At 43.0% G+C, this 118581-nt stretch overlaps 1 protein-coding gene and 1 non-coding gene across 3 annotated transcripts; one reads left to right on the top strand and one right to left on the bottom strand.

The window, feature by feature from the left end:
- Positions 1-9699: 9699 nt before the first annotated feature.
- On the bottom strand, positions 9700-76008 carry USP46 (ubiquitin specific peptidase 46). 2 transcript variants are annotated; one of them, XM_029235287.1, is made up of 9 exons: positions 75827-76007; positions 49940-50020; positions 47231-47444; positions 45609-45838; positions 31391-31467; positions 23790-23873; positions 21510-21707; positions 18238-18316; positions 9700-17388 (listed from the first exon to the last, which is right to left on the bottom strand). In XM_029235287.1, exons 1-9 carry the CDS (start codon positions 75860-75862, stop codon positions 17287-17289), a joined length of 1101 nt encoding a protein of 366 aa, XP_029091120.1. In that variant the 5' UTR covers positions 75863-76007; the 3' UTR covers positions 9700-17286. The 2 variants fall into 2 exon arrangements, with proteins under 2 accessions (XP_029091120.1, XP_029091119.1); XM_029235286.1 differs by lacking the exon at positions 9700-17388 and having other exon boundaries at positions 17993-18316; positions 75827-76008.
- Positions 76009-97703: 21695 nt separating this feature from the next.
- LOC114903285 lies at positions 97704-97825 on the top strand. The gene has a single exon (XR_003795677.1). It is a non-coding gene; the product is annotated as a small nucleolar RNA SNORA26 (small nucleolar RNA).
- Positions 97826-118581: the final 20756 nt, after the last annotated feature.

Genomic DNA, 118581 nt, shown 5'->3' with positions numbered 1-118581 from the left:
TTCTTTCTTTCTTTCTTTCTTTCTTTCTTTCTTTCTTTCTTTCTTTCTTTCTTTCTCCCTTCCTTCCTTCCTTCCTTCCTTCTTTTTCTCCCTTTTATTCTGAGCCGTGTGGATGAAAGGCTCTTGGTGCTGCAGCCAGGAGTCAGTGCTGTGCCTCTGAGGTGGGAGAGCCAACTTCAGGACACTGGTCCACAAGAGACCTCCCAGCTCCACATAATATCAAAGGGCGAAAATCTCTGAGAGATCTCCATCTCAACACCAGCACCCAGCTTCACTCAACGACCAGCAAGCTGCAGTGCTGGACACCCTATGCCAAACAACTAGCAAGACAGGAACACAACCCCACCCATTAGCAGAGAGGCTGCCTAAAATCATAATAAGTCCACTGAAACCCCAAAACACACCACCAAACGTGGACCTGCCCACCAGATAAACAAGATCCAGCCTGATCCACCAGAACACAGACACTAGTCCCCTCCACCAGGAAGCCTACACCACCCACTGAACCAACTTTAGCCACTGGGGACAGACACCAAAAACAATGGGAACTACAAACCTGCAGCCTGCAAAAAGGAGACCCCAAACACAGTAAGATAAGCAAAATGAGAAGACAGAAAAACACACAGCAGATAAAGGAGCAAGATAAAAACCCACCAGACCCAACAAATGAAGAGGAAATAGGCAGTCTACCTGAAAAAGAATTCAGAATAATGATAGTAAAGATGACCCAAAATCTTGGAAATAGAAAAGAGAAAATGCAAGAAACAGTTAACAAGGACCTAGAAGAACTAAAGATGAAACAAGCAACAATGGACAACACAATAAATGAAATTAAAAATACTCTAGATGGGATCAATAGCAGAATAACTGAGGCAGAAGAACGGATAAGTGACCTGGAAGATAAAATAGTGGAAATAACTACTGCAGAGCAAAATAAAGATAAAAGAATGAAAAGAATTGAGGACAGTCTCAGAGACCTCTGGGGCAACATTAAACGCACCAACATTCGAATTATAGGGGTTCCAGAAGAAAAAGAGGAAAAGAAAGGGACTGAAAAAATATTTGAAGAGATTATAGTTGAAAACTTCCCTAATATGGGAAAGGAAATAGTTAATCAAGTCCAGGAAGCACAGAGAGTCCCATACAGGATAAATCCAAGGAGAAACACGCCAAGACACATATTAATCAAACTGTCAAAAATTAAGTGCAAAGAAAACATATGAAGAGCAGCAAGGGAAAAACAACAAATAACACACAAGGGAATCCCCATAAGGTTAACAGCTGATCTCTCAGCAGAAACTCTGCAAGCCAGAAGGGACTGGCAGGACATATTTAAAGTGATTAAGGAGAGAAACCTACAACCAAGATTACTCTGCCCAGCAAGGATCTCATTCAGATTTGATGGAGAAATTAAAACCTTTACAGACAAGCAAAAGCTGAGAGAGTTCAGCACCACCAAACCAGCTTTACAACAAATGCTAACGGAACTTCTCTAGGCAAGAAACACAAGAGAAGGAAAAGACCTACAATAACAAACCCAAAACAATTAAGAAAATGGGAATAAGAACATACATATCGATAATAACCTTAAATGTAAATGGATTAAATGCTCCCACCAAAAGACACAGACTGGCTGAATGGATACAAAAACAAGACCCATATATATGCTGTCTACAAGAGACCCACTTCAGACCTAGGGACACATACAGACTGAAAGTGAGGGACTGGAAAAAGATACTCCATGCAAATGGAAACCAAAAGAAAGCTGGAGTAGCAATTCTCATATCAGATAAAATAGACTTTAAAATAAAGATGATTACAAGAGACAAAGAAGGACAATACATAATGATCAAGGGATCAATCCAAGAAGAAGATATAACAATTGTAAATATTTATGCACCCAACATAGGAGCACCTCAATACATCAGGCAAATACTAACAGCCATACAAGGGGAAATCGACAGTAACACATTCATAGAAGGGGACTTTAACACCCCACTTTCACCCATGGACAGATCATCCAAAATGAAAATAAATAAGGAAACACAAGCTTTAAATGATACATTAAACAAGATGGACTTAATTGATATTTATAGGACATTCCATCCAAAAACAACAGAATACACATTTTTCTCAAGTGCTCATGGAACATACTCCAGGATAGATCATATCTTGGGTCACAAATCAAGCCTTGGTAAATTTAAGAAAATTTAAATTGTATCAAGTATCTTTTCCGACCACAATGCTATGAGACTAGATATCAGTTACAGGAAAAGATCTGTAAAAAATACAACCACATGGAGGCTAAACAATACACTACTTAATAACGAAGTGATCACTGAAGAAATCAAAGAGGAAATAAAAAAAATACCTAGAAACAAATGACAGTGGAGACACGACGACCCAAAACCTATGGGATGCAGGAAAAGCAGTTCTAAGAGGGAAGTTTATAGCAATACAATCCTACCTCAAGAAACAGGAAACATCTCGAATAAACAACCTAAACTTGCACCTAAAACAATTAGAGAAAGAAGAACAAAAAAACCCCAAAGTTAGCAGAAGTAAAGAAATCATAAATTTCAAATCAGAAATAAATGAAAAAGAAATGAAGGAAATGATAGCAAAGATCAATAAAACTAAAAGCTGGTTCTTTGAAGATAAACAAAATTGATAAACCATTAGCCAGATTCATCAAGAAAAAAAGGGAGAAGACTCAAATCAATAGAATTAGAAATGAAAAAGGAGAAGTAACAACTGACACTGCAGAAATACAAAAGATCATGAGAGATTACTACAAGCAACTCTATGCCAATAAAATGGACAACCTAGAAGAAATGGACAAATTCTTAGAAATGCACAACCTGCCAAGACTGATTCAGGAAGAAATAGAAAATACGAACAGAGCAATCACAAGCACTGAAATTGAAACTGTGATTAAAAATCTTCCAACAAACAAAAGCCCAGGACCAGATGGATTCACAGGCGAATTCTATCAAACATTTAGAGAAGAGCTAACACCTATCCTTCTCAAACTCTTCCAAAATATAGCAGAGGGAGGAACACTCCCAAACTCATTCTACGAGACCACCATCACCCTGATACCAAAACCAGACAAGGATGTCCCAAAAAAAAGAAAACTACAGGCCAATATCACTGATGAACATAGATGCAAAAATCCTCAACAAAATACTGGCAAACAGAATCCAACAGCACATTAAAAGGATCATACACCATGATCAGGTGGGGTTTATTCCAGGATTGCAAGGATTCTTCAATATATGCAAATCAATCAACGTGATAGACCATATTAACAAATTGAAGGAGAAAAACCACATGATCATCTCAGTAGATGCAGAGAAAGCTTTTGATAAAATTCAACACCCATTTATGATAAAAACCCTGCAGAAAGTAGGCATAGAGGGAACTTTCCTCAACATAATAAAGGCCATATATGACAAACCCACAGCCAACATAGTCCTCAATGGTGAAAAACTGAAAGCATTTCCACAAAGATCAGGAACAAGACAATGTTGCCCACTCTCACCACTCTTATTCAACATAGTTTTGGAGGTTTTAGCCACAGCAATCAGAGAAGAAAAGGAAATAAAAGGAATCCAAATCGGAAAAGAAGAGGTAAAGCTGTAACTGTTTGCAGATGACATGATACTTTACATAGAGAATTCTAAAGATGCCACCAGAAAACTACTAGAGCTAATCAGTGAATTTGGTAAAGTAGCAGGATACAAAATTAATGCACAGAAATCTCTGGCATCCCTATACACTAATGATGAAAAATCTGAAAGTGAAATCAAGAAAACACTCCCATTTACCATTGCAACAAAAAGAATAAAATATCTAGGAATAAACCTACCTAAGGAGACGAAAGACCTGTATGCAGAAAATTATAAGACACTGATGAAAGAAATTAAAGATGATACAAATAGATGGAGAGATATATCATGTTCTTGGATTGGAAGAATCGACATTGTGAAAATGACTCTACTACCCAAAGCAATCTACAGATTCAATGCAATCCCTATCAAACTACCACTGGCACTTTTCACAGAACTAGAACAAAAAATTTCACAATTTGTATGGAAACACAAAAGACCCCGAAGAGCCAAAGCAATCTTGAGAAAGAAAAACGGAGCTGGAGGAATCAGGCTCCCTGACTTCAGACTATACTACAAAGCTACAGTCATCAAGACAGTATGGTACTGGCACAAAAACCGAAATATAGATCAATGGAACAGGATAGAAAGCCCAGAGATAAACCCATGCACATATGGTCACCTTATCTTTGATAAAGGAGGCAGGAATGTACAGTGGAGAAAGGACAGCCTCTTCAATAAGTGGTGCTGGGAAAACTGGACATCTACATGTAAAAGTATGAGATTAGATCACTCCCTAACACCATACACAAAAATAAACTCAAAATGGATTAAAGACCTAAATGTAAGGCCAGAAACTATCAAACTCTTAGAGGTAAACATAGGCAGAACACTCTATGACATAAATCACAGCAAGGTCCTTTTTGACCCACCTCCTAGAGAAATGGAAATAAAAACAAAAATAAACAAATGGGACCTAAGGAAACTTCAAAGCCTTTGCACAGCAAAGGAAACCATAAACAAGACCAAAAGACAGCCCTCAGAATGGGAGAAAATATTTGCAAATGAAGCCACTGACAAAGGATTAATCTCCAAAATTTATAAGCAGCTTATGCAGCTCAATAACAAAAAAACAAATGACACACTCCAAAAATGGGCAGAAGACCTAAATAGACATTTTTCCAAAGAAGATATACAGATTGCCAACAAACACATGAAAGAATGCTCAACATCATTAATCATTAGAGAAATGCAAATCAAAACTACAATGAGAGGGCTTCCCTGGTGGCGCAGTGGTTGAGAGTCCGCCTGCTGATGCAGGGGACACGGGTTCGTGCCCCGATCCGGGAGGATCCTACATGCCGCGGAGCGGCTGGGCCCGTGAGCCATGGCCGCTGAGCCTGCGCGTGCGGAGCCTGTGCTCCGCAACGGGAGAGGCCTGCGTACCGCAAAAAAAAAAAGCAAAAACAAAAACTACAATGAGATATCATCTCACACTGGTCAGAATGGCCATCATCAAAAATCTAGAAACAATAAATGCTGGAGAGGGTGTGGAGAAAAGGGAACACTCTTGCACTGCTGGTGGGAATGTGAATTGGTACAGCCACTATGGAGAACAGTATGGAGTTTCCTTAAGAAACTACAAATAGAACTACCATATGACCCAGCAATCCCACTACTGGGCATATACCCTGAGAAAACCGTAATTCAAAAAGTGTCATGTACCAAAATGTTCATTGCAGCTCTATTTACAATAGCCAGGACATGGAAGCAACCTAAGTGTCCATCGACAGATGAATGGATAAAGAAGATGTGGCACATATACACAATGGAATATTACTCAGCCATAAAAGAAACGAAATTGAGTTATTTGTAGTGAGGTGGATGGACCTACAGTCTGTCATACAGAGTGAAGTAAGTCAGAAAGAGAAAGACAAATACCGTATGCTAACACATATATATGGAATATAAGAAAAAAAATGTCACGAAGAACCTAGGGGTAAGACGGGAAGAAAGACACAGACCTACTAGAGAATGGACTTGAGGATATGGGGAGGGGGAAGGGTAAGCTCTGACAAAGTGAGAGAGTGGCATGGACATATATACACTACCAAACGTAAAATAGATAGCTAGTGGGAAGCAGCCGCATGGCACAGGGAGATCAGCTCCGTGCTTTGTGACCACATAGAGAGGTGGGATAGGGAGGGTGGGAGGGAGGGAGACGCAAGCGTGAGGAGATATGGGAACATATGTATATGTATAACTGACTCACTTTGTTATAAAGCAGAAACTAACACACCATTGTAAAGCAATTACACTCCAATAAAGATTAAAAAAATAATAAAAATAAAGACGTAAAACAATAAAAAATAAATAAATAAAATAAAAGTAAATGTTCTCCTACTACCTTTCTTTATTGAAAAGAATCTGGATAATGCAAGACAACTGTTTAAAAAACAACAGAAACAAAACAAAAGCAGTACTTTCAATCACGTATTTGTGTGAACTTGGATTTTCTTAATCCTCTGTGAGCAAAAACAAAATTCAGATACAAACTGGTTGCCGAGACCAATAGCAGACTGCCAATTCCAAATTTTCATGTTCTTCAAGTAGCTGCTTTGTTCTCATTAACTTATAAAATAACTGTACAGTAATAAAATACCATAGAAAATACTACATACATATGTAGTAAAGTTCTACATAAGATTTTATTTTTCACAAAGATTGTGGTACTAAATGGAAAGTTTGGAAACTTCAGCCCTTGATCATTTGGACAATGGGACGGGGAGGGTGAGGTTCCATGCAGAAGACCCTCTGGTTCCTGCTCTACCCCTGAATGTTAAGACCACCTCTTTCTCTTTCCTGTCCAACCCCCTGTGGCTCTGCAGGAACCAGGAAGAGACGAAGATTCAGAAAGCTGAAATGGAGCCTGCAACCCTTTTCTGCTGCACGGGTCCACTACACAGAAGTGACCCTGCTTCAATGCCCAGCAACTTCCACCAGCCCCTCCTTCCTTACTCTAGGTAATACTGACTTAGAAAACAATGCAAGCCAGTCTTGCTAAGATCTCAGGGCTTCCAGGTCTGGAAAGTTTGCACTCTTATCCAGGAACTTCCTTCCCTCTCTGGCATTCTTCAGTTTAATCCATTGATTAGTGAAAACTGCTAATGACACACCATAAGGAAAAATACCAACAGGAAAAGGTAGAGACAAACAGGAACGTTGAGCCTGGCCATCTCTTTGGGAAAATTCCAGAAGTAAGGGGTAGACAGAAAGGTGAAAACCTACAAAAGAAAGCATGTGGGAGAGCTGTGGGCCTTTTCACTTTTGTATAAATATACGTAAGAAAATATACGTAAGACCATATTCTATATTCTACAGTAAAGTGCCATGATCTTTGTTATAATTTTCCAAGTAAATGTGGTCACGTTCAAACACTGCAGCTTCAGTTCCACTATATTTCATATTATTTAGCCACTATACACAGTAAGCCTATTTCAACCATAACATCTCTATATCACACACACATGAAACTTTTCTGCATTCTGCATTTATGCCAAAACATTTCAAGTTAGAGGAATGACACATTATTTCAAGTCAGAGGAATGACTAAGTAGATAATCCCTTAGAGGTGGTTCTTAATCTGAATTGAACTACACCTCGCATAGTTATCCTCTACAGGTTTAGAGATTCTGAAAAGTTGGAAGCTTGTTAGTTTGGTGACTTTCCAGTACAATATGAGAATTCTATCTGTCTGAAACAGGAATAGCCATAGTTAACTGGTGAAGCTGAATCATGGGTTCATGGAGGTTCAGGAATGTATTCTATTCTGTATCCTACTTTTGTACATGTTTAAAATTTCCCATAATGAGGTTTTTAAAAATAAAATGTATCTGCCTTCCTTGAGATCTATTTTAAAACAGATTCTATCAGCCAGCTTCATCTAACTCTTCCTGTGACAGAAGTCACACACTAACCAGCCTCGCCTACGAAGACTAACACGTTCTTTCTGTTCCCTTTGGCCCTGCTTTGCAATTTTTCTTTATTGAATGTTCTCACACTTCTAACATTCACTTATTCACACTCTTCAGACGTCACTAGAGACTTTCTGTCCAATACTTCACTTCCCTATATACCCAAACAGAGAAGAGAAAAATCCTGAGCCTGATGTAATTCAAGTTCTATTACATATCCTACAGTTCGGGGTCAGCAGATATGATTACAAATAAAGGTCAATACAAAAACAATGTAAGACTGCTCCAAAATGCAAACGAATTTTCCAGAAATTCTAAAACCACTGAGTCCCTGTGAGGCCTCACAATCTTTATCACAAAAATCGGCAGCTTATAAAGAATTTTAGCCAAAATGTGCACAGAAAATAAAACAGTATATTTGCCCTTGGGTTGGGCTGTATGGAGTAAAACGATGCCTTGTCACCTTAGCTGGCTTGCTGTGGGTAGCTCTCCTGACACTTCCCCAAATAAGACAGAAGCTCTTAGATCTTTGATTTAAACCCTTCCATCGATTTCTCAAAGTTGCCATTTTTCTTTCCTTCCTTATCCTTTCTTCCCTTCCGGCTTTGTGACATTAACAAGCTAAGTAGGACCAGAAATCAATTGTCCTTTACCCTCCTGACTTAGTTCCTCCACGCCAGCCCCTGCCTGATCTCATGCTCTTGTTTTCACTCAATGCCCTTCTCTGGCCATGAAGCTTCGGAGGTGAACAGGACACTCTCTGTCTTCAAAGAGGTCACTTTCTTCTCTCCTTTGACCCTGGGTTCCTGTGTTCCAGTGCTCCATCTTGCTGAAAGGTGAGGGCCTGTTTAACTTAAGCCTTGGCATGGAGTCAAGGTAATTGTTGTCAGGTTTGGGGTTTGTTTCTAACAAAAACCCATGGACAAATAATGTACATAAAATAAAAGCAAGACGTGTCTAGCAGTTCTTTTGAGAAAAATCAGGAGGTATTTTAAGCCATTCCCACTAGAGAGCACTAGACCCAGCACAAGTCCTCAATCACCTCTTCTGCCACCTGCCTTCACCCCTCGCTGCCCCTTATGCCACCCCAGCTGTATGATTCTAAAAACCTCTTCCACATACACAAGGTCCGTACAGAACTGTGACCTTGCCTGTTGTAGAAAGTTGGAATTCCTGAAATAGATTTTATACCCTTCCTACCGATGGAGCTCAGGCCCCATCTTATTGGTTTCAGACCCTGCCTCAAATAGGGGTTCTGACACTGCAGTGAATTCAAGGGCTCTAGAGACAGAAACAGCTGAGCCTGAGGGATTCTTTTTTTTTTTTTTACATCTTTATTGGAGGATAATTGTTTTACAATGGTGTGTTAGTTTCTGCTCTATAACAAAGTGAATCAGTTATACATATACATATGTTCCCATATCTCTTCCCGAGCCTGAGGGATTCTAAGGGTAGGTGTGGAGATGCCAGGAATAGATAAACAAAGAACAAAGCTTGTCAGTCTTACCATAGCCTGCTCATAATCACATTATATACCTCTCGTGCTTTCTAGCAGTTTCTACACATCACAACCCTGTTCTCTCTAACTTTATTTTACAGGTTAGGAAAAACCGAGGTCCAGATTCATCCAAAGTTACTTGGCATCCAGCCCACCACCAGCATCCCCTCTGGGCAGGAGTCACTGAAGATCAATTAGGTCTCAGGACACTGATGACAACCTTGAATGTGTGGCCCTTTCTCCTTTGCAACGATGAGATCAGCAGACACAGGCCGACCCCAGGAAGCGTCTGATCTCTCAGTCCAGCACAGTCCTCTGTCCATGCTCTCCAGCCAGACCTCCAGGAATAAAACTGTGTTTAACAAAATTGTGTTTGAAGCTCAGAGAGGGCTTCCCTGGTGGCGCAGTGGTTGAGAGTCCGCCTGCCGATGCAGGGGACACGGGTTTGTGCCCGGTCCAGGAGGATCCCACATGCCGTGGAGTGGCTGAGCCTGTGGGCCATGGCCGCTGAGCCTGTGCGTCCGGAGCCTGTGCTCCGCAACGGGAGAGGCCACAACAGTGAGAGGCCCCCATACCGCAAAAAATAAATAAATAAATAAATAAAATAAAGCTCAGAGAGACCACACACTGTGTGGAAGCGTGGGGGCATTTCAGTAAGAGGCTGCTAGAACTTACAGGATTGGGGCTTTGGTTTGGTGGTTTGGGGGAGGGTTCAAGGAACAGAGTTTCACTCTGGACTGGGTGCTGTCAGGAAGGGGGGCTAATCCTTTGATCATGCAGCTTAATAAATCTCATCTAGGACAGATGGGAGCAGTGCTAAAGCCGTCACTGGTACAGCAGCAGCGCTGACTGGGATTTGGCAGGAGAGGGGTGTTTGGTATTTTGCAATTTGCAGTGATCTTGTTTTTGTCCATGCTTAGGTGAAATTACAAAGTGGTCTTGTTTATTGTTTCACTTCATCATGGTTATACCACGACCTTGTCTGAGGTTGGTGTCCTGTGAGGTTGTTTACGTCCTACCGGGAAACACCATGGTCCAGCTGGAGTTGCTGGGCCAGCTCCAGAAAACATCCCAGGTGTAGCTATCGCTGGCTATTTCCTGGCTATCGGGGGCTGCTTTCCCCCCCGCCACCCCTCAGCTCTCTTTAGTCTTGTCTTTTATGCCTGGAAGATGTCGTGGGGATTAAATTAAATGAAATAGTACAGCGCAACACCCCACAACTTCCTCTTTAAGTAACTAGCTCTCGTACGCTCTCTGTTGTTTTGGCAATTGTGTCTCTACCTCCCTGAGGACCTGAGAAGGGCCCTTCAGACAAACACCTCTCATTATCATCCCAAACCCAACATTATGACCAACGTCTGACTTAGGTGACAAACCTCTAACATCATCCAACCAGGAAGCTACAGTCAGGACTCGAACTCAGCCCTTCTGCTTCCTGACCCTTTGCTTTCCGCACATGCTGTGACGATGGCACCAGCTAGTGACAGCCCACGCTAGAACCTGGGCTTGCAATTCCAAGTCCAGTAGGGCTTTTTCACAAGACTATTGACTTGAGTCTGAAATTCTCCTATTAGAGATCAAGGTCAGGGCAACGACAGAAAGGGCATAGAGTCCGTACGTTGTCTATCAGATAGGGGCACTTGTGGGGCTTGCTGCAATCCCTCCTGACTCTGCAGGGCAAAGGCACAGATTGGGACAGACATTGCAGTGAGACCTGAGGCCAGGAGCTATGCTGTGTCACATCAGAAGGGTCTCAACCTTATTCCCCTCCTCTTACCCCCTGAGATTCACACCCCACCTCCTCATTCTTCTACATTCTCTACCAGTTCCTATCTGAGGGCAGATTCTGCGGTGAGTTTGTTCTTCACGATCTTTGCAGACCCCTCAAATGACACAAAGATCAGAACAATCAATGAAATGTCCAGGAGGAGGGTCCCTCTCCATTCTGCAGTCTTCACGCCTACTTCTGCTGGAGGCTTGTAAGTCAAAGTTGGAAAAGACAACATATTTAGGCTAATTTATACTTATTTCTGGTTCTCTGGGCTTTGGGGTAACAAAGATGGAAAAATATGCAGAAACAACTTCTTTTCGGGGTTTTCAAACTATTCTATGGGGTTGGGGCGCAGCAAGAGAATGGGTTTCTCCTTTATACAGGTTTTATAACCCACTGAAAAATATTTTTCTACCCCTCAGCTTGGGAAACAGGCAATTCTCAACCCAAGACGGGCTCTACAGTGAAGAGACCTAGCTTTCTGCAGAAGACTCACTCTCCAATTTTCCTTGTGTTTATTTTCAGTTATCTCAGCACAGAATGTTCTCTCAGGCAAGGTCAATTAAGAGACACTCTCTGAAATACAAAAACAGTTGCGTTGGATCATAGAAAGAGGACTTGGTTAAATATATAGAAATAGTGGTTTCAACTATTAAATTATTTTGCTTCCTGTCAAGTCAAATCTGCATCTCAGTTTTCTTCTCCAAGATCCCTAACTACCAGGACGAGGTAAGAACAAAATAGGATTTCCACCAACAACACAAATGCCCAACCTTCCCGTGCAGTTTCTGTGGAATTCCACGCCACCTTGATACAACCTGTATGCTCACTCGAGGGAGGAGAAGAAAGTGAAAGACGCATCCATGTAACTTACAACATGAGTATGATACCCCCAAGGTTGTTAATAAATACTTTATTATGAATCATCACGTGGGAAATGAGTAGAAAATTAGGAATCCTTTTTACAAAATCTAATGTTTCTGACTCTGGTGTCTTAGAACCAAAATGAAGCTATTTTTCATTCATTTGTAAGCTCCTAATGTGTTTTATTCAACGCACTATTAAAACATAAGGGAACCCAAAAAGGGAACATAGGTTGATAAGCCAATAAAATCATTAGTCACATAGCTTAAAAACTCATGCTGGATTGATTTTGGTTAAGTTCGGAGAGGCTCTAATTATTTGGTAATCATGGAAAGAGATCGTTTAGATAATTTATTCATAAAATCCTGTTAAGACTTTCAATATTCTGGCTCTTTTAACATGAGAATTAAGAGGCAAAATGCTCAAGTCCATCACTGTAACCTAATGGATTTAAGCATTGTTTTAAAAAATTGTGTCGTCCCTAGTAGAAGCAGCTAAAAGGCAGCCTAAGGCAACATGGAGAGCAGGCAAGGAGGAAAGTGGGACACAAGAAGGGGACCCAAGGTCAAGAAGGAACCGGGCTGCTTTACCCACAGCACCAGCTGGAGCAGTGTCCATCTGTTCAGGAAGACCCAGGCTGAATACCAAAATGAGCCAGATTGTGATGAATTTCGCCGCCCACATGTTATCTCCACAATTTAAATTTCTCTCTGGCAAACTTTTTTCTCTGAGGGAGGGAACTAGAAGAGGGATCCTATCTGCTTCACCTTTTTATCCCCCAACTCCTGTCCCCTTGCCTAGCATATAACAGGTGCTAAATAATGGCTTAATTAAAAATCTCTCCACTTGGGACATCTCTAGGACAAGTCTAAGAGGTCTGAGTACCATCTCCACGGTCAAAGTGTTCCCTCGGGGATGGGGGGTGGGGAATGACTTAGCAAGCTTTTTTATCTTCATGGGGATACAAGGCATGGCAATGGAAGGCTTCGTTCTCCGTTCAAGGGGTTTTAAGTCTCAATGAACAGAGGGAGGGAAATTTGGAGAAATGGGCAACTCTTCTCATTCCCCAGAAACTGTGTCGTGCTGGTGGTGACGGGCCTATCCTATAAGCCCTATAGGACAGATGGACAACAGGAGGCCGAGAAAAGAAAACCCCGTTTTCCTGACGTCTTCCATTCCCATGGCCGTCATGGCGGACGCAGGCTCTTCCCCAGCAAGCCTGTCCCAGCTCAGCCAGGTTCAACTGAGCTGCCCTGGGAGAAGATGGGTGGAAACCGGGAGACTTCAAGGCACATTGCCTCGCTCTTGGTCTGTTGCGTCTTATTCCCATCACTGGGCCCAGGAAAATGCATTCAAATGACAATCTCCTGTCCACACACGGACCCCTTGAAGTGACTGGTTGGGGGGAAGAAGAGTCTTATGCATTTTAACAGCAAGCTTGAGTCTCAGCCCTGGGAGGGCCACACTCTGAGACCATAGAACATGGGCCTGCACTGCCCCACTTCTGGCAGGCCAATGGAGGGACCGGTGTGCACCCCGCTGGGGTCACTGCAGCTCAGACCCCGCCCAGAAGCCTGGGGCTGCTGGCAGCACACCAGGGCCCGGACCGCACTCCTACCCTTTCCTAGAAACCAAATGCTGATGGGATCAAAGAGCTGGAAGCCACTTTCTTATTTTGGGAATGGATCTTTTATTTTGTAACTGCAAAATCGCTGCTAAGCAATTCACTGTGATGCCTAATATACCTACCCTAATTCTTTTTTTCACTGATAGTCTCAGTTTGCTCTTCCCCAGACAAAGGTTTCTGGATTAATTGTGCTGATCTTTCTCAATCAAAAAAGAGGTGAGATATCTCCAGAACACCAACTTTATGAACGTGGACAGTACGTTATTATTACACGTCCATTACTACAATGACCAGAATATTCTTTACAATGCTTCAAAATTGGGTTTGTAATGATTACCTGCACAGGAGGCTTACCAATGACTCACATTTTATGAAAAGGATTTTAAGTCCATGTGTATAATGCTACCGAGATAGAATTCTCTAGGAAGAGAATTCCTCTTTTATTTATTTTTTGCCAACAATTTTGGAGGCAGGGTGTTAAACTGATTGAAGTTTCACAAGATTGACATTACTGCTTGAAGTGCTTGAATTGGTTACATTTTAAAAAAAAAAAAGGTACAGATTATTTTAAATGAAAACTAAAAAAAAATTTTTTTAGCAACAAAGTCAAGTAAATGAATGCCACACAAATACAGATAACTATTCTGGTTATACAGAAATGGAAGCCCAAATAAATTAATTCAATACCGAAAAACAAATTTAATTAGGCAGAAACATAGGAAATCATTTTCCCTGACCCATGCCACTTACGTGAGTTAATCACACTAGTGCTGATAAATGCCTTGACCATATAATAGCAAACGAGGGCAAAACATTTAGTGCACAATATTTTAATACACGTGAATATACAAAGTTGATCAAAATGCAATGTTTAAAGATAAAATCCATCTGTAATAAAGCTACACTCCAATATCTAAAATAAGCCCTAAGCCCCAGTTAGAACATAGTTTCATTGTTAGGCATGCCCGTGAGAATTAAGGGTATCCATGAAAATAAATGCACAGGGACCATTTCTGTCATTCTTTTCCCCATTTCATCTGAAATCCAAAATATACCAGGCTATAAAACCAATATGACTGGTTTCCTAGTCAGAGCACCACCCTCTTGGGCTGCTCCCTTGGCTCTCTTCAAACCAGCCCACTTCGTGTTGCCTCGGAATGGAAAACGCATCAGAATAACAGGACTGGGCGTCAGCATTCTACCAACATTGACTTTCAAACAAATGAAGGTTTTTATCACACGGTAACATAATCTAGATGTTAAACAAGAAGTAACCAATAAAGCAAATATTCCTTCTCTTTTTAAAGTGGAAAACACTGCAACTTATTTTAAAACACCCAGCAGTTAAAAGGAATACAGCAGGCCTGCTCACTCCTGCCAGAAAACGACACACAAAAACCCTGGCCACTTGAGGGAATATTGCTGAGCCTTTGTGCTATTGTTGACCTCAGAATGGTCTCACACATCCCACACCATCTCTGCTTCACACAATGAATGAGGGATGAAAAATAAAGAAGTGTTTATGTGCTCTAGTCTTCACATAAAGTGAAATGACTGAGGGGGAAATGTAGCTGCCTCGTGTTTCTTTCGTTTATTAAAGAGGAAGGGGGAAGAAGTTCCCAGATAGCTCTGAAGTTTAAAAAACTGATGGAGTGTTGGCGGATAAGTGTGTTTTGGTCTTTTTTTCAATCTTCTTTTCCTGCAACACACAGCCATTTTAGTGTCTCTGTGTTAGCTTCGATACTTATTTTTCTAGTCCAAGAATTTATCCGTGAATACTGAATTTTAACTAACCTTTTCTACTAAAAGGCATTATTTCAGTTAAGTCACTGGGAAGAACTTTTTACACATCAAAAAAAAAAAACTGAATCTATGACATAGCATTCAGATATTATTTCCTTAGGCTTCCAACTGAAAAAATTTTTTCTAATAAATTAGCTTCAAGAGTCATTTCAAAGATAATTTTCATAGTTTTTCTCATGTATCAGTTCCAAATATATTAGGGATCAATCAGGGTTTTTTTAAACTTTGCAACCTGCAGTCAAATATATGGTTTATGTATAGTACAAACAGCTCCCTCTAACAGTCACCTTCAACTGGAAAGTGTCTCTCCTTAAAAGAGAATAAAAACACACCTTCCAGGTACGCCATTACTGCATAAGTTTTGTGGAGGAAAAAAAGACAAACTATTTATAAATATGAATTCACCTCTAAACAAGGCAAGGTATATTTTCATCACTTTTATAAAACAATAACGTGAAGATCACCCTGCTTTTGTCTTCTCCAGTGAAAAGTAAAACATTTCACTTCAAGCATGAACAGATGAAGTGTTGGCATGCTTATGTAAGTTGTGAGCGACAAACAGTTCAAGATACTTCAAAGATAAGAAATCCAGTTTTCATCTAGATAAAGTGCTATGCTCTTAATTGTCGCAAAATGGCCAGTAACATTTTCAATTTCAATTTTAGTTCACATTATGCCACAAGTTTGCATGTTCCTTCGCTGATTTATTAGGTAACAAAATAACAGGTTCACAGTATATTATAGCGCATGGAAGTCAACTGTCTTCCCAAAGGAAGCCAAGATCTACAACTCATAACATTTGTAGGAAACCAAAAACCAGCTCAACAGCAAAACACCGTATCGACCCTTTTAATAAAAGGTGCCAATACTCAAAAGATTTAATAAATACATATGTAACAAAAAGTAACTACGGTGAGATGAGGTTCTTCCAAAAAACTCCGTTTGTCAAGCATCCTGGGAGTCTGAGCCAAAGAAACGCCACCATTTTGTTCATCCCTCCACCCGCCCACTGACACTTCCTTTGACCCACTTGCATCCCCAGCTAACTCCAGTATCTCCTGTAGGGAAGGTTCCATGTTAGCCCTGGAACTTGCCAGGGCCGCAGTACACAGACTGAAATGCTAAAACGTGAACAGCTGTACAATGTGGCTGATGGGAGGAAAGGTGCAGAGCCTTCGTTCTTCCTGGGAAAGGACGGGGTTGGTGCTGCCTAGCTAAGGAGAGCTGGGCGCAAGACAGTCCCTGTGGTGTCTCAGCTCTGCCACCGCTGACTGCGGAACACCAGTAGGATCGGAAAGATACCTTGGGAAGCTTAGCAGCGCCGGATAAAGGAGATACAACTCACAGGACAGAAGAAAAGCATCACTAAAAACAAAGAGCATAGAGCTATTTTCCTGAAACTTGGTTTTGGTAGAAAGATAAGAAAAGCAACTTTCCACTGGGCACAAAAGCTACCTCCTCCTGGCTTTGCCTGCCCTGAGCCCCACACCTCCTCAGCCTCTGGAATTCTCATGGCTGGGGGAGCTCAGCCCGGGGCAGCCGCTAGCAACCGCGAACGGCTTCTGTTCGCCCTGTTCCACCCGGAGGACGAATTCAGTTTCGAGGTTACTCACTTTTAAACATTTTCACTGGCAAAACTTAAAGCTATAGTTGCAGCTCTAAAAGGTGAGTATCTACCCCATTCTTCTGTCCTTCCGTCAGAAAAGAGGCAGAGAAGCTAAAAACGGGAAGCGGTGTTTCCAGGGACAAGTTAAAGGAATGCATTGAAAGGAGACCCCGGAAGCCATTTAGAAAGATGAGCAAAGACCCCAAAAAGACTGTCGACGTTCATAGGAAATGTCATTCTAATTCAGCCAGACACAGCCAGTGGCATGGCATGTACCTGATCCTAAAATTAGCAAATGTTATTCATCTAAAACTTACTACAATCTGATTGCAGTTAACTCTACCTCAGACTAACATAAAACCACGAGTAGTGCTGCATGTAGAAAAACGAAGGGGGAGAGTCACACAGTCAGACCCCTGAACTCGGAGCCGCGCCGCTGGTGGGCCGCTGGGGAAGAGGGACGTCTGCAGAGAAACCAGGTAAGAGTGCTTTGAACATTTCCCCACTCGAATTAGTCCCACAGTCCTTTAAGTTATTCTCTTGACTGATAGAATAAAATATATCCAGATTCTGAATTTTTTGATATATCTGATGTCAGGCCATAGAATTCTTCAATAGCTTGGGCATCTATTTTCTGCAAGCAAAAGAGAAAACAATGCAACGGTTCAACATGATTCCTGGGAGAAGGAAAGAAACACTAATGGAATGCACAAGAAAATGTAAGAAACACTATCATAAAATTGGGAACTTTCAATAGCAAATGGATAGCTCCACAGACCTGACAGAGGGACATGATTACATACGTTGCATATCGTTGGGGAAGAAAGTCACCCTTTAATCTATCAGCAACCATAGGTGGGCGCTCTTGGAAGAAGCCAGGACTTCCACCTTTCAAATGGTAAACTGGGGGAGCTCTTGGGAATAACCTTAATTCTTTCAGGCCATCAGAGTTTCTTCCCTTTAGTGCTACCTTAAGTGGGCTAAAAGAGACCACGTCTTTGAGTGTGGAATTCTCTCCAGCTAGTATTCCTTTACAACAAAATGAACACGTGGAATACTTTGGTATCATATAAAGATTTCCAGGTTTAACAGATTGAAAAAATATATATTTTAAAATAATAATCAATACAAGAAAAATTTGGTATAATAAAAGAATTTGAATAGAACTTTGAAGTTGATTATTTGGTCCCAGAGAGGGCTTTCGTCACTGTAGGAAACAGGACTTACACATGGGCGGCAAAGAGATCCCACGTCTACGGCTGATCAATTAACAAGAACGCAGTATTGATGAGTCCACGATCACACCCCTTCTCCCCTTCCGGAGAGAACGGGGAGCAGCAGAATTTAGTTTTGAGAGAAATGTAAGTTGTTTTCAAGTCAGATTATGGGAAAGCAGGCCTACTTTAGAAAATGTCCACACACACACATCCCCAAACACCGTCTCTGCCCCACTTCTCTCTGATACAGTCATCTGCATACCAACCTCTACAATGTCATCATCAAACAGAAGCCAGAAGCCGTGACTTTTCACAATAGTAATATAATGCCCACGGTTAGGACCACTGGAAAAGAACAAAGAAAGTCACCAAGTTAACATCTATTTCTCCATAAAACCCTATGTAGCTCTCTACATGCAGTGATTTACTAGGGAAAAGAACCCTCTATCTTCAGGACAGAGAACTTGGTACATATGTCTATTTCCACATTCCTTCGGCCATAACTCACGGAGGGACACCCAGGGGCCGGAGCTGTGCTGGGTATAAGAGAAAGATGAGAAAAACCTCATCTTAGTCTTCTAAGGACTCGCAGTCTGCTGGGGGAAACAGACATTCAAATTCAACGAATATTAACACATAATTTTGGTACACCCACTATGTGCCAGACCCATCCTGGCTGTCGGGCTAAAGAGCAGAAAACGAAACGAAGTCCCCACTTGCTTGAGATGAGGGTTGGAGAGGTAATAAACAAACTAAAATACAAATATATTTCAATTGGTGGTAAGTGCCGTGAAGAATATAGCAGAGCAATGGGATGGTGAGCGATAGAGGGAAGGCGGTATTTGATATAACGTGGTGAAAAAAGGCCTCTGATGACAGGAGAGTTGAACAGAAGGAATTTCCCTGACGGAAGGGGAAGGGGCGTGTGTGTGTGTGTGTGTGTGTGTGTGTGTGTGTGTGTGAGAGAGAGAGAGAGAGAGAGAGAGAGAGAGAGAGAGAAAGAGGGAGGGAGAAGCCATGTGACCACGTGATGGAAGTGTCGGGAATGGGAAAGAGCAAGTGCAAAGGTCTGGGGGAGGCGTAGGGGTGGGAATAGTTCTTGGCGTGTTCCCCCAACAGCAAAGCAGCCAGAGCCCAGTGAGCCCGGGGTGAAGGAGGGACGGGAATGGGATATCGCGGCGAAGATTCTGGACTCTGCTGTGAGTGAGCCAGGAAGACACTGGGGAATTTTGAGGAATGACGTGATCTGGTTCAAGTTTTAGAAAGATGTGACACTAAAATGTATAATAACAAGCACGAAAACAGAAAGATACATTACACAAAGCAGAAAGAACAACCAAACAGCTGCTACTATGTAGTTGGGTGTGCACAACTGAGGGAATTTTTAACTCTAAATCTAGAGTTCTGTGTTTTTTCGATGCACCATCAAAATTGGAAAGCTGAATTTGCCTTAGTTTGCCTTCTTTAAATACAACATGCCCCAAAGGGTCTGTTCCCACCTTTGTCGGGCCACTCTCTCCCCTCCCCCCGAGCTCCAGTCCACAGGCCTCCTCTGTTTTCATACACAGCACGGTTCCCATCTCGGTTCTGTGCCCCCTGGAGCTTGCCTGAAACTGTCTTCACCCATGTTTGCCTTCTTGGCTCTTTTCATTCCTTAGGCCTCAGCTCAAATGTCATCTCGGTAGACAAATCTTTGCCGACCACCTTCCCTAAAGAGGTGCCTCCACTGCTCTCTCTCATTGCCCCGATCGTTCCTCATGGCACTAATCACAATCATAAAGTGACTTTGCAGTGGTTTGGTTTTGGTGGTAGCAGCCTGGTGCGTTTACTTATTAACTGTCTTTCCCACTAGATGCCCAGCTTCGTGAGGGTAGGGCCCCTGTGTGTCCCGTTCACTGCTATAACTTCAGATCTTGCTACGGAACCCAGGAAACAAGGGTTTAAAAATGCTTGCAGGAGAAATCAATGAAGGAGGCTGTGCACCTGAGGCAGCTGTGGGCCGGGGGTCCTGGCACAAGAAGGAAGGGCTGAGCTCCCTAACCTCAGAGCTTTCCAGAGCCCACAGCCAGAAGCCACCTGCTCCGTGTATGAGAACAATTCCACCTCTAGTGGGGAGGAATTTAAAGAATCCTCATTAGTAGCATGCGTGACTCGGCACCAGCTCAGCCTTGCTGCCAGGGCTGCTCTGACCTTGTGCCCCAGTTACAGAGACTGACTGTTCTAGAACTCAACCTCCTACTTGTCCCCCAGTTCTCGTAAGTGGGTCTCTGCCTTGCCCTGACCAGCGTTCCCAGGGACCAGAGTCAGCACCCACAGAGATCCATACTGAAAACCCCTGCGTACCCCACACACCTGATTGCTTTTGCTTCTCCACCTCCTGTCCACATTGCCCACCTCGGCCACCAGAGACCCTCCAGGTACCAGGCTCTGCCTGCCCCCAAGACCTCCTCCCAACCCAGTGTTCATGGCTAGTTTCCAGATCGCTGAACCCCTATGTTCTTTAAAAGAATTAACCGCTAGAAGTATTCTTCAGGGGAAACAGAAAGATGGCTTACAACTGACCGACAAATACAACTTCCTGAGAACGTAAGGCAATAACCCGTGACTTAAAGTTACTCTGCATGGGACAAAACATGAGGTGCTTCAGATGTGAAGCCACAGTTTCTGATACCATCCACTCAGTACAGGGCAAGAAATCAATCCATCCCTCCACGGGGAACCACGCATCCTTTTGGTAATGGTCTGTTCACCACAACCCAATCCAGGAGAATGGAGAGGAAAAGACACCTGCTCTGTGACAGGCCCTAATCTGAAACCTATAAGGGTGACGGCGTGCCGATCCCAGGGAGGGGACACAAACCCGTCCCAGCGAGCAAAGGATAGCAAAGAGGTGAATTTCCGGCAGACTTTTCCAGGCTTTACACCAAATTACGGAATACAAAATACTTCCTCAAAAGACTTCCAGCAAAGACACTTTGCTTCTCTACATCGAGGGGCCCTCTCTCTTACTCCTTTTTTTTTTCTGATTATGTACTTATTATAGAATATTGGGGAAAGACTAAAAACGGAATAAAGAATATTTGTTAAGAGTACATTTCAATCATTCAAAATGCCAAAAAATTTTTAAATTCCATCTACTGCTTCCAGTCTTTATTCACACATCTTAAACCACTTCTGAGATCATACTATACGTGTAACCTGGTTTCTTAATTAAAATCATAGCATAAACATTTCTTTCTCCATGTGATTTCAAACTCCATAAGCGTCATTTATATCCAAAGGAGACTTAGTATTTCCCTTATGAGAGAACGTTTAGATTATTTTTATTATAACGCAACTGTTTTATTTTTTATTAACTTATTTTATGTATGTACATTTAGATTCATTTTGATGTGACAGATAAACCAGAGCTTGGAGGAGACTCCCCAAAGCACCATTACCGCCGAGTCTCACCAGCCGGGAAGGGTGCGGTGGGGTCCACCTGGCCCGGGGACAGCCCTCCCGCTTCTCCCACGCCGCGCTCCCCACCTGCCCTCACCTGCCGCAGTGGACCACCACCGCGACCAGGTCGTACATGCGGTCCAGGTTCACCGCGTCGCTGGAGGTGTTGAAGAGCCGCAGTTCCAGGGGGAAGACCACCCGGTAAGACAGCTTGGTGTACCTGTGGAGCTGCTCCATGTACTTGAATCGCTTGAGGTGCAGGGCCAAAATCATGGGCAGCTTTTTGACTCTCATCCTAAGAAACCATGACGTAGAAAATCAGTGGTAGCCAACCCCCATGAGAGGAAGAGAATACAACGCCACCTGCACAAATGGAGAGCAGGAGGGGTCCAACAAAATTCAAACCAGCAAACGGCCAAACCACTCGCAAGAATGAAAGGATGCTCGCTTATGTAGAGCTGACTTCTACAGGCTCGGCTAGCTGGAGCCTAGCCAGCAGAGAAAAGCGCAATGATGGTGGTGGGGGGGGGGGTGTCTCTGTTTGGTCAAAGGAGACATCCCAGAACTTTCGTACCAATGAAAGTATGTGCAATTGCTCTGCACCACTGCCCTCTGCCTGCCAGGGAGAACAGTATTTGGACAAACCCCCTCACCCTGAGACAATGGAGACGAGGGGGGAGAGTTTCTGAGAGAAGGAGGTTGGGGAGAGGACAAGCGGAAAGGTGCAGTCTGGACGCACAGGTTCTGAGGACCGACCAGCAGGGATGCCTCAGGTAACCAGGCATGCTGGACCCACTCTCCCTCCCTACCCCTGTGCTTCCGGGCAAGTGATTTCCCTTCTCTGGCTCTCAGGTTCCTCGCTTGTAAACGCAAGGGTTGGCTTAGGGCTACATTTACCCAAACAGGCTCATGAGAGCCCTGGAGATGTTAACGGATGTGGGGTTTCTGGGGCCAAGTCTGCACAATGCTCCCTTCTATTCTGAAGTTCCTCCTCGCACACTAGCATACTGAGGGGTTTGAGAAATCCTGCAGAAAAGGATTTTCTTTTGTGTTTGATGCAGCATTTCGCCAACTTACATAAACACGGAAAGCTTTTTTCTCTAGATGACCATTAATATGCCTCGGTAGGAAGTCACAAAGACCACAGTTTTACGTGGATAACGCTGCTAGAATAGAGGATTTTCTGGTTGCCTTCCAGGACCCCCTCTATGAAGGTCCTGAATCAGTGTAAATGCTGCTCAACTTGTGCACATTTTCAATGCATATTATTTGTAAAGGACAAATCTTAAGAGAATATTACTCAGAAATCTATGGAGTAAAAACCCTGTTCATAAAAATAAGCAAAATAACATCATTATCAGAAACATAAGATTTATAGTGAACCCTATATTTTTCAGGAACATGACATTTTAATGTATAAACCTCCAGGGCTAAACAGAAAACACCTTCATGCCCCATAGGAAGACCTAGGTTACATGGGTGGGAGCAGAGGTGAGTTCCTCGACCACTAGCAAGTGATAACTCCTGCCTGCCACCACAGCGACTAAGCTGTCTTAAGTTCTGATGCACCAGGAAAAGATGTGCATGTCTGAGGATGGAGGGCTGGGAGACTGGGCAGAGAAACTATTTCGACCTCAGCTCTAGACCCCTGAGGGTTTTAGGCGGCAGGAATGGGCGTCTGTGAGTTACCCCGAATATACCACAACCGTGGGCAGGGTAACCTTAACTCACAGTAAGGCTTCACAGGCTAATTAAAATGTCAAGTTTCTTGGCTTCTGGGTGACAGAATACAGGGAAGGACTGGCTATTTCACACTGTCCAAGAGCTGGAACTGGCTGGTGCTGGTAAAAAGATGGGCAGCTCTGGGTCCTGTATCAACTCAGAATATGATAACTTTCTTATCACCTATCCACAAACTGATGATACTGATTTCCTCGTGATTCCTTATTAAATGATTTTTTTCTTTTTTCTTTTTGCCTGTCTTCTAAATAAGAAGTTCCAATATTTAGGCAATACTAACAATATTATCGGGTGACCACTGTGTGTTATGTACTATGCTAAATCCGTTTTATAATTTGTCTTTAATCCCAAGAGGAGAGTGCTTATACTTGCTCACCACTTGTTTACCCAGCACAAGTATCTGGCACGTTGAATGAATGAATGAACAAACAGATGAACAAACAATCAGACGAAAGGGCAACTTCCCCGGGTAGGCGTTCTTATCCTATTTTACCAGTGAGGAAGGTGACTGACTTCTCCAAAGCTACTTGGCTACAAGCCCATGGAACTGGGATTCAAAAATCAGATCTGTCGGGCTCCACCGTCTGGCTCCTTCTGACGACACAAAGCCACCCCCTGAGCTAAACTCTTTACGTACCTTTTCTGGGCTTCCTGTTTGCTACAACACGTTTCACAATAATACTTCTGTTCACTACACAGTGTTTCTGTGTTGCTGAAGTCTCTGCAGAGAAAAATATTTTCAACTTAAAAGAAGTCCAACATGCACCCATGTTTTAAACCCCCTATTACCTGTAGGGTAATTTTTAAGTGAACGTGGGGAAAGAAGTAATGAGAAAAGATCCTTCTTAGAAGCAGGTGCTATGATGCATTAGAGCATGTCCACTGGGCTGGGTTATGATTTCACCACGAGAGATTTTCAAGTGTAGCTTTATTTAATGGGACATAGATAGATCTAAATTAGGATTTCCAACTGATTCAGAAAAAAAATTCAGGGTTTAACAGGCAGTACCTGTAAATTGGAAATAAAATTACAATGGAGGGCTTCCCCGGTGGCGCAGTGGTTGGGAGTCTGCCTGCCGATGCAGGCGACACGGGTTCGGGCCCCGGTCTGGGAGGATCCCCCATGCCGTGGAGCGGCTGGGCCTGTGCGTCCGGAGCCTGTGCTCCGCAACGGGAGAGGCCACAACAGAGGCCTGCGTACCGCAAAAAAAAATACAAAATAAAATTTAAAAAATTACAATGGAAAAATACTAACTCTAGTAAAAGCCAACCATTTCAGTGAAAGTCGAGTCCAAAAATGTCAGTCATACAAAATGCAAGGTGTCCTTATTACGTGGTTAATGAAAAATGGTCTGTCTCAGGTGGTCTGTATTTTCAAAGAGCACAAAAGTAAAGATAATAAAATTTAAAGCATGTTCAGTGGCCCTTATATTGAACTAGGAAAGTCCCAGATGATCAGGAGATGTCTACCAAGCCCTTACTCCCCACCTCCCCACACGCCGGAAGATAACGTCAGCCTGCCTCCTGAGAACAAATGCCACTGGGATGTTGTATCTGTATTCACCTTGCCATGAGGTTTTACTGTCCTACCTATGGTTTTCATTTTTTAAATGTCATGGCTTTTCATTCTTCTCTGGTCACTGAGATCCTACTTAACATTCCTGTGGTACTGCTTCAAAGGCTGAATAACATTCAGAATATCATAATACCCCAGAGTCTTGAAAAAGTCTATGACATTTCCTTATTCATAGGGAGTGTCCTAGCGCCAGAATGATCAGGTTTATTAAATAGAAAATGGTATTTACATGGTGTCAATGACTCGACCGCTTAAACAGAGCTTATCAAGAGAACACATAGGTTGTTCATTCATTAAATTCCCCAGTGGCTACAGACAGTACCCTGGGCTAGGGGCTGGGGATCCGCAGAGAACGCCTGCCCTCACACAGCTCACAGTCTACCAGAGACGCGTGCAAGAAGCCACTTGCAACACTTAGTGTTCACTGAGGGCTAAACATAAATCATCTCACACGATTGACTCCCCTGCCTAAAACCCTCCAATAGTTTCTCGGTGCAATCAGGAATAAAATCCAAATTTCTCACCATGGCCAACAGACCGCCTGTCCTCAGAGTCCTGACTGCTCTTCTGACCCACCTCCCGCCCCACCCCATCTCCCTCACTTTGCTCCAGCCCCGCCGACTGGCCTTCTGTGTAGCTCCAGAGCGCCACGCTCTCCCTGCCTCGGGGAATTTGCTGCTGCAATTTCCCCTGCACCGACAGCTTCTTTCCAGATGCTTCCATGGCTGGCCCTGCTCACTGCTCAGAGCCCAGCTTAAATGTCACCTCTTTGGAGAGGACTTCCCCAGCCACTCTCTCCAAACCCATCCAGCCCCTACTCTGCTGCCGTCTTGTTTTCTTCTGAGCACTTATCACTACCTGAAGCACCCTCCTGTTTGTCGCACCACCCGCCTCCCCTCTGTGTGAGCAGTGACCCTGTCTGTCTCACTCACTGCTAGAACCCCAGCACTGAGAACAGGCCCAACCCATGACGGCCCTCAATAACGTGTGTTGGCTGAACAAAGGAACAAAGAGAGAATCGTGCGTATAAAGTCCAGGGGAAAGCACAGAGGACAGAGAAATGAACTGGGATTATTCAGGACATTTCCCCGAGGGGTGATATCTGAGTCAGGTTCGCAAAAAGGGAAAGTGAGCCAGGGGAATAAGAGTCCAGGGCCCCAGACAGAGCGAAGGCTGAGGCCCAAAGGCATGAACGCAAGGTACAGAGCACGCTTCTTAGAAGCTGCGTGGACCGTGTGGCTCTCTAACTGGTCTCTGCAGGGGCGACAGCATCAGACAGTGCTTTTCGGATCACTTCTGGCAGCGCTCTGGGGGAAGGACTGGAGGGGCTCGAAAAGCAAGGAAACAATTTAGAAGGCAATTACACTCAACCCCCAGATTTCAAGTGCTTGGTGCCTAATACAGACTCAAACTTAGCTGAATGCATACTAGCCAGCTCTTCACGGAGTAACTGATGTGAAATCTCTTCTTGGCCCACACGCGGTTTATTGGGGTGGAACGGAACAACCAAGGAGAAGTGGGGGATGAGCCCGGGTGACGGTGGAGATTCACATTTTTGGAATGTCTACCACAGACAAATCTCTTTATCCAACTAAAGAATCAGAATAAGGCAAGCACAACAACAAATAAGGAATTAAACACTTTCTACTCTCTCTTATTCCCCGCCCCCTGCCAAAAAAAACAGAAGTTTTTGTAGACCCACTACGTAGAAATATAGCAGAAGTTGGTACCTAATGTGAAGACCTGATTCACAAAAAACCACCATCCTGCCCAGCCCTAGCTGGCTGGAAGCTCAATGACACAGGAGAGACAGGGTGACGCTTTTGGAGCACCTGTGAGTTGAGAATTGGAAAATGCGGCTAAGTTAGGAAAACAGAGTGGCCCTGGCGAGAAACTGAGGCACAGCAGATCTGTCAGGTGATGCTATACAGTTGTGGGAACAAAAGCAGGCAACAAAGGTTGAGGAAACTTTTCAATGAGAAAATCAAAGAGAAGAGGAGAGAGTAGAGAGGTCTTTTCGACACAGGATAAATTACAACAAAGCACAGAGGAGAGGTTACTGGGAAAGCACAAAACTCTTTGTAGTTCTTTAGAAAGAATCAAAGTGGAAATGAAACACTTTTTAAAAATACACTTTGGGAGCAAATCTAATATGAAACACATACCTTTAAATGGAAACTATGAAACCTAATGGAAATGTATACAAGAAAACTTGAAAAAAATGGAGAAAAACTATGTTCCTGGGTAAGATGGCTCTAGGTTGTAAAGATAGCTACCATGTCCATGTTTAATGTCTATGTTTGATACATTTTTAATTAAAGTCTTAACTTTTCACTCCACACAATAGCTAAAAAATTGAATTTAAAAGAATTCTCAAGCTAGGCTTCCCAATAATTTTCATGTCATGACCCACATAAAATAATGGTGCTACGCAGAAATGAGCTGGGGTACACCGATGCGACTGCTTCTCTGGCAGCTCCAGGCTCTGCCCAGCCTCCCAGAAGCTGAGGGGATCTACACGCACCTGTAAACCCATCTTCTGGGGCACACCAGCTGGGAAGCTTTGTTCTAGAATCTGCAGCAGTGGTTCACCCAGCTGCTCATCAGAATCACCTGGGGAGCTTTAAAAACAATCTCAATCGCCCCTCCCCCTCCCCCAAGCCTAATTACAACAGAATCTCTCCAGGTAGAACCAGGCACTATTGTTCTTAAAGCTCCCTAGGTGGTTCCAGTATGCTGCGTGGGCTGAGAGCCACTGTCCACAATGCTTTGCAAATATTAACATGCACTCATGCACCGGGAAATCTTGTCAAGACGCAGGCTCTGAGTCATGCACTCATTCTTGGAGGAGACCTGAGATGCTGCCGTATTAATGAGATCCCAGGTGATATCAACGGCACTAGTCCACAGACCCCTGCTTGAGTAGCACAGATCTAGAGCGGGGGTTCTCAAACTCTGGTGGTATGAAAACCACCCAGAAAAATTAATTAAAAATAGATGCCCAGGCTCACAAAAGTCGAATATGGCCTGGGCCTCCATTTTTACCAACTTCCCCAGGTGATTCTGATATGCACCAAAGTTTGAGAACTACTGACTAGAGTATTAAAGAAGGTCAAAAAAAGAAAGACATGTCAGATATTAGCAAGCACCATATATAAATAATAACCAAAACCAAGACATAAGTGAGGGAAACAGAGAAACTAATAGATGAGCATACGGCAATGGATGTGTGATGGGGATGCGTGTAAACTTAGCACATAGAGGAAGTTTCCAAAATGAAAAGAAAAGACATTTCTTTAAAAATAGAGTAATTTACAAAATAGAGCTTTGGGAGAACTAAAAGGCTGACCTCCCTGGCCCTGGGAGAATGGGAATTTTTAATGACAGGAGGACACAGGAAGAGCAGAGTGGTTTCAGAACGTGGAGCCCTTTGAGGAGAACGGTACATTTCTGTGCAGGAACCACAGGGAGGGACTAAGGCCCTGAAGCAAAAGACAAAAAAATACTGAAAAGGACATGGGGGGGATAATTAAGATAAACTCCACGTATTTTTGCCTGAGGCCATCCCTGAACTTTTTAAAAGAAAAGAAAAAAAAACTTTCTCAGTATCTTCCTATGATACAGATGGCTCACTCTGCCTAAGACAGGGTGCTGAGATGTGAAATATTAGAATCATAGCTCAGCTACAATATGGCTTTAGTGCCTCCTCTAGACCTGTATCCTGAATTAACCACCATTTATATCATCATTTCTCTGGGACAAAAGTTCACTGAAAACACACTGTAACTGATCATCTAAAGCCCTTCAGGAAGGAGGTGGCAGAGATCTTACATTTAAATCCTACAATGTTAGCTTGATTTTTAACTTTTCTCAAAATCAAAACAAATGATAAAGTATCACATCAGAAGAGATAGGCAGGCATGATGTTAAAGAAGAAAACTCCTAATTCTAGTTTGAGAAAGAAACCCTCAAGAATGCAAAGCAAATTAAACCATGAGAGGGGCCAAAAAAGATCACAATCATTCCTCCTCTGTCGCCTCAAATAGAAAAGGCTAACGCATCAGCTGGCGTCATTGACTCCCCGGAACTTTCTCCTGCACTTGGTTCTTTTGGGAAAGGCTGGAAAGCTGCCACCCCCATCACAGAACTCTCAGCGGTGAATGGCGACACCTGGCAGGGCCTCTCTTTATGTTGGGGAGGTGAGACCTTAGGCATATATGAGGGCAGGTCTAGGTAAGTCAGTCAAGGTCTATTTTAAGGATGAGGTAAGATGAGGTGGGGCAGGCCCTTCAGGAATATCAGCCTGGACAGTCTGATGAGAATCTGATGTTGTTTAGAAGGTACTCTGAGGCTATTCCGTACCCACCCATCCTGCTTTAACGCCTCCACATGCCTCTAGCCTGCCTTCATCAGGTATGCATCGCCAATATATACATTTCTCCAAGGAAAAGAAAAGGGCGGGGGGAAACATAATTCTGGGTTACGTTTGTTTATAACAAGGTTCCCCAAAGTTTGGAATTATAACTAACTAGAGCTAGCCCTTTACCTGGTTGGTCTCAAAGCTATAGTCACTGCCATCTGCCCTTCTGAACAGCCCAGAATTTCTTAGAGGGGAGGGGAACAGTCAGCCTCCCAAACTAACTCCCCTTCTCAAAGAAGCAGAAATGGGCAAGTAATACCTTTCCTCCCTCCCCCTCACCTACGACCGGCGCTGGCACAACCTTACCTTTTTCGACTCCCTGTGAACACAAAACCCGGAGGAAATCAAAACCGGCTGCTTTTCACAGGAATATCAGGAGCCCGTGCCATAAACTGAACCATTCAGAAGAAAGAAAGGCCATCCAGGCCCACAAAACGCTTTGCAAACAAAGAGGTAACAAATGTACCCTAGACACCTGGACCCAAGGCATCTGGAGACAAGGGATGAAACGTCAGACCAACAGGAGGTGCTGCAGTAACTCTAAGGGGTGAGGGTAGGCTCAGAATCCTGGGAACTGGAGAGTAATCAGCCCCCAGCTCACACAATACATGACCCTCAGATGGACCAGGATGCTCTTCCAGGTTGCAGTTGGTGCCTTTGCCCTGAAAAATGACTTTCTAACAGCCAAATGGCCACAGCAAGTCTCTTTAATCTAGTCTAAAGAGTTCTAAGTAACCTGAACTCCTGATAGAACAATTCTGTTACACAATTCCCACTGATACAGATCAACAGTGGCTTGAAAGAGAAAGACAAATACCATGTGGTATCACTTATATGTGGAATCTAAAATGTGACACAAATGAACTGATCTATGAAACAGACTCACAGACATAGAGAACAGACTTGTGGTTGCCAAGAGGGAGGGGAGGAGGGGAGGGATGGACTGGGGGTTTGGGATTAATAGATGCAAGCTATTATAGAGAGACTGGATAAACGACGAGGTCTTACTGTACAGCACAGGGAACTACAGCACTGTGATAAACCATAATGGAAAAGAATGTGTATATATGTATATATATGTATATATATGTATAACTGAATCACCTGGCGGTACAGCGGAAATTAACACAACATTGTAAATCAACTATACTTGAATAAATTTTAAAAAATAAACAAAACAAATCAATAGTGCCTTGCAGTGACACAATCAAACACCTCTGAGCTGAGGTATCCATAAGTAATGGGAAGGCCCACCTGGCCACCTGGTCTACACTGGCACCCCCAATACCAGGCGCTCTCTAGACGTGTTTAATGTCCTTCAAAGCACGGATCCCTGTCCATGGATCCCCACTAGACTGCAAGCGCCATGAGATGCATACCTGCTGCTCACCCTTGACCTCCAGTGTGCAGAACAGTGCTGGGCTAATTATAAGTGCTCATGACCACTTGTCGAAAGGAGGAGAAGACAGTGAGGACAGGAGAAGGGAATTGTGCCTCTACATCAACTTTGAGCACATTTTCAACATATGAGTCAATGCACAATAGCTACAGTAATCCTGGGCATGTGTTGCTCTTATACTCTGGGCTCCTTGCCTTTCCTCAACCCTAATTAAGAGAAAGTTTTTTTCCATAAGTGAGCTCCATACAATGCTGAAAGATGGAGGAAAAGGTAATGCCCTCATTGGTTCTCGGCTCAAAAGTGCATAACTTTTCTTTTTGGCCACGCTGCACAGCTTGCGGGATTCTTAGTTCCCCGACGAGGCATTGAACCCCGGCCGCAGCAGTGAAAGCTCCAAATCCTAACCACTGGACCGCCAGGGAATTCCCATAATGTTTTAAACAACAGAATAGATTAGCTTAGAAAAAGAAAGTAATGGTAGGCATCTGTAGCACTTTTTAACTTAATTGTGTGACTCTGTGATTGTGTGTGTCTCTGTGTGTGAGAGGGAGAGAGGCCGATGAGAGCCCAAAGCACACATCTGTATTAAAGATCAAAACCTTATTTTTAAACGTAATGACTAATGACTTCCACTTGGTCCTCTCTCTCCTCAGCAGGACTCTTCTCCAGACCACATACACTTATTTTTAAATCTCTCTTAGGAAAGAAGAAATAGAAAATAATAGGATTATATTCGTTTAACAGAAAGGAAGATTATGTCCTGAAGAAACACAAGATTTTTCCCCCCATGTACTTACTAGCCTGATCAAAAGCTCAGACCACTGTCAGAATTCGTGAGGTTACCTTAGACAGTGGGTAATAGATGTATTCTGCTCCACATCAACAGAAAGGTCAAGAAAATCTTCATCTTTGCTACTAACCTGGAGCAAAAAAAGAAAAAAAGCATTAGGCACAAAATACATAATAGACAAGTTGATAAAACTTTGAACACCTACAGGTAACCAAAAACCATAACTGCAGTCAAAGTCAGGTATGGCTTTGTATACTCTCTAGCTACCAGTTACCTTGAAAACAATCCAGAACAAGAGAAAATCCTAAATTCTCCATTTAACCTCATCTGTGTCCAGCTTTGATTCAGGCTTTTCATAATTAAAACTCAACCAGATTTCTCTTCCTGTCCGTTCATTGCCCCCACTGTTTCAAAGCAGGAAATATCAAACAGGTATCCATATAGCTCAGCCTGGCAGAATGATAACAATGGAAATGGAAAAAGGACAAGAGCCTTAAAAAGCTTACTGCTCAGGGCTTCCCTGGTGGCACAGTGGTTGAGAGTCCGCCTGCCGATGCAGGGGACACGGGTTTGTGCCCCAGTCCGGGAGGATCCCACATGCCGCGGAGCGGCTGGGCCCGTGAGCCATGGCCGCTGAGCCTGCGCGTCCGGAGCCTGTGCTCCGCAACGGGAGAGGCCGCCAACAGTGAGAGCTCCGCGTACCACAAAAAAAACAAAAACAAAACCTAATGCTCAGATGATCACCCTCCATTCAGCTGTCTGCACTTCTTGCCAGTCCCCAGAAATCACTCCCTTCCTCCTGTGCCTAGTCATTCAAACTGTGTGGGGGGCCCGGGCGCTGAATGTGCTATGGGCTGCAAGGTCTCTCTCTCTCTCTCTCTCTCTCTCTCTCTCTCTCTCACACACACACACACACACACACACACACACACACACACACACACACAGCTGTCCTCTGGCCCAGGAAGTGTTGTCCTTTGTAGAACACGCCCATGCTGTCTGTGGTACCAGCCAGACCTGGAGCTGGCCGGGAGCCTGGGCTCACACGGGTCCAGCAGACTGGACTGCTCTCAGCCACACCCATCCCCAGCCCTGGCTGTTTCTTGGCCTGCACAGCTGACACCACACCAATTCTGGGTCTGTACTTATCAAAGCTCACCGAGTGGTGCCTGCCTTCCAGCAGCTCACCAGCTTGCCTGGCATTTCACTGTCTTGGAGTGGGAGGGACAAACTAGCCCAGCAGGAACTTTGAGATGCCCAGTCAATTGGCAGCAAAACAAAAATCATACTCCTGTAAGTGAGACAACTATCCTATGACCCAACACTCCAACAGTCAGAGATGTGGACACAATCCTTTGTACTTTCATTTGTGTACCAAGAATGGGTATTGGCAGACTGCCCAACTCCATATCCTGTCTCTGCCACTTATAAAGTGGATGACACTAGGCAAGGTACTTAGCCTCTCTGTACCTCAGCTTCCTCATCTGTAAAGTGGGAGCAGTAAGAGTATCTATTTCATAAGGTTGTTGTAAGGATGAAATAAGATAATACATGTAAAGCGCTTTAAGAAGTAAGCAAGCATTCAACAAATCAAGGATGGAAAAAACATTTAAAATGGCCTAAAATGGTCAAAAAGTTGGGAACGGGTTACTACGCTGTGAGTATCATATCAAATGAAACATGAGGCTGCTCTCCTGCACTTCCACCGTCACCATGAGAAGGGTAACCCAGGCTAGCCCACTGCTTCCCAGAAAAAGATGAGAGACCCACAGAGGAGAGCTGTTCCCACTATAAGGTGCCCCAGCCGAGCCCAGACAGGAGCACCATCCCCACCGGCCTGAGACACATACGTCAGACAGCTGAAATGCAGACGTACGGGCTCAGCCAAGGCCAGTCGGGTCAGGCGACCCCCCACCGACCCATGGTTGCACGAACTACAGTAAAAGAATCAGAGTGGATTTAAGTCTCAGAGTTGTAGGGAAGTTTGTAACAAAGCAACAAATATAACCAATACAACTACAACTACCATGACAGGCATTCCTCCTTTCACTGAACTTGGTGGATAGTGTGTTTCTTTCAACTTGGAGTTTTGTGGCAACCCTGTGTCGAGCAAGTCTACTGGCAGCAACATTTGCTCACTTCGTGTTTCTGTGTCACATTTGGGTAATTTTCACAATATTTAAAACCTTCTTCATTATTATTATGCTTTACGGTGCTCTGTAATCAGTGATCTTTGGTGTTACTGCTATGACTCACTGAAGGTTTCAATGATGGTTATCATTTTTTAGCATTAAGTACTTTTCAATTAAGGTATGTACATTTCTTTAGACATAATACTATTGCACACTTAACAGACTACAATACAGTGTAAAAATAACTTTTATATGTATTGGGAAACCAAAACATGTGTGTGACTCGCTTCACTGTGATATTCACTTTATTGCAGTGATCTGGAACCAAACCCACAATATCTCCAAGGTATGTCTGTAGGTATATTTTATTTTTATTCATTTATTGTCTATTTCCCCCTTACTAAAGTGAAAGTTCAAACGTTCTGTAATGACTAAGATCCTGCCCTTCCAACACTCCTCCAGAAAAGTATAAACTCAAGTAACTATAAACTAACAGCAACTACCTGAAGGCAATGGAGGCAGACGGGGAGTCCACACGTGGAGGAAAAGAGCTGCAAATAATGAGTTCATGGTTTCACAGCCTTTAGCGGGATCCACGGGGGAAAATGCAGTCTTTCTGGTCTAGGAGCCAGAAAAACCAATCTGGGAAACCATGTCCGCTGAGAGGAAGGGAAGGAATCTGAGAAAGTATCCCCAACTCTGTCTACCCACATCTCTGGCTGACCCCTGAGCCACACACATGCACAGAGTACACTCACAGCAACTTGGCTGGTGACAAAAGGGATGACCCAAGAGTCAAACTGCTGCCTAGGAAACAGTTTGTAGTGAGTCCAACCAAGATAACTACCTGCTAAAACTAAAGAAACTCAAAACCAAATGAAGAAAAACAGCAGAACCCAGAGTCTCTCAAACTGAACATTCTCAGTGTCCCAGATATGACCCAAACTTACAATATGTGAAGAACCAGGAAAATGGAAGATATTCTTAAAATAAAAGGAGGCAACTGAGACCAATCCTGGGATGACCCAGATGTTGGAAGTAACAAACAATGATTTTAAATAAGCTTTTATAAATATCTTCAATAAAGTGAAATATATTCACAGTGAACCAAAAAATAAGACATCTCGGCAGAGAAATAGAAACAAACAAAAAGACTCAAATGGAAATTCCATAACTAAAAAATTAATACACTGGATGGACTTAACAGAGAACTGGAGATGACAGAGGAGACACCAGGGGACTTGAAGACAGAACAACAGAAATTATCCAAGGAGAAGAATAAAGGAAAAAAAAGAAAGATTGAAATAAAAATTAACAGATACTCAATAAACCTGTTAGATATCATACACATAATTGGAGTCCCAGACGGGGAGGAGAGAGAATAGGGCAGAAAAACGATCTGAAAAATAATGGCTGAATATTCCCTAAATTTGGTGAAAGACATACATTTATAAATTGAAGATACTCAACAAACACCAAGCAGGATAAATACAAAGAAGGCCAGCCAAGGTCAAACTGTTGAAAGCCAAAGGTAAAAAAGCAAATCTTAAAAACATCTAGAGAAAAACGACACGTTACAGCGAGCTCCCTGGTGCCCTAGTGTTTGGAATTCCAGGCTTTCACTACTGTGGCCTGGGTTCAATCCCTGCTCAGGGAACTGAGATTCCACAAGCTGCGTGGCGTGGCTAAAAAATAAATAAATAAACTTTTTTTTTTTTTAAATGACACATTACTAGAGAATGATTCTGTTGGAAGCTGGCCTCTCATCAAAAATTACAGAGGCCAGAAGACACTGCACATCTTTAGTATGCTAAAAGAAAAAGCTATCAAAACAGAATTCCTGCATCCCATAAATATATCCTTCAAGAATGAAGATAAAAGTGAACAGAATTCATTATTAACAGACTTGCACTACAAGAAAGACTACAGGAAATTCTTTAAACCAAAGGGAAAAGCTAGCAGATGGAAATCCAGATTCTCAAGAAAAAGTGAAGAGCATCAAAAATGGGAATTATGACACTGTCCTGTGGGGGTTATAATATACGTAAATGTAATACATGTAGCAACTATAGCATAAAGGACAAGGTAGGTCGGGGTGGAAGGAATATGCACCTACACAGTTATAAGTTAACTGTGTCTTATGCGAAATGGAACATTATTAATTGTATGGGGACTGTGAAGAGTGAAGAATATACTGCACTCTCCAGAGCAGCCACTAAAAAACAACGTACGAAGATATACTAAGAGGAAAATTAAAATGGAATTGTTCAATGTAATATACACACACACAAATAATCCAAAAAGGGAAAAACATTTAAAAAGCAGAGAAGGAGAAAGAGAGAAACAAAAAGCTCCGGGGGAATAAATAGAAAACAAATAATAAAATGGGAGCCTCAACCCAACCATATCAATAATTATATTAAACACTAATGTAATAAACTTTTCAAGTAAAAGCCAGAAATCGAGTTGAATTTTTTTAAAAAGCAAGACCAGCTACATACTGCCCACAAGAGCTATACTTTAAATATAAAGAAACAGGTAAGCTGAAAAAAAACGGATGGAAAAAAATATACTATGTAAAGAGTTAATATACATATATAGTGGGCTATTTAATATAAGAAAATAGATTTTAGACAAAATTATGAGAAATAAAACTGGTATTTCCTAATACTTGGGTCAATTTACTAGAAAAACATAATCAAAAATATGGAAGTCCCTCATAACAGAGCCTCAAAAATATATGAAGCTGGAGCAGTATTCACCAACAAAATGGAATGAACCACATGCTACAACACAAATGAATCTCAAAAATGTTATGTGAGTGAAAGAAATCAGACACAAAAGACCAGATCTTGTATGATTCCATATATATGAAATGTCCAAAAAAGGCAAATATCTAAAGACAGAAAGTAGCTTAGCGGTGGCCTAAGGCTTGCAACAGAGATTAACTGCCCAGTACAAAGGATCTTATTGGTGTGATGGAAATGTTTTAAAACTGGATTATGGGCACCAAAACAGAAATACAAATCAGTGGAACAGGCTAGAAAGGCCAGAGATAAACCCACGCATATATGGTCACCTTATCTTTGATAAAGGAGGCAAGAATATACAATGGAGAAAAGACAGCCTCTTCAATAAGTGGTGCTGGGAAAACTCGACAGCTACATGTAAAAGAATGAAATTACAACACTTCCTAACACCATACACAAAAATAAACTCAAAATGGATTAAAGACGTAAATGTAAGGCCAGACACTATAAAACTCTTAGAGGAAAACATAGGAAGAACACTCTTTGACATAAATCACAGCAAGATCCTTTCTGACCCACCTCCTAGAGAAATGGAAATAAAAACAAAAATAAACAAATGGGACCTAATGAAACTTAAAAGCTTTTGCACAGCAAAGAAAACCATAAACAAGATGAAAAGACAACCCTCAGAATGGGAGAAAATATTTGCAAACAAAGCAACTGACAAAGGATTAATCTCCAAAATATACAAGCAGCTCATGCAGCTCAATATTAAAAAAAACCAAACAACCCAATTGAAAAAATGGGCAGAAGACCTAAACAGACATTTCTCCAAAGAAGATATACAGATTGCCAACAAACACATGAAAGGATGCTCAACATCACTAATCATTAGAGAAATGCAAATCAAAACTACAATGAGGTATCGCCTCACACCGGTCAGAATGGCCATCATCAAAAAATCTACAAACAGTAAGTGCTGGAGAGGGTGTGGAGAAAAAGGAACACTCTTGCACTGTTAGTGGGAATGTAAATTGATACAACCACTATGGAGAACAGTATGGAGGTTCCTTAAAAAACTAAAAATAGAACTAGCATATGACCCAGCAATCCCACTACTGGGCATATACCCTGAGAAAACCGTAATTCAAAAAGAGTCATGTACCGCAACGTTCATTGCAGCTCTATTTACAATAGCCAGGACATGGAAGCAACCTAAGTGTCCATGGACCAATGAATGGCTAAAGAAGATGTGGCACATTTATACAATGGAATATTAGCCATAAAATGAAACGAAATTGAGTTATTTATAGTGAGGTGGATATACCTAGAGTCTGTCATACAGACTGAAGGAAGAGTGAAGGAAGTCAGAAAGAGAAACAAATACCGTATGCTAACACATATATATGGAATCTAAAAATAAAAAGTGGTTCTGAGGAACCTAGGGGAGGACAGGAATAAAGACACAGACATAGAGAATGTACTTGAGGACACAGGGAGGGGGAAGGGTAAGCTGGGACGAAGTGAGAGAGTAGCATTAACGTATATACATTACCAAATGTAAAATAGATAGCTAGTGGGAAGCAGCCGCATAGCACAGGGAGATCAGCTTGGTTCTTTGTTACCATCTAGAAGGGTGGGGCAGGGAGGGTGGGAGGGAGGTGCAAGAGGGAGGGGATATGGGGATATATGTACACATATAGCTGATTCACTTTGTTATACAGCAGAAACTAACACAACATTGTAAAGCAATTATACTCCAATAAAGATGTTAAAAAAAAAAGCAATAAATGGCTGTAAGAATCCCACCCCCCAAAAAACCTGGATTTTGGTCATAGTTAGTTACACAACTTAGCAAATCACTCCCCCCCCCCCCAAAAAAAATCACTGAATGGCTGAATTTCATGGTAATTAAATTGCACCTCAACAAAGTTGTTTTTAAAAAGTAAAAAAAATTCATGAAGCAAAAACTGACAGAATTAGAGGGAGAAATAAGACAAATCCCACAATTATAGTTAGAAATTTTAACACTACTTTCTCAGCAAATAATATAAAACTACGGGGGAAAAAATCAAGAAAAACACAGACAATCTGAATAACTCTACCAACCATCATGATCTACTGATAACTATAGAATATTATACCCAACAACTACAAAATATAAATTATTTTCAACTCGGTGGTTCTTAACAAGGGAAACTACCTTTCAGGGGATATTTGGCAATGTCTAGAGACACTTTTGTTGTCACATTTTGGGGGATGTTACTGGAATCTAGTAGGTAGAAGCCAGAGATGTTGCTGAACATGCACAGGGCAGCACCCCACAAAAAAGAATGATCTGATCCGAAAGGTTAATAGTTCTAAGGTTGAGAGACCCTGTTTTCAAGTACATTTACCAAAATAGACCGTGTGTTAGGATACAGAACATGTCACGATAAATTGTAAAAGACTGAAATCATACAGAATATATTCCCTAACCAAAACAGAATGAAATTGGAAAATATTAAGATACCTAGGAAAACACTAAATATTTGAAAATTAAACAACACACTTGTAAGTAATACATGGGTCAAAGAAAAAAAGTCACAAGAGAAATTAGAAAATAATTGGAACTAATGACAAAGAAAACATATCAAAATTTGAGAGATGCAGCTAAAACAGTGCTAAAAGGAAAATGTATAGCTTTAAATGTGTATATTAGGAAATAAAAGAGCGGGGACTATCTTTTCTGTTTGTTTTAACTGCTATATCTCTAGTACATAAAACAATTTACATATTTAATAGGTACACAATAAATATTTACTAAATAAATGAATATATAACTGAACAAAAGACTAAACAAATGAAAAGATATCTAAATGCCAATAATGGCATCTGGGTGGAAGAATTATGAATGATTTTCTTTTTATACATTCCTGTATCTGTTTTTTAAAAAATAATTCACAGGTATTATATTTTTAAATTAGTAAACCTTTTTTTAAACCTAAATGGCCTTTCTCTGAGAGATAATAAAACGATTATAGCCAACTGAAGTCATACATAATTTAGATAGTTCTACTAAAGGTCCCATACCTGAAGGGGGATGAAAACAAAGAAACACTGTCTCCCTTTAGATGCAAATCTTTCCCTGTACTTGTTTCAGGGAGCAGGAAGAAAGGTACAAATCTAATTAAAGAACTGGAGAAAGCTACTGTAACTTTCTCGATTCCCAGTGCAAACTGCTTCCAGAATTAAGAGTGAGAAAGCACTGCTCAGGTGGATGGCCCCACCGGTGACATCAAAACATGGCACTAAACCCTTCCATTTGGACTTTTCTCTCTCCCCGTCTCAGACTGACATAGTCAAAAGCAATGAGTGATCAAGCAGTTTTTTTTTTTTTCCTTTTATCTCTTCCCAGAAAGCTGCCAGAAAATAAAACCATTTTCTTCCCACACACAAGGATCTCATTCTGGTCTAAGTGAAAACACAGCTTGTCTCCAAGGAAACAAATGTATCACTAAGACTCTGATACTCTCAGCAGGTACAGGCTACATCTTATTCTCCTTTCTTCTCCCCCGATTTTGGGCATGGAGTTCCCCCAAAACTAGTTTTAAAAGGGTGGAAGAGACCCTACTTGCTCGTTTTTAATTCAGTACAAATCAATTAATAGAACAAATTAATATACAGGGCTTTGCTAAGTTCCTGAGTAATTAAAAAATAAAAATCATGAGCTTTGCTAGGTTCCTGAGTAATTAAAATCCTATTCAAATGTGCTTCTAAATCCCCAGCCGCCTTTGCTGGGCTTAGCAGAAAAGGTGACCAGGTGGCAGCTCCACGCTGTTCAGCCAGGGACTGAAAACGTGCTGGCTCAGAGTCGGTGCCAAATTGTTGGGCTCAAGAACAGTGGCAACCACAGCCCACCTGAGTCCTGGGGACTCAGAACCACCCCTCAGCGAGCGACTCCGCCTGACCACAGCGCGCATCCCCACTCCTCTTCTGTGAAGGGCTCAGAAGCTCTACTGAGTCAATTTTAACCTCTGCAAACAAAACAAGAAGGGGCATACAATTGGCACTTAATAGAGCAGCTCTTTAGACCACCTTTTGGCTTCTCAGTCTTAAAGCCACTGAGAAGCACTGAGAACCACAGATCTGCAAAGCAAAAACTCAGTTGAAAGAGAAAGTGGGGGCGGGGGGCGGGAATTAACAACAACAACAAAATTAAGCTCCAACCAAGGGAGGCTAGACTGGAAAATCCCCAGGCCTCCGTTCTGGAGTGCCTTGGTTACGGTTATCTGGGACAGTCAGCACTGAATGACCCCCTTAAAACTGCCTCTCCAAGTCTACTGCAGAATGAAACCGTTTGTCTCCATAAACCCCTCAGTTGACATCTGCACTGCAATCACAGGCAACATTTACAAAGGGTGAGACCCAGAAAAAGAAAAAAATTATCGTCTGAAAGCATGAAGACTGGCACAAAGGGTTTTGCACAATTGGAGGAACTACCAGCTGAGGCCGCCCCTACAGCGAGGCTCCCCCAGGGGCTAATTTGCTGCTCCAGATCTAGTGCAGTTCAATCCCACTGTGAGTGTTCACTAATGGTCTTGGCAATTCTGCCGGAAGCGCTCTGTAAAGGCTGCTTGCCCTGGGCAGAGGACGTTACTTAAACGGGGCCCCATATTTCTCATCCTGTGAAGGAAAACTTTTAACTTAGGTCTTCTTTTACACTAAGTTCTCAACATTCTACAGTAACAACTAAAAAGCCCGCAGACTATGCATTTTCTTAGAAAGTAGAGGGCTTTCTAACAATTAGAGCTTTCTAAAAATGGAAGGCATCGCCTGGGAAGATTGAGTTCCCTATCTCTGGACAGGATCCAGCAGATGCTGGTGACCAACTGGCTAGGACGTCACAGAAGGGACTCGGGCACTGGGAGAGGAAGGATCAGGTGACTCGTAGGATCCCGTCCAGTTAAAGGATCTAAGAAAATGGAGGTGATTATCCAAGTAACTCCAGAGCGGGGAAGGTGGAAAGCACTCCTGCCTCAAATGTAATCATTTCAGGGGATAATAAATGTAGGTTTTTCAGAGTGCACCATCCTCCACAAAGACACACCCACACACTCTCACTCTCTTCCACAAACGAAGTATAAATGGTTGGAATCCCGCTAAAACAAACTCTACGGTGTGATCCAAAAGTTTTGGAGGAATCTTTGGGCACAGGCTTCCGACCCGTGGTAACCCTCCACGAGAAAACAGGCTCTGTAACAGCTTCTGCAATGCAATTATCTGCGGGTGCAATATTTGCATTTGTTGGGATCAACTGACCTGTTCTCAGACAAAGAAAGAAACTACAAATGTGACTGAGCCTTTCTGAAAATCTACACAGAGAATCACAAGACGGATGTAGTAACTGTTAATTTCAGAGATAACCGAAAGAATTAGACCAGCTGTACAGTCTGGGGCAGGTTTCCCGGCTAAATGTAGAGATGTGATGCCCCATTGTTCTGGTTCCTGTATCTAAGCTCACAGAATACTCTGTACTCCTCCACGGAACTTTGCAATTGTAACCACAAAATGAGTTATCCACTGTGTTATTAACGTCTGTCTTCCATGCTCAAAGTTTCAGAAGGGCTAGGCTCTCACTGCATCCTCAGTGTCTATACCTTTACTTAGCAGATGTGGGAAGAAAAAAAAAGTATTTATTGAATAAAAGAATACTTGTCTATACAACAGCCACTATACTACCAAAGTGAAGAGACATCTGAGAATAGTGGGTATAGACAAGAATGTGGAGAATAAGAATGCTCACGCACTGGGTGTATAAAATGGTACAACCACTTGGGGGAATTTGATATTTTCTAATGAGTTTAATGGTAAGCCCATCTTATGACCTAACAAATCTACTTCTGTGTATATATCCTAGAGGAACTAGATTTATGTACACTAGATTGTATATGTATTAGAATGTTCACAGCAGCATTGTTCATAGTGGCCCCAAGTTGGATACAACCAAATATCCACCAACAGTAAAAATGGATTCATGAACTGTGGAATGGAATACTAAATGACAATGAAAATGAATGAACTTAAGCCTCATGCAACAGCACAAATAAATCTCACATGGGATAGTGAGGAAAAAAAACGAAAAAAAACCCAGGACACTAAAGAATACACACTGCATGATTCCATTCATCTAAAGAGCAAAAAAAATCCAAACGGCTATTTATTTGAGGGATGCACAGGTAAGTTTCGAGTTCTAGCAAACATTCAAAGAACAGATAAATCAAAACGTACACATACTCTCTCAAAGAAGATAAAGAAACTGGAGGCCACTACTCTACTTTGGGCAGGAGAGTAACATGGAAAAGGGCCAGAGGAAAGCAAGAAAGCCCAGTAGGAAGTTACTGCCGTAGCTTAGTTGAGACGGCCAGTCACGAGCTGATGGGTTCCTCTACCCTTCTAGGTTCTTCTGGCTGCTCTAAAAAAGTAAAGGGCATGAGACATTAACAGGAGGAAGTGGTGATGGGTGGCCTGAGCCAGGGTGGGAGCAGGAGGGATGAAGAGGATTAAAGAGACACAACAAGACAGGACCTGGTGACAGAATAGATACAAGAGGTAAGGTGAGCATGGTACCAAGGGATACTCCCTTATTAAAAGAAGGGAAGAAAGCAAAAAGACTGCAAGTCTGCAGATTATACTACGTACAATATAGCCCTAATTTTGATGTTTAAAAAGGACATGAATTTACTCTAAAAATAAATTTAGTATCAAAAAGAATAAAAAAACTGCAATGGATTAAAACACATAAAATGTTAAAACTCAGGAGTTCATCACAAAACTATAATGCAAAAGAAGGAAAAGAAGATGAAGGGTTCCAAAGGTTCTAGCATTGCTGGGAAAGTGGAAAAAAAAACAAACCAAGTTAAGGATGTGTATTGTAGTCTCTAGAGTAACCTCTAAAAGAATTTAAAACTAACAACAACAAAAAAAAAAAAAAAAATAGGAAGGAAGACAGACGTTTCATTGATACAAAGGCAAGAGGAAAAAAAAAAAAGAATATAAAATAGGTGGGTTGAATAGAAACAAAGAATAGGATGGTAGAAACGTACTGCCATTTCACAATACAAGTTAAACACCACAGGATGTTTCCAGAATGTGGGAAATTCTTTCAAACAACCTGATTTCTTCAACAACCAAACTACAAGGGAAAAAAAGGAGGGGTGGTAACTCATAGATTAAGACACATACTGACCAAATGCAATGTGCGGACCACGTTTGGATACTGATTTGAATTAACCAGCTGCTTTAAAGAAAAAGTGACATAATCAGAGAAACAAACACTGAGTGAACAATGATTTAAAGGAATTCTTTTTAGGTGTGATAATGGCATTGTACCAATGTTTTTTTAAAAAAGATTTCTTACCTTTTGGAGATATATAACAAAGTAATGAAGAAATTACAAATGGAATGATGTTACCTGGGACTTGCTTAAAAATAGACCAGTTCTGTGAAGTGGGAGGGGGCGTGAAAGGAAAGATGACTGAGATGGGCCAGTGTGTTAACAATCATTGATCCTCAGTAATACACATATGGGATGTATTATACTATTCTATTTCTGTATGCATTTGAATTTTACTGGAACAGAAGGAGAAAGGGAAGGAGGAGAGATCTCGAGATAGATAAGTATGTGTAGAAAATGTTTTGGCAGGATATATTTCAAAATGTTTAAATGGTTATCTCCAGGCTAACGTGATCACAATTTTTAGAAAGTGTTACAAATGTATCATCTCTGGGTGGGGAGATTACTGGTAACTTTTAGTCTCTTTTTGCTTAGCTATGTTTTCTAATTGTTTCTACAATGAACAAACCAGAATGCTTCAAATGCTCCAAATGCTTCAAAAATTGTTTAGAAGGATAGAAGACTGCCAAAAAACAAAGAGCCTCCCACTTAAATCCACATTTCTTAACCATTTCTGGGTGCCAGTCCCTTGGCAGAATCTGATGAAACTACTGTCTCTCTCCCCAGAAAGATGCACAATCCTACAGAATTTTTCATACGACGTTACTAAGAAACTCTGAGACCTCAGATGAACCCATACTTTCTATGTTATTAGTAGTCATCATAAATAGTAAAGAGTTGGCTTTTATTGCACAGTTGGTATGTGCCAAGCATGGTTCTAAGTGCTTTCCAAAAGCTAACTCATTTAATCCTCCTAGCAACCCTACGAGATAGGCACTCTCATCATCCCCAATTTACGGATGAGGTGAGGTCAGAGAGGGTGAATAATTTGCACAAGGTCCCACAGCGGCTGACTGGCAGAGCCAGCATACAAACTCAGCAGCCTGGCCCTAAAGCCTTTAAAAAGCTTTTTTTTTTTTTTTTTTTTTTTTTTTTTTTAGTTAAAGCTGGGCTTTTAACTACCACATTCAGAGGCCACTCAGAGAGTTAAATCAAATACAGAAAGCCAAGGCAACATCCTGAATCACGCCCTGGAAAATGTCTTCAAATTCAACTAAGTGCCTACCTACCATGTGCCAGACTCACCCAGACACATAAGCTAACCCAGCCCTGGCAACAGTGCTGTCAGGGACTTGTCCCATACACCCAGCTAACTGCTAGAAAATCAGAAGCCTAGCCTGGGGGCTTCCCTGGTGGCGCAGTGGTTAAGAATCCGCCTGCCAATGCAGGGGACACGGGTTCGAGCCCTGGTCCAGGAAGATGCCACATGCCATGGAGCAACTAAGCCTGTGCGCCACAACTACTGGGCCTGTGCGCCACAACTACTGAGCCCATATGCCACAACTACTGAAGCCCGTGCGCTCTAGGGCCTGTGTGTTGCAACTACTGAGCCCACGCCTAGTGCTGCTCCGCGACAAGAGAAGCCACCACAATGAGAAGCCCACGCAACACAAGGAAGGGTAGTCCCCGCTCGACGCAACTAGAGAAAGCCCGCGCACAGCAACGAAGACCCAAAGCAGCCAAAAAAAAAAAAAAAAAAAAAGTCAAGCCTGTCTTCTGATTTCAAGTTCACCATACACAGCTGATTCCCTTTATGTTGGGGAGGTGGTCTGTTCTAAGTCACACATGACCTCCCCGTGGCCAAACTCATTTCGAGATAACCGGTGGAGGTCCAGTTCAATACTTCCAACTGGTAGACCCTAAAATTAGTCCATGATGCACAGCAATCTAGTTTTTGAGGTCTTCCCTCATCACTCTACTTCAGCCAGCGGAGACGTCTTAGATGGAGACATGCTTCCAAAAGTTTGCATCTGAGGTTCATACACATAAACAGAACGGTCTGCACATACTGAAGACAACTGCTAGGTGCTACGATACCACACTACACTCACGCACAACACGGTTAGTACAACTATACACAAGCAAATTACATGAAAGCCCTCCTGATGCTTACAGTTTCACAGTTCAAGCATCGAGTTTCATTGGTGAGCGTTCCCTGAAAAATCTCATGGACCCAGGTGAGTTCTGGTTTATTATTCTCCGCAGGTTCGTTCATGTTGCCATTTTTTAATTTTCCATTTTGTTTCTCCTGTTTCTTCTCTTCCTGCAGGATGTCCGCAATAGTGTTTAGCAAATAATTTAAAAATTCGTGAGCATCCTGCTGCATGTAGTTATCAAAGAGATCTGGAAAGGAGAGGGTCGGTATTTCAATCTCTGGCTATTGAAGAGCAAAGAAAATGCTAATTTTACAAACCACACTTCCATTTTTATATTGAAAGAGTGGACACATATGGAATACGTTCACCTCTATTTTGCAACTTCAATGGGTAAGTTTTTAAAAAATTTTTGTTCACTTCCACTTTTTACCACCCACCAAGAACTAAATTTCCCATATCTTCCTGAAGTCATCATATATATAAAAAGCTACCAACATTTTTATTTGTTCTACAAAAAAAAAAAAAAAAGAAAAAGAACAGGAATTACTTGATAAACTCCCTGATAAAGTATCAGTATTTAATATGATGTGACCACCAATGATCAATTATTCACTTCGTAATTTATGCAGAGCAACAGGGTCTCTTCCCAAAGATCGTATTAAACCCTGGACCAACCTGGAAGCAGCTTAAATGAAACACATAAGGGAGATGAGGGATATATATGAGAATGTATCTATCTGATAGTGTTCTGAAACCAAATACAAATGATTCCAGCAGCCTGTTCCCTGCCATAAGGACAAACAGTCAAGAGATGAATGCAGCTGTGAAACTTCCTTATTAATCATGTGCACAAGGAGACTTGGGAGGGCTCTGCTTCCTTCTCAGATTATTTCTATTCTGGTGTGGATAAACTACAACAACTTCAAAAGACGGCAATCAAATTAAATGAGACTTTATAAAACAAACATCTGATTAACTGTGCAAGTCTGTTGCAGTAAGGCTGAAATCCAGGCTAAACACAAGTTGCCATATCAAATATTTCTATAGTCATAAAAATTACCCATGCAGAACTTCTGGAATAACCTCATCTCTACCACCGCTTCTCACACACACACAAAAAGAATATAGAAAAAAAAGAAGAAAATCAGATGGCAGCAGGACATTTTGATATCCTTCAACTTAGGCAAATAAAAATCAAAGGTATTATTTTTAAAACAGCAGAGGCTCTGATTAGACAATCTGCATTTAGTTTAATCACTTATGACAAGTTTATAAGATAGTACTATTTTATTCAATTATTGCATCAACCTATGTATTCCAATCAGTTGTCCTGCCTTGGGCAATTTCTCTTCTTACAATGATCCTACCCAGAAAAAACTCCTTCCAATGTGGAGCAAAAAGAAAAGGTCATTCCAAAATGGAATGATAAATTTGAATTTTTAAGTATATTTTTAATTCAGTTTTGTTTTATATACTGGGTGGAAAAGGAGAAATACCTTTTCAAATGATAGTTGAGTAGTTGGCCATACTATTTTCCCATTTAAAAAAAAAAAGAAAAAGGTTTCGTTTTGAGGATATACAGAACTGTCAATTCTCCTTATTTCAGAGCCTGACACCCATTCGTCTCCACGCTACTCACCATTTTCTTTTCTCAGCCTCGAAATGAACTTCTTTGGTGGGATCACGCCAACCTTCTTCTTCTGCGTGGCGATGCTGTGGAAAAGGTCTGCCAGGCACGTCAACAAGTTTTCCTTCTTTTTTTGCTGGGCCTTGTATGCCAGCACATTCTCCCGGAAGGGCCGGCAGAAGTACAAGGCCTGAAGCACGGAGTTACAGTAGCATGTGTTTCCGAACTGCCAAAGGACAACAGGGATGGTTCAAATCAGGGTCCGGGGCTGCACCACCTCCGAACCAGGTGGGGAGAGGGAGAGGGCCACCCTCCATGTGAACCAGCCCAGATTCTGCGTATCACAGCCCTGCTCACGGTGGTAGAAGCCCAGTATGGCACTCTGAACATCACCAGGGAAATGAATGCTAGTATGTGCAAGCCTGGTAGCTCTCTAGCCCATTAAAAGTCTCTAAAATGATAAGAAGCACTCGGCCTTGATTTTAAAAAATCTAGTGAAACTTTCTGGTGCTTAAAAAGGAGAGAGACACTGAAGAAGAAAAAAATCGACATGATGTGGAGACGCAGAAAAGCAGCTGGCTACACAAAAGATGTCACAAGGCAACACATCAAAACTCCTATGACAGGGAAAATAAAAATCTCAATCAGAAAGAAATCCAGGAACTAGGAACCACTTGCTCAGCTGAAACAGTCTTCACCGAATGGGGACTTGTTTTAGTTTCTCTCTTTCAAGATTCCAGCACGCCTGCCATTGGCTTCAGACCACATTTCCTCACTTTCTCCAAAGCAATCTTATTTCGGCCAAAGTAGCAATTGTCTCAATACAATAGTACCACCCAGTTCCTGGTCTCCTGCAATCTGATTAGGGCCCACAGAGTAATACTATGACCTCTCAAAAGCCACGGATACTCAAGATTACGGTTAACGAGGGAAAAAGTAAGCCATCATCTCCCTGGTTTTCAACTGACTATATAATAACCAACTCTGCGGGTGAACACATAGCTGAGACATTCACCTTAGAATTTTTCATGCACGTTAAAATGAAAAGGAAAACAAACTAAGGAAATCAGAAGATTAATAACAGATTACGAACTGCTGTGTAAGATTAAAATAGAACATGAGCATTTCAAGATTGGTTGTTGGCTTGTGTGTTGTCTGCCCAAGAGCAAGGCAGATGCACCACCATCCTTAACGTGACATTTCTACGTATGTTAAGATAGAACACTTCCTATTTTTACATATTTTAATCTACTTTGACACAATTACGCAATGAGACAAACCTCTTTTTAAAGAGAAGCTGTAACTTTCATGAATTACCGTTCGAAATAAACGTAAATGAAACTATTAATAAGTTTAGGTCTCACAATGCTTCCACAGACTAGGAGATGGCCTTAGTTCTTTTTTCCTCCATAGTCTGCACTTGTCTTTTCCCTGCACAAGGTAGAATTCCAGCAACTTGAATAACTATCCTCACAGAGCTTAAGCAAGAGGCCTTTGCACTATGCCTAAAAAAACTGCATTAAAATTAGGAGTCAGTATTTCATCAACACAATGTCCTATATTCCAGTACTGTAGCCTCCTCCTACCATTCTTTTCTCTGTTACTCAGTACCTCACCGTCAGCCAGACACCCTTTAGTAACACTTGGCCCTGGGCCAGTGGACAACGTCTGGGAAAGAAAAGGAACTAACATTGACCGAGTGTCCACAAATGTGCCTCAGTCTCATGTCAGTACCTTCAATAGGAGCTCTCATGGATCCTTCATTATAGGCCAAGAGGTAGAAACCATTATGGTCTCCATTTCACAGAGGGGGAAATGGAGACACAGAGAGGCCAAGTGACTTGCCCAAGATCGCACAGCTAGTGAACGGCATAGGCAGAATTCAGACTTAGGTCTGTACTACCGCAAAGCCAATGTCCACTCCATTATCCCACAGGCGGCATTCACTCAGAGAATGGTCCCAGCGGAAATTACCACCTATCACACCTGAACTGACAGACCACACTCAGAGCAGTTGTTCCAGAAAACCAGGTGCTTATGAGTTAACACCGGATGTCACTTAAATCCTCCACCCCAGAGAGAAAGGATCAGGTGGGGAAGAAAGCTCACGGGGGTGGTGGGCAATACGGCCTTACTACTTGGTCATAATCAACTTGTCTAGGACACAGGCCCCGGCAAGTATGGCCATCTACAAGGAGACCATTGCTGAGCACAAGCAAAATGAGGCCAAGGGATTTTGAGGTAAACTGGCCCCAGTTTTCCCCTGACTCCCCACCCATGCTTCAAATACCAAGTTGTGCTGTTAAATCGCTACTGGTGATGAGCTGGAAACTCTTTCGATGCTCTGGTTGAACTGACGCATACTGAAAGAAAGCTACCAAGGAGCCCACCCAGATGGTGAAGGGAGAACATACAAAAGCAGATACTGCTACAAAGGCTAATAATATCACTGTGAAAGTTATGGGTGCAGCAGAAATCTTTTAAAGCACAGGGGAAAAAAATGAGAATCTGACCCGATAATGCACTAATCAAACACTTTCTTCTGGGGCAGCTCATACTTTCAAAAACTGGACTAAATTTCCCCCACCCCAATATTTGCCACTTATGGTAACCAAGGAGTATGAACGATTATTTAAAGCTTGATAATAACGAAAATGGGAATGGAGTTGCTTCAAGAACTCTAAAACATTTGATTAAGATAGTACATTTTAAAATACTTACATTGACCAATCCGAAGTAGTGTTCATTGATTGGAAACTGCTCTGGACCAATGTCTTTTTCCAGAGCAGAGGCATTGGTGCCCTAAAAGAGAAAAATAACAAAAGTTCTGTTGTGTGTAAAATAGACAAGAAAGCAAAATGATACCTGAGAGAGTCCACTATCGAGACCAGCATCTCCTCGGGTGGCCTGGAGTTTGGTGACGGTCACGCTGCAAGAACAGGTGTCAGAAGTAAACCGTCGAAGAGGTAATGACATCAGCCTACTCCTCTCCTCATCCAACTTCATCATCCCCTCAAACCTGTTCTACCCGGCTTCAATTCTCCTCTATTAGGAAAGGAGGTTTGGGACAGGCAAATCAGCAAATCATCAGTCAGAACTTCCAAATGAAACGTTCTAAGCTCAGGCAGCTGCAGTAGCTTTTATACTACTGGTGTATAGAATCGTACCACCACTTTCAAAGTCAACAGTATCATCCTGATAGAGATTTATCTACCGTGCACCCACTACGTGCCAGGTACTATTCTAGGCTCCGACAACAGAACAGGGGACAAAGACAGGCTGAAAGAAAAAGCAAGTACACTGGACAGTACATCAGAAGGTGACAAGTGCAGTGAAGAAAAACAAGGCAGGAAATGAGGGTGGGGACTCCAGGGAGCAGGAGGTGAAGGGGAGGCACGGAGGGGGAAGGAGTGGAGGGTAGATCATTGCCGCTTAAATAGGGTGGTCGGGGGGGCCTTACTGAGAAAGTGAAATGTCCAAGGAATATTGTAAATAATGGAGAAATACAATTTAAAACCTAACAGTTCCCAAATGCATCAAATTGGTGAGCCATGTGTACTCAAGTTCAACACTCCAACACGATGATAATAAGTTCCTGGGTACTCCCACTATATATGCCAGGAACTGCACTATTTATTCTCACAACATCCCATTAGGTAAGTACTTACTATCATAATCCCCATTCAACAGACAGGAACTTAAGGCTTCGAATGGTTAAGAACCTGCCCAAAGACCACAGGCAGTAAGTGGCAGAGCTAGGACTTGAACCCAGGAGTCAGACTTGGGAGCCCACGGTCTTAACCAAAGGCTATGCAGAGCAATCCTACGACAAAACCATTTACTGAGGCCCGCTAAGGGCCAAGGGGTCATTGGCAAAAGCACACTGATTATCACTGCGCCCCACCCCCCCCCCGCAAGGCCTGGAGGGGTCTGCTGGGATTAGGAAAAGCGACCAAAGTTCAGTCCAATCAGGTGAGTAGTTAGGGGGTGGGTAGGACCACAGGCCCCACGTATACCCATGGCTCTAACATCATCCTACAGCTTCTCACGTCCTCAGGCTATCACGGAAGACTCACAGCTCACAGAATCTCAGAGATTTGGGAGACAGGTATTTTAAAGAGAGACTATTATGTTTTGTAAAAACTAAATCTGCTGCTGCTACTTATTCTGGGCTCATATAACTAGAATCTCCCATCCCAGAAAGAAATGGCCAAAAGGTGGGCTGAGAACCAGTTAAAACGGTCACGTGTCAACAAGCAAACATGAAATGCAGAATAACTCAATTCTAAGCAAACACAGCCTCAGCAGAAATAGTACATTCCATCCCCTTATCATAATATCCTTTGTTTCCACTTGTTTTCTAGGTCCATGATACTGCTCCACCAATCTAAATTCCTTTACCCGTCATCGGAGACCTTGAGTTTAGCGGTCATCTTTGTGCACAACAGTTTCACTATGTTTTCATGGGGGCGGGCGGGGGAGGCAGGGTTTCATTGCCTTCACAATAATGTGACTCCATATACAGGCTGAATTTTTAAAATAATACTTATATGAAAGCAGGGTTTTATGGTATAGACAAAAATCACTAAACGTTTTCAATAAAGCTACATCTCAATCATAAATCGATGTAAATAATGTGTATTAAATATACCCACAGCCATTTTTGAAACAACATTAGAATATATGGCTTAGAGCCCAGGAGGAATGTCAGATATAAAAGTATAGCACATGGAGACAGATCTCATTAAATCTAAAGATTCAATCCATGACTTCTGTTATTCGGGAATTCTTGGATGGAGTGCTTTTTTTCTATCTTAATATTTTCCCACTGGAGAGGGAGCTGGCGGGGGGTGGCTGGCTGTGACTCAGGCTAAGTTCAGTGACCCAGGGGCCGTGCTTAAGAGGAATAATACCTGGGTGGGAGGAATAATATAATAATAATTATTATAATAATATGATAATACCATGGAGGTAGCAGGCCAGGAGCGCCCACAGCACAGCTCGGGGGAGAAGAAAGTGAGCTAGCCGTGTCTTCAGCGAAAACTGGCCCTCCCTCCGGTCAGGTCTGCTCACCCCCTCTCACAGCCCCCGCACACACAAGGTCTGGAAGGGTCAGGAGGGGAGGTCAACCGTGCTCTGATCCCCAGCATCGCTTCCAGACCCCTGCACCGTCACCCATCTTGTCAAAACATCCACCCTGTGCAGCCCGTGCCTCCCAGCACCGTACAAACCCCTTCCCTTCTCCTCATCTCGCCTGACCCCTCCATGCCCCGACGACCTACCTTTACACCCTGTCTCCTGCCATCGTGCTGGGTGGCTTCAGGATCCACGTGGCGGTGCCTTTCCATACCCTGCTCTCTCAGCAACTCATGCCCTCTCTTCTAGCTGTCTTTTATTTCACTCCACTCCAGCTACCCACTCCCAAAGACGCACCCCGGACCTGGTCACCACCCCAAAACCCAGCCAGGCTGGACTCTGTCTGTCGGCTCATCCCATCACAGCCACTCGTACACCCGCCAGGACCCGTCACTCCTCTCCTTTCTCATTCAGCTTAGAGTCCATGGATCATGATGTCAGTGGCTCTTATAAACACCCCTGACCTTATACTTTGCTCACACCACCTGGCAAAAAACCCACCCAATGGGAACCAAATTATTCACCTTCTCTGAACATATGCCCAGACAGATGTGCAGCGCTAGGGGGGAGAAGTTGCACCTCAGGCTGATTGCATTCGCTCGAACTCACCAAATTCAAGCGGCCCACGTCCCCACCTTCCAAGAGCCTTTCTCTGAGGCACTCATTCTCCACTCCACAGCGACCTTTTCCAAATTTCCCCAAGCGCCTCAAAACTATATACCTCTTTGCCCCTCTCACTGGCTTCCCACTCAACAGGAAAAAGAAGAAAAAGAAAAACATTAAACCAGCAGAGAGGAACTCTCTTAATTTCACACTCTCAAACCTTCAAACCTATGCACCTACCTCTCCCAATGATGGAGACCTCGCTCTCGTGCAGGTCAATTGCTCCCGCACTATTAGATCCTGCCCGGCGGAAGTTAACATGCCTCCTTGTCTCTCATGTTAAAAATACACATACACGTCTTCTTCCCACCTCTCCCAGTCCCCACCCCCTTTCTCACCTCCCCTTCATAGCTAAACTTCTTTAAACAATTGTCTGTTCTGACACATTTACAAATGAATCAGATGATTTCTAAGGTTTATTTCAAATGATCCAGTGGGGAGAAGTGGGAGGTGGGTGTGCGGGGCTTATTATACTATTCCATTTATACTTTTACATATATGTTTACAGGCAGAGTAATGGTCTCCCAAAGATGCCCAGGTCTTCATTCCCAGAACTTGTGATGACGTCACCCTACATGGCAAAGGTAAATTTAGATTGTAGAAGGGCTTAATTTGCTAATCAGGACTTAATTTGACCTTAAAATAGGGGGACTGCCCTGGATTATCCAGTTGGGCCCAACGTAATCACAAGCATCTTTAGAAGTGGGAGACAGATCAGAACAACAGACCGGACCGCTATGATGTGTGAAGGACTCAACTTGCCTTCGCTGACTCTGTAGGCAGAGGAAGGGGCCAGGAGCCAAGGAACCAGGCAGTCTCTAGAAGCTTAAAAGGCAAGTAAAAAAAACAGTTTCCGCTAGAGCCTCCAGGAAGAACACAGCCGCACACTGCCTTCATTTTAGCCCGGGGGGGGCTAGTTCAGACTTGTGACCTCCAGGCTATAAGGTAATATACTTGTGCTGTCTAAGCTGCTAAATTCACGGTAACTTGTTACAGCAGCAATAGACTAATACAATACGTCTGAAGTTTTCCATAATACTCGCTAAGACCTGTCTCTATTTCCTCACCTCCCCATCTCTCCTGAAAATATTCCCTTCTGGATTCTACCCCTGATGAGCTCCACACATGGTCAACTCAGGAAGACACACTTAGCTGTTGGCTTTCTCCAGGTGCTGTCTAAGGCCCTCTTCCCTCCTTCCATGCCTCTTTCTGTAGGGTCCAGGCAACAACCAGGCTTCAATCAGCAGCTACGTGCCAACCATTTCCAACGCTTCCCCTTCATCCCAGAAAGCTCACTTCTGAGCCCATTCAGGCGGGGTGAAGACACAGTTCCACTTGCTTGTCTCACAGGCCCTCAAAATCACTCTACCCCGAAACTAGAGCTTTCACTTCTCCTTTCCCTCAAATCCAGTCTCTTCCTGGTGTTTCCCCACTTGTCCATGACGATGCCACCTTCCACCTGGCTCCTGCTAGAAACCTGAGGGCCATGCCTAACGTCCTTCTCCACACTCGACGGCCATCCACCACAGCACACTACTGACTGATTGACTCTCCTTAAATCTCTCAAATCCCTTTGCTTCTCTTGAACCTCCTGCCACCAGTGGGACCAGGCCACCAGCATCTCTCATCTGAATTACAACAGCCTCCTAAATGGCCTCCAACACCCACCTTGCTCACCTCTAACCCCACCATCAACATGGCAGCACAACTGCTCTTTCTAAATACAAATCTGCTTTAAAATGCTCCAGTGACTTCTACTGCTGTCTCCAATGTCACCTCCTGCCACCCATTCTCTCATACACTTGGCCTGCTAGGATGGCCTTTGCTCTGGTCCTCAAGTACCTCAAGTTCCCTCCCATCCATCACCTGAATGCTCTTCCCCTGCTTCTTCACCTGGCTGTACCCTATCATCCTTCTCAGGGAGTTCTTTACCGGCCACCCCTAGATTCAGGTAGTCTCTGTAATGGACAGAATAATGGCCCCTCAAAGATGTCCCCACCCTAATCCCTGGAACCTGTGAATATGTTAACTTATGTGGCAAAAGGGACACTGCAGGTATGACTGATTTAACAATCTTGAGATGGGGGGGGTGCAGTTATCCTGGATGACCTCAATGGGCCCAGTGTCATCAAGGGTCCTCATGAGAAAGAGGCAGGAGTGTCAGAGTCAGCGAGGAGATGTGACGACAGAAGCACAGTTCACAGAGAGACCGGAAGATGCTACACTGCCGGCCTTGACGATGGAAGGGGCCCAGAGCCAAGGACTGCAGGCAGGCCCTAGAAAGTGGAAAAGAGCCTCCAGAAGCTGTGCAGCCCTGCGACACCTTGATTTTAGGAGTTCTGACCTCCAGAGCTCGAAGAGAATAAATTCCTGTCATTTTAAGCTGCTAAGTCTGTGGTCCTATTTTACAGCAGCAACAGGAAACTAACACACCCCTCCCCCAACAACCTCCACTCTCCACTCATAGCATACTGTCTCCCTTACAGTGTTTACTCCAATTCTTATTTATGTAATTATTAATATGTTTCCTATCCCCTCAACTACATGTCTCACAGGAGCAATGACTTATGTCTGACCTGCCTAATACGGCACTCTCAGTGGCTAGCACAGATCAGGCGCAGGCCTGCTGGGTGGGTGGGGGGATGGATGGATGGACGAATGAGTGGATGGTTGGTTGGATGGATGGATGCACGCGTGCACAGATGGGGATGGTTAGGGCTGTGCAAGTTGCTTCCCCGTCCATGATCATTTGGACACAGGTGTGTGAGCTCTCCCGATCTACTGTTCAGTGAGGCCTACATGGTGCCCTCTTCCATTTCCCCATTCTCCCTTCCCTTTTATAAATATACACCCTAGGAATTCCTTCCCATGGATACAGAACGTCACTGATACTGACATTTGGAACCAACCTCTTGCTTCACATGCTAGCATTTTCCATTGGTAACGTGAATTTTTGTGCATCTTTAACAGATTTTGGAGTTCTCTACGTTAAATGTAAATCTCTGTATGACAAAAAGGACACACACGTGATGGGGAACGTTTCATGAGAGATGGTGGGAGCTTAAAGATCAACTAGACAGTATAAATCGAAATTTTAAACGAGCACATCCTTCAATCCTGCAATTCTTCTTTAAGCAATTTGTTCCACATCTATACTCACACAGGTAGAAAAGATACAGAGACTATAGCAAGGACCAAAATAATCCAGGCCTGGCTTAAACAAGATGGAAGTTTAGTTCAAGAGGAAGCAGCACAGGCCTGACACGGCAGCTCTGCAGGGCCGGGGACTCGGGCTCCTTTTATCTTGTTGTTCTGTCGTCCTCAAGAACGTATCTTGGGAACCAACATGGTCACTCCGGCCCCTATCATCAAACAACCTCTGCCAGGGGGAAGCAGACAAGACGGGGAGAGACTGCGCCTTCTCTTCTAAGAATGTTCCTGGAAGTCGCATACATCACTTTTGCTCATGATCCCAGTGGCCAGAATCTCACCCAGCCACACGGCCACACCTAGCTGCCAGGGGAGCCTGGTAAATGGGCTCTATTACCAGCCAAAATTAGAGATGGAGAAAGGATACTGAAGGAACGAGCAGCAGGCAACATCTCGGATGGTCCCCCCCCCGGCAAGGCTTGCAAGAGGAAAACGTTAGAAGTAACTGGACAAATAATTACAGTAATAAACAGGATAGAATACCATGTAGCTACTTAAAAAAGTAAAGCTACTCTATAGGTATGGCTATGAAAATTTGTCCAAGATACAGCGATAAGTATCAATAAAAACGTGTGAAAGAGTGTGTGTACAGGACAATTACTGGAAATGTCCTCCTTTCAAGCAGCAGGCACTGAGCCCTTTTAGTGTCCAGCACGACTCTACTTCTGAGGGACACAAAGGGACAGAGAGGCTCGGGCCTGCCTTCAACACCTACATTCTAATGGAAATTCCAGAACGAACACTTGAGAAATTATTAACACTTGTCACCAGTGTCCAGGAAGTGGGGCTGGCAGATGACAGGCCACCGGGGGCTTTTTGTTTTCTCAACTGTTCAAAGTTTTTACCATGAGCATGTATTATTTTTGTCATAAAAAACGTCAAAGAAAGTTAGCAAACTAATATCCTGCAGACCAGTTGTCTAAGGCCCACAGCACACAACTCAGAGCTTTATGTGGCCATTTTTCCCCCCGGAATGAATTTGCTTTCCCCTCTCTTGGCCTTAGTTTCCTGGCTGAGAGGTGGGATATTCAGCCTGCCTATGGCTCAGGTGGCAGAGAGCATCAAACACAACGGGCAACATTATCAGCACTATGTAAACTGCAAGGTGTGCTGCAAACCCAAGAGCCTGCAGTTCTACCGCGGGCACCAAGCACTGTGACACATAAGGCAAACGGGAGGCACTGAGAATAACTGACCAGATGCTGAACAAAAAACTAATCTAGAGCAGTAAATCACAGGGTCTGGAGGTATAAGAAACACAGTTCTCAATTTCGTCAGTAAAAAATTTGGTAACCTTTGAAAACAATGCACCACACTTTATTAAAAATAGAATCTGGGCTGGGACAAGTTCCAACAAGAAGACTGTAATGCTAGCTCTTCACAGCACTTCTGAAAGCAACTGTGTGACTGCCAAGGGGTGCTACAAAAACACAAAACCAACAATAACAACAACTTGTGAAGGATGAATCATAAATGTATAAGATGGGTATAGAAAGGCATTTCTTTTAAAGCAATTTTAAAAGCAGTTTATAGGAAAACACGTTAGAATGCCTTCCTTCTGGGGAGGGGGGAAGAAGACAGATTCTTGCCCAGGAGGATATCATCAGAATGATGGCAATGAGAGTATCACCTCACACCGGTCAGGGTGGCCATCATCAAAAAATCTACAAACAATAAATGCTGGAGAGGGTGAGGAGAAAAGGGAACCCTCTTGTACTGTCGCTGGGAATGTAAATTGATACAGCCACTATGGAGAACAGTATGGAGGTTCCTTAAAAAAACTAAAAATAGAACTACCATATGACCCAGCAATCCCACTACTGGGCATATGCCCTGAGAAAACCATAATTCAAAAAGAGTCATGGACCACAATGTTCACTGCAGCTCTATTTACAACAGCCAGGACATGGAAGCAACCTAAGTGTCCACTGACAGATGAATTGATAAAGATGTGGCACATATATATAATGGAATATTACTCAGCCATAAAAAGAAACAAAATTGAGTTATTTGTAGTGAGGTGGATGGACCTAGAGTCTGTCATATAGAGTGGAGTAAGTCAGAAAGAGAAAAACAAATACCGTATGCTAACACATATATATGGAATCTAAAAAAAAGAAAAAAAACGGTTCTGATGAACCTAGGGGCAGGACAGGAATAAAGATGCAGATGTAGAGAATGGACTTGAGGACACGGGGAGGGGGAAGGGTAAGCTGGGACGAAGTGAGAGAGTAGCAATGACATATATACACTACCAAATGTAAAATAGATAGCTAGTGGGAAGCAGCTGCATTGCACAGGAATATCAGCTACCTGCTTTGTGACCACCTAGAGGGTTGGGATAGGGAGGGTGGGAGGGAGATGCAAGAGGGAGGAGATATGGGGATATATGCCTACATATAGCTGATTCACTTTGTTATACAGCAGAAACTAACACAACATTGTAAAGCAATTATACTCCAATAAAGATGTTAAAAAAAAAAGAAAACCAATGAGAACACTGTATAATATGCAGGAGCCTAAACCAAAAACAGAGACCAGGAAGGGATCTTGGAGATCAGCTCCATTCCACAGATGAAAAAAACCAAGGCCCAGAAACATAAACCTCCTCCCCCAATTCTGCATCCCAAGGCAGGCAGGATCTCTTTCAAGTCTGTACAAAGTGGAGAAAGGCCCGAAATAACATGTAAGGATTTCTAAGTACACAGAGAAAACGTCACTGATTATAAACCATGAATTAAAGTGTACGACAGGAGAGGTGAATATTGTTGCTAAAACTATAGTTTTAAGTCTATATTCAAAAATGGCTATTTTACTTATCAAGTATGTTTTCAAAGTACAAAAGTACATAGAGGACTAATTCTCAGAAGCTCTAGTATTCCCAGACTTCTGATGACAAAAGGTCATTCCTAGAGCCTTAAGGAGAAAGTGAAGCAAAAATGAAGTGATGCAGCTCAAGATTTCAGGATGAGTCAGGAGCACCTGCCAAAATTCAAGGATGGTTAAGGTGGGATTATAGTCACTGGCTTCCACATAATGAGTAATAATAACAGACATCACAAAAATAACACTTACTGTGTCCAGTCACTGCTCTGAGGACTTGATGTATATTTTACTCATTTTACTCACAATAATGCTTTGAGGTGGATGTCCTTATTGTCTCCATTTTAAAGATAGGAAAACTAAAAAAAAAAAAAGATGTAAAAAAAAAAAGGGCTTCCCTGGTGGCGCAGTGGTTGGGAGTCCGCCTGCCGATGCAGGGGACACGGGTTCGTGCCCCGGTCCGGGAGGATCCCGCATGCCGCAGAGCGGCTGGGCCCGTGAGCCATGGCTGCTGAGCCTGCGCGTCCGGAGCCTGTGCTCCGCAACGGGAGAGACCACAACAGTGAGAGGCCAGCCTACCACAAAAAAAAAAAAAAAAAAAAAAAGAAAAAAGATGTAAAGATAGGAATACTGAGGCACAGAGAGGGTAAGTAACTTTATCCAAGTTCACACAGCTAATAAGTACTGGAACTAGGTTTGAACTCACACCATCTGACTCCAGAGTGTATGCTCCCAAGCAGTACACAATATTGACTCTCAAGGTGGCAGGGTCCCCTCAGAGTCCCAGAATTGCAGGAATGAAAAACCGAGGAAATAGAAGGGGTCACAGAGTTATACAGGTAAACCCCTACCTCTGAGGCACCATTCAAAATATTCTAGAATGAGGAGCACAGGTGTCCTTCTCTGTAAAATCACCACAGAACACTGCAACCTGTTTAAGAGAATATAAAATTGAGGTTGAAAATCAGGAGAAACTTGAGATGTAGTCAAGAGGAAATAGGTTTTTGTTTCAAAATGGTTTCAGGCTGTGGATTTTTATCTAGCCAAATAGGAAAAGAAAATAATATTGTTTAAAATAGGAGTAAGTGAAAACAAGATCAAAAAGCAGAAATGAGTTCTAAGAAGTAAACCATTTTACACCTAATACTAGAAAAATGTGCACTCTCACGTCCCTAACTTATAAAGTTTTGGATACTGACAATAGAAGGAAAAAAAAAAGAACAGAAAGAGAAAGGACCCACCAGAAGTATGCAGAACAAAATGTGTTAATATATTAATACAGCTCATCTCTCAGTGTTGTGATTATTTGGGACGGGTGAGTAGGGAGAAGTAGTATAAATTATGTATCAGGGAAAAACCCGCCATTATTTTCTTATCCAAAGAAGCTGGCAAAGCATCTGTTGTGCCTCTACAGAGACAGAAATGCAGATTGCGATTCTGAGCCTCTTGGCTCAGAACTAGTGTGGCCAGTTCTCTGGCCCCTCAGAGCTGTCCCTTCTTTCCCCCCATCTCCTACTCAGCATTTGCCTTCAATGTCACTTCTCACAGCTACCTTCCCTCTCTCAGAATCCTGTGTGTCTCTTCATACAACTAATCACAATTTGTAATAACTTACTTATTTGTGACTATTTAACACCTGTCTTCCCACTGGACCACAGGTTGGCAAATGACAGTCCATGGGCCAAATGTGGCCCATCAACTGTTTTTGTAAATAAAGTTTTATTGGAACACAGCTGCGATCACTCATTTACTTATGGTAGCTACTTTCACAGTACGACAGCAGAGTTGTATAGCTGCGACAGAGATATCATGGCCCACAAAGCCCAAAATATTTACCATTGAGCCCTTTACCAACAAGCTTGTCAACCCCTACACTAGACCATAAACTCTAAGAGGACAGGGTTGTGACTGACTGGTCTCCTAGGACCATGCAGAACATCTGGCATACAAAAGCACTTACTAAATTTGCTGACTAAATAAACTTGGTAAACAGGGTAAGCAGTATGTGCCACTCGCTGTTCAGAGAACCTCACGTCTCTGTATTCATCGACTCCACTGTCCGCCAACCAAGGCAGTCCCACTTACTGTCCCCATGCCACTCGTGCAAGAACAGAGGGAACCTGCTCGGGCTCACTCAGCCAGTAAAGGCAGCGCCAGGACTCAACCCCAGGCCATTCAGGTCCAGAGCCTGAGCTCCTGACCACAAGTCAGAGAAGATGGTCTTCTCATTCATACTTTCAGTAATTCCTTAGCTGCAGACGTAGAGACTGGGCAGAGGGCCGCTGCTTCTGAGAGTGTCCTCTTTGGCTGCTGGCCATCACACATCACCTAACCACGGGCGGGCAATACCCAGAGGGGCTATGGATGCCGCCCGTCCTGCTCAGAGAGCACACACATCACCTGGTCCCATCCAGCAACACTGACGTTCTCCCTCCAGATAAGTCACACACTCAGACTCACTATTCCCATTTCATAAGTGAGGGAAATGAAGTTAATGGAGGTTAAGTAACTGGCCAAGGTCAAGTGTTAGTATGAGGCAGAGGTCAGCTGTGAACCCACAATCTTAATACCATCACGACTCCAACTCCTGGCTCAACAATGCTCCTCTGCCCCCCTCCAGGCTCCCACAGGAAGGCAGTTAAAGGGCATTTTCATTCTGCGCCAGGATAGCACGTCATTTCCATGCCTTATACGATACTGGGGAGAGAGAAACAACTCTGGAAAAAACCTCAACGTGACTTCACTGAATGATGTAACGCAGAAGCAAAACTGTCTGCAACTGAAGAAAGATAACCCTGGGATACATAATGATCCCAAGTCATCAGAGGAAGGACAGTAAACTGCAGCTAGAGCCTCTGGCTTGTAAAACAACTCTCTTTGTGGCTAGACACAGCATAACAAAGTCCTCAGGCAGAGATGACATTTCAACTCAAAAGGAGACGGGCTTCCCTGGTGGCGCAGTGGTCGAGAGTCCACCTGCCGATGCAGCGGACATGGGTTCGTGCCCCGGTCCGGGAAGATCCCACATGCCGCGGTGCGGCTGGGCCCGTGAGCCATGGCCGCTGAGCCTGCGTGTCCGGAGCCTGTGCTCCCCAACGGGAGAGGCCACAACAGTGAGAGGCCCGCGTACCACAAAAAAAAAAAAAAAAGGAGAACAAAGAGCTGGGTCTGTCTTCTAGCAGAAGGTGGAGGAGGAAGTATTTACCCCAGTCCCTGACTTCAGTGACCTGGAACCAAGAACCTCACTCCCAACCCAGTGTTCTGCAAAGGCACCAAGCTGCCTCCTCGACGATGAGGTCTCTTAAGCTCCTACTTTACCCAAAGGTACCCTTCTCATCGTTTCCCTGAAAGGCAGCATTGGTGTCACAGGATCCTGGCAAAGCCCCAGGTCAAAGAGGCCAAGTCCTCAAATTTAACTAATAGGGTGATTTCAAGTACTTCCCTCATCCCCCTCTCTAGTTCGAGCTCAAGGTCTTCATCAGTGAAAAACCAGGACAGCAGTATCCCCACCTCACAGTGTGGAATCCCTGCCCTTGCATCGGTACTGCACTACCAGAGATATTTTAGTCTAATGTACTGAAACCACCCTGTAATGTATTGATTATGAAACAAAATATAAAATTCTGTGCTCTCTTCTCCCCTCCCCAGACAGGATGGCAAGGGGAGAAAAGAGAGGTAGCAGGAGGTCTTCACAGCGGTACTGCTCAAAGCGTTATTGCTCTGCCCGGGAGCAAAGTTCAGAAACTGAAAACATGTACAATGAATGGACCGGGTAAGTTTGCACCTGTAGAGTTTAGTAATAAAACAACTGGACCTGGTGTTTTAAGCAACTTTGAGGGTTTCTATTCCATTTTGCAATTAATGTTCTATTGTATTTTACAAAAGTATTAGTCTGTGACAGATTGAAAATAAAAATAAAACTGGTCCTTCCCTACAGACTTTGAAAATAATTGCCAACAGCAAAACAGTTAAATGAAATTGAGCTTGTTTTCTGAAATGTGTGAATAGCTGTTCAAGCTCACTCCTAATATGAGAAATGCAAACTAAAAATATACCAAGACACCATTTTCTCCCCCACTGGCAAGGATAAAAAAGCTTTTGGAGAGCACCCGACTTTGGCAAGGCTGTGGGCTACAAGAGTCACACATATTGAGAGTGGAGGGCAATCTGGCAGTTACAAATGCATCAAAGTTACAAATGCAGATCCATTTCTAGGAAGTCAGCTGACAAGATACACCCCAAAGTATGCAAAATGATGTAGGGACAAAGTTGTTCCCTGCAGCCTTGTTTGTAAAAAACCGAAGACTGGAACACTGCCTTCAAGCCCATCAGTTGGGGGCTAGTTAAGTGAATTCAATATGTTCAGGCAACTGAATACTCTGCGGCCATAAAAAAAGAATGAGGATGCTCTGTACTTACTAGCACAGACCCAACCCCAAGATACTAAAAGCAAAGGGCAGATCAAGACTGTTCAGTATATGCTACAAGCACTGTTTGTGTTTTTAAAAACTAGGAGAGAAATATAAACATTCTTGCTTGGGTATGCATAAGATACCTCTGAAGAGAAGCAGAAGAAACAGCAAATACTGCTGGATGCCAGAGACAAGAATTGGATGGTGGGTATAACTGCAACATACATCCTTTTGTACAATCTAAAATTTCTACCATGTAACTCATCTTCACCTTTTCAAAAACTTTCTTTAAAAATTCTTTTAAAAAAGGAAGAAACTGAGCTTAGTCGCCTCACGTGTTTTTGTTAGGAATACCTAACTGTACACCAGATAACACAAGAGGGCATGTTTATGCTTATCAGATGACTGAAAATCGTTTACCACGTGATGTGCCCTCATCACCAGGAAAGGAAAAACACAGTATCCTGACTGATAATTACAGAAGCTTTGCCACACACCCTCAGTCCTGCGTCTTCCAACAACATCTCAGTCGGAAATCACAGCTTCTTCCTCCTTTTGTCCGCTCCACGCACTTCCCCTCCCCAGGCTTGTCTCAGATTGGAAGCCACAGTGAGCTTACAACATGCTAGCTTACCTTCTCAGCGCTGCTCACCAGGAGGAATGGCTCTCATACAGACCCAGAGACCTAAACTCACCTGCCCAATGCCACAAAAGTGACAAAGTGGCAGGATCAAGATTGGAACCCGGGACCTCGGATCCCGAGATCAGGGCTCTTTCCACTACAGCCTTTGGACTCCTTTGCTAGTGGGAAGGAGGGGGCTCTAGAAGAAAACTGCAATAAAATGGCCAGGCACCGGGCTAAGCGCTAGACACAAATGATTCCACTTACGCCCCACAATGCCCCAGGGAGGGAAGTTCTCTCATCACCCACATGCCATGGATGAGAAGCAGAGTCTCTGAGAGGGTGGATGATGGCCAGCTCTCACATCCAACCAACCGGATCCCATCCACACGCTGACCTGCCTCGGGAGGAAGCGTGCCAGCCTGCAATCTGCAAACCAGTTTAACAGGGCTCCTCCAAGAGCCAGTTAGGTGAACCACCACAAAGAACCTCTTATCTGAGCCGATGTCTCCCGAACTGCAGACCATGAATGCCCAAGGGAGGGGAGATAATCTTAGGTGGCACGAATATGAACATTTTTAACTTTAGCAACTACGCTTTTGATATGTATTTAAAAAGCACATAACCAGCTCATCAAACCCGTTACTTCACAGATGTCATAGCACAGAATGAGGCCAAATTAAAAGAAGCTGAACAGATTTAAGGACAACTACTAAATAAATAAGTTCAGGTGGTTCTGAGATATAATGAAAACCGTGGAGGACAACAAACTGACACTTGAGAATCACTGGTCTAAGGAAGTGGATCCGGTCCATGGCTTTTCTCTAGAGGAAGAGAAGCTTGGGAACTGAAAACTTGTATCTAAATGACAGTGTCCTGTGGTGGCCTAACCTTGGGTTGACCACAGGCCTAGTTTGCCCTGAATAGCTCTGATTACCCCTATAGATCAATGAGTATCAAATAATTGGTTTGAGCATGCCCCCTCTCACTTTAAGTGTCTGACCTGGGGAAGAAATTGGAGAGCTGACTGGGAGTGATGTGACCTCGTTCTAGCCCTTCACACTCAAGAAACAGTGAGAAGGGACACCCACTTCCCCAGCACCCGCAGTCAGAACCACACCATCTGATGAATTTTGCCTCTGCTCTTGCCCAACCTCCTTCCCCAATCCTATTTTTCCCCAAATGCCCACTAAATGTAGATGGCAGGTCAAAATGAAAGGATCCCATTGGCTCCTACAATAACAACAGCTCTGTGCTTTGAACAAACTGAAGGAAAATGTTCATTCGCTAAAAGAGAATTATGAAAAAGTAATATGCGTGACGGCATCACAGCTCACAAAACGCTTCCGCAGGCAAGATATCCTTTGATTCTCAAAAAAAAAAGCAATGAGGAGGGTATTTCATCATGCCATTTTGCGTTGTAAAGAGATGGGGAAACAGGCCCTGAGATTTACCAAGCAGGATTTTAAACCCCAAACTGCTCCACTTTAGAGCTGTATGGAAAAAAGAAATTGTTTTCCTTTTCTCCCTAGGGTCTTAAGAGTGCTCCCCAAACCAGGAGCACCTGGTCACGAGAGAGGATGCTAGAAAGGCAAAATCTCAGCCCCACTCCTGACCTACTGAATCAGAATCTGCATTTTAACGAGATCCCCAGGTAACTCCTGCAGACAAGACAATTTGGGGAGGGATTTCCCTGGCGGTCCAATAGTTATGACTCCATGCTTCCACTGCAGGGAGCACAGGTTTGACCCCTGGCCAGAGAACTAAGATCCTGCATGCTGCACGGCATGACAGGGGAAAAAAAAAAAAAAAAAAAAGACAAGACAATTTGAGGAGCACTGCTTTACTGCAAGGCAATCCTTCCATTCTCCCATGCTACATCTCTTCATTCATTTATCCAATAATTATTTACTGTGAATCAACCACACTGTGCTGAATGCTGGGAAATCCCCAGTGAATAAGATAAACGTAGCTCCTGCCCTCGTGGGGTTGCCAGTCTAACACAGTGGTTTTTTTCAACCTTGGGTGCTGATCAGAATCAAGGGTGGCACTTAAGGAAAAAATGAAGGTGCCTAAAACCCACTCCAGACCTACCTACACCTCCATACAGTCAGAAACTGAGGCTGAAGCCCTAGATGCTGCTTATCAGACAAGCTCCAATTCATGCAACTACCATGGAGAACGATTTGACAATACCTAGGGAAGCTGCGGGCGAGCATATACTAAGAGCAGCATTTCCACTTCCTGGACTATATCCTGGAGAAATGGAGGCATGTATGCAAAGAAGACAGGAACAAGAACATTCACTGCAGCACTGTTTCCAGACAGAATATTCTGGAAACTATCCAACTGTCCCTAAATAAGGGAATGAATAAGTAAACCATGGTGAAGTCAAAAAATACTGTTAAGGAGCTCTTAGAATGAATAAATAGAAAATAAATCGATGTATATGTGTCAACATATTCTCTAATATAATTCTTGAGTGAAAAGATAGTCACAAAGGCTACACAGTTTTACACACACAGATATACTGCTTACGGATTCATAAATAGAAGTATAAAGACATGCATGGTAAACACATACCATCTTCAGGAAAATGGTCAGTTCTAGGAGGAGGGGATAGGAAAGAGATAGGGGTGGTTAGTGGTTTTTTTAAGCTAGCATATCTAAAAAATGATCTTAACCAAATATGATTAAAGTATAAGTCTGTTAAATCTGAAGGGTTGGCGTTTGGGTATATAACATATATTAAACTACATTCTTTTTTTCCATACTTTTTTGGGTGCTAATGTTTTGTGATTTAACTTCTTTAAAATTACTTTCAAAAGCTTCACAGGGGATGTGATATATAGCCAGGGTTGGGAATCCCTGTTATAGGAACATAAAGCAATAAAACTCTACTATTTAATATCAGGAAATACATCTACAGAATGGCAACGATCTATAGCTCTTGAAGTTAAATTACTACCTTAAATAATTTTATATAGATTTAAAAAAACCTTTCACATGGAAGATAATTTTTATAGGCTATATATTTTTTTTAGGAGGCCAAGGTTATTACCCAAGGAAAGCAACATTTCTCAAACTGTGATCCTTAGCTCACCTGCAGCAGAAGGAAGCGGGAGTGAGAAGAGGAGGGAATATTTATTAAAATGCAGATTCCAGGTTTCCTGCCTTAGACCTACTTAATCAAAATCTCTGAGGGCAGAAGCCCAGAGGCTGAATTTTTAATAAAAGAATGCACCTGTGGGCACAATTCTTTCGTACACCGAAGAACCACTCAAGTATATTTTTTAAGTTAATGTTACTCATATTTTTAAAACCATACGTGTCTGCGTTCAATAAGGTGACATTCATCATACTCTGAAAATTAAAATAAAGCACAGGGAATGTTTTCTAAATACTTGAGATCATAATTCCACAAGTACATTCAAGCAGATCCTGATAAAAACTGGTTTCCTGCACAGTGTATCTAACCTGAAGGACAAAGAAATGTATTTCAGGAAGAAGAACATAACTTCACGTTGCCTTTCTAAAAGAACTTCAAAAAGCAACTGGGTAAACAAAGCTCCACAGGTCCAGCCTTGCTGCTATTCTCACCGGAAGAGGCCCCAGACACGATTTTCACCAAAGCCAAATTCGATTAAACAAGGCATGAACGATGTAACTTGAACTGAGGCCTGGCTAGCACAGTAAAAGATCCCAAATTTCCTCTCAACACTCAAGACTATCTTCTCCATTCTAGTCTATAATCCTTTTGCTACATTTTCCCCACCTTGTTATCATGTCCTCAGCCTCTATCTTCCATTCCATCCTTATCTTGCTTGACTTTTTCTTTGGTCTCCCTGATGCTCCCCTTCATTTTCCTTTTCCCTACGTGCAGACAAAACCAACACCGCAATCCTGACCTTCAAGCCCTAGAAAACTGCTCTCGAGCCCCTGGATTCGAGCCCCTGGATTTAAAACAACCCAGGGCTTCCCTGGGGGCGCAGCGGTTAAGAATCCACCTGCCAATGCAGGGGTTTGAGTCCTGGGCCGGGAAGATCCCACATGCTATGGAGCATCTAAGCCCGTGTGCCACAACTACTGAGCCCAAGCACCACAGCTACTGAAGCCTGCACACCTAGAGCCCGTGCTCCGCAACAAGGGAAGCCGCCGCAATGAGAAGCCCATGCACCACAACGAAAAGTAGCCCCCGCTCTCAGCAACTAGAGAAAGCCCGCGTGCAGCAACAAGGACCCAACACAGCCAAAAATAAATAAATAAAAATTAAAAATAGTAATAATAATAAAACAACCCAGCACAGGGACTTCTCTCGAGGTCCAGTGGTTAGGACTCGGCGTTCCCACCGCCAGGAGCCCAGGTTCAATCCCTGGTCAGGGAACTAAGATCCCACAAGCCGTGTGGTGCGGCTGAAAAAGAAAAAAGAAAAGAAAAAAGAGAGAAAAAAAAAAAAAGCACAAAGGGTGGGGGGGGGGATAAATTAGGAGTTTGGGGTTAACATATACACACTACTGTATATAAAATAGATCACCAAGAAGGACCTCCTGTGTAGCACAGGGAACTCTACTCAGTATCTTGTAACAACCTATAAAGGAAAAGAATCTAAAAAATATATATATATATGTGTGTATAACTGAAACATTTTGCTGTACACCTGAAATTGACACAACATTGTAAATCAACTATACCTCAATAAAAAGTTTTTTTTTAAATAAAATTAAAAAATAAAAACCCAGCAGGGATGAAGGGAGAGAGTGGCATGGACATATATAACACTACCAAATGTAAAACAGATAGCTAGTGGGAAGCAGCCGCATAGCACAGGGAGATCAGCTGGGTGCTTTGTGACCACCTAGAGGGGTGGGATAGGGAGGGTGGGAGGGAGGGAGACGCAAGAAGGAGGAGATATGGGGATATATGTATATGTATAGCTGACTCACTTTGTTATAAAGCAGAAAGTAACACACCATTGTAAAGCAATTATACTCCAATAAAGATGTAAAAAAAAATTAATAATAAAAGAAAGAAAAAAACAACCCAGCAGGGCTTCCCTGGTGGCGCAGTGGTTGAGAGTCTGCCTGCCAATGCAGGGGACACGGGTTCGAGCCCTGGTCCAGGAAGATCCCACGTGCCGCGGACCAACTAGGCCCGTGAGCCACAACTACTGAGCCTGCGCGTCCGGAGCCTGTGCTCCGCAACAAGAGAGGCTGCAACAGTGAGAGGCCCGTGCACCGCGATGAAGAGTGGCCCTGGCTCGCCGCAACTAGAGAAGCCCTCGCACAGAAATGAAGATGCAACACAGCAAAAATAAATAAATTAATTAATAAACTCCTACCCCCAACATCTTCTTAAAAAAAAAAAAAAAAAAACCAGCAAAATAAACACATGAAAAGATGTTCAGCCTCACTAGAAAACAAGAAATTGCAAATTTTAAACCACAAAGATATCATTTCACACCCATCAGACTGGCAAAACATTAAGTCTAACAATACTGAGTGTCTGCAAGCATGTGGAGCAACTGAAACTCCCAAACCTGCTGGCTGGAATGCAAATTGGAGAGAAATAAGGCAATATATTAGAGTCAAAGATGCCCATTTCCTTTGACCCAGCCATTTCCCTTCTAGGTATGCACCACAGAGAAACTCTAAAGAGATGCACAGGGAGACAGGTTCAAAACTGACAGGTTCAGGGCACACACACACAGAATTCTAATCCAACAATAAAATGAATTAATATATTGTAGCACATTCATGTGATGGAATATTATACAGCAGCTAAAATAACCCAGAATTACATGTATTTGCATGGATAAACCTCAAAATCATTATTTAAACAAAAGCTAACAAATTGTTAAGCATTACAAACATGAGAAAGCAATACTCAAATCTGGTTTATGAAGACCTACATATCTAGTAAAGGTATAAAAACATGTGATAAACACCAAATTCAGAATAGTGGTCATTGTCTGGTGGGAAGGGAATGAGATGGGGAAAGGTTCACTTGTATTTGTAATATTTTATTTCTTCACAGGATGGCAGATACTGGGTGTTCACTCTTATCAGTCTCCATATTTTTCTGTATGCCTGAAATTTATCACCACCTAGAAAAAGGGTCCCAAGTCTGAGCTACTTGAAAGCATTTGGGGGTTCTGAGAGTGGAATCAGAACTTGATGGGGACTTCCCTGGTGGTCCGGTGGCTGAGACTCCGCACTCCCAACTCAGGGGGCCCGGCTTCGATCCCTGATCAGGGAGCTAGATCCCGCGTGCCGCAACCAAGACCAGGCGCAGCTAAATAAATACTTTTTTTTTTTTTTTAAAAGAATTTGATGGGCAGGAGGAAGGTTGAACCTACAAATGGAAAGCTCAGAGAACCAACAGGGTTCCCCTCTCACTCTTCAAACTACCCATGGCAAATAATCATTCTCAGAATTGTGGTAAAATTCCATGTAGAGGGCTTACGACATCCCCAAAATTCGAAGCCACAATCCCAGAACAGAAATATTCCAAAAAGCCTTTAGTGCCTGGGTTGGTTGCTGACACAGAATTTATTTGCCTCAAGAAACGTTTTTGCTGGTTCATTTTGGGGTGGCCTATTCTCTTTAAAGATCAGCAAGGCCTTTCAAACCCTTAGACTAGCATTTGGTTCCACCACAACTGAAGGTTTATTGTAAGAAGTTACATTAAAATATTTAGGCCAGAAAAGTTAACTAGACTAAAAGACACCATTTTTTTACATCTCTCCCAATCGATTTGCTTTGGGCTGGCTCCGTGGGTAGGCCAGAGATAAAACCACCAAGAGATACCTTTCTGATGATACCACAGAATTAAATACCATCATAAAACCTCAACTCATTCAAACTAACTACACAGACTGGGGCAGCGGGGAGAGGGAGGGGGAAGATGTGAACTAGACAATCTTCTCTTAATTGCTCAAGAGAATCAAAACTGAAAATTACTTTCAGTTACAACCCAAACACACCAAAATTCCACATTAATGAAAAATAAATAAATAGGTTTTATTGTTTGGGTGAACTGGAACACACATAGTTGATATCCAGAAAATGGTATCACATTAATTCTAACTAAATATTGTCATTCAGCTTTGTTTTCCCTTACGATTCCAAGAAAAACAAAGAAGAATCTGTAGACCTAATTGTCAGGTCCTAACCCAACACAAACTCCTCCATATTAGATCTGAGAGGCCAGAAGAACAGAGTTTTTCTTTAAACATTAACCCATGCCACCTCAGGCTGCAATTTCTAAATCTGACAAGTATCAGTGGAGATGCTCACACATGACCTTAACCTCTCCGAGCTGACATATTAAATTCAACTTACAATTTCCAATTATCTTTGACAACGGGAAGGAGTAACAGTAATAGAGGAAGAAGCAAGTTATCTCTTCCAAATTTTGAGATTTACATATTTTTAAATAACTTAAAAATTTTTTTCAACTATTCTCAAAACACTTGCCTCAAATAAGTAACTGACTTACCAACATAAAGTGATCTCTATAAAAATCCTCTAGCGTTGTTACAAATGTTTACTAATTTTACTTCCCCTTCATATCAAGGTGACTTCATCTATGTACAAGAATTCAAATCTGGCACTCACAGTGGTGTCCAATAATATCCTGGGGTTGTTCAATGAATGCTGAAATGGTAATATCTGGTAAATTCAATACAGTTTTAAACAAAGTAGTTAGCCACTCAAGTAAAGACTCCAGAAACTACTACTCACTAAGAAGTTTCTGACAACCAAAAAAATATATATCAGTTTTACAAGCTGAGGAAAAAACTAAGGTCCCAAGAAATATAACAATTTGTCCAGAGGCACCATTAGACTCAGGCTTAGCTGGAGAGACACTCAATGGCACAGATTCCAGTTCTAAGTTACGCTGACTATAATCATGTTCTCATACCAAATAAAAACAATAGTCAAACTTGAGTCAAATGCAAATTGTATTACAGAAACATCCTGCTGTGTTCATCAGTCCACTGAATCGCTTCTGAGATTTTGTTCAACCTTTAACCCTGTGGATACCACACTGCATTGAAATTGTTTCATCTTTACCAATGTTTTACCCACAAGGTAAGAAACCACTGAGCTCCTTGGGGACAGGGACTCACCTCATTCAATTAAGCACCTGCACATAATATGTGCCAACACTAACATAAAGGTCCTCAACAGATGGCCATTTTCAGGAACAAAATGTAATCTATTTGACACACAGCATTTCTTCCATGGCACAACTTACAGCGCTATTAACAAGTGAAATTAAGATTTGATGATTTAGGCCAATTTGCATCAGTACCAGTCACATTTCTAGAGGGCACATTTGGTTTCTCCTAACAAATGCTTCCTCTTTAGAAAATTCCTCAGGCTCTTCAAACAGAAAATCTACCCCCAAAAAACCTTCCATTTGTAGGGCCATAAAAATATGTAGGAAGTTAAATCCATTGGTCTGGACAAAAGTCACAAGATTATCAACAAGGAACATTTCCTTATGCTTGGTAGCAGCTAGTACATTTTAAAAATTACAACACACCAGCCAAACAAGCTTTACTATCTCTGAACCAGACACGCTGTGTGGCTAAGCTGACAAGCCCTAAGCAAGTTGATCAAGAATCACTATGACAAAAAAATAAAAAAAAAAAAAAGAATCACTATGGCAGGAATTCACACGAAGTGAAATTAAAACAAATGGGAACTCGCATTAAACTGCCAATGGAATATAAAACTTCAGTGGGGTAGGGGACAAGTGGGGGGATGTGAATATTTTCCACAACCCCTGTATCTAAAACTGGCACAAGAAGTGTGGGGAAAAGAGAAGGTGTTTATTTTTCAATCACACAAAGGATTTGCTACAAGGTTTTTCCTGCTCTGCTGGGTCCTTTCTTGTCCGCTGGATGAAACAAATCCACTTCTCAATGCTAGGTCGGTTTGTACAAGTCTTACCTAGAAGGATGGTATCTTTTAACACTCTTTCTGGACACACATCAGCCTGTTTAAAATAAGCCAAATGACCTGCTTAAAAAAAAAAACAAACCTGCCACTCGTTCTAACTACGACTCAGACCAGCTGGGACCAAATGGAGTTGGGAGTGGGAAGGATCAGTAAGAGCCCCAGAGAGAAATGAAACAGTGAGGAGAGACCCATAGAAAACCTACCTGGAAACAATGCATCATCAAGTGAAGAATCTAAAGAGAAGTCCAATGAAAAACGTATGTTTGATCAAGCGAAAAGACAGCAGTCTCCTCATCACGGAGCCTCCTCTGTGGGAAGCAAGACTGGGAGGGGCCACGATGACCTGAGCAGCCTTTTATAAGGGGCGGAGTTAAGGATTCCCGTCCCAGCCTCCCTATACTGCAGTCAGCTTGGTTTGCATAAATGAACATGTGGGTTATCTTAGTGGCTGCTTCCATCAGGTACAAGAAGACATCAAACCCATTGTCCTTTAAACCACTGAAGATGACATAATAACGAGAAAGATGATGTTGATAACAACTAACACTCAATGAGTACTTGCTACATATTAGGCTCAGTAACTCATTTAATACAACAGTCCCATGAGGTAGGAACCATTATCATCCCCTTCTTATAGATAAGGAAAGTAGTAGAGAGAGCAACTTGTTCAAGGACGAAAAGCTAGTATATGTTAGAAGCAGGTCACTGAACCCAGGAAGTCTGACTTTAGAGCCCAAGCTCTTCATATCACTTACTCCAGGCACAGTGTCCATATAGAAACTAGAAACGTAAGACTCCCTAGTTATGAATTATTGGTTCCTCACCTCACCTGGGTGATGACCCTAAATTTGGGGCCTTTTTAGGGACTCCATATGAGGTGCCAACTTTCCAGACACAGTGCTAGCCCGCTCCTCTCATGTCCTCCCTGCAGCTTGCCTCCCTGGCCAAGTTTCACTGGAAACAGGTTGTGACATTCTACTCAGGTGTGCCAAGAAGCCCCAACTGCACTGAGGGCCAAAAAAAAAAAAAAAAAAAAAGCAGGGGACTGACTTCATCTTGGGACATGCTAGCACTCAAGTTTCCAGCCTGCTTCAATACAGAGAGGTGTTGCCACACACAAGCAGGACAGGAACACCACCAAGAGCTTCACTGCCCTGTAAGCCCGAGGCCACCCCAGCAGGCACGAAAGAGAGTATTGGAGATGCTCTGGTTTCAGAGTTCCCCTCAGGAGCTGGTCTTAGCAGACAGAGAGATGGAGATGAAAGGCATCATCTTTTCACTGCACCAAGCGACATTAATGCCACTCGACAGGAAGGAGCAGAAGACCTGTCTCTGTGTGGAGAAGGAAGGAAGAGAGGAAATGTAAACGTGCCAGGAGCCACTCACCACATCTGGTCCTGCACCAGTAACTTTGCAGCTATCACTCTGGGAAGGCCCAGCAACTGCTCTGCCGACCACAGCGGTAGCCGCGTCCAACGGTGCTGAAAACTGAAGCCAGCACCAGTGGGTCTTGGTTCCACCCCTGAGCTAACACATGCCTCCTTAATGCTCCTTTCCCATGTGTTAATCTTGCAACAGAATGTGGGACAGAAGATTTATAAAGCTGGGTGATGGGGGAAGGGCAGCCAGATCACCTTACTCGCAGGCTTCTCAATCAAGCCTCCTCAGATTCCCTTTAGTGGCCTGTATTATTAGCTTCAAGGGAGGTTCCCCCAAACTGGCATTAAAAGAGCATGTGTTCCACTCAGCTGGGGGGAGGGGAGACTTGATGCGGGGCGGGGGAACCCTGGAGAGCTAAGGCAAAGCACACACTCTCTCATCCTGCACAGGAAGGCAATGCCTTACTCCAGGGAGCGAGCTGTGCTCTCCAAGGCTCTGACAAGTAGAGGTACCAGCAGGATGCACCCTGGGGACCCAAGGGCTGGAGGCTGTTCCTGCAGAAAATGAAAACGAAGGGAAAGCAATGGGAGAAACCCAAGTTAAAGTGATCACCACGTCATGGACCCAGTCCAAATTGGAGCCCAGCGAGGGCCCCTTGCGGTGTCCACGCCCACCAGTCCGCGCTTAGGTCTACAGTGGATCAGGCAGGATAATCCTGGAGACCAATTCCACGCCCCCAGCCGGCCCCACCCTTAGGGCCTCTAATTGTTACTAACTTATAACCTTGTCCCCCTTTAACAGAGAGGAAAACTGAGGCATCCAAAGCAAATGCCATGCTTTCCTAAACCAGGTAGAAGTTCACTTCCCTAACCACAATTTTGCACTTTTTTACAGCTCTATCACATTTCAGATTTCACCAGATACACCTACTGCCTCTGCAAAGTGAATCTTAAATACAGTTTAAGGAGTGAACTAAAAAATGAGATGAGGGCGGTCAGGGAGTCCGGCAGGGCTTATCTGTGGCAAGGACAGGATGGGTGCCCCCCCCCCACCAGCTTCTCCTCCAACCCGGTCCCCCGGGACGTCCGGGTTCTGCCTCCCCCCCAAGACGCTTCCACCGCAACCCGAGGGCGGAGGCGCAGCGGCTCGGCCCGGGGACCGGCAAGCGGGGTCCCTGGTCCCGGGGCCGAGAAGGGGGCGGGGGGCTCGGGGCCGCGACCGGCCCGCCCTGCCCGGTGGCCGGGAACTTCTGGCGGCGCCGCGCCGCCCCCCCCGCCCCCACCCCCACCCCCACCGGCCGCCGGGCGGGCGTGCTACTCGGGTTTCCCTTTCTTCGCCTCGCCGCGCCTGGGGCGCGACCCCCGAGGCGGCGGCGGCGGCGGCGGCCACTCACCATATTACAGATGGAGGCGATGTTTCGGACAGTCATTAGTCTAAAGGTTACAGCGATCCCGCACCGCCATCTTTACAAGGTGAAAACAGGACCGGCCATGGTGAAGCGCTCGCGGGGAGGCCGGGCGCGGCGGCGGCGGCGGCGGCGGCGGCGGCGGGGAGGCGGCCTGGGGTCCGGCTTTCAGTTTGGCTGGGAGAGGGAGGCCGGGAGGGAGAAGAGGAGGAGGGGAGGGCGGGGAAGGCGGGAGGCGGGAGGGAGAGCGGAGGGGCGGGGAGTGGCGGAGCGAGGGAGCCTGGGCCGCGGCCGGCGGCGCCGGGAGGAGGGGCGGTCCGAGCGCCGCGTGCAGCCCGCGCCCCGAGCGCTCCCGCCGCGCGCCCGGCCTCGACCCAGCCCCGACCCGGACCCGGCCCGGGTCCCCGCGGCTCCTCCTCCCTCCTCCGCCCGCCCGCGCCCCCGGCCACCCCGGCTCGGCCTTTTTTCTTTTTCTCTTCTGATGTCCTGCTTCACTCTGAACGGGTTGGAATGCGCGGCCAGGCCTTCGGCTCGCGCGGCTGCCGCAGGTCCCCCGCGCGGACCCCGACGCGTCGGCGGCCTCCTCCGGCCCGCGGCACCGCCCGGGAAGCAGGGACCACGCCCGCGTGGGGTGTCGGCCGGCGGAAGGGGCTGCCCTCGGGCCGGGGAAGCGGGACACGTCGCCGGGGACAGGGGGCCGCTTTCGGTCTTCATTTGTTCTTCTTTCCTGCCGCGCGGCCCCCAGTAGCCCCAGGTTTTTATGTTTGGGCGAGTGGAGGAGGCAAGGGGTAGGGGTGACTACATCCAACTTTTCGTTTCTCCCCGGGGCTCCAGCCACATGGCACCCGCGGGGACCCAAGAAGTAAATGGGGTCAAGACACGGGAGTGTCCAGAGCCCTGGACAGCGCGGGCCGGCTGCCTGATCGAGGGCGCCGGGAGGGGACAGGAATCTGGGTCTGAGGGGAAGCCAGCCACGGCGCGCTCGGCCACTTTGTGACATTAGCAGGTACAAAGGGAAAGTCTCGGTTCTGGACAAGGACTAGGGACGGTCCAAGGAGCGATTTGAATCTAGAAAGAACGAAAACCAAACTTTTCCGCGTCTTCTAGAAATACCTACCTCTCATGCGGGCACCCAACCTCTTTAGGTTTTGAGAAGGGTCATTGTATCGGCTTATACACATTTCCTGCATAAAAGGTCGTGGGTTTTGACTCAAAGCGCGAATCCACACCATTTAGCAGATACGTTCCTGTGAAGTGGAGGAGCCCATTTCCGAAGGTGTGAAACAATTCTCATACAAGGTTGCAATTCAGTGCTTTCAACAGAGAAGTTGTACAAGCGCAACGCATGATAATTCTTAAACCAATATATTTAATGACAAATCGAATTAGAGGAGAAGTTAATATAATTGAAGATAGCTTTTTATCTAACCAAGAGAAACATACTGGGAAAATAGCACGCTTCCTGTCCTCCATTATCTATTTAGTGTTAGGCATTGTAAGATTTGAGAACCATCGATTGCTAACATCCCTAGGACCTGGGATGGAAATAAGACAGACAACAGCGACTAAAGTTTCCTTGGGGTCATCTTGGCTCTGTATACTTAATGGATTTAAGGAATAAATTCCTGCTTATGTTGAGTCATTCTGCCTACATCTTATTTCCAAACAGATCCTGAGGATGGTGATGGCTCGCTTTAATTTTTTACCATTGTCAATCATGATGCTCTTTACATTCATAATCTTCAGGCACCAACATAATCATCAGGTAATAGATGCTATTATAATCGCCTTTTGTAGATCAGTAAAATAAGGCTTAGGGTATATCAAGTATCCTACCTCAGTCATGTTCACCAAATGTTACAACTGAAGTTAGTGTGCTAATCTGGCTAAGCACCTTAAAGAGAGGAGAAGGCAGCAAAACACCCAACTTATGGCCAGTTGGGTAACTGACACCTGGAAAGGTTTAAATACTTGAGGAAAGTCATAAAACAAGTTCAGGAGCAACCTCAAGGCTAAAACTCAGGCCTTGGGACTCAATTTCACAGACATTCCACTATGAAGGCATTAATCCAAAACCTTAAATGATATGGAAATTTTATACCATAATAGAGTTCAGTATTTCTGCCAACATTGGCATAATGGATAGCAAAGTCCACAGGATTGAAAATGCCATTGACATAATGAAAACTGAACATCACTCCATTACTGAGTGCTACGTTAGCAAGGCATCCTTTGCATGCCTTTTAACAGCCTAAAGCCTAAAACTGAAGTGTTCAATATAGACAAACATCCAGATTGAAACTCAGGCAGTGAATTACAAACACAGCAAATCAATTTAACACAGCAGATCTTGTCAGACTCATGAATAATTAAATACATTTTTACACCACTACAAGGTTGGTATTCACAGATCTAAATTGGAAAAGGCATCAGTTGAAGAAGAATAATTGTAACCTCAGCCTTGTTCAGGGAGGAAACATTACTTGGAGGTGGTAAGAGGTAAAATGATGAAAATGTTGACAAGCTAATGAGAGAACTTTGAGGAAAAGTGTTCCACATATAGGGGCCAGCTGGTATAAAGGTATAGAGTTAAAACTGGGAAAAGTGGGCAAATGGAGAGACGGAACATAGGCTAGCACTAAACAGATGAAGGCACATGATCCAGGCCTGGCCAATGAGAGCACCTCGTGGCCCAGCCACAATGACTGGTTCAGCTAGGAGGATGTAATATAAACTGAGCCAATGAGAGTTGGCCCTGGGTCTTTGGGGAAAGAAGTGCTCCCCTTCCTGAGTTTGCTGAGCTGATATGATAAAATCTAGAGCTGCCATCTTTCCACTTGCTGAGAATGAAGAAAAATAAAGCTGAGAAATGTAAAAGAGATTCTAACGACATCATTCATCCTGTGGCTGCCAGATCTGTATCCTGGACTCTTCAGCAACTCAAGGTGGTAAAGTCCTTGTTTTCTCTGGTAGTTCAAATTGAGTGTCTGCTGCTCACAGCTGAAACAGTTCTAATACACCATTGTCTCCCTATGTCCAAAATTCATTAGGTTCATTCTGAATTCATGGTGTTTCCTTTTCCTCTCTTCTCTACCCACTCCATAGATTTTTCCAGGTCTTCCTCCTCTAGATCTGCCTCCTCCGTGATGCCGTCCAAGATTGCTTCCCACCACCACCAGTGAACTATATCCAGGTGTTTCCATGCTCACCCTTCTGTCATTACCAGTTTTGTGTCAGTGCCCCCTCCTGCTTCCCCTCTTTGCTTAGTTAACACCACTCAGCCTTCAGATGACTTGAGACAAGATGGGATGCCTTTGTCGTATGTTCTTACAGCACCATCAGTCTTCCCTTCACGGACCTTATATTTGTGAATATGCTTATGCCATCTAGCACACAGCATGGAGGCAGTAGAATGGGTGGTTAAAAAACGAATCCTGGATCCAGACTCTCTGGAATAGGTGTATGATCTTGGGCAAGTGTCTTAACTTCTCTATGTGGAAACTTCTGTATCCATAAGAAGAGGCCCCTTCATAGAGTGTTATTATATAGAGTACAAAAAATATGCCTGACATGCACTAACCACTACATAAGTGACACTGCTATCATTATTGTGCATGTGATTGATTAATGTGTGCTTCCCAACCCTCATTAGATGTGAAGTGAGAGACAGGTCTGTGTTTGCTCACCATTTTACACCTAAGAAGGACACGGTGCCTTGTCCGTAAGAGCAGCCAAGAAATCAGATATTAAATATTTGGACAGTTGCCTCTCTCCAAGTCGCCTGGAAGCTCCTGGAGGGAAGGAACCTTGTCTTGTGCATTTAAAAAAATCTCATCTGGTCTCAGGCACTGTGCCTGGCACATTCGTTCCTTTCCTTTTTTTCCTTATTGCCAAATAGGTTATTGCAGCTCATGTGAGATGCAAGTGCTAGTAAACATTTGGCTGTCTCAGGGGAAAACATTTTCCTGACTGTACTTTAAAACCAAACTGGTTTCTGAGGATTATATTTCAACTCTGTGAGGAACTTTATGACAGCCTTTTCCCTTTTTCATCATGTATCAAACAAATCCTGAAGACATGCTTTGGGCCAGATGCTGTGTGAGGCGCCGGTGGTCCGAGGATAAGAGAAGGCAGTCACAGCACTCGTACTGCTCAATTTCTAACGTGAAACTGTTTATGAATGTCTTCACTACTTTTTGCATGCACTTAGTATAAAATAAGGATAAGCTAACTTTGGAGTGAGTTCCTACAACGGGGAAACTGCATCTAAAATCATGCGTGTATTTATGCGTGGTTAAGATTCCCTAAGTCTTTGAAACAATTGGCTTATTTTGAAGTGCCGATTGAAATGCCATTGAAGGACTCTTAAGCTAGGTTGGAACATGATTCGATTTCTATTTGTTAATACATTTTGATTAACTGAAAGAAGAGATGACTGTAGCTGGCTACTGTGTGGGGAAAGAGGGTTGAAGGAGAGCAAAAGGGCTCTAGGGGAGGCCAGTTAGAAATCTGTGGAGAAGGAGTCCCAGAGCTGCTGGGAGCCTGGGTTTAGGTAAGGAATAGCAATGGAAAGGGGAGAAGCAGATAGATCAAAGACATTTTTTTGGAGGTAGTTAGCTGAATTTGGTGATTTACTGGGATGAGGGACAAGGATAAGTCAAAGATGAGACCCAAGTTTCTGACTAGAATGAAAAGGAATGTCATTTTTTATAATAGGGAATGCTGGAGGAGAAGGTGCAGGTGTAGGTGGTTGAGAAGTGAACTTGGATTCAGAGGTGTTGAGTTGGAGATAACCATGAAACACCTGAAAAGTTATATCAGGTACCACTGGGGCTCAGAAGAGATGTCTGGACTGGAGATAAACCTAAAGGTAATTAATATATAGAAGATAACAGAGGACATGTGGTTATGGATGAAATTGCCTAGGAAGAGTTTTGCCAAGGAGGTTTTCTTTTTTTATGAATTTATTTATTTATTTTTGGCTGCATTGGGTCTTCCTAGAACACAGGCTCAGCAGTTGTGGCGTGCAGGCTTACTTGCTCCGCGGCAGGTGGGACCTTCCCAGACCAGGGCTCAAACCCGTGTCCCCTGCGTTGGCAGGCGGATTCTCAGCCACTGCACCACCGGGGAAGCCCTGCCAAGGAGTTCTGACTGAGAATAGATAAAGGGATAGTCAGAAAGAGCTCCACCATGCAAGATCAGATGGAGGAAGAGCAGCCAAAGAAAACTAACACAGTGCTGCTAACGGGGTAGAAGAAAAGCAAACAAACATGCAACATCGCAAACTCCAGAGTATTTTAAGATGGGAGGAGGTAGTCAAAAGTATCAAATACAGCTGAGAGATCAAAGAAGATGATTAATAATAGTAACAACGTTCAATTCTTGACCGAAACTTTAACATGCATTTAATCCTTCTGACAGCCCTATGAGGAAGGCATATATATAATCCTCATTTTAGAGAAAACTGAAGCTCAGAGAGTTTAAGTAACTTGCCCAGATTCATTTAAGCATTATTTCACCAGAACCTATTACTCAAAAGTTCTTTGAATTCTATCAAAGGCAGTTTGCATGGAACAGTTAGGATATTGGATATTAGATAATCCATATTGGAATGGATTCATAAATAAGAGGGAGGTGAGAAAACAGACTAAAGGTGTTCGGCTTTCAAGGGAAGAAGGGATAGGGAACTAGACAATTGAAGAGCTCAAAATTACCTTCATGGAATGGGTCTCTGCCTGGTTTGCAAGCACCTCCTTTAAATCAAATATTTACATCACTCTCCCTTCATGCTTCCAGGCCTGCAGCCTCACCCTCCGATTATTCTTCCTTCTATTTCAAGTCCACTGACTCCTCAAAACTCCGTTCAAATCTCACTTCCAGAGGAAGACTTCCCAGTTTCACCTTTCTTGGTAGGTTTTTATCAGAGGTCACTTTTGACGTTTCTTTAAGATTTTTTTTTTTTTTTGATGTGGACCATTTTTAAAGTCCTTATTGAATTTGTTACAACTTTGCTCCTGTTCCATGCCTTGGCTTCCTGGCTGCAAGGCATGTGGGAGTCCGGCTCCCCGGCCAGGGAGCAAACCCACAACACCCCTAGCCCCCCCGCATTGGAAGGCAAAGTCTCACTCACTGGACTGCCAGGGAAGTCCCTCGACGTTTCTTTAGAAACCTGAAATGCCTGGCACAATGCTAGGTGCACACAGGAGTCTCTCAGATAATTAACAGGTAATTAATTCTTTACCTACAACACTTGGCTCACTTAATCAGAACCAGTTTACTCACCACCCTGCTTTCCTGGTGGTTTTCTCTTTCCTCCAAGTTCTGATCTGAATTATATAGAATTTACAGCCCTAATGGGTATGAGGAGGGCAGGGTTTAGAAGGTAAGTGTGTGGCAAGGAAGTTGAAGCAAATGAGCTTCCCTCATTTAGAAATAAGACTTCTAGAGAGATTTGGTCATAAAATAAGGAGAGATCTCAGCACCTTAAGGGAGGCAAGGGAATCAGTGGAAGGGTTTGGTCATCTTATTTATCCCTTTTACCATAATTATTAGTACATTAGTCATCAAAATGTGAGGAGCTAGTGAATCTACAAGTAAGGCTTGATGGAGTGCCCTTATTAGAAGGGTACGGGTCACGTCAAGGGCCCAAGAGCTTTGGAAAGGAGGAAGTACATCTATTAGACTGAGGAAATTAACATGAGATGGCCTCCATCTTCTTAGTAGACAGGAATAGACGCTCCATCGCTCCTGAGAGGTTTTGACTGCATTGTTTACTGCCATACCCCTTAGAATAGTAAGGCACATAGAAGGCACTCAATAAATATTTGTTGAATGGGCGATTGAAAGGATAAGATTAGAAGAAGACTCTCTAGGGTAAGAGAATAGTTGTTCTAATAGCCTAATCAGATTTCGAACAGGCTTTCTTTGGGGGCATTTACATTCCTTCCATGTCTATAAACACTATTTACAATAAAGGAAAGATGTATGCCTTCTCACCAGATTATACCCTAGTATGCTCCCAGCCCATATGTGATCACTTCCATAGTTTTAACAGCCTCCCGACCACCACTGCCACCTGGTGGAAGGGCAGGGATTCACAAGTGGCACCTGGAATGAGACTTCCCTCAGGCAGCAACACCTGTAATTCTCCGTTTGTGATCATGCCCTTCTAGAAAGCTGGCAACCATGTGGTTCATCAAAAACAAGATAAGACTGTCCTGAACTCTCTCACTGTACAACTTTGTCCCCAGTGAAGGTTTAGGGTTCTACTCTTGCATTTCTTCTCAGAAAATAGGGTCAGACAGCCAAATGAAGGGTGACACTGATAAGGCCACATGAGCAGATCCTCCTACTGGTGGCTGTGGTGCTATGTACCTTGAAAAGCACTGTACACATGCCAGTCATCACTCGCTGTTACCAGTGACCAAAAAGAGATAGGCTCTGAGGAGCTGACAGCTCTGAATGCTATACATACTCATTTGATAAGCCTTTCAAGCTCTGCATGAACTAGGTAAACAGATTCAAAAGTTTCAAGAGTACTAATTGATTCAAATGATTACAAGTGATTTAAGCTGTTTTTGATGGAATTCTGGTTCAACTGGAACCTTTGAAACAATGATACTGTAGCTGTTTCCATTTGAAGCACACTATACTCATTGCTGTTTAGACTTTACTTTTGAATAAAAAGGACAATTCAAGATAGCTTACTTATCTTCTTTTGGGGGTGGGTAATTATGAGCCATTTAGTTGAAGTCACTGTTATAAAATAATGTTTCAGCAACAGCTATTATTGATTCCTATAGGTTATTACTAAAAGAGCTGTTGATATCATGTCTAAGCACAAAGCATGAAACCTTCCTATGTTTTTAATATTTTAAATTAAAACAAACATTTAGAAATTTTAATTTTTAACTAAAACATAAATACATGCATAAATCTTAAGTGAGTTGTCACAAAACAGGCACACCTGTGCACCACCACCCAGGTAAAGAAATAGAACATAACCAGCACCCTGAAGTCCTCGCCCACACTCCTCTCAACCACTATGCTCTCTCCCCCAAAGGTAACCCCTACACTGACTTCTAAATCCATAGCTTAGTTTTGCCTGGGTTTTCTGTTTGTGTTGCTATAAATAAAATCATGCAGTGTGTAACTCTTTTTTGCCTGGCTTCTTTTGCTCAGTATTATGAGATTCAGCCATGTTGCTCAGAAAAGCTGCAGTTTGTTAGTTTTTGTTGCTGTATAGTATTGTGTTGTACGAAGATGTCACAGTTCATATACAAATTCAACACCATCAGGTACTTGGTTTGTTTCCAGCTTGAGGCTATTACCAAAAATGCTTCTATGGGGCTTCCCTGGTGGCGCAGTGGTTGGGAGTCCGCCTGCCGATGCAGGGGACGCGGGTTCTTGCCCAGGTCCGGGAGGATCCCACGTGCCGCGGAGCGGTTGGGCCCGTGGGCCATGGCCGCTGAGCCTGCGCGTCCAGAGCCTGTGCTCCGCAACGGGAGAGGCCATGACAGTGAGAGGCCCGCGTACCGCAAAAAACAAAAACAAAAACAAAAATGCTTCTATGAACGTTCTTACATGTGTCCTTTGGTGAACATGGGCACACATTTCTGTTGGATATACATTTAGGTGTAAGTTGCTGGGCCATAGGGTAGGCATGTGTTCAAATGGGGTGATAATGCCAAACCGGTTTTTAAAGCGGTCATACTAATACTTGCACTAGCAGAGTGTCAGAGTTCCTGTTGCTTCACATCCTACCTATACTTAGTATTATCAGACTTTTTTTTTTCATGGTCTAAATCAGCATTGTTTTAGGTCTGTGAAGACTGAGAAGTATAAAATACAGGGACTGCCTCGACCAATTATTGCATTTGCATAATTTTTAAGTGAATGCTCTTCCCTCTTTTCAACCTGAAAAACTCCTCCTTTTCCTTCAAAATGTACCTCATCTGTCTCTGAAGGCTTCCTTGATCCCTTCCTGCAGTTAACCACTTCCACTTTTGAACCTCTTTTTTTTTTTAATTAATTATTTTATTTATTTATTTTTGGCTGCATTGGGTCTTCGTTGCGGTGCGCAGGCTTCTCATGGTGGTGGCTTCTCTGTTGCAGAGCACAGGCTCTAGGTGCGTGAGCTTCAGTAGTTGTGGCACATGGGCTCAGCAGTTGTGGCTCACGGGCTCTAGAGTGCAGGCTCAGCAGTTGTGGCGCACGGGCTTAGTTGCTCTGCGACATGTGGGATCTTCCCAGACCAGGACTCGAACCCGTGTCTCCTGCATTGGCAGGCGGATTCTTAACCACTGCACCACCAGGGAAGTCCCTGAACCTCCTTTTCATAGCATTTATTATGTATGATGAATTTTTTAAAATCCCATTCTTATTAAGCCATTTCTTGGTGTTAGGGACTTCCTCATAGGCAGCCCCTTGCATATGGACATACTCCCTCCGTCCTACATATACAAAACATTACCTATCTTTCAAAATGTGGCAAAATATTACCAATATTAAACTGCCCCTCATCTTTTAGCTATAAAAAATTTTCCTCTTTTTGTTGATCTTTCATAATATTCTCAATCAGCGCCTCTCAAGCTTTAATGTGCATATGAATCACTGAAGGATTATCTTGTCAAAATGTAAATTATGATTAAGGCAGATTCTGCATTACTAGAGCCCAGTGATGCCAATGCTGCTGGTCTTCCGCGTCTGCTGAGGAGACAGAGGTGAAGTCCCCGTTAGTAGGGGACTACGCCGGGGGGAGGGCCCCGCGGCTGCATCTCGCGGCCCCTCGGATCTCGCGGCGGAGGAGGAGGCGGTGGCCGGGCCCAGACCCCAAGGCCGCCGCGCCAACCCGCGCGGGCACCCGGCAGTGACCCCCTAGCCGAGATGGGTATCCCAGGAGCGAGGCCGGAGACGTATCAGACTTTTAAACTTTAGCCATTTTGGTGAGTGTGTGTGTGTGTGTGTGTGTGTGTGTGTGTGTGTATTTCATTGTGGTATTAAAATACTGTATTTTAATAAACAACGATTGTGTTTCCTTTTATAGCAGAACAGAGGGAACCATATATAACTTAATAATGCTCATCAAAATATTTTTGGTACTGAGTCCACATCATCCTATTTCCTTTTAAGCCCATCTCAATGAGCAGTCCATGTCCCAACTAGAATAAAAATAATAACATAGATATGTGACAGGTCCATCCATTTTTTTTCTAGCAAACAGAAGGATTCATCTAATATCTCCTCGAAATGAAACAAGATAGAAAAATGAATAGTCAACGACTATAAGCAGTAACAGAAAACAACCAGCTTTTAAAAAAAATGAAGTTGTAGAACAATTGAATATTACAGTTAGATTCATCTGATTCAACCAACTTGGAACCACGAGAGGTTAAATGATCAAGACCCATATCGTTTGCAGACAGAGGTAGAACTAGAATTCTAGTCAATACACCCCTGGTCTTTTATAGGATACCCAAAATTTTATTCAATGTGCTTTCTTAAGTCTAAAATTTCTCTTTAAACTCAATTTAATTTCCCAGAGTCCAGATTAATTTTGTAAGTGCACTTAGTTAACCATGAAAGAACACTCTGTCCACATGTTGTAATTATATAGCCATGCTTTCTCTCTCTGACTAATTAGAAGACAACTCAACACTGAAATCCAATCTCAACAGAACATGCTATCTGGCTATCACTCTTCAGAAAGGCAAAGCAGTCTGCCTAAATTCTCACTACTTTCTTTGCCAGCAAGTCAAGGCTTAGAGTTTTATAAAGCAATCCATGTAAATACTCTGCTCTGTCTTCCTCTGAGGACTCAAGGGGGTCAGGGGGCTAGCTCTATAATGTGATGGCTTTCTTGTAGGAAGATGTCACCATTGACCCACAATCAATAGACCATGGACTTTGAATTATGGTTCTGCAATGATCTATATACATTGATCCAGAGCTTCTAGATGACAAATGGCACACAATTGCAAATGTCTAGCCTCTGGCTACTGACCAAAATATAGCTAATTTATCCCTATAAAGTTCATGGTTTGAGGGCTTCCCTGGTGGAAAAGTGGTTAAGAATCCGCCTGCCAGTGCAGGGGACATGGGTTGGAGCCCTGGTCTGGGAAGATCCCACATGCAGCGGAGCAACTAAGCCCAGGCGCCACAACTACTGAGCCTGCACTCTACAGCACACAAGCCACAACTACTGAGCCCGTGTGCTGCAACTACTGAAGCCTGTGCACCCAGAACCTGTGCTCAGCAACAAGAGAAGCCACCACAACGAGAAGCCCACGCACCACAACGAAGAGTAGCCCCCGCTCACTGCAACTAGAGAAAGCCCGCGCGCAGCAGCAAAGACCCAACACAGACAAAATTAAAATAAATAAATTTATTTTTAAAAAAAGAAGGAAAAGAAGACATTCTTGTCTTCTTTAAAAAAAAAAAGTTCATGGTTTGAGTCTCTGCCAACAGCATCAGCAAACCATCTATAGACTGTAACTTTTACCATCTTGGTCTGGGAAATACAAGCTCTCCTCTATTTCACTGCGGTATTAATTTAAGGTATTGTATTTCCTTAAATCAAAAGCCCCAAAACAATGACGCACAGACATATTTAGTTTAACCATTGCAGTGTTTAAAATCTATTTGAATTAATGCCAACATTTGAAATCTAGAGAATTCACATAAAAATTCAGATTATCTGCCTTTCTTGAAATATCAAAAGCTCTAGCCATTCAGGGACCTTGTTCCTGGTGACAGCCAGGAGAAGCTGATGGGTGGCTTCCTTCGGTGGGGACATATTTCCCTAATCCACCAGTCTCCTGTCCAGGCCTCTTCACTCCTTTATGCTGCCTTCCTGGCCCCCAGAGGCATTTGAATTTATGACTCCTGCCCTTATCAAATGGTATCAAGGCCAGGTTTCTGCCTGGAGCTCCATGCCAGGGCTTTGGCAGCAAATTGAAGAATCTCGAAACAGGCTGTGCGTGTAATTCCGGTCCCCTGCAGGGCCCTGCTGGATTGCCCAATGCTGTACTTTGCCATGCTCTTTCCATGGGCTGGATATTGGCATAATACAGAGCTTCACTGACAGACAATGGGGATGCGTTCATTCAGGGAGATCTGGGACTTCTGTTATGCCCCAGGAGCCTGATTCCCATTTTCTCTTCCCAAGTACATGGGTAGAAACATGCTGAGAGACGTAGTTTAGCTTTCTCTAATCTGTAGAAAATTCAATTGGCAAGGTCTGCAAGCTTGGCTCTTCTTCTAAGCATCTGTATTCCCCACCCCCCAACCCCCATGAGTCAGTGCATTCAACAATGCTATTTAAAATTCAATAAATAAAGGCAAATGAAATTACAAAAATGGATCATCACTTATATAAAAAACCAACTAAACAAATCTGTTGCTCAAAATGTCAAGCATTCGGGGACTTTAATAAAATATTGAAAGTATGTTCCCTAGAGGAGATAAGCAATTCAAAAACAGGACATATGAGAACAGTACTAAGTGATCCTTCAACTACAAATGGCACCCCACGTCCTAATGGATACAGAACCATGTTACCTGATGTGATGACACATATCATGCAGTGGGAGTCTCTGGGGCCCAGTGGACAGCAGCTGTGCAGGATCCGAGGCTTCAGATGTGAACAACAGTGGTCCATGGGAATCCACAGGAGAGATTAGCTCAATGTCATGTAGAGCCACGCTGTACAGGATTTACTGTTGTGAAAGTTTCCCAGAGTTCTAGTAACAATGGGTAGTCAGAACCTGGATTGTCTCAACCAGGGTAGAGCACTGTATGGGGTCCAGGACTGCATAGTGTACTAGTCTTGTCTGTTGGGCCCTTCTTGAAGGAGTTAATGTATCCATCCTCTCTTTTCTTGAATTATCAGTGGTCATTGATCTTGTGACCTTATTTATTTAATTAATTTATTTATTTATTTTTGCGGTACTTGGGCCTCTCACTGTTGTGGCCTCTCCCGTTGCGGAGCACAGGCTCCGGACGCGCAGGCTCAGCGGCCATGGCTCACGGGTCCAGCCGCTCCGCGGCATGTGGGATCTTCCCAGACCGGGGCACAAACCCGTGTCCCCTGCATCGGCAGGCGGACTCTCAACCACTGCGCCACCAGGGAAGCCCTTGTGACCTTATTTTAAAGTAACTGCTCAGGTGTGTACCCACTTGGTGTTTTGTCCCCAAGCTCTGATGAGGTAATCCCATAAGGCTATCCATTCCATAGCTATTTTAGAAATCCCTAGAGAAGTTTGTTAGAAATGCAGATTCCATGCAGATTCTAGGGCTCTACTCCCAGAGACTCTGACCAAGTAGGTCTTGATGGGGACCAGGAATTTACATATTAACCAATGCCCCAGGGGATTCTGATATATATGGTCTGTGGCCATACTTTGAGAAATGCTGTCTCAGAAGGCTGATGCCAACGCTTCATGGTTCCATCTCCAACATCAATTTTAAAAACATACTTTTGATGAATATAAAACCTGAATATAAAAATCCTGAATTCATGATAATATGAAACCCTCCTGTAATTATCGAGGTTGTATAACTCTGAAATTGGGGGGGGGGGGCGTAGGCAAAAAAAAGAGTTTATCCTGCCTTTCCCATATGACCTGTGTTTTGAGAGAAAGACGAGTGATTTTTTAACATTTGTAATTTATTTTGCAGCTATGAAACAAGAGTTTAAGGAATGAGCATAAGTGGAAGCTCAAGCCATTCAGTGAAAGGGTAATGGCTAACTTGGTAGTGGAGGACACCACCTCAACCCACTAATAAAACCTAGAAAAACGGGACAAGTGTGCCATTACGGGCCTTGCAACGTGAGGCATCAGAAGTATGGAAGGTTTTCTCGACCCAAAATTCAACTTGAATCTCCAGTTTATAGAAAACAAACAAGTTAAAAAAAGAAAAAGAAAGAAGTTAAATGAAGATAAAGAAACACACTAAATGCCAGTAAGGGGAAACAGACAAATCCAGAATGTGGGTCATTTTACAGGAGAAATTACCCAAATTCTACAACAAATCAGTGATCAGGTGAAGGAGGAGGATCGTTATCAAATAAAAGAGACTTAAAGACATAGCCAAATGCTATGTGTGGATCTTGTTTGGATTCTGATTGGAAAAAAACAACTGTAAAGAAAGAGTTTTGAGACAATCGGGAAAATCTGAACATAGACCTGGTATTAGAGAATAATAAAAAAAAATTATTAGGTGTAATAATGGCAAATAGTTATGTTTTAAAATGTTTTTATCAATCTAGAAATGCATACTAAAATTTTTTGGTGAAATGACATAATGTCTGGAATTTCCTTGAAAATGACTGAGTAAAAATAAAGGTGGGTGGGCAGATGAAATGAGATTGGCAAAATATTGCTAATTGCTGAAGACTGAGTGCTGAGTATGTGAAGCTTCTCCTTATTTGGGGGTATGCTTGAAATTTTTCATAATAAAAAGTTTTTTAAAATATACTTTTGCTGTAGGCACTCACCCATTACAAGTCAGGCTAATGAGTCAAGAAGTTGAGGTTATTATTACTCAGGAATTAAGCATTCGCTTCTACTGGCAACTCCCCTATAAATGCCCAGAACTAAGTTTTCATATCCTGAAATCCATTTTTTTCTCTCACAGCCCAAAAAAGCACTGGTGGTTTTTTTCCCACATTACTGTCTTCTGTAATAGCTTAATGAGGTGCACAGAATAAATGGAACTCCATTTGCTATTGCTACTTTGGCTGCTCAAGAACCATTAAAAGACCTTTAAATCATCACTCATCTATTAAGTGAAAGAAAATCCTTGAGACTTCCCTGGCAGTCCAGTGGTTAAGACTTCACCTTCCAATGCAAGGGATGAGGGTTCGATCCCTGGTCTGGGAGCTAAGATCCCACATGCCATGCAGCCAAAAATCCAAAGCATAAAAACAGAAGCAATATTGTGACAACTTCAATGAAGACTTTAAAAATGGTCAACATCAAAAGAAATTAAAAAAAAAAAAAAGAAAGGAAGGGAGGGAGGGAGGAAGGAAGGAAGAAAACCCTTGTCATTAAATTAAGGGAAAACCACTCATCATACTCAGGAGTTTGGGGTGTTTAAAATGCACTATTTAGATAGTGAAAAAGTGTTGAAGCAAACATGGTTGTACTTTGTTGTAGCCTATGTCTAGAGGAAAAGAGGAGTCTTCTTAGAATATTTACAACCTACTTTGTTCTCGGTTACCTAACAGAAAATGGCTTCAGATTAAGAATTAAAATTTCCTGAATCAAGAAGTATTCTAATTAATCAATCTGAGCACATTTGTAAATGCTGAGGTCAATACTGTAAAGATTGGTGCAGTAATTTAATTCTTAGAGGCTATTTGGCTTTCATTGCCTTTAAAACTAAATTTGGCTACTTCACTCACTCCAGGGTGGCTAATTAACAACCACAACACAATTCTCCTGGCCATCATTCCTGCAAACGTCTAACTCCAACCCAGAAGACATCAGCCAGGGTATTAACTTAGGCCCTTTTTATTATAGTAAGTCTATAGTAATATTTCCAACTTTGTTTTTTAAAAGTCTTAGTCAATAATCCACCAGTTGCGGGCTTCCCTGGTGGTGCAGTGGTTGAGATTCCGCCTGCCGATGCAGGGGACACGGGTTCGTGCCCCGGTCCGGGAGGATCCCACACGCCGCGGGGCGGCTGGGCCCGTGAGCCATGGCCGCTGAGCCTGCGCGTCCGGAGCCTGTGCTCCGCAACGGGAGAGGCCACACAGTGAGAGGCCGGCGTACCGCAAAAAAATAAAAATAAAAATAATAATAATCTACCAGTTGCTATTATGGCTTTTCTGTGAAATGTCAAGTGCTATTAAAATCAAGGTTTAGGGACACCTAGCAGAATTTCTCAAAGTGTATTCTGGGAATACCTGCATCAGAATCAACTGGTGGGTTAAAAAATGCAGATTCCTGGGTCCCCTCTCCAGTCAGACTACATCAGACTCTCCGCTGATGAGCCTGGAATTCTGCACCTTTAGCAAGTGTGGCAGGTAGTTCTTTCATACACTAAAGTCTGACAACCAAGTTTTCAAGAATGTGAGTTTCTCTCAAGTCTTTGAGAAAAACAGAGGATAAAGACCCAAGTTAAACAGCAGCAGGAGAAAGCAATCAGCCAGCATGTGGAACACACCACAGCACAACTGACCTGTCCACCAGCTGATAAACAGGTAAACAAAATTGAGTATGTCCAATCAATGGAATATTATTCTGCCATAAAAAGGAATAAAGTCCAGCACTGCAAAGCACTACTCTTGTTTGTTTAGCCTTGAAAACATTATCCTAAGTAAAAGAAGCCAGAAACATAGGCTTCCCTGGTGGCGCAGTGGTTGAGAGTCCGCCTGCTGATGCAGGGGACACGGGTTCATGCCCCAGTCCGGGAAGATCCCACATGCCACAGAGCGGCTGGGCCTGTGAGCCATGGCCGCTGAGCCTGCGCGTCCGGAGCCTGTGCTCCGCAACGGGAGAGGCCACAACGATGAGAGGCCCTGGTTGCCAGAGGGAGGATGTGGGGAGGAGAGAGGTAGGGAGTGGCTGCTAGTGGGTGAGAGTTTCTTTTTGGAGTGATGAAAATGTTCTGAAATTAGATAATGGTGATGATTGTACAACTCTATGAATATATTTAAAAAAATACTGAATTGCACACTTTAAAAGGGTGAATTTTATGGTATCTGAATTATATCTCCAAAACTGTTATTTAAAAAGTTAAAGGTGTTGGAATAAAAAAAAAAAAGAAAAGAAAAAAGGAGGACATTTTTTTCTTCACCAGAAGAGGCTTAAGCTTTGAATACATAACTAAATACAATAAGTAAACCTTGTTTGAATCTTGATTCAAACAAACTGTAAAAGACATTTTTAGACAATGGGGGAAGTCGAATATGAATTTGGAATTATTGTTTACTTTCTTAACAATCATGCTAGCATTGTTGTCAGGTACGATTATGTCTTTTCTTTTGAGATTAATAATGAAATATTGAGGGGTGAAATAACATGATATCTGGGGGTCTTCTTTAAAATACTTCAAGAAAAAAGGTAGATGGAACAAGTATGCAAAATAAATGCTGGCTTTGGTTGATAGCTGTTGACTGGAAGATAAATACACAGGGACTTGCTGAATTTTATCATTGGGCATATTTGGGAATTTTCATGATAAAAATTTAAGAATGAAGGAACTCAGGGCTTCTTGATTATTTTAATGTGTTTTGATTCCAAAAATTTCAGTTGTACCTGCAGTGTTAGGGTTAGATTGAATGGCAAATATTAGAGGCAGGTTCGTTCTTTTTAGCTTTTCAACAGGAAAAGGTCTGAGGGAGAATGGAGAATAATTCCATAAACTCAGAGAAATTAATGGACAGACTAGAAAGGCACTGAGCTCAAAGTTCCTTGGTCATTTTTAAAAAAGAGAAAAGCGGGACTTCCCTGGTGTCGCAGTGGTTAAGAATCCACCTGCCAATTCAAGGGACACGGGTTCGAGCCCTGGTCCGGGAAGATCCCACATGCCGTGGAGCAGCTAAGCCCATGCGCCACAACTACTGAGCCCGTGTGACACAACTACTGGAGCCCACGCACCTAGAGCCCGTGCTCCGCAACAAGAGAAGCCACTGCAATGAGAAGCCCCTGCACCGCAATGAAGAGTAGCCCCCGCTCGCCGCAACTAGAGAAAGCCCGCACGCAGCAACGAAGACCCAATGCAGCCAATAAATAAATGAATAAAAAAAATTTTTAAAGGCCACTTTAAGTTCTAAGAGGATAAAATTCTTGTTAACTGAATATTCAGTTGATATTTACTCTAAGCAATGAATTAACTTCACATCAAAAGAAATTTGTACTTTGATGTGCTGTGCTGGACTTAGGATTTTATTGTTGAAAACTTCCTAATTTTATAATCTTGTTAAAGATTTAGTTGTCTTAAAAATCTAATACTGTACACACACACACACACACACACACAACTTAATGCTGAATCTTTCACCAGGGAATTAACCCAAATTGCCATATCTTTCTTATGGGAGCATACTACTTGTTTTCGATCACTGATTTCGGTATTTTTATAGAGTGTGGCCTATCTGCTTCATAATCAGATGCAATTTCCTTCTCAGATGTCACCTGGCCTGACTGATAACCATCTTGCCACATGATAATTAGGACTTGGGGAAAAACTGTTTTAAGTGAGTTTAAGTATGTGAAATCACCTTGACTAGGAAATCCTCTGCCTGGGTGTCAGAAATCTCGGACATGTGAATTACAAACATTTTTTTAGGTTATTGGTATTGAGGAAGTTGGTTGCAGTGCCCTCTTTATGAAGATCCGTGGAGGAAATTTCCTTCCGGAATCTTTGTGCTTCTCTTGAATGTCTGATTTGTTTCCATTTTCTGATTTTTGCATTGACTGCTAAGCAGCTCAGAGCAAAATTTTTGGCCTCCTTTCAGCAAGTGTACAGCGCTTCATGGGTTATATTTTGTGTACTAGCCCCAGATTTTATCTTATTTTTCCTGCAATCCAACTGCCTCACTGTTTTTAAAATATCGTTGTAATATAGTCTTATAAACTATATTCATATTCTTTTTGGACTAAAATGGGATATAAACAATGAATAAATGAACAACAATAAATCATTAAAAATTACAAATATCAAAACAAATACAAAAATATTACAAGTCATTTTCATGTTGCTGGTTAAATCCATCTCACTTTTAACATGGACCACTTCTTTCTTTATACATGGGTGTCAGCCTCTTTTCTGACATTTATCAACTATGAACAAGCTGGGCTTTACCACAAAAATGGGACTAAGAGAGCTTCAGGTTTATTATTAGGATTTTTCTACATTGGAAAAAAAAAAGTGGATTAAAGAAGGTCTGAGGAAGGGGACTTCCCAGGCAGTCCAGTGGTTAAGACTCCACGCTTCCATTGCAGGGGGCGCGGGTTCAATCCCTGGCCAGGGAACTGGGATCTCACATGCCACGCAGCGCGCCCAGAAAAAATTTTTTTAAAAAAAGGTCTGAGGAAGATACTAGGATTAATGTGTTTCTGTGCAAGGCAGTAAAAAAGAAGAGGAACATCTTCCTACAGCCAGGGTCATGTTGTTGAACCTCAGCTTGGCAATCCAGAGCCTGCTCCCTGCTACAGAGTCTCTGTTTGGAAGACTCTGAGAGAAGAAGGATGAAGGGACAGTGAACGGGTGTTCCCTCTGCCACCTTAGCCCATTTTACTATGATATTATGAATATCTGCAAGGTAGTGACTGGCTGCTAGGATTTACTGATAAATTTTATTACATTTCTTTTCCTCAGATCATCTTAATCACATCTTTAAACCACAGCTTACCACAGCTTACCACAGCTTACCACAGCTTGGGGGCTTCCCTGGTGGCGCAGTGGTTGAGAATCTGCCTGCCAATGCAGGGGACACGGGTTCGAGCCCTGGTCTGGGAGGATCCCACATGCCGCGGAGCAACAAAGCCCGTGAGCCACAACTACTGAGCCTGCGCATCTGGAGCCTGTGCTCTGCAACAAGAGAGGCCGCGACAGTGAGAGGCCCGCGCACCGCGATGAAGAGTGGCCCCAGCTCGCCGCAACTAGAGAAAGCCCTTGCACAGAAACGAAGACCCAACACAGCCAAAAATAAATAAATTAATAAACCACAGCTTGCATCAGGTCCTATCATCCTCCATTTTAAAATGCTTGAACATCTACACACTACTATATATAAAATAGATAACTAATAAGGACCTACTGTATAGCACAGGGAACTCTACGCAATACTCTGTAATGACCTATACAAGAAAAGAATCTAAAAAAAGAGTGGATATATGTATATGTATAACTAATTCACTTTGCTGTACAACAGAAACTAACACAACATTGTAAACTAACTATACTCCAATAAAAAATTAATAAAATAAAATGCTTGAACGGCTTTCCATTGTTCTCAGCATAAAACACAAACTCCACCAGGGCCTCCTGCATGGTCTAGCCCCAATCTCTTATCAGGCCACTCTGCTCCTACATCCTTAAGTTCCATTTACACTCTGGGTTCCTTAACAGGTCAAGCGCTTTCCATTCTACCTACAGGCTCTACCATAAGCTGTTCTTTGTGCCTGTAGACCCCCAACTCTACTGGAGATGCCTACCTTGATCAGCCGATCAAACGTAGGCCACTTGTTTCCCTTCGCTCCCGACTCCACCCCCATGAGGAGAGCAATGTAGTACAGCATTTTGAGGGGCTCTGCCTTCAAACTGTTAGGGTTTAAATCCAAAATCCACCACTTGTTAGCTTCTCTGTTACTTTGGAAAGTTACTCGACATGTCTCGGCTTCCCCACCTATAATGTGGGGATGATTAAAAATATTTTGAGGATTAAATTTGTTAACAGAAGGTAAACTCTTAGAACAGGAATAGAAGTTCTCACTTTAGCACATACTCCAATTTAAACCCACTTAATCGTCTGCCAAGTTTGAGTCCATCACCTTGGGAAGGATTATAGTGCCTCCCTCCCTACCTCCCACCTCACCCCCAACATAGCCCCCCCGCGCCACTCCCACCCCTCCAACCTACTTATTGAACGCTGCGAATGAATGAACAGAGAGCATGAAGAAAGGAGGCTGGTCCTCCCAGGGTTAGGAGGGACCATGGGGTGAGCGTGTTCAAGAAGCTTACAGTTTAGCAGGACAGGTTCTAAACACATACTGAACTTGTGTGGTCGTAAGAAGGGGAATCTCTGGGGTCCTGCCTCAGCCCTGGGGTAACGGCTAGAGCCTCCTAAGGAGAGTCCAGAGGAAGGCACTTTGGCCTCAGAGAACCAGATCCACGAGCGCCAAAGCCTGGGGAGGTGTCAAGACTCCTGGAGCTTCCGAGAAGCTTGCTCCGCGTAGGCTTAGCTCATGCTCCCGCCACGGAAAGACCAGGAAGACCCCTGCCGGCAAGGGACCGCGGGCACCAATGGCCGGACCCGCACCACCTGTCTCCGGAGACTCCCCGGGGATTGGCTGCCCGCCCCGCCCCTACCCCCTCCTTCTCCTCCTCCCGCCCCGCCCCTACCCTCTCCTTCTCCTCTTCCCGTCCCGCCCAGCCCCGCCCCGACTGCAATGTCTCAGCGCCGCCCGGCCGCATCGCCCTCAGTCTTGCTGAATTGAGCGGTGAGTGTGGGTCAACGCAGTGGAGGGGCGGGGGGGTGGCACTCGGCCGGTCCGCGGCCCTGGGTGGGGCTGGGCTTGCCCCGTGTCCCCTCGAGCTTTGCCCGCCCGGAGCTCCACTGTTCCCGGCGGCCAGAACGCAGGGGTAGAGCAGCCCTCGGCGGCCTGGGGGGGCGGGCGACCGTGCCCGTCCCGGGGCCGCGCTAGGCACACGCGCCGCGCCGAGCCGCCCCGAGGCTTCCCGGCGGCCAGGCCCGGGCGCGGTAACAAGTTTGCGCTTTGCTTCCCCAGGGCGCAGCCGCGGCTACTTTGCAGCGGGTTCTGGCCAGGCCCAGCCTGCGGCGGCAACAGCGGGTCTCGGACCGACCGTGAGCCTGGGGAGTTTGTCTCCAACGACTGCGGGTGCAGCGGTCTGAGTTGTAAACGCAGGTATGTCCCCGTCCTTGAGTGAGGTGAAATGACCCGGGCCCGAGCACGTGGCCAGTGGCGACCTGAGGGTTCCCAAGCACGTGTTTGGTGCAAAGGCCCGAATCCGGCTGTCCTTTAACAAAGGAAACGGACGTTCACAAGCAGAACAGCTGCTTCTAGTGGGTTTTCAGACTCGGTTAAAGAAACTGCTGAGGTCCACGGACACTGACGAGAGGAACGCAGGAAATCGTAGAGAACCCTGTGAAAAACCCAAATCGCCCTTTCTTGTGCCCTTTTAAGGTTGACGCAGTGCCTTAAGAGGCTAACACAGAAGGGTAAAGAAAGTCTCCATAAAACCCAGAGAAGAGATTGTAGAACTCCTCTTTGGATCCTGTCTGGAGTCACAGCTGAACCAAAAGGTTTTCATTCAGTTTTAGCACCTTAGTGATATTTGTACAGTTAATAACAAAGTGATAAACTCAACCTTAGGTTTGACAGTACCTTCAGGCCTGCTTTTTAGACTCTGGGGATACCATCCAGTGTTTTCAAATAGAGTATTTGGATCTTGTGGTCATCTCTGAAGGTGGAAAAAAAATCTAGATGATGGAACAGGTGTACAAAAGGCTTTTTCTGGATATCCTTTGAGACAAACTGAAAAGAATACCTCAAAGGTTTTTTTGTTTGTTTGTTTTTCTCTATTTGTTCAGAAAGGTAATTTTAAAACTTTTCTTTTTATAGGTTGAAGACTACAGGTACAAGCCAGTGAAGCTGGAATGCCCTGACACTGGTATTTTAACTGACACCAACTATCACTCTGCAGTTGACAACACACAAGTGCCTCCAATGAGGTCAACTATTCTCACATAACTTGTAGCAACCATGTATCTGCGCTGGCTTGGGAGTTTAGGGCAGTGGGGTAGTGCTGGTGGTTTAATTCTCACAACTCTGTGAAGTGGATACTGTAAAATTACAGATGAAGCAGTAGTTCAGGTAGTGAATTGAGATTCCATCACATATGCATAGCCCTGAACAGGGAGCCTCATATGTACCTTTTTGGCTATGTAAACTATGAAAAGTCACTTATCTCTCTTGAGATTTAGTGTCCTGGTTAAACGGTAGAAGTATTCAGATGGGGATTAGGTCAGTTTGGGGGCGGGGAGTGTTAAGGACCAGAGACTGACTGTTGAGAATATAAGCTCTTTTATAGTATATAATTACATTGAACCTAAAAGAAGTCAAAATTTGATACAAAAGGAGCATCCATCAGCATGTTAAATGCTTCTGATGAATGTAGCATAATGAGCTGTAAAAAGGAATTTAAAGGACACAATGATGCTAGATAGTTAGAATTTGAAAGTATTGGAGGTGACGGGAAAGTTTTCATATGGGAAGAAATGTGTCAGTGTAGCAAGATAATCTTAACAGCCCAGTGTGTGCTAGGAGTCATTCCTGTTGATCAGCTCTGAATGTTTACAAATACCTCATTTTCCAGAAGTCTTAAAGGTATTCACCTTGGGTTCATTTTTAATGCTTATTTCAAAATATTGTTTTAGCCTCTGTTTAAACTTCATTTCTTTTTATATTCCATATTATTCTGTAAAATCTAGCTTCCTAATATAGGAAATTTATTGAACAAATGTTAGTGTAATTGCTAGAGGGAAAACAAGATAAGGGAAATAGGAAGGGCGTGTATATGCACTGTGAGTGGAGGACATGATAATTTCAGATGGAGCTGGTCGGAGAATTGACTAACTACAGAAGACCTGAAAGAGCTGCGGGAGATAACATGGTTATATACAGTTGATCCTTGAGCAACATGGATTTGAACTTCATGGGTCCACTCATACACAGATATCTTTCAATAGTAAGTACTACAGCACTACATGGTCCATGGAGGGCCATCTATAAATTGTTCAGATTAACCCCTGCATTGTGCAAAAGTCAACTGCATATATTTGGGTGAAGAGCATTTCAGGCAGAGGAAAAGTAAGTGCAAAGGCCCTGGGGAGGGATGTGTTTAAAGGTTTGGGGGGAAAGCAAGGTGAAGATGCAGAGAAGTGACCTTACGGGAGGATCTGACAGCAGTTTGTGTGCAGGTCCAAGGTGGATGTTTTAGACCATTCTAAGATGGCAGCTTGCTTTCTGGCCTCTCAGGCCTCAGAATGCTGTAACTTAACCTAGAATGCACCCATACACTTTCCCACGTTCTATAAGCACTATCTTCCCTCCCAAGTGCTCTTGTTATGGATTTCTGTAACACCCTGTAATGGCCTTATCGTACTTGGAAGCACATTTTGTAGTTGCTTGTGAGCTTGCCTAACTGCCCCTGCCCATAAAGTCCCTCTTGGTTCCCACTATATTCCTGGGGTCTAACCAAGTGCCTGGCATACTATAGGTTCTCAGATATTTAACTTGAGCTCTAAACCCATGATGACTATAGTACAAGGAGCAGTATCATTTATAATTAAGTTTAGTACTATCGTTAATTGTGTTGGAATGAATTATAAATTGCATTCAAGTGGGTGGCTTACTTAGAAGTGGCATAAGAGCTAGATTCAGATCCCCACCCTATATGATCTTAGACCAGTTACTTCTTAACTTCAGTTTCTTTATCTGTAAGTTGATAATAATGACAGTTACTAAAAAAACCCTGGTGAGTAGTAAGCACTTAGTAGTGCTATAGGGCCATTTTGACAATACCGTATGATCACTGTAATATTGAATCAAAATGAAAATACTGATATTTGATATTTATATGGTACTAAAATGCTGGCTTTAATGTTCATAAAAAACAACAGAGCACTTACTAGGGCCAGGTACTATTCTAGGTGAACACATCCATGAACAAAGCAGATCAGTGGATGTGATTGCGACTGGTCCATTGACGGAGGCCTCCAGTGTAAAGGCTTGTGATGCTTCCTTAATTGAGTGCTGTGACTAGTTAGCAGTGTGGTGGCGGAGAGGGTATTCAGTAGGCTAAAAGCCTAGATGAGGTGACTTCAAATGCTAACTACAAAAGTCTGAAGGCTCTAGCAAAGATCCCAAGGATGACCACTGGTTTCACAAATGGCTCCACTCCACTGAGTCCTGGTGTTGGTTCTTTGCCCCTTGAGGAGTTACTTGGGCTGGGTAGTAGACAGGTGGAGACCCTGGGTCTGCCACAGATCCTCCCTCTCCCACTAACCAACTTCAGCCAGTTAGTCTTGTTCATACTTTGGTTTTCCAAATAATTTTTTTTTTTTAGTAACAAGGCTTTTGGCTAAAAAGCTTGAAGTCCACTAGACTAAACAATAGCAGGTGAAAGATGTGAGCAGTTTTATAGCCAGGGGTAAAACTTTGGAGGAAAGACAGAACACCTTTTTAGTTGCTTCGGAGTCCAGAGTTTAGAACTATAGAAACGCTAGAACTGCGCTGCCCAGCAGGACAGCTCTTAGTCACACGTGGCTATTTAAGGCAAAACTAAAATTAAAAAATCAGGCCCCCAGTTGCATTAGCCCCGTTTCAAGCCCCTAGCCCACCTGTGGCTAGGGGCTACGGTACTGGACAGCAGATACAGGACATTTCCATTGCTACAGAAAGTTTATTGGCAGTACTGTTCTAGAGGTTATATGGTGAAGACAGAAGGAAAACCTAGAGAGATGGTGTAGTAGGCTAACGGCCCCGAAGAGATCAGATTCTCGAACCTGTAAATGTTACCGTATTGGAAAGAGGGTCGCTGCAGATGTGATTAGGTTAAGGGTCTTGAGATGGGGAAACTGTCCTGGATCACCTCTGTGGGCAGGCAGGAGATTCCGTGAACAGAGGAGGAGGCCATGTGAAGAAGCAGATTTAATGTTGGCCTTGAGATTGGAGTGATGCAGCTTCTAGCTGGGGGATGCTGGCAGCCACCAGAAGCTGGAAGGTGTGAGGAACATGTTGATTCCCGGCCCCCCAGAGCCTCCTGGGGGAGCATACACTTGATTTGATCCAGTGGAGTTGATTTCTTACTTCTGGCCCACAGAATTGTGAGAGAATACATTTCTGTTGTCTCAGTAAGCCACCAAGTTTGCAGTAATCTGTTACAGCAGCCTCAGGTATCCAATACTGATGGAAAGCTTAAGAGTACATATACAGCCAGAGCTGGAACCTCACCACACCACACCACACTAGCTCCTATGCTGTGTTTTCACTAGTACCTTACTGGTGGGTAGGTGAGGGTAGATCTTAACTGTTAGTCAATTTAAAAATTTTCAGAGGTATGGCAATTAAGTTAAAATTTACTTAGATTTGAATCACAAGAGTTATCAGCATGTGGCTAAAATATGGAGGATTAGCAAATACTTCATAATAAAATACAGATTATCAAAACAAGTATAAGAAATCAATGTATGATTTATTGGAGTGTCACTTTATGTATACTTTTAATAAATTTCATTACACAGTACAAAACACCATCCAAAGTTCAAGTTGTAAAAATCTGATAACGAAACTAAAACAATAGGAAAAAATTATGTTGGTTATATAATTTTTGCCTTGTAGGCCATACAGCTTTGGCAAGCAGCGTCCCAGAGGTAACACAGACTTGTCTCATGTTTCCACAAAATGTAAAACTGAATTTCTGGGAGGTTTAAAAAAAACAGTATTAACTAATAGAACTAGTTTTCTCAGGGTCACTACCACAGGGCTATGACTTGTCATCCATACATTGGAATTTTGATGTACTGAATATCTAGGTTACAGCAGTACTGATACTGAATAATGGCAGCTTCATGCTAGAGACTGGTAAGGAAACTAGGGCAAAGACCCAAGTTTCTGAATAAGAAATTCACACTTGTTGAACTCAGTATTCTTATGGGACCATCACACTCAGTCAAATAAAACATGGAAAACCTGAAGGTCAAAACTCAGTCCTTGTTGAAAAGATTGTGTGTTGTTTACATGTTGCTATTTACAGTATTGCCTTTTGAAACTCTTCTCAACCTATGGAATCTCATTCTGATGAAAGAAGTTAGGATCAAAACTGAGCCCTATTTGTCTACCTGTCATACCAAGTTGCAGACCTGAACAGTTTATATCTGAAAATTTATTTAAAATTGGAATTTACATAACGAATAGGAGGTTTCATTAACTTTTGACCAAAATCAGGTCCTGATTGGGGGCTTGGGGGAGGGGGGGTAGAAGAGGAAAGTCATAAACTGCCCACCGTTCCTTGCAGCCTCTTCTGCTTCTTTCTTGCTAACAGACTTGAATACCTGTTTCCAACGTCTCCCACAACAAAAAAGTTTCATTATTACAAGTCTGAATATTTCTGCCTAAAAGTGGCCACTGTTTTTTGAGATGTTTCCACATAGTTACATTGATCTCTAGCTCCCTGTTTAAGGTTTAACTCCCAGCCTGCAGGTAACCCGATTATTCAAATGAACTCAACTTGAAATAAGATAGAAATGCTCCCATGTTGAGTTCCTCATTCCAAGCTAATGATTTGCTAGGTTCCTCCTAATAAACTAGCTCCATGCCATCTACTTGCACACTCTACAGGTTTCACTCTGCTTAAATCACTGTTACGTGGCTTAAACCTACAGAGCCAATGAAAAGTGTCTGAAGAAGCTCAGCTCATTTTAGTTTCTCCAAAACCAATAACTGTAGGACTGCCCTGAATATGCACCCAAGTGGCAGCTCTATTTTGGTTTGGCCTCTACAGGATCCTGACCACAACAGCAGGAGAGATCATCTTGCTAGAAAATTTCTTCAGGTGCAAGTTTTCTTTCAGAATGAGTTGGTCTAAATTTTTACCCGTTTTTTTCTTACAGTTAGTTGGTTATTTGAGCAAACCAACCCCGACCCTCTCAATTTTCATATGTCCCGTGGTGACTGGCCAGCTACTTCTTGCATCATCATGGGTATCATCTCTGCCTTCTTTGAACCTTTTATGCCAAAGACTCTTGCTCTTGACATCAGTTCACCATAAACTACATTTAACATTTCAGGTGTCTCACTTGCAGATTTACTTAACTTTACACAAAGTTTAATGTGCATTCTTTGCTCTAAATTAACGGTCACTCATTTTTATGGTTGGGAAAAAAACTGATATCTACTCACAAAGATAGCTGGCAACCTTGAAAGCACTGTTGTGGCCAGCTGAAACGTGTTATAATATCTGTGCAGCAATCACTCCTCTGATGTCAAAAGCCACACATGAAAACTTAGTCAAAATTAAAACAGAAGAGTGCAAATAATCTTTGAAATACATTACATTAACTATGTGCAGGGAGCATTTACCCCTCCCCTCCCCCCCCCAAAGAACCTAAGATAAAAATACATCCTAATGACATTATGGAAGCTGCCACCTGGCTTGGCTGTATATTTAGAATGAGCTAGTTCAAAATGATCTTTTTTCTAATTGATAGGCCAAATGCAAGATACCAAAATAGTTTACTCCCAAATATATAACAAGAGAATGGATGCTGTTGTCTCCAGTCTGCTTTCAATTTTGGTTATACACCAAGAAGCAGAGTTGCGGGATCATATGGTAACTACTTTTTTGACGAGCAAACTGTTCCATGGCAGCTACACCATTTTACATCCACCAGCAACGCACAAGGGTGCCAGTTTCTCCAGCTCCTCGCCAACATGTGTTATTTTCTACCAAGTTTCACAGTGGTACATGAAAATTCAGGTATCTACAGGTCTAAGTATTTTCGCAATCCTCGTCTGCCTTCCCCCGCCCCCCCTTCTTGGCAGTGCTTTTTCTTCAGTGAAAATACAGACTCCGGCTCAAGACTTTTAGTTAATATTAAGTATAAACTACTTTAAAATAACTTTTTGTTGTTTGCCATGCGCAAGAATTCAATACATATTGACACGCTCCTTTACTGGAGGAATCTGCATTACCTTTTTAGGAGGTGAATAGGGCTGCTTTTAAGTGTCTGCATTAGAAACGAACTTCAAAATGTAGATGTGACCTTACCCTCCCTTAACTATCTGTACAGCAGCCGAATAAGCACGAGCTATAAACAGGCTGGGACAAGAACCGACCATTTAATAAGCAAGGCAGTTCATTCCTCTAAGCATTGTATCTCACCGTACTGCGTGCACTCAAAAGTGCGTTAACCATAGAACCACAAACTCGCCCACTATTTTTAATTCAAATGTCCCTTCCAAGGTTGCAAACCGTTCAACACGGAGCGAGCGTCAGTACCCGGCAAGGCCCAATCAGGTCGCGCTTTACTACCTTGGGTTCCTCCTGCTAAGCGGCAGAAGAGCCGCGCGGACCGCGAATCTCCGCCCGGCGGAGGAGAAGGCATGGGAACTTGAGGAAAAGCCCGAACTCGGGTGGCTAAGAGACCCCACGGCCCGGGCCCCGCCTCACCGCCGCCTCGGGCACCGCGGGTCCGGGGTTCGAGACAGGCAGCTACCTGCCTGCGGCTAGTCAAACTCCCTGGCCGCGCCCACTGTCCCTCGACGCCACTCGGCCCAGGTTGGGAGTGGACGGACGCTACCAGGGGGTCCGAGGTACCGGAAGTGGGCAAACCCCTCGGCAGCGAAACCAAGTGCCCAAGGACCGGAGAAAGACCCGCACCCTCGCGAGAGTTCTGACAAGCCCCCACAAGCCGCGAGAGCCCTGGGGGACGCGGTCTGCCAATCACCAGATGGAGGCGGTCCTGGGCGCACCCAATTGGCTAAACACAGGAAAGCTCGCGTCCCGTTGGCATCTCTTCCGGCCCCAACTTCACCTCCTCAGCTTGAATCCCCGCCCCATTTAGCGGCCCCATATCTCAGCTGAGGAGGTGGGGAGCAGGAGGGGAAATGCCTACGCTTCCCCCCAGTTCCTAGTGCTGGAGCTCGGGCTACCTGAGTAGAATCCCAGCTCTTCACCCTAGAAATGGCATTTTAGGACCATTTCACGCCCAGATTCTGACATGACCTGTCTCATTTCCTAAGCTCAGCATTCTACCCTGTGTCCCCAAACTGACCCAGTCCTGGGCAGAGAGCTGATTTTACCTGTGCTTGGGAGAAAACAGGCTTCCATGGACTTTGCCAAATTAAAATATTTCTCTAAACGCTTTCCATCTCCATACCTACGTCTTGCTCTGCATAGTATGCAGTGAGAGTTAAATTGTTTTTTTTTAACAATCGCTAATCCTCCTGTAACTCAATAAATCATCAAAATAATCATCAGTGAAGTAGGTACTGTTAATATTTTTCAAGTGAAGAAACCAGAAGCACAGGGGAATTTAGTGACCTGCCCAAGTTCTGTGTTTGCTCTCCAAATAGGAACTATACTCTGTCCTCTTCATCCCTATCTCCCTTACTTTATTTCGGGACTTCATAATTGCTGTATTACTTCTACAAACAGCCCCTTAACTCCTCTCCTTGCCATCCTCTACAAAGCCAAGGATTAATCTTCCTAATGCAAATCTGATCATGTCTCTCAAGTCCTTCTGAAGTCTCTGAAATGTCAAATCCTTCTGTGGCTCCTTATTGCCACTCTCTGGCAGACAGTGCTATTTATTTAAGTATTCACACCTACAGATAAGTACACAAGCCATGTTGGGTATATACCCAGAAATGGAATTGTTGGATCATAGTTGTGCCAGGTCCAAATTTAGTAGATATTTTAAAGCAGTTTTCCAAAGTGTTGGCACTGATTTACGCTCTGATCAGCAACATCTGAGAGTTCCAGTCGTTCCACAGTCTCATTAACTCTGGGTATTTCCCATCTTTTTTCATTTTGGCCATTTTGGTGGCTGACAATTATGTCTCCTGTGATTTTAATTTGCATCTCCCTGATTAATGAATTTGAGCACCTAGTCATATGTTTACTGGTTATTTAGAAATACCTTTATGAAATTTCTGTTCAATTCTTTGCCCATTTTTCTGAGTTGTTTTTTATTTGATTTTTCCTAACATTTGATTATAAAAAATTTTCAAGTATTTAGCAAAGTTTAAGGAATTTTACAGTAAACACAAGTAAACCTACCACACAGATTCTACCATTAATATTCTATAGCACCTGCTTTATTACATTTCTATCCTTCTCTTTATCCATCTTCATATTGTTGCATTTCAAAGTTAATTGCAGATAGCAATACATGTCCTCTAAATGCTTCAGCATATATGTAATTAATTAGAATTCAGTATTTAAGGTTTGTTTTGATGTAAAACTTACATCAAATTAGTGTAATGTAAAACTTACACTAAATGCACAAATCTTCAGTGGAGATCTGCTGAGTTTTGAGCAAAGGAGTTTTTCAATGCCACCTCCCAAGTCATTCTCCATTTCCACTTTCCTGGGGGCAATGACAGTTCGGATTTATTTTTTTCCCTGCTGTAGATTAGCTTTACCCTGTTTCAGAATTTCATATAACTAGAATCATACAGTATGTGCTCTTTCACTCAGCATACTGTACTCCTCCATGTTGTTGCATGTGTCAGTAATTCATTTCTTTTTACTGCTGAGTAGTATTCCGCTGGATAAGTACACCAGTTTATCCATTATACGAGGACTTTTTTTATATGCATCCTTTATCAAGTGTATGTGTTGCAAATATCTCCTCCAATTCTGAGTTCCTTTTCATTCTTTTAAGGATGTCCTTTGAGGGGGAAAAGTTCTTAGTTGTATTTTTTTTAATTTTATTTATTTTTGGCTGCGTTGGGTCTTCGTTGCTGCACGCAGGCTTTTCTCTAGTTGCTGCGAGCGGGGGCTACTCTTCGTTGCAGTTCGCAGGCTTCTCATTGTAGTGGCTTCTCTTGTTGTGAAACATGGGCTCTAGGCGCATGGGCTTCAGTAGTTGTGGCACGTGGGCTCCGTAGTTGTGGCTCGTGGCTCTAGAGCACAGGCTCAGTAGTTGTGGCGCACGGGCTTAGTTGCTCCGTGGCATGTGGGATCTTCCCGGACCAGAGCTCGAACCCGTGTCCCCTGAATTGGCAGGTGGTTTCTTAACCCCTGTGCCACCAGGGAAGCCCCCCAAAAGTTCTTAGTTTTAATACTCCAATGTATCAACTTTTGATGGTGACTGGTTTTATTTAAGAAATCTCTGCCTACTCCAGGTTATGAATATTCCTTCTCTGTTTTCCTCCAAAAGCTTTAGTTTGCCCATTTAGAATTGTAATCCATTTTGAACTGATTGTTGTGAGTGATGGGATATAAAACTGGGTCCACACATCTTTTTTTCTATGTGGCTATCCAATGAATCCAGCGTGGTTATTTAAAAGATCACTTCCCTCCATTTGCAGTTATCATAAGTTGGGTGACCACATATGTGTAGACCTATTTCCCACTCTATTCTGTTTGATAGGTTGGTTTTGTCTATCTTTGCACCAATACCACATGGTCTTCATTACTACAGCTTTATGATTATTCTTGATAGTGTACCAGTGAACTGAATTTTTAATTTAATTTAAATAGCTATGTGGCTAGTGGCTACCATATTGGACAGAGCAGATATAGAACATCCTCATAGGAAGTTCTGTTGACAGCACTGCTTTAGAAGACATCTAGAGGCCAATACCAGATAGTTCATTTTATAGCCACAGGCCATCTTGAGTTATGGCTGGGCTGCTCTTCAAAAATATCTGTGTAATATCTTTTTGAAAGAAATTCAAAATGCATCTTCCCAAAGATAGGTAAGGTGTCCAGCTCTGTTGACCTTGCACTTTTAGCAATGAAAATATTATTTCAAGTGTGGGAGAGTTTAATGCTTTGGGAGACATTTCCTGTGATCAGACACCATAAAATTTGTAGCCCCAAATCACAGGGAAAGATTCTTACTCTAGTACCATTACCTGTAGTTTATTATCTGCTGTCATCCAAGGTCACACCTAATAATTCTCTTTCAGAGGGCTTTCCTGGGCTGTCACTAGCTGTGTTTGAGGGTTTGCCCTCAGACCTGCAATCAGAGGTCTGAGTCAGATCTGGCTCCTGTGTGTAAGGGATTCCTCAAGCCATATTGTCCTGTTTATTCCATCAGTGACACTAGAGTCTTTTGACTTGTAAATGATACATGTGTACTTATTATGTCCTTCGGGTGTTTCTTTTTACATTAAATGTATTTATTTCTCCCCACATTTGATACCTTTCTTTTCCAACGTCTTGTGTTTTATAGTTACTGTGATGGCTTTTTTAATTATCGTTTCCAGATCTGAGGATAGCACAGGGCTATAGTCATGATCTAAGTTTCCACTGGGGCAACAAATATTTATTGAGCGCTTACTCTACAAGATGCCCTGTGCTGGGCCCTGGAGATAAGCTCTGACAACCATTAATACTGGGTTGGCCAAAAAGTTCGTTCGGGTTTTTCCATAAGATGTAAGGAAAACCCGAATGAACTTTTGGCCCAACCCAATAGTTACCATTGAGCATCTGCTCTAGCCCAAGCACTTGCATTTGTTATTTTTAATGATCATAATGACACTGTAAGGTAAATACTGTTACCACACTTTTCAGATGATAAAACTAAGGTTCTGGGGGGTCAGATTCCTACGGCTAATAAGTGCTGGAGCTGAGATTGAAGCTATGAATCCCACCACCACCACCTCTACGAGAGCTAGCAGACTTCAAAGGCGCTTTGTTTCCTCTTGAGGAACATATTGTCTAATAGAGGAGGCAAGCCCACAATAACCACAACCCCCAGCAGAACAGATACTACAAAAGGGAGAGGGGGTGAAAGCACAGAAGAAATGAAAGGTGGCAATGAATCCTGCTGGCAGGTCTGTAGGACGTCATAGTTGAAACTAACCTGTGGGAAATGAGCCAGATGGCCCTAGCAACTTGGTCTTGTAAATGCCTCCTGAAATCCTTTCTCCTCCATGAAGTCCTTCTGGAATGATCTGAGGAGAAGCAACAAGCTTCCCTCTCCCTCTCCTCAATCCTCAGCTAGGCTTTTCTCTGACCCCCACTTCTGAAGAGGAGGCATTGCTAACAAGTGGCCAGTGTCCTCTTTAGGAGAACAACTCTCCAATGACCACCTCAGAACCAGAATCTGTTTGTGCTAGGCTGCTTTGAGACACCCTCCAGAGCAAATATTCAAATTAATGTGCAAAAGGACCTGCAAGGATGGGCCCTTTAAGAAGACCCTGAATGTAAATGTGATGGCTGGATCTCTAGCTGCTATCTTTGACCATACCCTCAATGTTATGGGTTGGATTGTGTCTCCCCTAAATTCACATGTCCAAGTCCTAACCCCCTCAGAACGTGACCTTATTTGGAATGTGATGTTATAGGGTCACTGCAGATGTAATTAGGTAAGAAGGTCATACTAAAGTAGAGGGAGCCCCTAATCCAATATGACTGGTGTCCTTATGAAAAGGGGAAATGTGGGCAAAGAGACACACACCCAGAGAACACTATATGAATATGAAGATGAAGGAAGAGATACTCTACAAGCCAAGGAATGCCCAAGGTTGCCAGAAAACCACCAGAAACTAGGGGAGAAGCCTGGACGAGATGCATTCTTCCAGCCCCCAGAAAGAACCAACCCTGTCGGCTCCTTCATCCCAGACTTCCAGCCCCCGGAACTGGGAGACAATACTTTTCTGTTCTTTAAGCCACCCAGTTTGTGGTACCTTGTTACAGCAGCTCTAGGAAACTAATACACTAAAGGCCGCAGAGAAATGAGGTATAAGGAATCTGAGCCCCTGAGAACTGTATGGACCACAACTTCCGCATCAGCCTTGGTCCTGATAAACATCTGCCTTGTTCAAGGCCCTGTGATACTGTGATTTATAATAAGAAACGTACATCAGGCCTTTGTCCCTGTTTCTGGCACAGAGCTCCTAAAACCCTTGGGATTTCTTAAGTGTGAGATCAATGAAAAGTGTCTTTCGTTATGTTAATGAAGTGACTTTTGGAAAGCACCTAAGGATGGGGGCTGGTTGCCTGAGGACCCAACCCTGTGGTTAGAGGGTTGGAGCTTTTAGTCCCTCCCCCGCCCCGACACACACACGGGGGAAGGAAAGGGGGCCGGCGGTGGGCTCAATCACTAAAGGCCACTGATTTAATCAATCATGCCTAAGTAATGAAGCCTCCATAAAAACCCAAAAGGACGGGGTTCAGAGAGCTCTGGGTTGGTGAGTGCGTGGAGATTCTGGGAGAATGCCTCAACGAGGGCATGGAGACTCCACCCCCTTCTTAATATGTTGCCCTCTGCATCTCTTCCATCTGGCTGTTCCTGAGTTATATCCTTTTATAATAAACTGGTAATCTAGTAAGTAAAATGTTTCTCTGAGGTCTGTGAGCCACTTTAATCAGTCGAACCCCAGGCTAGGATCGTGAGAACATTTGATTTAAGCCAGCTGGTCAAAAGCACAGGTAACAACCTAGACTCACAGTTGGCATTGGATGGGGGGTGGGGGCAGTCTTGAGGGACTGAGTCCTTCAGCTGTGGGATCTGATGCTGCCTCCAGGCAGACAGTGTCAGAATAGAGCTGAACTGCAGGACAGCTAGCTGGTATCCAAGCATTACTTGGATGTGTGTGGGAAATCCCCCCACATCTTAATTGGTGATCAGAACCTTAGGCACTATTACTGGGCCTCTGTTATTTGCATTAAAACCAATCCTGATACTAAGGGTAAAGATCAAACTCCTTAGGATGACATACTAGGCCCAGTAAGACGTGCCCCCTGCCTTCTTTTCCACCTTCCCCCTTAGAGCCCACATACTCAGTCACATGGCACTACTTAGCTCCCAAAGCCCTCTCTTAAGCTCTTTCCTCTGTGCACGTGCAGTCCAGGCAGGAGTACATCAAAGGTGTGAGGGTGAAAGAGGCTCTTCTGATGTTTGCTTCAGAAGGATCCTCACACAATAGTCTTCACGGCATTGCATTGCAGATTACAGTTTTACTGCCTCTACCTGTCTGCGCACGTGCGGAGGTTTTATAACAGTTAACAATTGTTAGGAAAATAAAAGAGCTACCTTCTTCAAAAATGGTGTGGAGAGAAAACCACCACTAAACAAACTCTATTAAGGCCATTACTAAATCACTCTGTATCACATTCCTTACCATCAACACTCTAAAACCAGCTGGAAAAGGTGGCCCATAGCCCACCACCCGCAACTTTTTTAAAATTTTTTTATTGTACTAAAATATACATAACATAAAATTTACCATTTTAGGGCTTCCCTGGTGGCGCAGTGGTTAGGAATCCGCCTGCCAATGCAGGGGACACGGGTTGGAGCCCTGGTCCGGAAACATCCCACATGCCGCGGAGCAACTAAGCCCGTGCACCACAACTACTGAACCTGCGCTCTAGAGCCTGCGAGCCTCAACTACTGAGCCCGTGTGCCACAACTACTGAAGCCCGTGCGCCTAGAGGCCGTGCTCTGCAACAAGAGAAGCCACCTCAATGAGAAGGCTGCGCACACAACGAAGAGTAGCACCTGCTCACTGCATCTGAAGAAAGCCCACGTGCAGCAACAAAGACCCAAGGCAGCCAAAAATAAATAAATAAATATTGTATAAAACAGCAAAAAACACACACAATAAGAAAAAATTTACCGTTTTAACCATTTTTAGGTGTACAATTCAGTGGCATTAAAACATTCACAACGTTGTGCAATCCTCACCACTATCCATTTCCAGAAATTTTTCATCATCCCCAAACTGAAACTCTATACCCCTCAAACAATACCTCCCCACGCACCCTTCTCCCAGCCCCTGGTAACCTCTATTCCACTCTCTGTCTCTATGAATTTGACTCTTCTAGGAACGTCATATAAGTGGAATCATGCAAGATCTGGCTTATTTAACTCGGCATGATGTTTTCAGGGTCCATACATGTTGCAGCATCTATCAGAATTTCATTCATTTTTTTTTCTTTTTTTTTTCATTCATTTTTAAGGCTGAATAATACTCCATTATATGTATATACCACATTTTGTTTATCCATTCACATCCATCTGTGGGTATTGGATTGTTTCCATCTCTTGGCTCTTGTGACTAACACTGCTAGGAACATTGGTATACAACAGAGGCATATTTTACTACCAGGCTATGCAAACCTATTTAACCAGAATTTGTGCAGGGTGAGAAACAGGTTTAAAGTCTTCCCTAATTAGTGGTTATAAAATTTGGCCATACATTAGAATCACCTGGGGTGTTTTAAAAACTTTCCAGTGCCCATGCTGCAGCCCAGACCAATTACATCAGATTACCTGGGAGTGGGAGGCAGGCATCAGTATTTTTTGTAAATCTTACTAGTTGATCCCAATGTGCAGCCCAGTTTGAGAGCTAGTGCCCTAAACAGTGAGCTAGTAAACACTGTTTCATCTAAAGTATTCTTCCTTTCCCTACAATATCTAAATCACACTTAGATTTCCCATACTTTCAAATCCAATTTAGCTGAATTAAATTCATCTTTATATTTTTAGGGTCTTTTAAGGTCTTCTAGCCAGAGCACTTATAATTTAAGTTTGGCAGGGGGGTGGGTGGGGGGAAATCTCAGATGTACCTACCATTAGTACAGCAATGTGTGCTCCTATCAGACAAAATGAATACGTTCAAGAATACAAAAATTAACTTTTATGCAATTAGATCTAATAACAAAACTAGACAAATTTTCTTTCATTTCAGGCATAAAAATTAGCTCCCACTTACACAATTATTTAATATTGCTTTGGCAATCCCATGCTAATGTAATTACACATGAAAAGAGAAAAGCACCATTATTCGCTGGTGATGCAATTGATAATCCTAGAAAATCCAAAGGAATTAGGTTTAAAAAAAAATCCTGGAGGTATAAAAATAGGTTAATCGTGAGAAAAAAAAGTCAATAGAATCCTTGTATAACCAGTCATAACCAGCTGAAAAATAAGAGATCCAATTGAAAACAGTCACAAAAATATATAATACTTAAAACAACAAAAGATATAGTACATATTTATTTGTTTAGTCATCAACTATACTGGGTAGTGCTACAGAGAACAGCCTCTGGAGCAGGCTGCTTGGTGCCCACCCTGGCTTCCACCCTTAGTAGTTGTGGAAATTGGGAAGTTATTTAACCTCTCTGAGTCTTAGTCTAACCATCTGTAAAATGGAGATGATAACAGTATCTACCTCATAGAGTTGAACAGGTTACACAATTTGAAAATGTAAAGTGCTTAAACAGTCCCTGCTACATAGTAAGTACCATTTCTGTGCTAGCTTTTAACTTTATTACTGGCAGTCTTTTGAAAAAGGAATTGGACAGATGGAGAACTATAGCATATTCTTGAACAGGGTGAGTTTACAAGCATAAAGGATGGAGGAAGACAGAAAATAATGAATCATTGGGTGCATAAGAAATGAAATCTGAACCTTGAGACTAAGTATTTATATGTCTGTTTACCCTATTTAATTTATAATTGCATAAATGTGTAAATTATAGCATTTAGATTTTAATATAATTCTAATTAAATATAGAGAGAATACTAAATATAAAATTATTTAAATGGAAAAATAAATGGATTCAAATATAATATATATTATACATAATATATGTGAAAGAAAAGGGCTATTACCAGCTTTTATAGCCTATTATGCAGCAATTACAGACTAGTAATGGTATAGTAGAACTCTACTTCAAGTTAGAAGAATTCAGAAACAGGCACAACCCCAAGAAGTTTAAAGAAGAAAAAAACAGAAAACCTGGCTGTGTAAGAGTTTTCAAAATCAAAGGGATAAAGGAAACTCATGAATACATTTTGATAACTGGATAGAAATGTGAAGAATAAGAATTTAAACGTAAAAGCTTAAATTAATGGAGAATTATTAGAGAATGATTTTTTGAAACACATCAGTGGAAGAAAAGTCAATTTCTCTCTTCTTTGAAGAACTCAATAGAAAAAAGACATCTGAATTTTAAATATCTGTAAAATGGAAAACAAAAGCACAATAACAGAATAGGAAGTTTAAAAATCAAGTATGACAGAGTTAATCCATCACTTCTCCCAGTCTTCACTTCGGCGATCCTGGCTCAGAGTCTCTCTTACCTTGACCTCTGAAATAGCCTTTCCTCTAACTTGTCTCTCTGGTTCCACCCTTGCCTTCCTAAAAATCCATTCTCTGCAATGACAAGCTGAGTGATCCTTTTTAAAGATCTTAATAAGACCTGGTCAACTCTCACACTTAACACTCTCCCTTGCTTTTCTGTGGCTCTTAAAATTTAAATCCCTTGTCAGGCTCACATGGCCGCACGTGATCACTCACCTCCCCCCAGTCTCTGCTCTTGAACGGTCCCACCTGAGTCTTGTACCAGCTGTTTCCTCTGCCTAGATTGCTCTCCCCAGCCCATCTTCACGAGGCTGGGTCCTTCTTGTCCTTTAGGTCCAGCTTAAATATGTCTTCCTCCAAGAAACTTTATCTGAATCCCCAGTTTAAGGTAAAAATAAAAAACTAACATTTGAGAAGTGTTTTTCTGTATGTCAGGCACTTTCGGACACTTTACATGCAAAATTCAAGCCCTCTCACGAGAACCCAATGAGACAGACTCTATTATCATTATTCCCATTTTACAGTAAGGAAACTGAATCCCAGCAAAGGTATGTAAATCCCAATATACTGCAAGAAAGTAGCTTATCAGAGTAGTAGTGCCAGCTACTCACAATCATATCACTACAGCACTTTCCACAGTGTGATTCTGTGTGGGCTCCAGACTCGCTCTCTGTCACTAACACTAAATGTGCTGGTTTTCATCAAACATCTGGAGAAACTTCTGTACCTTTCTGTAAATTCTCTTTTAATTTCTCAGAAATGTCTAAAAGGGGAAGAAAAAAGTCCATGAAAACTATAAAACTTCATGCTTTTAGCCAGTGAGAAGGTAATAAACCCTGCCTACAGAAGGTGTGTTTTCATGCAAACTATAAAAACAAACAAACACATTACATTACATTCTGTCTCCTCTTGACAGAATGTAAACCTATGTCTGCCTTGTTCACTGGGGTATGTTCAGCTCGTAGAATAATGGCAGGCACATGGGAAATACTCAACTAATGCTTCCTGACTGTTGAACAATAAGGGAATAATTAAGAAATCAACTTGATAAGAAAAAAAAAAAAGACCAGGAGAACCAAAAGGTCACTTTTATTCTTTTTTTTTCCCAACACCTTTATTGGAGTATAATTGCTTTACAATGTGTTAGTTTCTGCTTTATAACAAAGTGAATCAGCTATACATATACATATATCCCCATACCTCCTCACTCTTGCGTCTCCCTCCCTCCCTCCCTAACCCACCCCTCTAGGTGGTCACAAAGCACCGAGCTGATCTCCCTGTGCTATGTGGCTGCTTCCCACTGACTACCTATTTTACACTTGGTAGTGTATATATGTCCATGCCACTCTCTCACTTTGTCCCAGCTTACCCTTCCCCCTCCCCATGTCAAGTCCATTCTCTACATCTGTCTTTATTCCTGTCCTGCCCCTAGATTCTTCAGAACCATTTTTATTTTTAGATTCCATATATATGTGTTAGCATATGGTATTTGCTTTTCTCTTTCTGACTTACTTCACTCTGTATGACAGACTCTAGGTGCATCTGCCTCACTACAAATAACTCAATTTCGTTTCTTTTTATGGCTGAGTAATATTCCATTGTATGTATGTGCCACATCTTCTTTATCCATTCCTCTGTCGATGGACACTTAGGTTGCTTCCATGTCCCAGCTATTGTAAATAGTGCTGCAATGAACATTGTGGTACATGACTCTTTTCGAATTATGGTTTTCTCAGGGCATATGCCCAATAGTGGGATTGCTGGGTCGTATGGTAGTTCTATTTTTAGTTTTCTAAGGAACCTCCATACTGCTCTCCAAAGTGGCTGTATCAACTTACATTCCCACCAACAGTGTAAGAGGGTTCCCTTTTCTCCACACCCTCTCCAGCATTTATTGTTTGTAGATTTTTTGATGATGGCCATTCTGACTGGTGTGAGGTGATACCTCATTGTAGTTTTGTTTTTTTTTAATTTTTATTTATTTATTTATTTTTAGTTGCATTGGGTCTTCGTTGCAGTGCACAGGCTTTCTCCAGTTACAGCGAGCGGGGGCTACTCTTTGTTGTGCTGCGTGAGCTTCTCCCTGCAGTGGCTTCTCTTGCTGTGAAGCACGGGCTCTAGGTGCGCGGGCTTCCGTGGTTGTGGCTCTCTGGCTCTAGGGTTCAGGCTCAGTAGTTGTGGTGCATGGGCTTAGTTGCTCCGCGGCATGTGGGACCTTCCCGGACCAGGGCTCGAACCTGTGTCCCCTGCCTTGGCAGGCAGATTCTTAACCACTACGCCACCAGGGAAGTCCTCATTGTAGTTTTGATTTGCATTTCTCTAATGATTAGTGATGTTGAGCATCCTTCCATGTGTTTGTTGGCAATCTGTGTATCTTCTTTCCCACCAGCCATTTTTAAACCATCTGCTAGCTGCAACCTTATCTCAAGGTTGTTCCCCTGTGTAACCGTGCAACCATTTCAGATCCCAATTAATCCTTATTTAACAAGCACCCTTACCTCCTGCCAGCTCCCATTATAGTTCTTGATAAACAAGTTATGTAACAACTGTAACCTTGCAGTTTTTGCCTTAATAAGTCTCCCCTATTTGGTAGTCTGGTGGAACACAATTCAAGTGCTTCTTGAAGCTGTCTCCCATCTTAATTCTATTTGTAGATTAAGGTGTTCAAATCATTTATCATTGTAACAAATATCATTCAAAGGATTACTCTTAATTCTAACAGAATTGATTACAATGGCCCCTGCTTTCTGGCATCTTTCATTGAGTCTTGGTAAATGTTGATAAATAATTCAATGAATTGTTAAAACATCTTGAGGCTTTTCAGTTGGCGAATAAACTCTTTTGCCAACTAATCTTGTGCTCCATCTGTTACAAAATGATGGAAAGAGAGTATCCGTCCTACAAAATAACTTAAGATTGAAGTATCAAAAATGTGTCCATTAATAATTTTGAAACTATTTTCTATAACTTTTCATGCCCTACAAACTTTACATAAGGAAGCAGAAAAGGTGCATATCCTTTAACGCAATATTGTGTGGCTAAACACACCTCAAAATCACTCATGCCAGTTGACAGAATAAGACCTTATCCTTCCAAGAGACATTTTCTAACATTCCAATTACTACACTCTCATTTCACAACTTTTCCTCCTAACTTTGTTAGAACTCAATGGTGTGAAACAAGGGCTGAATAAGTAGATGTGCATACATGCATAAGGTTTCTAATGTACCCGAATACTTGAAAAGGGAAACAAAGTAAGCCATGATCAGAACTCCAAAATGGCATATAATCAACTTTATTCATAAGTTTTTGGAAATTTACATCTGACAACAACGAGTGCCAAAGTTCAAACCTGCTACTCATATTGGCTGTAAGTGAGCTCTATCTTACGTTTAGTTAAGCAATGCCCAAGGTCAGCTTTACATGCATTACTTAATCCTCACCACAACCCTCTTCATTGTGATTCACCAAATATGCCTGTCCTCGTGAAGCTTACATTCTACCAGGGAACAGACAACAGGTATACAAATAAGTTTATAATCTAGTGTGTCTCAAACCTCTTTAAAAATGACCCTTGAGCACTGAATTCCAAGGGTCAGTAGCTATCAATCTTCTCCTGAAAGGAAATTCGTTAACAATAAACTTTATATCAGTTTTTGTCAAAAAGGCCACGGAGAAAGCAGTGGTGGCCTATCAACCCTTTACTGTTTTTCTCCATTTTACAGAAGAAAATTGACATTGTGTCAAGAATCTAGATTTCTTTTCCGATCACTTCCCCCAATTGCTTAGAACACTCCTGCCACTCTAATTCAGCATCCCATGACCCTCATCTATCCAGGTACCACAAAATACCCAATACTGAAAGCGGAACGCTCATCTTTTAATGGTTTCTCTAGTTTTAGTGCAAGAGTTTAACTACTGTTTGCTTACACACACAGGAAAGGAACAATAGAGGACTTCTGCTCAGGAGCCCCCCCTCTTACTATGCCCTGTACCACTGGAACAGTTTTCATATTTTATCTTCTTTTGATACCAATATCACTATGAACAATAAACCCACCTCTAAGGATGTACCCAGAATACTGTTCATTTTTTGGCACAGCTTGAAATAACTTTTGAAATAATTTTCTCTATGTGAAGTTGTCAATTTGCCATAATGTTCATTAGTTCGTTTATATTCAACTTTCAGTTGTCTTTTTGCAAAGCTAAGTATATGTA

The sequence above is a fragment of the Monodon monoceros genome, unplaced genomic scaffold (genome assembly GCF_005190385.1).
Source record: "Monodon monoceros isolate NGI ecotype Baffin Bay Population unplaced genomic scaffold, NGI_Narwhal_1 Super_Scaffold_20, whole genome shotgun sequence".
Taxonomy (NCBI): domain Eukaryota; kingdom Metazoa; phylum Chordata; class Mammalia; order Artiodactyla; family Monodontidae; genus Monodon; species Monodon monoceros.
This window is presented reverse-complemented; position numbering and strand designations above follow the sequence as displayed.

Excerpts from the sequence above, each read along its gene's own strand:
- USP46 (XM_029235286.1), bottom strand. The coding sequence starts at position 75,862 with ATGACTGTCCGAAACATCGCCTCCATCTGTAATATG. Across the intron at positions 31,468-45,608 it reads GATGCTTGAACTGTGAAACT|GTTAGTAGCAAAGATGAAGA; the intron begins GTAAGCATCAGG and ends TTTTTGCTCCAG. Across the intron at positions 18,317-21,509 it reads GTGGTGGTCCACTGCGGCAG|TGGTCCTAACCGTGGGCATT; the intron begins GTGAGGGCAGGT and ends GTTCTTTTCCAG.